The 142,460-nt window shown below is 36.5% G+C and overlaps 13 protein-coding genes and 1 long non-coding RNA gene across 17 annotated transcripts; 10 read left to right on the top strand and 4 right to left on the bottom strand.

The window, feature by feature from the left end:
- Window positions 1-20,874: 20,874 nt before the first annotated feature.
- LOC114538442 (kelch domain-containing protein 8B-like) lies at window positions 20,875-22,948 on the top strand. The gene is made up of 3 exons (XM_028559619.1): window positions 20,875-20,880; window positions 21,313-21,366; window positions 21,935-22,948. Exons 1-3 carry the CDS (start codon window positions 20,875-20,877, stop codon window positions 22,946-22,948), a joined length of 1,074 nt encoding a protein of 357 aa, XP_028415420.1.
- A 2,656-nt stretch (window positions 22,949-25,604) lies between these two features.
- LOC114538441 lies at window positions 25,605-26,778 on the bottom strand. Its single transcript, XM_028559618.1, has 3 exons — window positions 26,351-26,778; window positions 26,137-26,257; window positions 25,605-25,670 (listed from the first exon to the last, which is right to left on the bottom strand). The coding sequence occupies exons 1-3, from the start codon at window positions 26,776-26,778 to the stop codon at window positions 25,605-25,607; spliced, it is 615 nt and encodes a 204-aa protein (XP_028415419.1).
- Window positions 26,779-40,879: 14,101 nt separating this feature from the next.
- LOC114538436 lies at window positions 40,880-43,602 on the bottom strand. Its single transcript, XM_028559613.1, has 2 exons — window positions 42,663-43,602; window positions 40,880-40,959 (listed from the first exon to the last, which is right to left on the bottom strand). Exon 1 carries the CDS (start codon window positions 43,598-43,600, stop codon window positions 42,695-42,697), a length of 906 nt encoding a protein of 301 aa, XP_028415414.1. The 5' UTR covers window positions 43,601-43,602; the 3' UTR covers window positions 40,880-40,959; window positions 42,663-42,694.
- Window positions 43,603-50,668: 7,066 nt separating this feature from the next.
- On the top strand, window positions 50,669-58,148 carry LOC114538434 (E3 ubiquitin-protein ligase NRDP1-like). The gene is made up of 6 exons (XM_028559611.1): window positions 50,669-50,734; window positions 52,395-53,048; window positions 53,471-53,542; window positions 55,817-55,870; window positions 56,257-56,319; window positions 57,266-58,148. Exons 2-6 carry the CDS (start codon window positions 52,416-52,418, stop codon window positions 57,380-57,382), a joined length of 939 nt encoding a protein of 312 aa, XP_028415412.1. The 5' UTR covers window positions 50,669-50,734; window positions 52,395-52,415; the 3' UTR covers window positions 57,383-58,148.
- A 3,638-nt stretch (window positions 58,149-61,786) lies between these two features.
- Window positions 61,787-66,075, top strand: LOC114538437. Its single transcript, XM_028559614.1, has 3 exons — window positions 61,787-61,908; window positions 64,854-65,200; window positions 65,661-66,075. The coding sequence occupies exons 2-3, from the start codon at window positions 64,860-64,862 to the stop codon at window positions 66,073-66,075; spliced, it is 756 nt and encodes a 251-aa protein (XP_028415415.1). The 5' UTR covers window positions 61,787-61,908; window positions 64,854-64,859.
- Window positions 66,076-71,053: 4,978 nt separating this feature from the next.
- On the top strand, window positions 71,054-82,923 carry LOC114538435. The gene is made up of 14 exons (XM_028559612.1): window positions 71,054-71,381; window positions 71,496-71,581; window positions 72,416-72,590; window positions 73,137-73,226; window positions 73,614-73,693; window positions 74,597-74,826; window positions 75,398-75,558; window positions 75,731-77,365; window positions 78,033-78,259; window positions 79,706-79,921; window positions 80,328-81,177; window positions 81,560-81,856; window positions 81,978-82,023; window positions 82,662-82,923. Exons 1-14 carry the CDS (start codon window positions 71,267-71,269, stop codon window positions 82,717-82,719), a joined length of 4,266 nt encoding a protein of 1,421 aa, XP_028415413.1. The 5' UTR covers window positions 71,054-71,266; the 3' UTR covers window positions 82,720-82,923.
- Window positions 82,924-83,251: 328 nt separating this feature from the next.
- LOC114538427 (TNF receptor-associated factor 3-like) lies at window positions 83,252-89,625 on the top strand. Its single transcript, XM_028559603.1, has 6 exons — window positions 83,252-84,249; window positions 84,369-84,537; window positions 87,334-88,291; window positions 88,361-88,709; window positions 88,817-88,862; window positions 89,294-89,625. Exons 3-6 carry the CDS (start codon window positions 87,356-87,358, stop codon window positions 89,343-89,345), a joined length of 1,383 nt encoding a protein of 460 aa, XP_028415404.1. The 5' UTR covers window positions 83,252-84,249; window positions 84,369-84,537; window positions 87,334-87,355; the 3' UTR covers window positions 89,346-89,625.
- Window positions 89,626-89,659: 34 nt separating this feature from the next.
- Window positions 89,660-93,413, top strand: LOC114538431 (TNF receptor-associated factor 3-like). Its single transcript, XM_028559607.1, has 5 exons — window positions 89,660-89,946; window positions 91,335-92,261; window positions 92,331-92,766; window positions 92,873-92,918; window positions 93,094-93,413. Exons 2-5 carry the CDS (start codon window positions 91,356-91,358, stop codon window positions 93,188-93,190), a joined length of 1,485 nt encoding a protein of 494 aa, XP_028415408.1. The 5' UTR covers window positions 89,660-89,946; window positions 91,335-91,355; the 3' UTR covers window positions 93,191-93,413.
- A 732-nt stretch (window positions 93,414-94,145) lies between these two features.
- LOC114538433 (TNF receptor-associated factor 3-like) lies at window positions 94,146-99,578 on the top strand. Its single transcript, XM_028559610.1, has 5 exons — window positions 94,146-94,330; window positions 95,136-96,035; window positions 97,616-98,147; window positions 98,291-98,336; window positions 99,056-99,578. Exons 2-5 carry the CDS (start codon window positions 95,154-95,156, stop codon window positions 99,153-99,155), a joined length of 1,560 nt encoding a protein of 519 aa, XP_028415411.1. The 5' UTR covers window positions 94,146-94,330; window positions 95,136-95,153; the 3' UTR covers window positions 99,156-99,578.
- Window positions 99,579-100,651: 1,073 nt separating this feature from the next.
- LOC114538432 lies at window positions 100,652-104,463 on the bottom strand. Its single transcript, XM_028559608.1, has 3 exons — window positions 104,317-104,463; window positions 101,497-101,710; window positions 100,652-101,065 (listed from the first exon to the last, which is right to left on the bottom strand). The coding sequence occupies exons 2-3, from the start codon at window positions 101,674-101,676 to the stop codon at window positions 100,655-100,657; spliced, it is 591 nt and encodes a 196-aa protein (XP_028415409.1). The 5' UTR covers window positions 101,677-101,710; window positions 104,317-104,463; the 3' UTR covers window positions 100,652-100,654.
- A 491-nt stretch (window positions 104,464-104,954) lies between these two features.
- LOC114538428 (TGF-beta-activated kinase 1 and MAP3K7-binding protein 2-like) lies at window positions 104,955-113,287 on the top strand. 2 transcript variants are annotated; one of them, XM_028559604.1, is made up of 11 exons: window positions 104,955-105,328; window positions 107,150-107,825; window positions 108,284-108,643; window positions 108,987-109,030; window positions 109,529-109,630; window positions 110,123-110,219; window positions 111,024-111,080; window positions 111,283-111,327; window positions 111,420-111,500; window positions 112,268-112,360; window positions 112,980-113,287. In XM_028559604.1, the coding sequence occupies exons 1-11, from the start codon at window positions 105,215-105,217 to the stop codon at window positions 113,087-113,089; spliced, it is 1,779 nt and encodes a 592-aa protein (XP_028415405.1). In that variant the 5' UTR covers window positions 104,955-105,214; the 3' UTR covers window positions 113,090-113,287. The 2 variants fall into 2 exon arrangements, with proteins under 2 accessions (XP_028415405.1, XP_028415406.1); XM_028559605.1 differs by having other exon boundaries at window positions 104,959-105,328; window positions 112,325-112,360.
- Window positions 113,288-113,685: 398 nt separating this feature from the next.
- On the bottom strand, window positions 113,686-116,498 carry LOC114538440 (mitochondrial genome maintenance exonuclease 1-like). Its single transcript, XM_028559617.1, has 4 exons — window positions 116,309-116,498; window positions 114,986-115,348; window positions 114,432-114,746; window positions 113,686-114,015 (listed from the first exon to the last, which is right to left on the bottom strand). Exons 1-4 carry the CDS (start codon window positions 116,351-116,353, stop codon window positions 113,686-113,688), a joined length of 1,053 nt encoding a protein of 350 aa, XP_028415418.1. The 5' UTR covers window positions 116,354-116,498.
- Window positions 116,499-116,655: 157 nt separating this feature from the next.
- On the top strand, window positions 116,656-124,454 carry LOC114538430 (protein OSCP1-like). The gene is made up of 13 exons (XM_028559606.1): window positions 116,656-116,967; window positions 118,060-118,214; window positions 118,867-118,902; window positions 119,193-119,324; window positions 120,309-120,389; window positions 120,473-120,576; window positions 120,808-120,936; window positions 121,245-121,338; window positions 121,427-121,523; window positions 122,223-122,268; window positions 122,738-122,801; window positions 123,528-123,594; window positions 124,329-124,454. Exons 1-13 carry the CDS (start codon window positions 116,856-116,858, stop codon window positions 124,370-124,372), a joined length of 1,161 nt encoding a protein of 386 aa, XP_028415407.1. The 5' UTR covers window positions 116,656-116,855; the 3' UTR covers window positions 124,373-124,454.
- A 1,601-nt stretch (window positions 124,455-126,055) lies between these two features.
- Window positions 126,056-127,206, top strand: LOC114538438. Of its 3 annotated transcripts, none has more exons than XR_003688738.1 (3): window positions 126,056-126,076; window positions 126,806-126,891; window positions 127,093-127,206. It is a non-coding gene; the product is annotated as an uncharacterized LOC114538438 (long non-coding RNA). The 3 variants fall into 3 exon arrangements; XR_003688736.1 differs by lacking the exon at window positions 126,056-126,076 and adding an exon at window positions 126,092-126,142; XR_003688737.1 differs by lacking the exon at window positions 126,056-126,076 and adding an exon at window positions 126,244-126,296.
- The last annotated feature ends 15,254 nt before the right edge of the window (window positions 127,207-142,460 follow it).

Raw genomic sequence — 142,460 nt, 5'->3', positions numbered from 1 at the left:
GAAATATTTCACCTGGTTCTTTTGAATTGTGAGCAATCAAGCAGAATTAATTGATTCAAGTAGTTGAAATTCAAAAGAAACATGCGAAATATTTCGCATTTCGCCGAGAAAAAGTTTTCATACAACCGGCCCCTGGCTTTTAGCTGTTGATAAACAAATACGAGTTGTTTGAAGAATCCTGATCAAATTCAAATATTTTCACCTCTGCGCTATGATAAAGAAAAGAACAAAGCAATTAATCACGGATTTGTCAAACTGCCTTTTGTTAAACGATGCTTAGAATAATTATTATGCATGGACGACAAACGTGCATCAGGGTGTGTGTCGAAATTCAATCATTTTCTCGCCACGATTTTTAATCGACTTATATTTCCTTGTTTATTTTCTCTACGCTGTGAAAATCGTTTCATTCAACAGCCAAATGCTTGTTCTGTCTTCATCTCCGAAAGTTATTCTCGTTGATCAAGTAAGTTACGTACAATATCTCGCTAAAGTGAGGTTACTTTTTATACACCCGTATTCTAAAATATAACCAGTAATCATTTGAATGTAATATTTTATATCTCTGAGTGCATTATAAGCTGATGAAGAGACTTTAATATCTTGAGTAAGAAACCTTTTTTATGATCTTAAATAAAGAAATAAGTTTCATCGCTTTTGTATGAAAAGAATTGTTGAAACCGACAGAGAATATCTTCCATATTATCACAATTCTACAGGAGGGTAATTAATATTCAGAGCTGGGTTAATTTATGCAGAGCAGTAATTATACTTGTTTACATAGGTTTTTCGTCCAGATTTTTCACCAAACGTAATCTACCTTTTAAAGATTGCTTTTGGACCTATGTCGAATAGCTTTACGAAATATCGTAATTTACGTATTATTGTATTACCTTTCCACCAAAACAATCCATAGATGCTTTGCGGTTCCAGACCTGACCCAGTAGCCTGCTCTGTTTGAGAGAGGATTTGTAACTTTTTTCACTTACGAAATTCATCATGGTAGTAGAGTTAATGTTTAACATTTTTCAAAATCTCAGGTTAAAATGTGGACAATTGAGATCATTGAGGGAGACCTCCAAGGATGGATATGGATAGATCGGGGTATTTGGTGATATAATTTTCTTGGCTGATCAAGGTAAGGAAAGTTATTCCGAATTCCAGGTTCATAATACACGAGCTCAATCTAATTCTAAATCCATCCCTAAACCTCTTTAATATCGGAAATTAAATAGATTTATGGATTGGATTAGGATTAGATTTAAGATTAAATTTAGGATTATACTCGTGTACTGTTGTATTTGTAGACGTGTAATTATTGGTGTGAATATGTGTGTGAATATATTGTTGATGTGTTGATATGATTGTATATTATGATGGTTCATTTCAACATTTCAATATTAATCGATGAACATCAGCAATAATTATGTGCATCGAATAAATTCTTTAGTAAAAGAGTTTCATATGTAAATATGATGAAATAATTTCTCATCAAATGTGGTTTGAAAACTGTTAGACCGGAAAAATTTCTCGACGTTTCGACCTAAAGGTCTTTGTCAGGAGAGTTAGTATGACTTTACTAACACTTCTGACGAATTATGCTCTTGGACACTTGGGTCATAAACACTTCTCCGTAGACATCTCCCCAGCCTCCCTCGCTTTAAAACGTCGCATAAAAGCTGTATTTGAATACGCTCTTGAAATCCTTACGTCTTCTGTGTCTTCATCTGAATTTCAAACACTTTTCAATAAATCAATAGAGATTTTGTAGCACTATACTTGATGTTGGCTAATTTCCAGAGAATTGATAGGCCTTAATTTCGATTGGAAAACTTTCCACTTGAAATTACTTCTTATTCAATACTTTTTATCGTAATTTAAACCTTTGTGTTTAACATGTTGTGTTATTTTTCATCGACGAAGGCAAATAATTACTTTTTATTATTTCATGCCTTTCTCTGTGTGACTGGTTGTGAAATCAACACAAATTACAATTATTTGAACCAAAGCGAGATTCATAGCTTCAGTTTGGGCCACAGCATGAAATATTTAATCACGATGGACATAATTTAAACCCTTGTCAAACAGTTGTGTTATTGTTATCGATTAGTCGAGTCCCTCTGGGAGACTAGCTCTGAAATGGACACAAATCAATAATCACTCGAGCCAAAGCGAGATTCATAGCTTCACTTTGTTACACAGCATTAAACATTTAATTAAAACCCCAGCACGATATTCAATTTAAAAGAACAACCACTTTAAATACTAAATATAGCGAGAGAGAGCGCCAGAGATTGTCTCAGCATGAGGCTGTGACTAATATTGCAAAACAAACCAGATTTAAATCATGTAAAACATTTAATAATACTAGGAATCTCATGTTGATACTTGGAACATCGAAGAAATGAAAGTGTCTGAGAGACTGAAATGAACACAATTTTCGCACCATGATTAGCAAACTGTTAGTGTCAAAATATACCGCTTTTGAATCTTGTATGCGAGATAATAACTCAACTATCAATAATACCAATCTCGAGTTGATACTTAAGAATAACAAAGAAATGCAAATCTCTGAAGATATTAAAACTCTCTCAACACGATGGTAAAGATAGCAAATCGAAACTAGTTTCGATAAATCTTGTTGCTGTCGAAAGCGTAATTATTTTTTACAAATCTTGTAAAAAGATGATAACTCAATCCAAAAACCAATTGACAATACTTGAAATATTACATTGATACTTGAAATATCGTAGACATGCAAATCAAACGACGGGAATAAAGGCAAGTTTCACAGCATGATGTTAAAAATGTTTTTGTCACAGCAAATTGCGTAGTTTCGCAAGAATGTTTTTTGAATGACGTGGACATCACGCGATGTTTGGAAGACAATAAATATTACCTCATTTCAAGGTGTTGTCTTAGACACAAAATACCGTCGACCCCGTTAACACCAGCTTGTTCCAAAATGGTTACGTAAAAATCTGACATAATTCATCATCTTTGGTAAGTTTAATTTGATTATCTTTGTGTGGTTTAAGTTGCATGTTCTGTCAGTGTCAATATCAGCCTCGCTACCAATCACTGTAGGTTTCATAATTTCCCGAGTCACGAGATCAACAGTTCATGAGTAATGATGGTATATTATAGTATAAGAGATTTTGCTGGCTTGAATTTGAATAATAAAACCCTTTGGTGGGAACAAATACCTATATTCCCCGAGCCGGCGCGAAGCGCCGTGCGAGGGTACTAATTCCGCTGGGAGATTTATTACACCCGGGTATTGTGACAGAACATAGCGGAATCCAAAGTTGCTCAAATTCTATGTCGTGGACCGTGGACCGTGGACCGTGGACGTTCAATGGTCATGGTACTTGTGCTTAACTCGGGAAATTGTGTACTTGGTTTGAAATAGCGAGGGGTTGCTGCATGCATATATTTCTAGTCTTTGTCTATTTCTATCTCTAGCCTAAATTTGACTTCAGATTGTAAATTATACTGCTAAGGTGTAGTCAATTTGAAATGAAAACCATGTCTATGCGTAAGACGAAGTACATTGTTACTTTTAATAAATAATTTAGTCGCCATTGGATTGTCTATGGCTACAGTGCAGTAAAGGTTTATTTCATCATTTCACTCTTCAATAATTCCGTGGACTGGATTTCAAAGGGCTGAAGTACATAATCACTTTATGAAATTTTTTTCAGATAAATTGAGCTCATCGCTATCATGGACGGAGGTTACGAACCAGAACGGTTCATTAGTCAGATTAAACATGATTTAATTTGCTGTATTTGCCTCTGTGTGTTGAAGGATCCACGATTATGCGAGTCAGGAGAACATCTGTTTTGTTTGAGTTGTATAACACGATCCCTTGCTAAGGATAAAAGATGCCCCAATTGTCGGCAACACCTTACTCTAGCAACTCTGAAACATCCCCAAGCGTTAATAAGGACCATTTTGTCAGAGCTAAAAATCAAATGTGTTTACATCGATCGTGGGTGTCCGAAGCAAATTGAACTTGGAAACCTTCAGGATCACGTAAATAATTGCATATACCGTCCAGTGTCTTGTGAAAATTGTCGCCGTGAGATTGAACCTCGCATTACTCGTATTTCGCGAAGACTTGATGAAATGGAGGAGAGTCAAAATTTACACAGACAGGAAGTGAATGAAGTCAACAATAGTTATGAAGAAATTCGTACTTTGACAAATAAGATGGAAGAGGAGAAAAAAAATGAAGTCATTGGAAATAAAAGAAAATATGGGAAAATAAATAAAACAGTGAAGAAAATGAAGGTAATTTGTGAATATTTTTGCTAATATTATGCCTAAATGAAGCACCCAACAATATCAAAGTCCCACAATTAAGGCGTTTTAAAAGTGTGATGATATATTGTACAAGATATTGAGCAAGCCTTATGGCATCCCCACTGATACCAATCTCGGCACATCACTAGCAGTTTACAATTACTTTCTTATACTCATTTTTCACCCTGATAACCAATTATAAATAAAATATAAATATTGATTTTTCTTGACCACTTCATTTTTAGCAAAACATATATTTCTTTTTGTCCAATTACTGTTTTTATTCATTGATTTTCATTGGAAGAATGTGAAATAAGTATACCAGAGTTGATATCGGAACCTGGACAGACTTATTCTTTGAGATAGACTGTTTGTACAACATATTGGGTGTATTTTGTCTGAATAAACAAGTCAAAACCTTAACTAGCGCCCTCAAGAGAACAGGAAAAACAAACGCCAAAAACAAGGAGAGCAAGGACTCTGATTTCGGTATTTTATTCATGAAATACGTTCCCTGTTTCATAGTTTTGAACTTTTATAGATTGTATCCTGACACCACAAAGAAAATATTCTAACTAACGTATTGTAATTTAGACAAATGTTGACCAGTTAACACCGTCCCAGGATGAGATGAGAACTCAGATTGAGGAAATGGCAAAAAAACAAAGACAAATGGAGGTAAGACAAGATGAGATGAAGCATGTAATTTTAAATCTGTTCAGAGACTGAAAACGAATGAGGGTAATATCATCGTATAAACATTTTTAGCCTAGGTAGACCTACAATCCTGATCAAATTATCAAAACATTGACGACATTCAGTGATAATTTACACATAAGGTGGCTCGATACAGTTTTTCGAAATTGTTCGATGCATATTTTAAAAAGGAATATTAAGCATCTAAATGCTAGAAGACTAAAAGTTAGTATACTTTGCAGGAAACATATCTAGAGCGGAAATCTAGTGCTTGTGCCTGGCACCCGTTACCATAGCAACAGAGATTCAATTCGTCTGATTGGTATTTAGTCAGTGGGTTGTTCCAAACTTCGCAACTGTATTCCAGAATTGACCGAATCAGGGCAATATATATTTTTACTAGAAATACATGCATGCAGCAACCCCTCGCCATTTCAAAAAAGGAAAATGTTTCCTGAGCTAGCCAGACCTATACCCTCTAAGCTTATATTATGACTGAAATGAGTTAAATAAGCCGATCGTGAATGAGAAGTAAAATCACCCATTTTCCTGCTGCATTTAGTCACAGTTTACGGAGAGTTAATGCTTCATTATACGGCTAATCCTAATATACGGGTAATCCTAATCTACGGCTAATCCTTCAAACAGCACAAATTAAATCCCAAAGCACTAAACGTCAAATGTTGTTTTCAGTCGATTATTTAGCAATTATTGAATGAGGTTGAACATAATATGAAGAATTATCAAGCCGAAGTTTGTCATTATCAACCGAAGCCGAAGGCTGAGGTTGATAATGACAAACTTGAGACTTGATAATTCTTCATATCATGTGAAAACCGAATTCAATAAATGTTTTATTATTTATTTAAAAGAACGAACATGTATTCTTCAAAGTTGCCGAACCTTTCACTTGAGGAAGCCATTGTGTTGATGTCTTCGCCATGACGTCAAACGTGGGATACGACTATTTATCACACTAAAAAAGTCGTATCACACGTTATGACGTCACACGATTTCACACATGGCTATTAGCCATTCACAGACTGTAAATTCTTTTAAATAAATAATAATTCCCAAAATAAATTAATTACACCATTCCCGCCAGCCCGGCTCATATGAATGCGAATACAAGTTTTCCCGGCAAACCCCTGACCCTCTCAAATGAACAGGCCCTTCGATGCTTAATTAATATCCTTGTTTAAACTGTATCCAGCCACCTTGAATATCACGTTCGTCGTGATTTGTTTTCCACTCTCGCGTTTTTTCTACATACGTATACTCACGTAAAAGTTTAAAATCATTCAAATGATACTTATAAAATCAACGATTGAATAGATGTATATATAGGGTTGGTTTCTGTTGATGATTTTTTCTGTTGTGAGTTTTTCCGGCATAAAATTAATAATACAACAACTTTACGTGTGTGTACGTGCGTCCAAGAAACGCGACAGTGGAAAGCAGTTCTAAAGCCAGGCGCACACGACGCGATTTTTTTTAAACGATTTTACTCAGTCGAATTCAATCGGCAAATGTCAAACTGTTTTGACAGCCGGTCGACGTAAATCGCTTACAAATAACATCGCAAACGACCGACAAAAATCGTACGACAAAAATTGCGTCATGTGCGCCTGGCTTTACTTACATACTTACGGTCATAATACAAAAGTATACAAAAGTATACAAAATTTAAAACTTAACTATATTTTCCATTTCTTACAATATTTCGCGGCCAAACTCAGCATTTTTACTAAATTTAGTATGTTCTTTCTGAAAATTGCGTTTTTTTCGCTTAGACAAATCTATAGTGCGTAAGGTCCATTAGTCTAACGAGTCTAGCTAATAGCAAACCAGTATATTTCTCTAAACAGCGAATCGAAAACTCGAATATTGCCCAAGTTAATGAGATCCCCGCAAATATTGGTCGAAATGAACGTAAAGTGGACCAACCACGTGGCTAGAATTTGCCCCATATCACGCAGATACAAATTTTCTCGACATAGACCAGTTGATCGTGTTACCTCAGATAAAATATTTTAACCATCATACTGTAATTTAGACAAATGTCAACAAACTGACACCGTCTCAAGCTGAGCTGAATATTCAGCACCTTCAAATGGCAAGAAAACAAGATCAAATCGACGTGAGACAAGATGAGACGAAGGTTAATTTTTAACTGATATAGTCAAAGCGATATGTACGAAAGACAGCGATTTCCTCTCTTAGGAATTAGTATAAGATGATGTTTCTTAAATAATGATGTTCTTCTGTATTCTTACTACATAAATTTAATTTACATAGTAAGCACTCTTATTTTTGACATAACCAGCATATTCTACATCCAGACTCACCTTCACCTTAACTTGTTTCCATCGCCCCATTTCCGAGGTAATTCATATTAAATGAGTATGAACGTGAGTGAGGTTGTTATTTTAGAAAGCTCTTGACGAGATGAAACAAACCCAATCAGGAATTAACGAGAAAGCAGAAAAAATGGAGGTAAGAACGTATTTGTGATAATATTTCATAATTGCTGGTCATTGATTATCATATAAGCTGTCACGTGACGAAACGCACCTTCTCGATAATTATGTCATTTGCCTGGACGGCCTCGTTCAAAAGTAAACGTGCAATGCGTGTTGGATCCCTCGCGAAATGGTGTAATTATTAAACTGATGTATCGAAATGTAATTTTTAACGCTTTAGACAAAATAAACAAAATAAAATTTGGATTTGGGGAGCTGCATTTGGGAAAAAAGGCGTGGTTGTAACTTGTAGTAGATTTCCCTCCCCTCCCATTGAATTAAGTTTAAACCTTATGCCTTCAATGTCAAAATATAGTTCCTCGTACATCATTTTAAAAGGTTTAAAGGGAAGATGCTTAACTGGTTTGACCTGGTTTATTGGGTATAATCTTGATTAAATATTCTTATTTAGAAAAATTCACACAATATTGAACAAATGCTAAACAGACTAAACACAGACGTACAGGTAAGAAAAAAATTTTGATAATCATATGTCAAAATTATTGATCATTGATCGTGATGTATATCAGCTGACGAATACATTTTAGCACACCCTTTCGATTATTTCGATTGATAATCGTAATTGTGATCGTAATCGTAAAGCCTCGCTCAAAATTAAAAACCGAAAGACGTCGATAGGCTGACGATTCATCAGAGACTCTATTATTGAAAGAGTGCATCGAAATGTGATTTTTAACGCTTTAGATAAGGTGGCCAAAGCACTGAAATTATCCTAGTTCCTGAACAAATTGTCAATAATTCACATTTGTCGGAAAAAATGGAAAATATGAGAATAGTTTTTGGGTTGGTTTTCATATTTTTTCATTGATTTTCATTATATCATTGAGCTACTACAAGCTCATTTGCAGCGTTTTCATGTAAAACACTAATAGGAACACGTAAAATGCATTTGAAAGGCTTTGAAAATGGATAATATTTCTATTACGCATACAACAGCAAGCTCTACACAAATCTCAGCATCTGCATCACCAGCAGTCACACAATAATACAGGATTAAAACTGAGATTTCCAAGCCTAATTATACTACACTCTGACTTTGTCTTGCAATTCAGGTTAATTTTTTTGAGATACATCAGCGGTTCCAAAAATTTCAAGGTTTACTTGATCAATTTACACAAGAAAGATCAACCAACAGAAATGGTGCTCAAGCTCAAAATGATCCCATAATTCAAGCCAATAACCAAGACGTTATTATTGTTGGTGGTTGGTTAAACGGTGAAGTCACCTTAGACACTGTTGAAAAATATAATGTTGGTGCGAAGACGTCGACTATGTTACCACCATTGAATCATCCGCGCGAACAATCAGCTTCGTGTGTTTACAACAATGACGTTCTTCTCGTTGGTGGTTACGATGGTAAACATGCACTTGACACGATCGAAGTTTTGAAAATGGACCAACATCCTTTGCGATGGACAATTTTTGATTCTAAACTGCCTCTCAGAGTATTTGGACATGATGCCATAGTTTATGAAGGAAAATTATATACAATAGGAGGATATGACTGGAATGAAGAAACACACCTGAATGCCATTTATGAGATTGCTCTTACCCCACCCAGTACTACCAAGCTGCTGACGAGAATGCCTGAGCCAAAAGAAGGTCACAGAGCAGAACTTGTTAATGGAAAACTATTTATCTTGGGCGGGTCAACAACTGGCAAGTCTAAAGATGCTCTTGACAGTGTTGTTGTTTATGATTTCTTAAAAAATGAGTTCAAGCCATGTCCATCGCTACCTCAGCCTGTTTGTCATATGTCCACAGTCACTTCGGGTGATAAGATCATCGTCGTTGGCGGTGAGGGTAAGAATGGTCAGTCATTAAATGACGTCATCATGTACGACACTGAGACAGGGCAAAGCGAGAGACTGCCCTTCATGATTCACAAAAGGGTGTGCAGCTCAGCTGTCATCATGAATGACGTCATTGTCGTGTTTGGTGGATGGAATGAGGAGCAGAGAGGTCTCGACTCAGTGGAAACCTTCACCATTGGTGGAGATGGCTGGAAAGAACTGCCAGGAATGATAGAAAAAAGGTGTTATGTAACTGCTGTTGTGAAACCTCACATCTCAATATAAACTTTTTATTGTGTCCTTGCATGAATATGATAATATTTTGTGTCGTGATGGTCAATTATTGTTTCGGCGCTTTCTTGATATGTGAGCAACCAGAAGTCTGTCCCTAATCATAAACCTGAATCTAACATGAACATGACATTTGTAAAAATACGTTGTCGAAACGTGCCCAACTTTATTGTACAGAAAATTGTCAAAATAATTGCGGTTTACGTTTGCTTTTGGACAAAAACTAAAATAGTCGTGTTACATAAACAAGGAGGAATTTCGTTTTAAACTAATTGCCATATTTGTTTACATTTTTCTGGCAAAGCCAGAATGCCTAAATTTTTAATACTTGATGTAAAATGGTGTATATTATACTTTTTATCAAAATTTATGCATTCTGATTGAGTTACTAAAAATGTAAACAAACTTGCTGATTGGAAAACGAAATTCAAACTGCCTATCTTCGTAAAATCTCGTGTTTCCGAAGTGAGCGCGACAATGTGGCGAAAATGTTCCGATCTCTTGCAGAAGTTCCCTCTGACTTCCTTCTGTGCAAGAAACCTTTAAACTCTGCAAATTCATCGAGAAATTGTGCTATTTGGAACGGTATGTAACTATAATAACTATAATCTTACTATTCTTATTGCAGTTTTAGTCGCGTCTGGTTACTTTAAAGATGTGTGGTTTGTTGATTCCTGTCCGGTCTGATTTATTTAGGATTTAATATTAAGTAATTGAGCTTGTACTTGTAGGTTCAATGTTATCATTAATTTGCCACTGAAATTTCAAAGCACTAATGCTGCTACACCGTACCTTTCTATTTACAATTCAGGTTAATTTTAAGCTGATGAATCAGACTTTAATATCTTGAGTAAGAAACCTTTATTATGATCTTAAATAAAGAAATAAGTTTCATAGCTTTTGTATGAAAAGAATTGTTGAAACCGACAGAGAATAGGAGGGTAATTAATATTCAGAGCTGGGTTAATATATGCAGAGCATTAATTATACTTGTTTACATAAGTTTTTCATCCAGATTTTTTACCAAACGCAATCGAACTTTTAAAGATGGCTTTTGGACCTATGTCGAATAGCTCTACGAAATATCGTAATTTACGTATTATTGTATTACCTTTCCATCAAAACAATCCATAGATGCTTTGCGGTTCCAGACCTGACCCAGTACCCCGCTCGATTTGAGAGAGAATTTGTAACTTTTTTCGCTTACAAAATTCATCATGGTAGTTAATGTTTCGACCTAAGGCTATTGCTAACCTTAGTTAGCATTACCACCTTACTAACTCTCCTGACCAAACATCGAGAGGTGTTTTGTCTATTTTAGGCAGTTGTTATACCTTGTCAAACAGTTGTGTTATTGTTATCGATTACTCGTATCCCTCTGGGAGACTAGCTCTGAAATGGACACAAATCAATAATCACTCGAACCAAAGCGAGATTCGTAGCTTCACTTAGTTACACAGCATGAAACATTTAATTAAGACCCCAGCACGATATTCAATTTAAAAGAACAACCACTTTAAATACTAAATATAGCGCGAGAGAGTGCTAGAGATTCTCTCAGCATGAGGCTGGTACTGATATTGCAAAACAAACCAGATTTAAATCATGTGAACTATTTAATAAAACCAGGAATCTCATGTTGATACTTGGAACATCGAAGAAAATGTCTGAGAGACTGAAATGAACACAATTTTTGCACCATGATTAGAGAACTGTTAGTGTCAAAATAAACCACTTTTGAATCTTGAATCTTGAATCTCAAGTTGATACTTGGTAAGTAAGAAAGAAACGCGAAAGAAGTATCTGAAGATATTTAAAACTCTCACAGCATGATGGTAAAAATTGCAAATCGAAACTAGTTTCGATTCGATAAATCTTGCTGGTGTCAAAACGGAAACCAGCTTTTACAAATCTTGTAAAAAACTCATTCAATGAACCATTTTATAGTACTTAGAATATCATATTGATACTTGAAATATCGAAGACATGCAAATTAAACGACGGGAATAAATACAAGTTTCGCAGCATGATGTTAAAAATGTTTTTATCACAGCAAATTCAATTGCGTAGGTCCACAAGAATGTTTTTTGAATGACGTGGACATCACGCGATGTTTTGAAGACAATAAATATTACCTCATTTCAAGGTGTTGTCTTAGACACAAAATACCGTCGACCCCGTTAACACCAGCTTGTTCCAAAATGGTTACGTAAAATTCTGTCGTAATTCATCAGCTTTGGCAAGTCTAATTTGATTATCTTTGTGTGGTTTAAGTTGCATGGTCTGTCAGTGTCAATATCAGCCTCGCTACCAATCACTGTTGGTTTGATAGTTCCACTGGTCGCCACGTTTACACTTTACAAAAGGGCAGGGTGCTCAGCCCATATTGCATGACGTCACTCTCGTGTTTTAACCTCACATCTGAACGTGTTCTCGATATAACTGTGTATAACTTTGATTAAATCTTAATATTCCTAAATTGAGCATCCTTCCAATTCCCAAATTGTTGGTTCCAAAGTTGAAATTTTATTCCATTTCAAGCATTTTTGGAATGGTAGAAAAAACCACTATCCGGTGAATAGCGCTATCCAACTTTCATACAACCTGCCCCTGGCTTTTAGCTGTTGATAAACAAATACGAGTTGGTTGAAAAATCCTGGTCAAATTCACGAAAGTTATTCTCGTTGATCAAGTAAGTTACGTACAATATCTCGCTAAAGTTTCATAGCTTTTGTATGAAGATCTTCCATATTATCGCAATTCTACGGCAGAAACGTAATTAATATTCAGAGCTGGGTTAATTTATGCAGAGCATTAATGCTTAGAAGGTTGATAAGTCTTAATTTCGATTGGAAAACTTTCCACTTGAAATTACTTGTTATTGAATACTTTTTATCAGAATTTAAACCGTAGTGTTCAGCAAGTTGTGTTTTTGTTCATCGATGAACTCAAATAACTTTTTTATTATTTCATGCCTGGGCTTTCTCTCCGAGACTGGTTCTAAAATAGACACAAATCAACTACTCGAACCAAAGCGAGATTTATAGCTTCAGTTTGGGCCACAGCATGAAATATTTAATTACGATGACCCCAACACGATATTCAATTTAAATCAATAACTTCTCAATAAATTAATTGAGATTTTGTGCTACTTCACTAAATGTTGGCTAATTTTTAAAGGGTTCATAGATCTTAATTTCGAGTGGAAAACTTTCCACTTGAAATTACTTTGTATTTAATACTTTTTATCAGAATTTAAACCCTGGTGTTGTGTTTTTGTTCATCGATGAAGGCAAATACATTTGTGTTATTTCATGCATGGACTTTCTCTTTGAGACTGGTTGTGAAATCAATACAAATCAATTACTCGAACCAAAGCGAGATTCATAGCTTCAGTTTGGGCCACAGCATGAAATATTTAATCACGATGGACATAATTTAAACCGCTGTTAAACATAACCAGGGAGCAGCGTGGCAGCGTCTTCAAAACACTTAGCATCAAACGTGGTGTAACAACTGCCTAAAATAGACGAAACACTTCTCGACGTTTCGACCTAAGGTTATTACTAACCTTTGTTAGTATTACCACCTTACTAACACTCCTGACGAAACATCGAGAAGTGTTTTGACTATTTTAGCCAGTTGTTATACCAAATTTGATGCTAAGTTGTTTGAAGACTTGAAGTATTTCCTTGTTTATTAACTCTACGCTGTTGTTTTGTGTATTTTAGGCAGTTGTTATACCTTGTTAAACAGTTGTATTATTGTTTGTCGATTAGTCGAGTCCCTCTGGGAGACTAGCTCTGAAATGGACACAAATTAATTATCACTCAAGCCAAAGCGAGATTCGTAGCTTCACTTTGTTACACAGCATGAAACATTTAATTAAGACTCCAGCACGATATTCAATTTAAAAGAACAACCACCTTAAATACTAAATATAGCGAGAGAGAGCGCTAGAGATTCTCTCAGCATGAGGCTGGTACTGATATTGTCGAAACAAACTAAATTTAAATCTTGTGGTAATGACGCGATCAATGAACCATTTAATAATACTAGGAAACTCATGTTGATACTTGGAATAACACAAAGAAATGCAAATGTCTGAAATGAATACAATTTTCGCACAATGTTTAGCAAAATGTTAGTGTCAAAATAAACCACTTTTGAATCTTGTATGCGAGATAATAACTCAACTATCAATAATACCAATCTCAAGTTGATACTTTTAATAACAAAGAAATGTAAGTGTCCGAAGATATTAAAACTCTCTCAACACGATGGTAAAGATAGCAAATCGAAACTAGTTTCGATAAATCTTGTTGCTCAGTGTCAAAAGCGAAATTAGTTTTTACAAATCTTGTAAAAAACTCATTCAATGAACTATTTGATAATCCTTGGAATATCATATTGATACTTGAAATATCGAAGACATGCAAATTAAACGACGGGAATAAATACAAGTTTCGCAGCATGATGTTAAAAATGTTTTTATCACAGCAAATTCAATTGCGTAGGTCCACAAGAATGTTTTATGAATGACGTGGACATCACGCGATGTTTTGAAGACAATAAATATTACGCCATTTCAAGGTGTTGTCTTAGACACAAAATACCGTCGACCCCGTTAACACCAGCTTGTTCCAAAATGGTTACGTAAAAATCTGTCGTAATTCATCATCTTTGGTAAGTTTAATTTGATTATCTTTGTGTGGTTTAAGTTGCATGGTCTGTCAGTGTCAATATGATAGTTCCACTGGTCGACACATTCACACTTTACCAGATTCCCGAGACGCGATATCAACACTTGATGGTATATTAGAGTATAAGAGATTTTGCTGGCTTGAATTTGAATAATAAAACCCTTTGGTGGGAACAAATACCTATATTCTTTGTCTATTTCTATCTCTAGCCTAAATTTGACTTCAGATTGTAAATTATACTGCTAAGGTGTAGTCAATTCGAAATGAAAACCATTTTGTCTATTATTTGTGTCGTCTACGCCATCGTTCCAGTTTTATTGAATATCTAAGACGAAGTGCATTATTACTTAAATTAAATATTGCTATTGGATTATCTATGGCTACAGTGCAGTAAAGGTTTATTTCATCATTTCACTCTTCAATAATTCCGTGGACTGGATTTCAAAGGGTTGATGTACATAATCACTTTATCAAAATTTTTTCAGATAAATTGAGCTCATCATGGACAGAGGTTACGAACCAGAACGGTTCACTAGTCAAATTAGACATGATTTAATTTGCTGTATTTGCCTCTGTGTGTTGAAGGATCCACGATTATGCGAGTCAGGAGAACATCTGTTTTGTTTGAGCTGTATAACACGATCCCTTGCTAACGATGAAAAATGCCCCAAGTGTCGGCAACACCTTACTCTAGCAACTTTGAGACATCCCCAAAGGTTAATAAGAAACTTTTTGTCAGAGCTAAAAATCAAATGTGTTTACATCGATCGTGGGTGTTCGGAGCAAGTTGAACTTGGAAACCTTCAGGATCACGTAAATAATTGCGAATACCGTCCAGTGTCTTGTGAAAATTGTCGCCGTGAGATTGAACCTCACATTACTCGTATTTCACGAAGACTTGATGAAATGAAGGAGAGTCAAAATTTTTACAGACAGGAAATGGATAAAGTCAACAACTGTTTTGAAGAAATTCGTACTTTGACGAATGAAATGGGGGAGGAGAAAAAAAATGAGGTCATTGGAAATAAAAGAAAATATGGGAAAATACATAAAACAGTGAAGAAAATGAAGGTGATTTGTGAATATTTTTGCTAATATTATGCTTAAATGGAGCACCCAACAATATCAAAGTCCCACAATTAAGGCGTTTTAGAAGTGTGATGATAAATTGTACAAGATATTGAGCAAGCCTTATGGCATCCCCACTATACCAATCTCGGCACATCACTAGCAGTTTACAATTACTTTCTTATTCTCATTTCTCACCCTGATAACCAATTATAAGTAAAATATAAATATTGATTTTTCTTGACCACTTCATTTTTAGCAAAACATATATTTCTTTTTGTCCAATTACTGTTTTTATTCATTGATTTTCATTGGGAAATTGTGAAATAAGTATACCAAAATACCCAATTTGGATTGGGAGTTGATATCGGGACCTGGACAGACTTATTCTCTGAGATAGACTGTTTGTACAACATATTGGGTGTGTTTTGCCTGAATAAACAAGTCAAAACTAGCGCCCTCAAGAGAACAGGAAAAACAAACGCCAAAAACAAGGAGAGCAACAAGCTCTGATTTCGGTATTTTATTCATAAAATACGTTCCCTGTTTCATAGTTTTGAACTTTATAGATTGTATCGTGTCACCACAGAGAAAATATTTTAACTAACGTATTGTAATTTAGAAAAATGTTGACCAATTAACACCATCCCAGGATGAAATGAAAACTCAGATTCAGGAAATGGAAAGAAAACAAGAACAAATCGAGGTAAGACGAGATGAGATGAAGCATGTAATTTTAAATCTGTTCAGACACTGAAAACAATTGAGGGTAATATCATCGTATAAACATTTTTAGCCTAGGTAGACCTACAATCCTGGTCAAAACATTGACGACATTCAGTGATAATTCACACATGTGGTGGCTCGATACAGTTTTTCGAAATTGTTCAATGCATATTTTAAAAAGGGATATTAAGCATCTAAATGTTTCGCAAGAAGGCTAAAAGTTTAGCTGGTTTTCAACTAGCGATATTTTTCGCGCGAAGCGACTTTATTGTTTTGTATCTGAACAATTTGTTCCAGATGGTTGCAGTTGAAAGCTCTGGAACAAAAGTAAAATGTCGCTTCGCACGAAAAATATCGCTAGTGGAAAACCGGCTATTGTATACTTTACAGGAAACATATCTAAAGTGAAAATTTATTTAGAACTTGTGCCTGGCACCTGTCACCATAGCAACAGAGACATTTTAAACTAGCCGCCGAACGTGGTTTATTCGTGTTTATATCGCAAACGAGTTCGATGACCATTTTCCCTCGGTTTTGTTGTGGGTTTTTTTTATTATTTTTCGTCGTCGCAAGTGTATTTTGGCGCGAAATATACTAGTATTTGAAAAGTGTATGTGACCGTATTTATCTACGTCACAGTTTTCTTTCCCAAGAGTTCTGGTGCACAGCTCGAAATTGTAGCGCCTTGGCACCGAATAACTTTGCGCATATTATCTGGTTTCCGGACGGCGCGCAAGGAACTTTTAACAACAATATTCAAATGTATAATTCTTTTAGGATATAGCCTCGCCTAGATTAGATTATAGTTTATAATTCTGTTTGCAAAGACTCGCCTAGTTTAATCTTTACGTCGCAAATATTATTGCTGCTGCAGGCAGCACTCTTAGTTTTGACAAGCAATGTTTTAGTGCACTCGACCCAGTCTTTCACGCCGATGTATGTATGGTCAACATTTCGATCTTGTGTCTGCCCATATTTAAGATGTCGTAATTCCGGGGTGGCACCGGGGGGAGTGAACACAAATTTGAATATTAAAATTTGAGTTAATGCGACCATTGCCAATTGCAAGCTTTTTATTCTGAAGATTTGCAAGCTTTTAACACTTCCAGAAGTTAAGGGTAAGTAAATATGACTTTATTCCTTTCTGCCACTGTCCATCAAGGGGATGAACTGTTTAGCGTTCATTCTAAAGGCAAACAATGTGCTTTTATGAGTTTATCAGCGCTTCTGATAGCCCGAAACATTTCATTGTCCGAAAAGATAAGGGATTTATTTCGGGCAATTATTTGCCCGAAATATATAGTAATTCATCAGCGATGGCTTTCGAAGAAATTTAAATGCTTCAAAACAAGGCTTTTAGACATGTCTGCACAAGCGTCGTCTTCGAGCGTTTTCAAAATCGTTTTTGTAATTATCGTTTTGACGCCCTTTTCCTACAGTCCAAGAGAAAATATGCTCAATATATTAAATTAGTTGTAACTTCGTAAATTGACAGTGTTTGCAAAAAGTTACTGGTGCGCATAATCGACCGACTTTTATAAGCGGAATAAATCGCATCGTGTGCGCCCGGCTTTATCGCTATTTACTAAAATGGTTGATAAAATAAATGGATTTTAAATGGGCCTGTCTGATTCTGTTTGATAACATTTTATGATCTGTGTTTACAATTATTTGACGATATATATTTATATATATTTGTGTATATATATATATATATATATATATATATATATATATATATATATATATATATATATATACACATTCATATGACGACCTTTTACATATAATTAATGCCAACAATATATATTTCAAACGAAAACGCACCTAGTGTAGACGGGGCCTTAATTAATATGATAATTATAAACGTTAACCATATGGTTAGGTGTTGTTGTTCACTTTTGTTGCATAAAAACGAGATACGGATCTAAAACGTTGGTCGATTGGCTGCTGTTTAGGTACGTCGTCCCTCATTGGCTGCGAACAATAAAACTAACTTAACAAACTTTCAAACCCGATAGCAATGTATCTGCGCTCACAGATACAATAAGGAATAGTAAGTTGCCGCGGATGCACCATTGCACTGAAGTGCTTCCGAGATTATTAATATATGGATATAGCAGTCGATAATAAATATAGCATTATATTAAAGGAACGTACACGCCCTATATCACGAGAGTATAAATACCAAATGTTAAATATTGAATAACAGATTTGGATCTAGACCACGTTGTGTCCGTGAAGTAAACTTCGTTCGTTACAAGTGTAAACGTCTGATTAAAAAAAATGAGGGTCACCGAACTCGTTTGCGATATAAAAACGATTAAACCCTGTTTGGAGGCCATTTTGTGACGAATAAATATTCATGCAAATTGCATCACGTCTAATATCTAATCTTTCACAACCCGTCATTGCCAAAGCTTTGTCGTAAGAATGTCCAGGAAATATAATGAGAATGTCGTAAGAATGTCCAGGAAATGTAAAAACGTTGCGCTCTTTTTGTACCCTTTTCAATTTGTCTGATTGGTATTTGGTCAGTGGGTTGTTCCAAACTTCGCAACTGTATTCCAGAATTGACCGAATCAGGGCAATATATATTTTTACTAGAAATAAATGCATGCAGCAACCCTTCGCCATTTCAAAGAAGGAAAATAAGTTTTCTGAGCTAGCCAGACCTATACCCTCTTAGCTTATATTATGACTGAAATGAGTTGAATAAGCCGATCGTGAATGAGAAGTAAAATCACCCATTTTCCTGCTGCATTTAGTCACAGTTTATGGAGAGTTAATGCTTCATTATACGGCTAATCCTAATATACGGGTAATCCTGATCTACGGGTAATCCTAATCTACGGCTAGTCCTTCAAACAGCACAAATTAAATCCCAAAGCACTAAACGTCAAATGTTGTTTTCAGTCGATTATTTAGCAATTATTGAATGAGGTTGAACATAATATGAAGAATTATCAAGCCGAAGTTTGTCATTATCAACCGAAGCCGAAGGTTGAGGTTGATAATGACAAACTGAGACTTGATAATTCTTCATATCATGTGAAAACCGAATTCAATAAATGTTTTATTATTTATTTAAAAGAACGAACATGTATTCTTCAAAGTTGCCGAACCTTTCACTTGAGGAAGCCATTGTGTTGATGTCTTCGCCATTCGTGTGACGTCAAACGTGGGATACGACTATTTATCACACTAAAAAAGTCGTATCACACGTTATGACGTCACACGATTTCACACATGGCTATTAGCCATTCACAGACTGTAAATTCTTTTAAATAAATAATAATTCCCAAAATAAATTAATTACACCATTCCCGCCAGCCCGGCTCATATGAATGCGAATACAAGTTTTCCCGGCAAACCCCTGACCCTCTCAAATGAACAGGCCCTTCGATGCTTAATTAATATCCTTGTTTAAACTGTATCCAGCCACCTTGAATATCACGTTCGTCGTGATTTGTTTTCCACTCTCGCGTTTTTTCTACCTACGTATACTCACGTAAAAGTTTAAAATCATTTAAATGATACTTATAAAATCAACGATTGAATAGATGTATATATAGGGTTGGCTTCTGTTGATGATTTTTTCTGTTGTGAGTTTTTCTGGCATAAAATTAATAATACTTTAACGTAATACTTTAAATTTAATAATAAAACTTTTACGTACGTCCAAGAAACGCAACAGTCGAAAGCAGCTCTAAAGCCAGGCGCACACGACGCGATTTTTTTAAACGATTTTACTCAGCCGAATTCAATCGGCAAATGTCAAACTGTTTTGACAGCCGGTTGACGTAAATCGCTTAGAAATAACATCGCAAACGACCGACAAAAATCGTACGACAAAAATTGCGTCATGTGCGCCTGGCTTTACTTACATACTTACGGTCATAATACAAAAGTATACAAAATTTAAAACTTCTTAACTATATTTTCCATTTCTTACAATATTTCGCGGCCAAACTTAGCAATTTTACTAAATTTAGTATGTTCTTTCTGAAAATTGCTTTTTGTCGCCTAGACAAATCTATAGTGCGTAAGGTCCATTATAGTCTAACGAGTCTAGCTAATAGCAAACCAGTATATTTCTCTAAACAGCGAATCGAAAACTCGAATATTGCCCACGTTAATGAGATCCCCGCAAATATTGGTCGAAACGAACGTAAAGTGGACCAACCACGTGGCTAGAATTTGCCCCATATCACGCAGATACAAATTTTCTCGACACAGACCAGTTGATAGTGTTACCTCAGATAAAATATTTTAACCATCATACTGTAATTTAGACAAATGTCAACGAACTGACACCGTCTCAAGCTGAGCTGAATATTCAGCACCTTCAAATGGCAAGAAAACAAGATCAAATGGAAGTGAGACAAGATGAGATGAAGGTTAAATTTTAACTGATATAGTCAAAGCGATATGTACTAAAGACAGCGATTCCCTCTCTTAGGAATTAGCATAAGATGATGTTTCTTATAAAAAAAACAGCTTACAATGATGTTTCTTCTATATTCTTACTACATAAAATTCAATTAACCATAGTAAGCCGTCTTATTTTTGACATAATCATTATATTCTACATCCAGACTCATCTCCACCTTAATTTGTTTCCATCCCCCCATTTCCGAGGTAATTGATATTAAATGAGTATGAACGCGAGTGAGGTTGTTATTTTAGAAAGCTCTTGACGAGATGAAACAAACCCAATCAGGAATGAACGAGAAAGCAGAAAAAATGGAGGTAAGAACGTATTTGTGATAATATTTCATAATTGCTGGTCATTGATTATCATATGACGCGTGACGAAATGCACCCTCTCGATAATTATGTCATTTGCTTGGACGGCCTCGTTCAAAAGTAAACTTGGAATGCGCGTTGGATCCCAAGCAAAATGATGTAATTATTAAACTGATATATCGAAATGTAATTTTTAACGCTTTAGCCAAAATAAAGAAAATAAAATTTGGATTTGGGAAGCTGCATTTGGGAAAAAGGCGTGGTTGTAACTTGCAGTAGATTTCCCTCCCCTCCCATTGAATTTAGTTTAAACCTTATGCCTTCAATGTCAAAATATAGTTCCTCGTACATCATTTTAAAAGGTTTAAAGGGAAGATGCTTAACTAGTTTGAGCTGGTTTATTGGGTATAATCTTGATTAAATATTCTTATTTAGAAACATTTACACATTATGGGACATATGCAACTAAGACTAAACAGAGACGTACAGGTAAGAAAAAAATTTTGATAATCATATTTCAAAATTATTGATCATTGATCGTGATGTATATCAGGTGACGAATACATTTTAGCACACTCTTTCGATTATTTTGATTTATAATCGTAATTGTGATCTTAATCGTAAAGCTGCGCTCAAAATTAAAAACCGAAACACGTCGATAGGCTGACGATTCATCAGAGACTCTATTATTGAAATAGTGCATCGAAATGTGATTTTTCTGCTTTAGATAAGCACTGAAATTATCCTAGTTCCTGAACAAACTGTCAATCATTCACATATGTCGGAAAAAATGGAAAATATGAAAATAGTTTGTGGGTTGTTTTCATATTTCATTGAGCTACAAGCTCACTTGCAGCGTTTTCATATAAAACACTAATAGGAACACATAAAATGCATTTATAAGGCTAGTAAAATGCACCATTTTTTCATAATACATACTAGAGCAAGCTCTACACAAGTCTCAGTATCTGCATCACCAATAATACAGGCTTACCACTGAGATTATCGATACTGTAGCACAATAGCACAATACTTTAAACTTTGTCTTACAATTTAGCGTAATGCTTTGGTGATGGAACAGCAGTTCGACAGATTTTATGAATTACTAGATCATCAAACAAAAGAAAGAACAACCAACAGAAATGGTGCTCAAGCTATGGATCCCACAATTCAAGCCAATAACCAAGACGTTATTATTCTTGGTGGTCGTTATACAAGTGGAGTGACCTTGAACACTGTTGAAAAATATAATGTTGTTGAGAAGAGGTCGACCTTGTTACCACGATTGAATCACCCTCGCGAAAGATCAGCGTCGTGTGTTTACAACAATGACGTTCTTCTCGTTGGTGGTTACTGTAAACATGCACTTGACACGATCGAAGTTTTGAAAATGGACCAACATCCTTTGCGATGGACAAATTTTGATTCTAAACTGCCTGTCCATTTACTTTGTCACGACGTCATAGTTTATGAAGGGAAATTATATGTAATAGGAGGAGTAGACTGGAATGAAGAGGAAACATTGAATGCCATTTATGAGATTGCTCTTACCCCACCTTATACTACCAAGTTGTTGACGAGAATGCCTGAGCCAAGACAATATCACAGAGCAGAACTTGTTAATGGAAAACTATTTATCTTGGGCGGAACAACAACTGGCCAAAATGAAGATGCTCTTGGCAGCGTTATTGTTTATGATTTGGTTAAGAATGAGCTCAAGCCATGTCCATCTTTACCCCAGCCTGTTAATGAAATGTCCACAGTCACTTGGGGTGATAAGATCATTGTTCTGGGCGGCGAGGACAAGAATGGTGAATCATTAAATGACGTCATCATGTATGACACTGAGACGGGGCAAATTGAGCCACTGCCCTCCATGATTCACAAAAGGAGCGCCTCCTCAGCTGTCATACTGAATGACGTCATTGTCGTGTTTGGTGGATTCAATGAGGAGCAGAGATATCTCAACTCAGTGGAAACCTTCACCATCGGTGGAGATGGCTGGGAAGAACTGCCAGGAATGATAGAAAGAAGGTGTTATGCTACTGCTGTTGTGAAACCTCACAACTGAACGTAATCTATCTATAATATTTCTATATTCTTATACTGTGGCGTCTAGTGAGGTTTAACCGATATTGTTAGTGTGTAAATAGGTTCAATTTGACATTTTAATCTTAACCAATGAGCGTTAGCAATATGCTGGACATTAGATTCATTAGTGAAATAAGTTTGATGATAAAAGTTATCCAATAAAAAATAGATACTTGCTAAGCCTAATTATTTTTACGATGGTTATTCAGAGTAATCTTGCTAGTTCCTATCAAGCGTTTTAACGAAGCGTGAATTGACCAGTGGTTTTAACCCAAAAAGCCCACAAGGCATGGCGTTACAAGCTTAGTAATATAAAATGAATTCGTATAATAATTGCAAAAGTGATTTTTGAAAGTTCTGGCGTCTGATTGGTCGAGGGACCTCGGATTATTACGCAATAATAAACTGAGCGGATTTTTCAAAATGGCGGCGAGTTGTTTTCACCAGTGGTTTTCACTGAGCTGTATTATAATTCCTGGAGGACTTGCTCCTCCCATTTCAGTAACTTTGTCCGCCATGTTTTTGAAGCAAAAACATGGCGGACCATAGGGCGGACTCACTGTACGAGTCTCGTACCCAGGCGCTTTAATAGTAAAATATATAACGTTGCATTCAGGTCTTATATAGAGGTCAGCAGAAAAAAAGCAAGCGAGCAGGGGTGCTTGGGGTGGTTGTTTTTTTTCGAGGAAGCGCCTGGCAGAAAATGACCGATTTCTGGCAAATCGTGACCGATTTCTGGCAAACGCTTGAATTTTGCAGTTTATATTTTCATTATGTATAATTTTTTTACTGGATCGACTGTCGACGGGCTAGCCAAGTATTATGAACGTCTCCTTTGGCGAAGAATCATTTGAAGGTACTTCTATTTAAATATTTTCCGTCGGAGTGACTATATTCGTAGAGCACTCGAATAATCGCCTGCCGTATTTACATATTACTATTGGGAAAAGCGAGCGCATTTCAACATATTAAGAGGTTTCTGTCCATGACATAAAAGACAAACTTATATTCCTTTGTTTACAGGTTTAATAATCCGATGATGAATTCAACGCGATATGGGAACAACTTGAATTTAAAAGTAAATTGATTCTATACGTGATACTTATCGGATATAATTTGTAACATGAAATGTTCAATATTAATCAATCTATAACATTTTTAAAAACCGGTGTATCTGTGAAAACCTGGATTTAATTCAAGTAATCACAGTATATAATTATATTGTATTGTATTATATTGTATAATTCATTTGATTGTTTCCATGTTGAATTTAAAAATTAAACGAAACTTACCTTAAGTTGAAGTTTGATTGTAATTCTACTCGTCATTAGCTGGAACGAAGGAGTAACATGAGAAGCATATGCGCATTGCTTGTCAACCAGTATTTAACGCGAGTGATTGCCGAAGAGCAAGGAACGAATGAGTGTGGTGGGCTATCAAGGGTGGGCATGTTACTCCTTCGTTCCAGCTGATGACGAGTAGAATTACAATCAAACTTCAACTTAAGGTAAGTTTCGTTTAATTTTTAAATTCTATCTCGTCATCAGCTACGTCACTACGGAGTACCATGAGATTTTGAAGTTCGGTAATCATGAGTAATTGATACTCTCCGTAAAATGTGGAACCAAATTTTTAATATAACAAAATATTACAGCGTTCAATGTTATGGTTGAGCATTAACTTATCAACAGTAAACATTATTTTAATAAATGTAAAATTTTTAAACTTAATCATGCTCGTTGTCCGTCCCAAAGGCCTGCATAATATTATTTCCCAGCGTATCTGTCACAATGGGTTTTTGATAAAAAGAGGCGAAAGTCTGAGCATTGGACCATCCTGCTGCTTCAAGAATTTCGGTAAGTCTGGCTCCCTTCGCAAATCCATATGAAGTCGCAGCCGCCCTGCTACTGTGCGAAGAATATGTACTCGTGTCCACGCCTGCATCTTTGAGCACTTGCTTGATCCAACGCGCTACCGTATCTTTCGATACCGACTTGTGCGGTTTCATGAAACTGATCAACAATTGCGAGTTGTCTGTTCGTATTGACGCCGTCCGATGAATGTATTCATCGAGATGTTGAACAACGCACAAGTCACTGTCTGCATAGCTCGAAAGTTCAATCGGTTTTTGGTGAGTGCCCGGCCTAGTGTGTTTTAGCTTCTCCAGAATGGCGAATATGTATTTCCCTTGCAATTTCTGCATAAATTGTATGTTAAGTTTGTGAATAGTTTGACATCGTTGCCCGGTTAAGAGGGCTAGTAGCATTACCAATTTATGGGTAAGCTGCTTCAGAGAAAGTTCCGAATTTAGGGTTAGTGATCTTAAGTGAGTTAGGACCTGTCCGACATCCCATATTTTCGTGTATTTCGGCAATGCTGGCCTGATCTCAAATACGCCTTTTAGAAATCTGCGTACTAGTCGGTGTTCGCCAAATGAAGTACAGTCTCTAGGTGTTAAAATCACAGATAATGCTGACCTTGCCGTGTTTATTGCGCTGTAGCTCAAATCTTGTTCAAATAACTCTGCTAAGAAATCTATGCCCTGCTCAACTGTAGCATTGTGGCAATTAATGTTTTTCTTAGCACAAAACTGTTTCCACTTAGAAATATAGGTGCAGTATTGCTTCTTGGTACCTTCACGCCATGATGACATAATAACGTCCTTTGCTGTGGTTGAAATGTTGTATCGCTCTAGTTTCGTCCTGATAATAGACAGATCAGAAGTCTCAAGTTCTTGCACAGAGGGTGTGTTTCCTCTGGTGAGTTTGGTAGTATTAGCCTGTCCTTTTTCGGTTGGAGTAGTACTGGCTCTTCTCTACACATGTGCATGGCCTTGGGATACCAAGCACGTGTGGGCCAATCCGGAAGGACACACACACCCAAGCCCTTGTCCTCTACAATTTTGCGTAAAACAGCTGGAATGACACTAAATGGTGGAAACATGTAAAATTTTAGAGTTCCCCATTGTGTTGCAAAAGCATCTATTATTTCTGCCTCTGGATCAGGTCTGAATGATGCATATCGTACAAACTGTTTATTGATTCTGGATGCAAAAAGGTCAATTACTGGGGTGAATTGTAATTTTGTTAAAGCATTCTGCAGGTCAGTGGGGTTGAGCATCCACTCAGCACCTGAATTGCTTTTTCTGGATTCCATATCTGCTTGTACATTCATTTTTCCTGGAATGTGTGCAGCTGAAATCCAGACAGAGCGAACAATGCACCACTCCCAGATCTCCTTACCTATGGTATTACAGATATTCGAATGACATGTACCCATATGGTTAATGGTTGATACTGCAGTTGTGTTGTCAGTCATAATTCTTATATGAATGTTGTTATCATGTTTAGCATAGCATTTTAGTCCAAAAAACACAGCTAATAATTCTAAAGCATTGATGTTGTTAGTCTTTTCAGCTGTAGACCATAAGCCCCCAGTGGATTCCTTCCCAAATACGGCACCCCATCCTGTGAGTGAGGCATCAGTAGTGATTACTTTATCTGGGTGCCCATGTGAGATTAAGTTATAGCTTTCTTGGACATTTTCAGCCCACCAATTCAATTCCTTTTTTGCGCTATCACTTAAAGTCATGTATGCATCAAAGTTACCAGCATTTTGTTTTAATGCCTGAGTTTTATCGAGTTCAATATTCCTATGGTATAATGCCCCATACATGACCCCTGGAAGGCTAGAAATAATTTTTCCCACTACTTGTGCCACTTCACGTATTTTGAGCCTACTCAAATCCACAAGTGCTTTGCAATGCTCGGCAAGTGCCGTGGCCTTCTCTTCAGTCAGAAAAATCGTCATCTTGACTGAGTCTAATTGGAAACCTAGGATGATCAGTGTTTGGCTAGGTTTCAATGCTGACTTACTGGGGTGACTTATAAACCCTAAGGATTCAAATTGTTCTATGGTGTCAAGCACATTAATTTTGCATTTGTGAAATGTCTGGCCTTGTAGATATAGGTCATCTATATAATTGCTTGAAATATGCCCTTTCTTGTGGAGGGCTGTGAGGGGTGGTTTCAAAATTTTTGTAAACAACCTAGGACAACAAGCCAGACCATTTGGCATGCTGGTGAATTGGTAAAGTTTCTGGTCCCACAAAAATTAAAGGTATTTCCTGTGGCTTTTGTGCACTGGGATTGTATAATATGCATCCTTTAGGTCCACTGAGGCCATGAAGCAATTTTTGGTCATGAGATTAGTAATTGTTTGTAGTGTGTCCATTTTAAAATGAATATAAGTCACAGACTTGTTGAACTCTTTCAAATTCAGAATAAGTCTGAATCGGCCATCTTTTTTCTGTCTGACAAAAATAGGAGAGATTATCTCCCCTGATTCATGCGACACTATTTCAATTATTTCTCTGGCAAGTAGTCTTTCTATTTCAGTAGTAATAGCCAGTGTCTCAGTGTGACTAAAGTTTGGGTTAGGATTAACCCTACCTTGGTGTGGTAGTTCATCAAGAGGTATTGTAATACCTCTAATAGCGTCAAGTATTGTTTTGTCTGAGGTCAGCTTTTTCCAAACAGAAAACTGCTGAGCGGTTCTGCCTGCTTTGAACTCTGTACATTGTTGTTCAAGATATTTTATCAAATTAGAAATATCGAAATCACTACAACTTACATTTTCTTTAAGTTTTTGTATTTTTTCAGCTAAAGTCCCTTCCTTTGCTGGCTCTGGTTCCCGTTGCCTCTCGTACCGGATCGCCTGCGATATGGTTTTTGGCCTCTCCATAAAAAAGGCTTCGTAGATGTGTTTCTACCACGGTTGTCACCTGTGTATGAGTTAATATCCTCACGGTTGTAGGTGTGAGCATTGCGCCTATTCGTGTTTCCTGTGCTGGTATTGCGAGCTGTTCTTGTCAGCGTCAGGGTGCTTGCAATGCTGTTTATTTCTTTTGAGTCGCGAACCAGCTTCGCTAAGTCATCGCCAAATAAGAATTTTGAGTTTGGTGGAATAGTGGCATGACAAATTTTTTGAAATTCTGGTTTCAAAGCTGGTTTAATCGACTCCTGTCGCATGGACATTATATCAGCATTCACATGCCCCAACATTGCCACAAGATTCACCGCGATGCGAAGCAATGCCTCGCGGTCATTGTCTTTCTTGTTGCCGGCTGATGCCGGAAATTGATTTTTGGCGCTGAGAGTTTCAGCCATTTGAAGCGTGGCAAAAACCACTTTTTGGACATTTTGTTGTACTCTTGACAGTCTAAGATCTGTCTTCTTTTTGTGTTGGCTGATTTGAGACCAAATTTCTGGGTTAATGCGGCTAACTCGCATAGCTTCACAGTTGAGCGGTTGTTTGTATTTCTCGTTTAGTTCCTTGATCTTGTCAGGGCTTAATTTTTCAGACCAGCGATTAATAGCGATAGTTGCTAGTTTTTCCCCGATTGCTGACCCTAGACTTTTGTCTTCGCTGAACTGTAGTTCCAGTTCTTGAAGCAAGTCGTCGTCGGGTAAGTCAGATCTCTTGTCTTGTTGTTGCGGGGAATCGTTGTCATTCAGTAGTTGCCTTACCTCGTCATCACTGGCCGTTACACTGAGGCAGTCCTCATTTTCATGAGATGTGCGACGGCGTTTTGCCGTGTGTTCATCTTGTTCCGACTCAGAGGAGTTCTGATCCTCCTGCTGTCGTTTTTTAGCCTGTACAGTTTTCCCGCCAGAATCGAGCTGCTGCCATATTTGGCCCAATATTTCAGCCATGTTGGCCATATTTTTATTCATTGTGGACAAAGTATTAGCGAATTGGTTATCAGAACCATCGCTGTTTATGCTCTGTGAGCTTGTAGATTGCCCATGCAGGGCAGTTTGTTCGTCCTGTGGACTATTGTTAGGCCCCTCTGCGGTAACGGCTTCCTGATGTTGATTCTGTTGTTTGTTTGTTCGCGTTGGCCCGTCCATATTTTGTTCGTTCTTACCTGTTTTGAACAAAACCTGCTATAAAATTGAGGAAAAAAGAGTAAAAAGAAGAGCAAAGAGTTGAAGAGAAGGACTACTTACGGTTTTTTGGTCGTCAGGTTATAAATATTTATGTATTTTCTTTAGCGCTCTTCGAACTCGTTCGCTGGTCGACAAAGCAAACCATGCACTGGTTGACAAGCAATGCGCATGCTTCTCATGGTACTCCGTAGTGACGTAGCTGATGACGAGATAGAATTCATTTTCTGCCAGGCTCTAAATTTGGCAAAACCACCCTAAGCACCCTCGCGCGCTCGCGTTTTTTTCAGCTGACCTCTATACAATAACTGAATGCAACATTATTTTACTATTAAAGCGCCTGGGTACGAGGGTGTCACTGTACCAGTTTCAAGGCGAGTTGAAAGTTGAAACTGGTAACTAACGTTACAAGCGTGCGATTGGCCGAATTTAAATTTTGGTTGGCGGCAGCAATATAATTGCTGCCTTTTTAAAACTTTTGAAATTATTTTTGACTCGGATCATCTTAAAAATATTCGGAAAATTGACTGGCAAAATCGATTGAAAGGGAATATAAAAGATGCTTTCGGACAGAAAAGCTGTGGTTCAATTGGTTGGTAAAAAAAGATCTACGATTTTGAGGCTGTTTAGAGTGATTTTTGAACGGGTAAATAAGACCGGTTTTGTATTTTGAAGCAAGTATTTTGTATGTTTGATAAATTTTTAACAAATGTATGACATCTCTTTGAAGTTATTCATCTCAATTTGGTTTATATTAATTTAAATTGGGACGAAACTGAAGTAGTTATTTCAAACTAAGCTGAATCTAGTTATTTCAAAAACTTCAAGTTCAAACATAGGCATCCCAGGAATACAATTTGTATTTTTATATTCAATTCAAAACTCTCGCAAGCGCACGCGAGTCGCATTGCTATGACGTAATGCATAAACAATTGTCAATTACTATATATATATACCTAAGGTAGGAAAGTCTAGCTCACTATTTCAAACCAACACATCTTAAGACGTCCGAAAATATCAAAACCTCATTTACAAAAGCCGTAAAAACTATACGAATATAAACACGGATAACTCTACTCAACTCTAGGTGACTTTTTCTCCCCAAATACTCCTTCAGATACTCATAAATATGAAAATATTTACGGTGTTTTGCCGTAATTTATCGTGTCTCTATGCGGGATGCGGTCGACTTGAAATTCGTCATAGGTTTCAAATACAATGCCAGCTTCTCATTGGCTATTGAAATTTTCACAAATTTTCGCGGGCTTGATAGCCAATGAGAAGCTGGCATTGTATTTGAAACGTAGGACGAATTTCAAGTCGATCGCAATAAATAGACAATTTAACACTTTCGATGTTTCAACCTAAGGGCCTGTTTATATGATCCCCCCTAGCCGGGACGGGACAGTTTCCGAGATCCCGCTTGTAATACAAACAAACACTAATTAGTGTTTATATGACCACTTCCATCTCGCCTAGGAGGGATCCCGGCACTTCTTGCCGGGATCCCACTTAGACGGGACGAGAAATTGCCATATAAACACTCCATCCCGCTTAGCCGGGATGATTCGCGATTAACATACATTAGGAGGATGTGTATATATTGGTATATTCGTTTTCTACAATAAAACATGCCGTCGAAGGAACCTGCACTACAAAATGAACTCCATATAAACACGCCATCCCGCCTAGGCGAGTTTCCCGGCTAAGCGGGATGAAAAGTGAAAACATCCCGTCCCGGCTAGACGGGATCATATAAACAGGCCCTAAGAGTCTTAATTCGTCAGGAGGGTTAGTAACTAACCAACGTCGAGAAGGGTTTTTGTCTATTTTAGGCAATTGTATATACCATGCCATATTCTCAGCTTGAATACGCTGCCACGTTATATTCGCAACACATTTATAGTTGAATTTGATAGCTGGAGTTATTGTACTTGATAAAGAAGATTTGATTTATATGAGCGGAAAGTCAATTATGAGCACAATCCACCTTTCCGACGGTCAAACACTTATCAAAAACACGAGATCAAATGACAAAAATTCGGACAAACACATGGTCGGACATACTAGTTTATATGGAGTGTCAGGATCACATAATTCACATTGCGTTTTAAAGCTCTTTATATGTCTCAAAATGTAGAGGAAATACCATTTCGGCCGTTTCTTATCTTACAATAGTGTTGTCTAACGCTCACGATTCGAAAATGGTTAGCAAAATGACATTGAACGAGATAAAAACATACCTTCGCGAACGCGGTGTTAGCGTCACTTAAAACCTGCGTTGGTAAATATTGCAATGCACAACAATAATAACTCCGAATAAAGTAAGCATTTTCATTCAACGTTTCGACTTTATTTATATTTAGTCATCATCAGGAATGATTAATTTACATGTGCATGCGTTGTATAATATAGTGTATACTATATGTAATTTGATATTGTTCAAGGGAAAACCGATAGTTCTTTGGATGCCTTTGTGCCATGATTAAGCTCCGGTTTTTGATGACGGATGGCGAGTGATTACATATAGTATATACAACGCATGCACATGTAAATTAATCATTCCTGATGATGACTAAATAAAGTCGAAACGTTGAATGAAAATGCTTACTTTATTCGGAGTTATTATTGTTGTGCATTGCAATATTTACCAACGCAGGTTTTAAGTGACGCTAACACCGCGCTCGCGAAGGTATGTTTTTATCTCGTTCAATGTCATTTTGCTAACCATTTTCGAATCGTGAGCGTTAGACAACACTATTGTAAGATAAGAAACGGCCGAAATCGTATTTCCTCTACATCTTGAGACATATAAAGAGCTTTAAAACGCAATGTGATCCTAACACTCCATATAAAATATAGTACGTCCGACCATGTGTTTGTCCGAATTTTTGTCATTTGATCACGTGTTTTTGATAAGTGTTTGACCGTCGGAAAGGTGGATTGCTTTTGAACGAAAACTGAATTTGTCTGGTTACGTTCAAAAAATGGATTGTATTTTACAATAACCTTTCACTGTGGAAGTATTGCTTGCTTATGGCACTGAGCTCAGCATAATCTATACCATATAATCACAGATATAATGGATCGGTCACATTGCCCATCTTCGTAAAATCTCGTGTTTCCGAAGTGGGCCGACAGTGTAGGCTGTGTAGCGAAATTGTTCTCTCTGATTTCCTTTCGGCCTTTGACAGTTTGACGCTAGCTGTGGAAGAAAGAAACCTTTAAATTCTACAAATTCATCGACGATTTTGTGCTATTTTTGAACGTATGTAACTATTCTTATTATTATTGTTGTTTTAGTATCGTCTTGTCATTTTAAAAGAGGCTTGAATTTGTTATAAAAGCTAATTAATTGTATATTTGTTACATTCACTCAACATGATAACATTACACTGATCATTGATCACACCTCCAGAGAATTTCAGAATCGAATTCAAACAACAGGCACAAATATCAGGGTTGGGGTTTAATCTGACTTAATAATATACTGTTATCACCAAATATATCCGGACAGTTGAAGTTCTCTACAACCTATATTATAACCTGCTATTGTAAGTAAGAACTATGTACATAATATTACACATGTATATCAAACCACATATAGATTTTTGCAACAATAATACTACAACAGTGTATTATTACAATAAATAGGTAAACACATGACGTCACAATTTCTCTGAAAATTTTCGAAATTTGCATCAAGCTTTGTACAAATTAGTTGTTTCTAAATTATCTAATTAAATGATGGGCACTATTCTTTAAGTGGTCAAACTGGTCTATTTTGAAGGGAAATTGAGAATTTTCATTAAGAGTGCAACAGTAAAACTGCATTTTCCATGCTCAGCAGATCTAAATATCAATATGCATTGGTTGAATGCAGAGCCCACCCTAACCCCACTCTAAAATACCAGTAATCTGTGTGAACTAAAATACAGCAGGGATGGAGTGCCTTGAAAGGGTCTATGTTAATGGGGGAGAGGTGCATAGTCACTATCCCAAGCTCTAGGTTGGCTTTCCCTGGCCTTCATATGAAAAATGATGATTAAACCTTTTGCAGGAGCAAATTCTGAAATTAAAATCAATTGGCAAAATGGTTATTGTAATTCAATTCAGTTGTTTTCAATATCTTGTTAACCCATAATTAGCTTGCAATGCACCCAGATGTGGCCTACTTAGTATTTTACTCTGTCTAATGTCAGATGATTTTACTCATCAGTGGAAGAGTACTGTCAGTTAATAAGTTAACAAAACTATCTGTCAGTGTCTCTTGTTAACCCATTAGCTTGCAATGCACATAGATGTGACCTACTTTAGTATTTTACTCTGTCTAATGCCAAATGATTTTACTCATCAGTGGAAGAGTACTGTCAGTTAATAAGTTAACAAAACTATCTGTCAGTGTCTCTTGTTAACACATTAGCTTGCAATGCACCCTGATGTGACCTACTTTAGTATTTTACTCTGTCTAATGTCAGATGATTTTACTCATCAGTGGAAGAGTACTGTCAATTAATAAGTTAACAAAACTATCTGTCAGTGTCTCTTGTTAACCCATTAGCTAGCAATGCACCCTGATGTGACCTACTTTAGTATTTTACTCTGTCTAATGTCAGATGATTTTACTCATCAGTGGAAGAGTACTGTCAGTTAATAAGTTAACAAAACTGTCTGTCAGTGTCTCTTGTTAACCCATTAGCTTGCAATGCACCCAGATGTGACCTACTTTAGTATTTTACTCTGTCTAATGTCAGATGATTTTACTCATCAAAGAGGGAGAGCTTGTACCTAATTTATACGCTATTGTTATTCAGAGCTTAACAGATCATGTATTACTAACTGAGGCACCTGAAATTATCAACACTGTTCATAATGTTCAAATTGTCATAAAGGACATGAAATCTTTTATGGTGAGGCATTATCAATGACTGTCAGCTATTAACTGTGCTGTCAGTAATGATCTGACATTTGAGGACATCCACAATCAAATGTTTTTACTTAAATGTTTCCTTGCCCTAACTATGGCTAGCTTACTAGCTTCAAGGCCAGAGAAAAGGAACTTTGCTGAGAATGATACTAGCATCCTAACATGAGAATTTTACTTCAGGTTAAGGGTTGCAGCAGTGCTGTTTGATTACCACCCAGTTTAGCAAAGTTTAGCAAGGTAATCACAGAAGACTCATAAAAGAACTGTGAACTCTCTCAGTATTTGAAAAACATGGGGTTGAGAAGGGTTAGGCAGGACAGGGGAGCGGGAGTACATTGTATACCTTTTGTTCGCTTAGCACCCTGCAACATAGCAAATTCGTTGACGTTTTGATTGGAGGCAACCGGTTTGAAAATGACATGTCATTTCATGATCTCCACTGTTTTTTGGCAATGAAGTACTAACTGGTAAGGTTGTATTTCAAAAAAAATGATGTGGGCCTCATTGTATAGGAAGCATACTATAACATAACATGTGTACAGATCATGTTAAAGCAATCATGCTATCATACTTTTCGGGGGAAAACTTGCTTTGACATGTCTAATTTCAGGAATAATTTCATGTCCAGAATCACAAATTTATATATTATATGCTAATCCTAACCTGACCATTACACAACCACTTTATACTAAAGGGTTAGAATCAAGAGTTGTATTCGTGGATTCTGGACATGAAATTATTATTTATTACCCTATAAAGTTCCTAATAATGCCTTTATCAATGGATAAACAAACAGTGTTCAAACATTTAATGAGTCACAAGAGGAAACAGGACAAACCAAATCAGGAAGACATCACTTGGAGAATAATTCATAACAGTATTGTATATCATAGTGAACGTATTAAAATGTATTGAGGCAATTGAAATTCAAAACAACTCGCCTTCGTTGTCTTTGATGGAATAGTCAACTCAGGCTTCGCCTTCGTTGACTATTCGCTCATAGACAACTCGGACTCGTTGTCTAATTGTTAATTAGGTATATAAGGAACCGAATATTACCATATTACTTGTAGTTAGTCACTGAAGAAGCCTTAACCGGAGAAACGTTGGGACGTTTTATTATTTTTAATATTTTTTAACTTTTATTCAAATTTTTCTTTTCCAACATTATGACGTCAGACTCCGTAATTTTGACTTCGGCTGTGTTCGGCAACTTGCCGAACACAGCCGAAGTCAAAATTACGGAGTCTGTAAAGTCGGCACAGTGGTTCGGCACAATAATTCTGTGGTAGAATCGAAGTGTATTTTCAAGCCATTATTCAATCATCATTTTAACGAAGTACAGTTGTTTTTCGAGAATAAAACCATTTGGTAAGTGTGTTAACATATTTCCTTTAGTTTGTACGGAATGACGACGAATACAATCTTTAAACAACGCAAAAACTATGACTCTTCAGTGAGTCTTCACGCGATATTATTTAAACTGTGACTGTCGACACAAACGTGGTTGTTTTATAGCCAAACCACGTCTTAAAAGTGCTTCCACCAACATATTAGGCGTTGCTTACCAAAAGTATATAGTCATGTCATAAAATATTGCTTTGTTTTGCAATACGAAGTGGCTATTCGTACTGGAAGGGACAGTAATCGATTGCAACAAACGTTATTTTCGTATCGGAAATCGATGTTTGAATCCTCGGCATACCGAATAAGACTTGTAAAATTTTTCATATTTTTGTTTTTATTCGTGTACAAATTTAGCTTAGCAAAGCAAAAATTTTGCTCTCTTCAGCCAAGACGAGGAGCTTTAGGCGAAAGCTTTATTGCTAAATCATTTAGCAATTACTAGGAATACAAGATTTGTTATTTTCGCGCCGAGCTCCGTGCTTTTGCCTACAGAGAAATATAAACTTCTCTCCTTGCAATGCAATTTTACTCTTGAGGCATCTAAAGTTGTCAAATATGAACATTTCTTACAATCTGCTGATGTTTTCTTAGCATTTTGAACATCCCCCAAAATTATTTAGCATCAAATGTGGTATAACAACTGCCTGAATAGACGAAACACTTCTCAACGTTTTGACCTGCGGCTGGTTGTTCAAAAGCTGGTTAAGCTAACCCTGGGTTAAAGCAAATCTTTGCATCGATTTTTTAAACCGCTTGTTTACAAAGTTGAATATCTTTTTTCATAAATATTTTCTGGATCGATAGAAGTCATATTTTCTAAGATTTTAAAACGAACAGTGGTTCAGAAGCACATAAACGAAAATATACTGGATTAAAATTTAACCCAGGGTTAGCACTAACCTAGCTTTGAACAACTGGCCCCTGAGGTTCCTTTAAAATTATAATTGCCTTGCAAGTTGCAAAGGAAATGGCATAGTGTAACACCACCTTAAACTTGCTGTCGAAGGCTTAAGTGCAGATCATACAAGCACTAATTCATAGGTGTGCCAAACTAAAGATTTTGGAAACATCAGACAAATGAATTTCAGGCAAAAATTTCAATATTGAGTACAATTGAGTATATTGAGTCCAACATATAATGGTCTCTGGGGGGTAGCCCCATCCCCTGCCTTGTATGCTTATGCTGCAGTTTATTTTAAACCTGATTGGTAACCTGGCTAATTGGAGACCAACTATGTCCCTTGCCACCTAACCATTCTGTATGGTAAGCATTTTGTTATAAAATAAATACATGTGATAGTTCTACAAACTGATGATTTTACACATCAGTGGAAGAGTACTGTCAGTTATTAAGTTAACAAAACTATCTGTCAGTGTTTCTTGTTAACCCATTAGCTTGCAATGCACCCAGATGTGACCTACTTTAGTATTTTACTCTGTCTAATGTCAGATGATTTTACTCATCAGTGGAAGAGTTCTGTCAGTTAATGAGTTAACAAAACTATCTGTCAGTGTCTCTTGTTAACCCATTAGCTTGCAATGCACCCAGATGTGACCTACTTTAGTATTTTACTCTGTCTAATGTCAGATGATTTTACTCATCAGTGGAAGAGTTCTGTCAGTTAATGAGTTAACAAAACTATCTGTCAGTGTCTCTTGTTAACCCATTAGCTTGCAATGCACCCAGATGTGGCCTACTTTAGTATTTTACTCTGTCTAATACCAGATGATTTTACTCATCAGTGGAAGAGTACTGTCAGTGTCAACTATGAATGGTTTTCACTAGCTGCTAAATAAAAGGCAGGCATAATATTCAGTAGAGATTTCTGATTTTCTGTTGAGAAAACTACCCACATTGCTTTCTGGTTGCATGTGTCGTAAATTAAATACTTGCAATACATTCAACTTGCCGTATGTTTAGAAATTCATTGCTGTGTCAACAGGCCCTTCAAATAATTCCTATAATCTTTTGATGTCTATTAAATGTATTTATAATAATAGTCACAGAAGGCAAGTGATTACAAGCCTATATATGGCTTGTAATCACCGAGCCTTACTGTATATACATATAATACATATTGGAGCCAGTCCTAGAAGTTAGCCACGTGCACATTAACAATTTTCGTCTTAGCTCTTCGCCGAGATGAAAATCTTTTACACAAATAAATAAAGCAAAATAAGTGTGAATACAAACAAACATTTACGATCTTGCTTTTAGAAGCTTCGCGATTCTCGCCGAACTCATGGCAATAAAGTATATGTTTTCGGAAATTTCTTAGGATTTATAATTTCCTAGGAAATATGGCCTGACGGGGCCAAATTTTGGGGGGCCAAATTTCCTGGGACACCTGCTCCCATATAAACAGCCCCTAAGTCGGTCGACCATTCGCGGGGAGTCGACCAAGTTCAAGCCTCAATTTAAGATAGAATATAACATTTACCTCTGAGATTTTTCAGAAACCACTAGATCTTTACTTCTTCTGTAACTGCATTTATATTTTTTTGATTTATTTCGCAACGAATGCAAAAATTTTAGCCAAATTTTTTCTGAAATGCGATGAGAAAATAGAGCGATCTCATTGGTCGAGAGCTCACGTGACAACTTGCTAATTGCTTGGTTAAAATGCTATTTTTGTACAAAAATGGCATTTTATACACAGATGAGCTATATACTCAGCTATATAGCTAATGCATCAAACACAGATGAGCTATATATCTATAAAGTAGATGATGAGATAAACCTCATTAAGCTTCATTAGCATCTGGTTATCTAACGTTTGAATTGCATTCGACGCGACCAAAACGCGACGCATAACCAAGCAGCACACTCCGAAATTATATTAAACCCCGTTTTTACACGATTTCGTAAATCACTGCTCATATTTTGACTCCTTCCGAAGAGGCGATATAAAAAGGCAGTGAAAATTTAGAACAACCAAAAGATTGATTGTTCTAACCAATAAATCTGAGGTTACCAATTTTAGATTTTTACTGTTTTGACAGTGAATGCTTATATCAACCAGAATGCAAAATTGAAAGTCATGTTAATTTGTTTCAGCCATATTGAACACGAGGCAGTGATGGTTGAGGGATATAGCGAACGTCGGTTTCAAGAAACAGTAAGAGCGGAGTTGATGTGTAATATCTGTTTTGGTGTGTTGAGAAACCCCAGGTTATGCGAAGCAGAAGAACATCAATTTTGTTTAGGCTGCATAACCAGATGTTTGGCCGAATCAAACAACTGCCCAGTTTGTCAGACCCGACTTACTGTGGCAACGCTGAAACCTCTTGGCCGTTTCTGGTTGAGAGCTTGGTCAGAGCTTAGAATCAACTGTGAATACTACAATCAAGGCTGTCCTGAACAAATTCCGCTTGGAAGTTTGCACGTCCACGTGGATTGTTGTCCTTTCCGTCCGTGTGAAAAATGTGGCGCGCAAACAATTGATGAAGATGGTAGCAACGTCCACGACCAAGATATCTGTGAGTTTGGTACCACTGTTAGGGAGAATTTTCGAGATGTCAAAATCATTGAAGAAAAATTGGAAGATGAGTTTGCTTCTCACAATCGAAAAGGAAGAAAATTCGATGAGAAAATAGAGGAATTAGAAAAAAAATTGGAGAGGTACTTTTTTTTTTCTTTTCACTTTCATGTCACATATGAACTGATTTTATAAAAATATGACAAACGCCATGTTGTTGTATTTCAACTTTCAAACCTTTACGTTTTGTAAACCAGCAAAGCTAATGAACATTTAGAAGCTTGTTGGCTTGAGCCATAGTTTCAACGTATTAGTAATAAGGTATTAGTTTATTTTTTTAAATTGTTTTAGCACACCTCTCATGAAATTAGCATGATGTTCACTGACAAAGGGATCTTGTGTAGGGGAATAATTTTTGTGTCCCGGGTATTACCTATGGATTACTTTTCCACCCGGCGACTGAGTCACAAAGCAAAGATAACAGTCGATATTGAGCGTAAGGAATTTAGTCCCGAAAGGTTTGCACATTCATTTTTCGCACGTTGTAAGGGGATGTAACAATAATTCACAAATATTCCTGAGTTTGTTATGAGCAGAAAATATGCTTTAACGGACTTGGTGCCGTGTGAGAAAATTGGAAAATTAAACGAGACTTACCTGTAAGTTGAAGTTGGATTGAAATTCTGTCACATGGCTGGGAGGCGAGGGAGATCACATGGATCTCCCTCGCCTCCCAGCCATGTGACAGAATTTCAATCCAACTTCAACTTACAGGTAAGTCTCGTTTAATTTTCCAATTCTGTCACATGACTGGAGGCTTCAGGAGATCCCATGAGACTTTAAAGCTCTGACACATCCACCAAATCACCATGTTGCCACATATATATGATGGAGAATATCAAGTTTTATAACATACATTAAATATCTCAATAGATATTTTCAATCCATAGCACTATGGTCAACAATTGTAACTAATAAGTAACTAGTCTGCCTATGCTGATAAAAGAGAACCCAACAACAAACCAATTTCAAAAGCTGTGACTTATAGTTCAAGCTATGATTTTAGTACTGTGTCTGCCAAGCAGACCTTATCTAGAATTGGTTTATGGTAGAACTTGTGAAAAGTATTGGCTGATGCCCATCCGGCTGTAGACAGAATTACATCTAAGGGTATGTCCCTCTCTTTTGCCTTTGAAGATACAGCTGCTCTGGTACTGTGACTGGTAAATTGACTTGTATCTATGCCAGCAGCTGCCATCACATTTTTTGTCCACCTTGATATGGTATCTCTTGAAACACTTTTATGTGGTCTGATGAAACTTATAAATAACTTTGTCTCTGTGTTCCTCAAGGGTTCTGTTCTCTTAAGATAAGCTTTCAGCACAGTTAATGGGCAAAGAGTTTTGTCAGTTAGGAAAGGCTTGATTTCTATTGGTTTTGTGTTATTATTTGGTCTGCTGGTCTTTATATGTTCCAAAATTTGAAATGTACATGAGTTGGGTCTCAAAGTCATACCATCTAGGCTTAGTAAGTAAATAGATTGTCCTCGTTGTCCAGTAGCTAGTAGCAATAGCATAACTAGCTTTAACGTGAGTTCTTTCAACGTGATCTGCTCAAGTGGTTCTATGGTCTTGAGATAGTCCAACACAACATTTACGTTCCAAATGTACTTATATTTTGGTTCTGGTTTTGTAATCTCATATAATCCCTTGAAGAACCTTGTAACCAGTGGGTGCGATCCAAATTTTTCTTGACCAACATGTATTATTGTCGACAAAGCAGACCTGGCAGTGTTTATAGAGTAATAGCTCAGTCCTTGCTTGTGTAGGCTATTTAAGAATTCAAGTGCCTGACTTATCTTTGGGCTACTATTATCAATTTTCCTTTCACTGCAAAATGCCAGCCATTTTTCGACATAGGTCTTGTATTGGGCTTGTGTTCCTTTTCTCCATGATGCCATAAGGATGTTGGTAATTTCTGCTGAAAGGCTTTGCTGTGTGAAGGTGTTCCTGATAAAGGACAGACCATTAGTCGTAGGCTCTTGTGTAGTGGGTGTGGTTCCTTGATGTGGGCATGGATCAATAATTGTGGTGCTGGGCCTATGATCCATGGTTGGCTGTATAGCAGTTGTAGAACTTGAGGGAACCACGGTTGTGTTGGCCAAACTGGTATTAATAATATTCCTTTTGCTTTGTCTTGGTTTATTTTCTGCAGACACTTTGGGATCAAACTGAAAGGTGGAAAAGCAAAGAAGTTCAGTGTACTCCAGCTTATTGTAAAGGCATCTACATATGTACATCCTGGGTCAGGTTTCCAGGAGCAGTAGACAGGTAATTGATTATTAAGTCTGCTAGCAAAAAGGTCAATGGCCAATTCTGGAAATGATCTAGCAATCTCCTGGAATTGGAATTTGTTCAAAGCCCACTCATGTTTGTCTGAAAATTTCCTGGATCTGTGGTCTGCAGTTGTGTTAAGTTTGCCAGCAATGTGTACTGCAGACACCCAAATGTTCTTATTTATGCACCAGTTCCACATTTCTTTTGCTAATTCATTTAATTGATGTGATGTGCTCCCACCCATGTGTATAATGTATGCAACTGCTGTTGTGTTGTCTATTTGTAACTGCACATGGATCTTTTTTGACAGTTTGCAAAAAGCTTGGAGCACAAAGAAGGCAGCCTTCAGTTCTAAAACGTTTATATGGCTTGTGGCCTCACTATCTGTCCACCTTCCTCCAGTGCTTTGGTTACCAAGGGCTGCCCCCCACCCTTTTTTTGAGGCGTCAGTTTGTATGACGATATTGGGGTTTGGATGCAGTATCTCTCTGTTTACATGTGTCATGTTGTCTATCCACCACCGCAGTTCAGCTTTGGAGGCGTCGCCCAGCTGCATTTGTGATTTGTAATCACCCTTGTTTTGGGCAAGTGCTTCTGTTTTGTCATGTTCTAAGCTGCGATAATGTAGGAGACCATATTGTGCCCCAGGGAAGTTGGAGACAATAGTTCCTATAACTTCTGCTACTTCTGATATTCTTGCATACTGTTTATTATGCAGTTTACCACAGATTTTTATAGTTTTATGTATTTTTCCCTTGATAGGGGATACAGTCATGTTAGTAGAGTCAAGAAGGAATCCCAAGAAAGTAAGTCTCTGTGTGGGATTAATGACTGATTTTGTTGGATGCAAATGAAAGTTCAACTTCCTAAACAGGGATATTGTGTTTTCTATATTCTCACAACATTCATTATGTGTATCTCCTTGTAAATAGGAATCATCTATATATCCCATGTTCAGGTAACCTTTGCTATGTAATGTTTCATAGACTGGTTTAAGGAGCTTAGTAAATATCCTTGGTGCACAGCTTAAGCCATTCGGTAGGCATGTGAATTGGTACAGTTGTTTTTGAAATACAAATTTAAGAAATTTTTGATGCTCTGTGCATATGGGTACACTATAGTATGCATCTTTCAGGTCTATTGATGCCATGAAGCAACCAGGCTTCATCATTCGTATAGTTGTTTCTAGTGTATCCATCTTGAAATGATGGTATTCAACATACTCATTGAATTTTTTCAAATTAAGTATCATGCGGTGTGTGCCATCTGGTTTAGCCCGCAAAAATATAGGAGAGATAAATTCCCCTGGTTCATTTGAAGAAGGTACAATAACTCCCTTTTGTAGGAGGTTTTCAATTTCATTAGCAATTATCACCTCTTGTGTACAGTTAAAATTACTAGGTCGTGTACTTTCCTGTTGTGGCCTTTGCCCTAGGCAAAATTTTATTCTCACACCCCTTACAAATTCTATGATAATGGGATCAGAAGTGAGTTTTTGCCATTCGCACAATGCATGGGCAATTTGCCCTGCAACAAATTTTGGTTGGTTGTCAAGTAACTTTTGAATTGTATTAGTTCTTGCAATTTCATTGCTTACCATTTCTTCCTGTGCGGTATGTACATGAGATTCTACTTGTGGTCGCCCTCCTTTTTGAATTTTGATCTTGGGTTTCGGCCTTTGGACAAAAAATCATTCCGTGGCCTTGCGTATGGTTGAAACCTTCGGCTGCTCTGGTATCCCTGCATACGCGAGCCGCCGGACTGAAACTTTCTATGACCTCCATGACCTCTTGATGAGGGCGGCCGCACTCTTTTTGCGAGTTTATTTGCATCTGATATATCTTTAGTGAGCTTTGATAAATCTCCAAACAGGTATTCTGATGCAGCAGGGACGGTTGTCGAGGTACAAAGCGCCGAGTAGTCTCTGTGAAGGTCTTTTTTCATCGCTTGGCGTCTCGATGTGTTTATGTCATCAAAGCATTGTGTTGCTAGTGTAATAGCATCCGTTAGTATTGTCACCACCTTTTTGTCATTATCTCTGGTAGTTTCATCACCGTTTTCGATGACTAAATTAGTCGCTTTCATCATAGCAACTGTGGATGCAACAAGGGCGTTTTGTGTCTTTTGCGATTTTGAGTCGCTCGTGCGAACTTGTGCGGGAATTTGGTTCCATATCAAAGGATTCACCCGGGGCGTTCGCAAACCCTCGACATTTCCTGGGCGTGGATACTTGTCCACTCTTACTTGAATTTTGTCCTCTTGTAGTTTGTCTTTGAGGAGTCCCTCCATAAGTTGAACGAGCTCCTCGTCAACATCTGCACCTGTTTTCTCAGTGATGTCTAGCTCCTGGACAACTTCCGTGAGCAAGTTCTTACTCAAGGTTTTAGTCTTAATTAGTGTGTCGCTTTTGCTGCTTTCGTCAGCAGCTTTATCGCGAGGAGTTTCCCCGTCGCTTTCGCTCAAGTTAATTTCACTGTCGGAGGGGTTGTTTATCAGCGTATTCACCGTCTGTTTGAGGTCTTTAACCTCCTTCATCATTGACACAAACATTTCCTTCATTTCTTGCACATCATGTGTGCTTTCGATTTGTGGTTCGGGTTCTCTGTGCCCGCCATTTGCACAACGACGGTGTCGTTAAATCGGCTTCAACTGCGTTGAGCCTGAAGTTTTTTACTCAATCTCACCAACAGCGTTGGCGTTATAGTTTTTCTTTTTGTATTCTAATATTAATTAGTTCGCAACTACGTTGGAACCTATAATAAATTTGAATATCTTCTCTGGTTTTGCTCTGACTTGCTTCTTTTGCAAAACTACGCGCGCAATGACTTGCGCATGCTCCGTGCTATCTCATGGGATCTCCTGAAGCCTCCAGTCATGTGACAGAATTAAATTCTAAACCTCTAGATCGTTTGAAACTGCCTTATGCATGACTAGCCTATGTTCGTAAATACTTCAGCAATTGTTACAATAACAAAGCAATTTCAAGCTCGGTGACTACAGGCCTATATTTACACGCCTTCGGCTCAGTGACTATAGGCTTGTAATCACCTCCCCTTCGGCGACTAATTGTTGAATAGATACACGGAAAATGTTTTCTATTTCTTATTAAATGTAAAGCTTTTGTGACTAAATTCCTTATATATATATATATATATATATATATATATATAATATATTATATATATATATATATATATATAGTCGTTGTCAAAAAGGTTGTCCTGAGCAAGTATATGTATATATCGATCACGTGACATTATTATGCATCAACACGCGTGGGATTGTACAAGCGTGTTAATTGCGAGTTCGTGTATAGCAAGGTGAACGATTAGAAAATGCCAAGACAATATTCGGATGATTGAAGGTGGAGAATGGTTTATCAACGGCTGTTCTACGAAAGAATCATCGACGAAATTGCAGCACAGCTATTTGTTTTTTCAAAAACCTATCTATCGTACTCTCAGCACCTTTTGGAACACAGGTGATGTGAAGCCTTGCCGTATGGGTCGCCTAACAGCGAGCGTATCTTTAATCCCACACGAAGAATATATTATCATGGACTGTTTACTGCGAACGCCGCAAATACAGTTGAATGAGATAGCAAGCTATATCATTAATGCTACTGGCTCTGCATTTGGCCAGGAGACACTGTGCCGAGCTCTCTATAGGCTTGGAATAACACGCAAAAAGGTACGAACATTATGACATTATTTAAGTTGGAATATATACTTAATATACCGCACGCTGGAAATCATAATTATAACTATATTTATAAGACGCAAGCCATTCCACCTTTTTCCAATTTATTACAAGATTCTAGTTGTTCTTTATCAACTCTTCAAGCCAGATTTTCTTTTTCAGATGCAGGGAATTGCCCTTCAGCGAAGAAACGATATTAGGCTACAATTCATGGCCGAAATCCGCCTTTTTGACCCAAACCTGCTCGTTTTCCTCGATGAAACAGGCATTGTATGTACTAAATAATACCTTACTGTAATTGGATTGCACAAACTAGTAGATCTCTTATTTATTTGGTTCTACGCTTTAAGGATAAACGAATTGCTCGGCAATATGGATATAGTGCTTGTGGGATACCGCCTGTTAAGAGCGACTATAGCTATGCACGGTGGACACCGCGCTTTTCCATTATTTCGACAATATCGTGTGATGGACTTCTTGCGAACTGTTTGTTGAAGAATCCCGAAGAAAGATTTGAAACACGCTCCTTTATCAATTTTCTTGATGAACAGCTTTTGCCAGCTATGAATCGATTTGATGGGGAAAACCCGCGATCCGTTCTCGTTATGGGTGAAATTTGAATATAATTAATGCAAATTCGCTGTTCCAACATATGTCTCAAGGGATGACTGAATTTGTGATCATGTTTTGATCTATTAATATCTGTTTAAACAAAACTTGTTGATGCACAAAGATGCAACTGTTAAAACTAGTAATATGCATATTTTTTAACAGATAACCACCCAACACATGTACAAGAAGTTGTAGAACGAGTGTACGACAGACCTGATATGAATCCTATTGAAGAGGTTTAAATATAGCTTGCTATCTCATTCAACTGTATTTGCGGCGTAAACAGTCCATGATAATATATTCTTCGTGTGGGAATAAAGATACGCTCGCTGTTGGGCGACCCATACGGCAAGGCTTCACATCACCCGTGTTCCAAAAGGTGCTGAGAGTACGATAGACGGTTTTTGAACAAACAAATAGCTGTACTGAAATTTCGTCGATGATTCTTTCCTAGAACAGTCGTTGATAAACTACTGTCCACCTTCAATCATCGGAATATGGTCTTGGCATTTTCTAATCGTTCACCTTGCTATACTCAAACTCGCAATTAACACGCTTGTACAATCCCACGCGTGTTGATGCATAATAATGTCACGTGACCGATATATACATATACTTGCTCAGGACAACCTTTTTGACAACGACAGTATATATATATGTATATATATATATATATATATATATATATATATATATATATATATATATATATATATATATATATATCACCGGTCACCGGAATTCGCATTCTCTGAATTTCAGGCTCAACTAGACGGGACACCTTGGCTGATATTGTCCTACCAAACGACAACCAAGATATTGTGGTCAGTTGTGAATTGGGTTTTTTTACATGATACCGTAATATCATGTAATTAAAATATTACATAATATTATGTAAACCTGTAGAATAATATATACTCAATGATCCTTAGTAACCTTAGTTAACCTTACATGCATGAGTAAGGAAATAGAAAAGAAACGTAACCGACATAACTTGGTTTGGGGCTAACCATTGTTGTTGTTTACTTGCTTATTCACGCTGTATTGCGTAGGGGAAACATGTCATAGTTTTATTGTTTCTTCTCCTAGCAAACCATATAAAAGTCAGAGCACAACTCTTGAAGGCATGCATTATACATAAGGCAATAGACTGAATAGTATCATTGCTTTAAAAACGAAATGAAAGAAGTAACGTAAAAAGAACCACAAACCAAAAGAAAAGAGAGAACCATTACGATAGAAAGAATTGTCAAGATATCGAGAGTTGTGCTCGGACAGATAAGTTGAACTGTTTAAGTCATATTAAGTAGTATTATATATCAAAAGTTATAAAGACGTTAATTGTTTAACTATAAGTATAGTGTCATAGAATAAATAATTGAAAAGTAATCGGTTTCACGATCTTTGTTGCGAGTGAATTGAGCCAAAAGCGCAGCCATTAGTAATTAAAAGAACCGGCTCGTAACAGTTTCTAGAAGGGTGAAATTGAGCAAGCTAATATAAACCGTACATGATGTAAACTGCTGATGTAACAACAACTATTAACAGATTTTAGTACATGTAATGATATGCCTTATATATGTGATTCTACCTCCTTCGCAGGCGCTAGGGAGCATTTCGGGAAATACCCGCAAAATATCACCGCCTGTCGTATTTGCCTGTCGAAAAGGGCCTGCGAAGGAGGTAGTGTGATTAATATCGTGTAGCAAACTCTCAATAGTCTATATCTACAGGATATTGTTAAAAACATTGTTTCACGTTATATCCAATGATCAGGGGCGTAACTAGAACGATAATTGGGTGGGGTGAATATTCATATATTCAGTTTGCCCGACGGAAGCTATTGCAATTACAAAAGAAATCCGTAGGGCAGAACTGGATATATGAATATTCACCGCCCCAATTATCGTTCTAGTTACGGCCCTGCCAATGATGACACTTGCACTTGCAATGGTGCATCCGCAGCAACTTATTCTTTCGTATATTTCCTTTAGATACTGATTGTTTTCACAGTCTATGAGCACTGAAATATTACCATTTTGATGACTAAAAGTCAGGCTGGCTTCGTTTTTTCTCGGTCATGTCATAATGTAAATCATGGATATTCATCAATTATCATTACGTCATTGCTTGCAAATTGTTACATCAATTTTCGTCCAAGCGCAAACTGCGAACATTTTTTCGCGTTTTTTCAACTGTCAAACATGACGTTTAAGAAATTGAACGGGAGAGAATCAGGGGCGCCGTGGCCGGGGGGGCCAGGGGGGGCCATGGCCCCCCCCCAGGATTAAAACCTGTCGGAAATTTATGAACATTGCATGTTGTCGGAGTATATCAATCATAACAGAGACTAAGTTATTTTTGCATTTGTGGCTGTGTTATGCTGAACAACCCAAAAGTATTTGAACTATCAGAAAATAGACGCGGTTATTTCTAATATTATACGGTACGACACTACCCCAATTTTTTATTATACTGTTGTCGCGCAGGCTAAACTAGCTGTTTCGTCCGAACGTTTCCGGTTTCCGATAAACATATTTTCTATTAATATAACATTACGCAAGGAATGTAATTTTCGAAATGTCGGAGATTGGCGCGATAAAATCATGAATGGCGATGTATCTTCGACCGCATTTATTGTTCAGTGAGTTTATACAGTTTATTGCGTTATATGGTGACCGTCTAAAGAAACACCAGCATGTTCCGTGTCAGAATGCTGGAGCTACAGCAAATCCTTTTCAAGTTAGTACTTTTAGTTAAACGCTTCCTGAAGTTTATACAAAGATAAGGTACCACGATAGTACAGCGGAAGAACTAAACTGATGAGAGGATTGAAGCAATTGCTAATATGTTTATATTTTGGTTATAAACAAATGTTGCGTATATAGAATACGCTGTATGCTCATCCACTAAGATTACAAAGCTATAATAGAGTATCCTGAAATAACGTATCGCGTTATTTGTTAATGCACGTGGATTAGAAATCTCTGTAATACAGTTTTCCCACAAACAGTTAACTGTAACAAAAATTATTCAACTACTCAATTGAAAAGCGTATGTAAAACGTGAATATTTATCTGTCATATTCATTGTGCATGAAGCGTTAATTTAAATTAGTAGACATAGCTCGTGATCTTTGTCATAGCAACTACATGCGCGTCCTTGCCCAAAACCCCCTGTCAGTTTTATCAATATTCGTTACTTTTTTCTTATAAAGATGTCGGAAAAAAACGTGCTGGTCGGAATAATGTTGCCTTTGGCCACCCCTACATTAGCACACCCACGGCGCCCCTGGAGAGAACAGACTTTTCTCTTTTTGGCTTTCAAGCGCGCAATGCTGAACATTGCGAAATTACAACTCAATTTGACCTTGATAATCAACTACCGTCACGCATTGCGCACTTGAAAGCTAGGCTGTATAAAGAGGGCCATACATAGATATTAGTGAGTTTGGGAAATACAACGGCAACCTCATTATTGTTATGAGCAGAACCGATGCGCAGAAAGGACTTGACTTCCAGATGAGTGAAGAGCAGATTCGAGCAAATGACCTCGCCCAGTTGAAAGTATTCTCAGCTTGGCTAACAGCTCTGCCACTTGCTGATGAGGGCTACATCCTGACCAAGCGTGAGTTCTTTGATGCAATCTACATGCGTTATCGATGGCCTTTGAAACGCCTTCCATCTTTCTGCGCCTGTGGAAAGTCGTTCACGGTCGATCATGCCCTGTCGTGCCTGAAAGGAGGCTTTATCCATCGAAGACATGATGACATCCGTGATCTACTTGCTGCTGCTATCGATGACGTTGCTTACGATGTCTCAATTGAACCTGCCCTTGCTCCTTTGACTGGCGGGGTTCTTCCATCCAGTGCTAATTCAGCCGACGACGCCAGAGTGGACATTGCTGCGAGAGGTTTCTGGCAGAGATGTGAAAAGGCATTTTTTGATGTAAGGGTGTTTAACCCATACGCCTCTACACATCGACGCCAGACGTTGAGCAGCTCGTTTAAAGCCAACCGGAACGGGAAAAGAAGCGACATTACAACCAACGGATTGTAGAAGTCGAGCATGGCTCCTTCACACCGGTCGTCTTCACCGCCTTTGGCGGATGCGGAAGAGAGACCCAACATTTTCTCTCCTTCCTGGGTGCAAAGCTTGCTGACAAGAAGAATCAGTCTTCATCTATGGTCCATAGATGGTGGCTAGCTGGTTACGTTGAAAGATCGCCTTTGCTTTGCTTAGAGCTCGTGTGGTGTGTGTTCGTGGCAGTCGAAGTTGGAGGAATGTGTCCATCGCATCACTTAATGACATCACTTTGTCGGAATGGAAATCGAACATTAGGGAGTCTAGTTAAGTTGTTTTTGTAAATAGTATGTAGAATCGATTTTCGTTATTTTGCCTAGTACTAATAAACGTATATAAGTTTTTTATTTATAGCTCTCCTGTCATAGTCACAATGTCGGGTGCGGCCGTGCGGATACCTTTGATTAATTTGGCTTTATTTTGGCTTTTTTTGAGAAAAACAAGACGCCTGTTCTGGCGTTAACTCCGGCGCACGTGCCAGTCTTCAATATAGAGCTTCTGAACATAAACAATACAGTTCATATTCGCATTTAGATGCCTTGCGAACCTAAATGTTCGATCGCGAAATTCAGAAGCACATCGTACTTTAAAAAGTATAGAAGTTAAATCGTTCAAGAATGTAAATAAACGGCATGATACATTCACTTTGTTTTACACTTTGCCTTTGGAATTCGCGCTTATATAGTTATATTATATCTTCAATCCTGTGCAAACTATGACGAGTCAAAGCGCCCATACACGACCACATCATTTTGTTAAACGGCGAAATAGCAGCGATATTACTAAAATAGGACCAGAATCTACACGTATTAAATATATTCTTACCCCAATTCAGTCTAAACTTAATCGAAAAGCATGAAAACAACGGTTTATTTGTTCCTCTTGGAGGAATTGCCGTATCATGCGAGCGAAATCGAATCGCGCATCGGAAAATTAGCCAAAGCTGTGCACCACAACTCTTGGGAGACAAGACTGGGACATATATAAATGCAATCACATACACATTTTAAATACTAGAATGTTTCGCGCCATTACAGACTTCCGACGACGAAAAATAATAAAAAAAAACAAATAAAAAAAAACAAACCAAAACCGAGGCGAATTTTCAACTCCGTCGCTGACGCCGGAGTAATTAGTTTGCCCTTTTTTGGTAGCTTTTGGCCTTTTTCAAAACCGTATTTGGCCATGAGCATGCGCAAATTGCTAACAGTAAAGAGTGAACCGTGAAGACAGTGTTGAAGCAGAGCGGACCCGCCGTGAAAGAAGCCAGTTTCAGGTATGTCATACCGTATGTTAGCATTTAATTTGTCGAATTGTTATAGTACTGGGGCCGGTTGTATCAAGCCCGTTTAGCTTAAACGGTGGATAAGTCAAAATTAAATAACACTCTTACAACTCTCTTGAATGAGTCAACTTGAATATTATGCACTGAATATGTAGTTGTAAACAGTATCTTTATATTAACGTCAAACACATTTAATTCGCTTGTTGAATAAAACGGCAGACTTGCTTTCTGTTTTGAACTTAACCACCGTTTAAGCTAAACGGGCTTGATACAACCGGCCCCTGATGTGGAATAGTATGTATCTAATCGGACGATCTGAAATAGTATGTATCATCCATTGTATCAAAAAGGAACACACAAGCGTTACCGCGATCGCAGATTGTAGACATGAACTTCGACGGCCTTCAAACAAGTCTTAAAATGTAGACCGATCTAAGATAGGTGTTTACTTTTTACACATGTTGTCCATCAACATAGGTCGTTTGATTATAGTATAAATTTCGATATTTCAAGCGGGCTTCGAAGAATTTGTCTCAACAAGTGTGTTTACTGTAGTTAATATAAAGACAGTTTGTCAAATGTAGTGGCTCAATAGCAAACAGTTTTCAAATGTAGTACCCTCACTGAGGCTACATACAGTATTTTCAAAGCGAGTAGTTTTTACAGTAGTTTTTTGCTGCAGACAAATGTATAAAATATAAAATAAAGAATTGATACAACAGTGCTAACATTTCATAATTCAAAATTTCGTGTTTCAAATTCCCTAAATTCTAAATGTTATTTCCTTGAGTTTTCTTGTGATGATCAGAGGAGATGTTGTAACTAATGTAGTAGATTTGTACTCTTGTAGGAGAGGTTTTGACTAATTTTTTAGCACAATTAGGGACCCTAATAAGTATTTTACCCTTGTTCTAAAATATTTCTGTGTGCCCTTGTGCACTTGGTCTGGCTTTAGGGGCTGTTTACATGAGCCCGGTTACCCAAGATTCAACGAAGCGTGAGAGGACTTTGAGATATTGAAATAAGTCTTTATGACACCAAACAAGCACATGCTATAGTTGTGGTGATTATACGACTGCCAGGGATCATGTTAACTGCTCATTTCAATACCTCAAAATTATCTCGCGCTTCGTTGAATCTCGGGTAACCGGGCTCATGTAAACAGCCCTTTACGCCATGTTATTTGTGCAAGGTTTCATATGCAACTTGTCTGGCAAAGCTGTTGCAGGACAAATTGCATCAAGCATTGTGCAAAGTAATGTTCATGGGTTCATGTTTCTAAATTGGAGTTTTGCATCAAGCTCTAAAAATTCCCTGCGTGGCCCTGTGAATGTGTAAATAGCATTTTAGCTTTCTCTTACAAGAAATGTTCTCTGTAGCTTCATGGTTAGACCACTGCTTCACAACGGCAGAAGTTTAGGTTTGATTTCTGCTCAAAAAGTAAATTGGGCTTTTTCAACATTCCTTCCCGATGTATGATTCTGCCTTCATTCTTTTAAAAGATCCTCAACATTTACTTTATCATTCTGAATGCAACAAACAAGTACCTAATCCATTAGTGATACCAATATGTAAAAGTTCCATCCAGTCAGCTGCAAAATGTTAGGTGTATAATAGTGTAATAATTACTTTTAACTTGCATTGATTTCAGGTGCATTGACTTATATTACTCATGGCGGGATTCCAGGTGGGTTATGATCCAGATCGTTTCATTTCACCAGTTGATGAAGATTTCCTCTGTCAGATTTGTCGCTTTGTGTTGAATGATGTACGATTGTGTAAAGACGAACATTGTTTTTGTTTATGTTGTATATCACAACACCTTCAATTATCATCAACATGCCCAGTGTGTCGACAAATTCTCACTCCAGAAACTTTGAGATCTCCCCAAAGATTTATGAGGAATCTTTTATCAGAGCTGAGAATCAGGTGTAAATACATCAATCGAGGGTGTCCTGAAGTAACTGCACTTGGAAATCTACAAAATCACGAAAGTGTTTGTGAATACCGTCCAGTAACATGTGGAAACTGTCACCTTGAAGTAAATGCAAGAGATGCAGGCAACCACTCTTTTAATAAATGCCGAGGTTTTGTAAATCTTGAATCACATCAAGTAAAAGTGGATGATGATTTAATTTTTATCAGAGAAAAACTAAGAGAATTCAACTTGAAACAAAACGAACTGAAAGAAAATCACGATTTACAAAGGCAGGAAGTAAACGAAGTCAGCAAGTGCTGTAAAACTTACACGAATATGATTCAAGATGAAATGGCAGGAATGCACGAGGAAGTAAATAAAATTAAGGTAATTAACGAAAATTATTCTGCTGGTTATAATTCTTGTTCCATTTTTAACAAAGCTGATGATTTTCCACATTCTGGCAACTGGTGTGCACCACCTCCCCCGGTAACCGCGCTGGGTTTATCCCTGCCGAATAAAATCCATTTGTCATAGTTTAAAATTTATGCCCGCAAAAAGTGACACAAAGGTGAAATTCAGTCTGATACTCAGTCTAAAAACCAAACAAACTTGATAACAGAAGTACTGTAAGTATATTTTTAGTTTTTTCAAAATTTGCGGCTTTAGGTTGTATTTTCCCCTTACATATATCGTATGTTTATTACTTTTACCTAAATACTATATTTGGTTTCATCTATTTTTAATATAATTCATGTGTATGGTGTCATCTTGGAGAAATATTTTGACCTCTGTATATGGTAATTTAGGAAAACGTCAACGAATTGGGATCAATACAACATATATGCCGTGAAATGGCAGAAAAACATGATCGCTTTAAGGTGAGACGTCGCTTGTTTATGCTCACTATTAATAAATTAAATCTAAACCCCGTTTACATCTGCATCATCGACAATGGTTACTGGTACTGATAGTTTGATCGATAAATTGACCGCGCCCGAAGCAGTTCGGTATAGTGTAAAAACAGGGCCCTAAACATGGGCGTCATCGGCAGATGACAAACCCCTCCACAGGAATTGGGAATCTGACTTAAAATTCCAAGAACAGCAAAATATTTTATCACTCGAGGTGATTTTAAATACGAATTGTTAATTCTTACTACATAGCCATAGACGAAGACAAGAACATGTCAACCTTGAACAAGTACGATCGTACTATAGGGACCAGGAACTGCGTAACCGAGTTTAATTTCTGAACTGCATTGTATTTATAACAATGGAGAGGACAATGTATTTCTAATCGTTTCCGTTTACTTATATATAGGCTGAATATTAATGATATGCATATATTATTTGCTGCAAATATATCAAGAATTACTTGTAACTTGCTTCAAAGGTCAAAAGTAAAAATTCGAACTCCGTCAATCGATGCGGAATATTGCTTAGAATAATTGTGCCAAGTTTCATTCCGATCAAACAAGTAATGCTAGAGCCTTAGGGTTTTTTTTAAAGAGCGTCGCCCCCTAACAACAACAAGAAGATTAGCAGCGGTTAGGGACCAGTTCCTGGTCCAACAATAGACAATAAGTATATGATGCTACACAAACTATCGAATAATAATAGTACATACTTCTTCGTTTTGCACGCAAGTTCAAGCGCAAAAAGGCAATACCGCAGAGCGTTTTCCATGGAACAACCCAATTCATACATATGCCATTAGAAGAGATACACAAAATATGTTGATGGCCCGGTTTATACTAGAGACGGATCATCCGTCAGGACAAACTTGGGCAAGCAAAAGATAGTTCGTCTTCTAGTTCGTCTGTGTGTAAACACGGGCAAACAGACGGATCATCCGTCATTCCCCGTGCATTTTCTAAACGCGCGATTCTACGTAGTTCGGCTAGATAGTTTGTCTGTTTTTTATACTCAGGCGAATTATACCTGGCAGACGGATAATCCGTCCCTAATATAAATCGGGACAATTTCAAACTTCTGTTCGTGCATAACTCGCAAGAATGTACCCTGTGGAATGACCACAAGAATGACCACATCCTTTGACAATAATTTTGTCATTTTGTCTATACCGTTAGTGCTTACATTTTGACCCAAAAGGTTTTCCCTACACAATGGCGTAGCTAGCATCGATAATTGGGGGAGGGGGGCATATTCATATATTCATGTTAACAGACTGTAAAGACAATTGATTTGAAAGGAAATTAATCCTGCGTATCACGAATATATGAATATGGACCCCCCCCCCGTCACAATTAGAGGGCTTTAGATTTGACTACGGCTCCCGCAACGTCTACGATATTCGTCACTGTGGCGCGAAACAAACGTTGTATGCATATGGCACCTCGTGCTGGCATGATAAAACTCTGCAGACACAATGATAAATGCATGTTTATCCTGTCAAATATTTCGGAAATTTTACGCCTACTATTTCGAAAAATATACATTATCAAAGGCCACGGTCATGAAAAATAGTTTTCTCAAATTATTTTCTGGAAAAAACGAGAAAATGTCAACTTTTATTGCTTTTTAAATCACGTAGTGAGGACTACGAAGTTTTCTTAAAATGCCGTAGTCAGATAAGCGTGAATGTGACGAATCTCGTAGCGGTAGCGAGAGCCGTAGTCAAATCTAAAGCTCCCTTAGCTAAATTATCGTGTTGGCTACACCACTGTTCTTCTTTCAAACGGTTTGCTTTTTCATCCATGTTGTGTGTCACTATAGTGAGTAGTGATGCTTGACGCTTCTATAGTACAATTACTGCACTAAAACAAACTATGTGTGTATGCATGTTTTAACCATGAAACATGTCGTTTTATAAGTGTGAAAACTTCTTCAAGTGTGCTTTTCTCAGTTACTCGATTACATCCAATTTACTGGTCATCTACTTGCATGGGGCTCTTGGTAGCCCAAAGACTTTTGTTTTCTACCATCCATTTCAAATGTTGAATTTGTCCACCATTTAACTTTAAAAAAAATCCTCCGGGTGGTACCTGCGTACCTGCATGTAGCCATTTTGTAACCCTGCCTCGTCTTTACCTATTGAAAGTGTACTTTATGATTTGCTCTGCATAATTGTATCTTGTCTTCGTTGATTATATCGTTGGTTAAAATGTTCATATTGTAATTTACAAATCTCAGGATGAGTTGAAAGATCAGATCTGTGAAATGGCAAGAAGACAAGATCAAATGGAGGTAAGACGAGATAAAATGTTTGTAATTTTTTGAAGTATATACGAAGACGTTATGTACAGCTGAAAACTTCTCTTCCGCCATCTTCTTGGGAGTAGATTAAAACAAAATAGGCAGCAGCATTTTTGAGATAGTTACCACTATTTTAAAACTAAATTTATGCTGACTGATTGTGACGGAAAAGTACCGATTGTCTAGCGCATTGATAGAGGTACTCCTCTGATTAATTAAATACAGAATATTTTGGGAAAATGCCCAAAGTTTTCAGTCGTTGAAGATGCCGTTTAGAATGGTGATTTTGGTGTGATTCATTTTCCGTTGGTATGAATGAAAGTTTTCAGAGTACAGGCGATTGTTTTAACTCTCTTTCTTTGTTAAATATTATTTAGGAACGTTTGTACAGTATGAATCAAATCCAAACAAATATAAGCTGCAAAGTAGATAAAATAGAGGTAAGAAAATATTGTGGTAATATTTGAAAAACTTCTGATTACATTCTCTATTGAAGCATGTGGGCAACCTTTTTGATGATGCGTCAAAATCATTGAACTGAAAAGATCTGGAATGCTACCTCCGGATATTCGAAGCTAAATCCTTAAACGTCTTGCGTTTAATACGCAACAAAAAACGCGGTCTTTTTCACCTGTCGTAAAACAAAATCAACATACAAGCACTAAAAACACCTTCGATGTAAAGTGCATTTCCCGCCGGAAATTAAAGGGGGGAAATTCATAAGTTAGTCGTTTGTTCTTAACAATGATTTTACGAGGTCCAAACTTTCTAGTTTGAACTTTTCTGTGTGTACATAGTTGCTCAGTGTCTTTATATAGGTTGAAGACAGGGCGGTTCTTGTTTGCCTGCTGTACTATGAATAGTGTAGACCGGAACTGGTCCTCCTGTTCTACCACTGCATGGATTCACTGCTCCTTTTGAAACAGGTTCGGCTATAACAATTGAAAGCAGGATGTTTTGTTCCAAGGATTTGGCTTTTGTTAGTCGTTTGCGCCATTGATGAGGTTGCGATGTCAGGGGAATTCGATAACCCTTTGCGGCGTCCAAGACCGACTTGTCTGAAGTTATTATTTCCTAATTTTCTATGAAATGTTATAGCCGACCTGCTGTCTAATTCTCGTCCAAATTAATCTCCCCTTTAATTCCCGGAACCCTATATAATTCAGTATGCGAGCAGGCTACATATTTATGACCAAAGGACTGGTTTTAAACGCAATCATCGACGGAAATATATAAGGAATTAAATTGAACGTCAAGTCATAGGCGGCCCAATGGCGAGTGGTATATTTGAAATAAAAATGCACTCAATTTAACGACATTTGTATGTACATATATATGTATATATAATGCTACCTGGTTATATTGACTTCCACTTTTTAATTTTAGTCGATGATGGTTCAACATCAGGAGTTGATGAGTGCAGGAGATCGTGAAAAACAGACGAGAAATGACGCTCAAAACAATGCTCAAGTGATGGATTTCATTCCCATTTTAGAAGCATGACATTCCACCTTGAGTTCTTTTTACTTCCACATTTTCAGTCCTCTCCAGCTTACGTGAGTAATTTTCGAATGCCATACTATGTGAAGGAACTAAAACGATAATTGGAGGGGGTTGTTTATTCGTATAGTTCAGTTCTGCCCGACGAATTTCTTTGTAAGAACTGAATATATTAATACCCCCCCCCCCCAAATTATCGTCCTAGTATCGGTCGTGGTGAGAAAAAGTATTGTTGACAAGACTAAGTGCAGTTGACAACCCAAATGTTGACATCATCTTCGTGAAGTATCAATATGGATGTGTTACAAAAATGAGATCCTTATTATTACAAGCTATCCTGGCGGTGGGTGAAGATCGAACTGACCAGAGAGACGAAATAATAATACCTTTTGGGTTTATAATATTCAGATTTTATTTCTTCTTGTTTCATATGATTATATAATGGGGTGGATGCGCATCCCCTCCCCTAGCCTAGTACAGGAGATGTGCGGAGGAATTAAAATTTTGGGGGGGTTCACTTAATAACTAAATATCTAAAACTTGGGTAGTGGTGGATTCAGGGTAAGTCAAAATAAAAGACACAGCCTAATTTCAAATTCAAAATACCTTAATAACAGCGCCATTTGGTTATTCATTTCTAAGAATTCGTTTATTAATAGTCTAAGTTGGAGCTCTAGCAATTTGTTTTGACTTACCTTGGATTTGCCACTAAACTGGGGGTAAAACTTGTTGCTGTTGTTGTTACAATGGAAGTGTTGATTAGAATAAATACCCGATCTTGATTAATAAATTTATTTGGAAGAATGATCAACTTGATCTGTATGTTTGAATCAACCAATGACTATTCGTTTCTATGACTGTTGACCAATCAGGAACAAGTTTACCAGGGATCGAGCTGTTAATGACCTTTAGGTAATGAATTGGTATAAGATCGAGAGTTCCTTCTATTCTAACTTCAGGAAAGGGTAAAATAATTTATATAGCATCAAATGTGGTATAACAACTGCCAAAATAGACAAAACACTTCTCGACGTTTCGACCTGAGGGCCTTCGTCAGGAGAGTTAGTATGAAATACTAATACAACTCTTACTAACTCTCCTGACGAAGACCCTCAGGTGGAAACGTCGAGAAGTGTTTTGTCTATTTTGGCAGTTGTTATACCGCATTTGATGCTAAGTTGTTTGAAGACGCTGCCACGCTGCTCCTTGGTTATATTGTAAAATAATTTATAATAGCATGCCCTTGTTATCAAAAATACATCTGATCCTTGTCTCCTTGAGGATTTCACTAAGTATATAGGGTAATTGATTGAAGAGGTTCCATGCATTGGCAACCGATTGAATTGTCAATTGAGTTTCCGTTTTTTGCGGAAATCTTCCAATGGGAAGGTGATATATCAATATCGTGAAATTGATCAAATTCGCAAATACATCTTGCAGATTAACGATTTTTCTGTGTTAAATATGGGTGAAAATAAAAGTATTGGTTCGGCCTAATTTCAAATTTAACACAAATGCCTACGCTGACAATCCAAAATAACAACGCTATTGGTTATGCATCGACCGAAATGGAATTCCCATTTTTGCAGAAAACTACCCATGGGAAGGTGAGTGTAAATATCGTGAAATTGATCGTAGTTATATTATTATTATTATTATTATTACAAGTTTATATAGCGCTTATAACACATAGATCTAAGCGCTTTACAATAGTCAGTCTAAAAATTTACAATAAAAATATGACAAACTAAAATTATTTATATACATCTATAAATCATAAGCTATTTTAAACATGTGAGTCTTGAGTTCACTCTCAAGTTCGCAAATACATCTTGTTGATTATAAAAGCATTACATCTCGCTAAATATAGGTGAAAATGGAATTATTGCTTCAACAAATATTGTTGGTCGCTTTTTGGCACGGTCGGACCGTGTTGGTAGCTGAAAGTATCAGGCAAAGTATCAAAGTATCAGGCTACATATCAGGCTACATTTTCCGCATTTTACAATATTTCGGAAGCAAACTTTGTATTTCTACTATTCATTAAATTTCCTTGTATAGATAGAAAAGTAGTCTATAATATCTATTTTATATTTGTTGTTTTTACAATCTGTTTTACAGAATATCTCACCAGCTCCTTTTTTAGCAAGCAGGCCGAGATGGAAGTAAGTTATAGTGTCGTTTTACACTGCTCTGAGCACCTTGTTCAATGGGTTCCTGACGATGTTTGAAAAGGAAAATCGCTTCGTCGAAGCTCAATTTAAAAAGGTAAGATAAAAAGTTGGAAGTGGTGGAGAAAGCACTATAATTGGGGGGGAGGACAATATTCATGGCCTGCCCAACTGCACTATTCTGCACATACGTTTTGTAATCAAACACACGAATCACCCGTGAGTATTGTAAAATACTCGTGGTTTGAATAAGTTTAGCCAAAATTAACATTTGCTTTGTTCGCTCAAGCATTTTTGCGATCAGTATTCAATTGTTAAATATCACATTAATTAAGAGCCCAATACAATACAGGGTTGAAAATGCAAAATTAGGAGCTGTTTACATGAGCCCGGCTACCCGAGATTCAACGAAGCGTGAGAGGACTTTGAGGTATTGAAATAAGTCTTTATGACACCAAACAAGCACATGCTATTGTTGTGGTGATTATACGACTGCCAGGATCGTGTTATCTGCTCGTTTCAATACCTCAAAGTCCTCTCACGCTTCGTTGAATCTCGGGTAACCGGGCTCATGTAAACAGCCCCTTAGATATTCGCAATCGTTTAGTCCAGGCGACTGAAATTTCCTTTCAAATGACAACCACGAGAGAAGGAAGGATCTGTGTTAATAGGATATTTTATGCATTATTTTCAAAAGTTCTTTGTTTCTCTCTTTTGTCATTGTCATCTCCGTATGACGACATTCATATCCAAATAGGTTGTGGAAGCCCTGCCAGGCGTTGGCTGTGAAGTATGAATTCGATTTGAAAATTTACAATCATAGTTGAACTGATTTATATTGAAGAATATCTTGTCCTTTTGTCAGGCAATGATTCTCAATTGATGTGGGGAAAGCTGGCTTGTTGCCAAAGACAACATGGAAAATTTACAGCGATTATATTTATGGATTTGCAAACGTGAATGGGCTTCAACAAAACAGCGTGTGGGACTGTCCTTTGTGATGAACACGATTCCGAATAGATTGTCGTCTTAACAGTGCTTCTATAGCAGAAATTCTGGTGGCTAGCATCGCTTGTTGTCAATATTGGCTCTGTTTGTGAAATAGCGAAGTAAATGGCTAACGTTATCGAGTTGTTTGTTGGGTTAAATCGTTTCTCACTAAACAAAGGATTGAATTAATATTCTTGATGAACGTAAAAGCTGGTATGTACAAATTTAAATATCATTTTAACTGTTTACAATATGCAATTTCTTGCAAATTCCTCGGGTAGTTTCGGGAACAACAATATTTGTGTAAATCGGCCTAAATTCTGGACGTGCATCACGATTTCAGCTATTTTCGACTTTTGGTTTGTCACTTTTCAGGGTGATTTTTTGAGCACACGTACCATAGAACAGCGGTTTCATGCTATGAAAATGCGTCATACTTAATTTTCGCACTTACGTAGCTTATGTGCGATCTCAACTCGGAAGAGATTTTCATCAGCATAACCGCGATAAAGTATTGTATAGTTTATCATAATATAATATAAACAAGTTTAAGTTCTTTGACACCCAATATTGCCATTACTTACATGAAGACTACCCAAGAGGTGACTGGGGGAAGATAAAGGTGCAATTTGTAATTCTGGTTCACAACAGTACTTCTGGTAATAAATATTGAAGTTTGACTTCGAGGCCTAGCTGGGACTTGGTCAAACGTCACATTTTCTCATGCGCAGGCGCAGAACATAAAAGCAGTTCTTGAACTGTCACGGAACTCTGACATTTTTTACCAGATGCGATCCGATGCATCGACTGATTTTAGTGTTTACCTGAATTTTGTCGGAGTTTCACTTCTGATGGATGTTTTATAGTCTGTTTCCTTGCAATGTATATGGGCTGCAAATCGACCATGTCAACGTAGTTCTGCTTTCTCAGTGTGCTTTCAGTAACACTACATTCCATATGTCAGAATGATAGAAAGAAAATAAGGCCAATTTCAGACGTCAAACACTTCATATGACGAATCGAATTCAAATGACTTTAATTAAATATACATTAGGTTCGCCATATGAAAAGTTTGACGTCTGAAACAGGCCTAAGTTATTGAATCTTTTGAAGTGTAGTGAAGTTATCTTGTTATTCTCGTCTTCAATTTAACGAGTATTCTTAGAAAATGAGGCGTTAATAACAAACGGCAGTTTCCAATTTTTCAATTCGCTTTAATTGGTAAACATACTTCGTGATGATTTGAACTTTGACACTTCTGTGAATCGTATCCTGTTTCTGCGAAAAAGTTATAAGAGGCTACAGGAAGGATTGATAACATACATAGCAATATTTTACTCGTTAACGGAAGCAAAACAGCTATTAAAGGTATGTAACAAATTCATTCTATAGTCTAGAATAACGAAATGTATTGTTGTAGAGCTATCAACTGTGCATGTATTGATGTCAAATAATGAAATATATAGCAGCATTTTTATCGATTTACTTAAATATTGTTAATACCACTTCCGCACTGGGTTGGGATAAAACGCGGATCCGGAATTGCGGATCCGGAATGCGGAATTGCGGATCCGGAATGCGGAATTGCGGATCCGGAATGCGGAATTGCGGAATGCTAGAATGTTAAATTTAATTTCAACATGTATAACAGAACTAAAGATATATAACAGAACTAAATTTCAATAGTGGAATAAACGTAGTCTTTCCAAATTAAGAAATTTTATTATATGAACATGAGTGTTATATAGAGTTTTACGCCACCGAGAAAAATTGTATTTAAACACACGAAAAATCCGATATTTTTACGATATTTTTACGTACAATATCTTTACGTAAAAATCAAACCAATCAAAAAATCTGTTGTAAAAAGCTCCAGTTTTTAAATTTATTTTTATAATTTGTTCATATAATAAACAGAATATTACATGGTTGCTTGGAAATACAGATTTATTTCTACTGTTGAAAAGAATATTTCGCACTCGTTCGCTGCTCTCACTCCCGAGCAACATTCTCTAAATAAATTGCATATTTCCAAGCAACCAATATTTCTTTATATAGTTACCGACGAAGTAATTGGCAATTCAGGACTACACCTTAATTAATTCCCGTCTTTATAAAATTGCCGTTGATTCGACACAGCTAATCGGGATTCTATTTTTTTTCTGATACACCCTGTATAGTTTAAATCTGGAAACCAGTATCTCGAAGTATGCGCAGATGCTCCGGTCTAAGGTGTTGGGCAACATTATTGGGTATTTTTGCCATTTGTGGTACAAAATAAGGCTGCTTTTTCCTTACACAATCCAAATTCATATGGAAATAAACATTTCCTTCTCTAACTCTCATTTCCCCATTTGCTGAATCACGAAAACTTCTATTCATTCTTGAGATGACTGTAAGATCGTCATATTATTTCATAGTTCTTTCGTTTCGTCTCCTATGGGAATCTTTTGCACGTGCGGGAATTTGAGAACTTGCACGTGTAGGAATCCTTTAAAGTGCCGATTCCGCTTTCTGACGTCGGCATGTTACAGCAGTCAAGCAATTAATTAATTAAATGGAATCAGATGTCTTCACAAAAAAAAGAGAGACCTAGCGCTGATATTTAAGGCAACAATGTAATCGCTGCGTTAAACAAAGTTATAGTAAAATAATAATACAAAAATGAAGTTAAGTTTATTAGTTATTAGACCTTAAACGAGAGATATTTGGTTATATAATATTTCATCCCTCAGGTAATTTGATTCTTTAATAAACTCCAATTGAAAGGCGGTAACCCATGATCTCTTTTCGACCTTCTTATAAGTGTTGGAACTTTAAAACTCGCCGTTATACCCGACATATTATTTCATAGTTCTTTCGTTTCGTCTCGTATGGGATTGCACGTGCGGGAATTTAAGAATTTGAACGTGTAGGAATCCTTTAAAGTGCCGATTCCGCTTTCTGACGCCGGCATGTTACAGCAGTCAAGCAATTAATTAATTAAATGGAATCAGATGTCTTCGATCAGTCGGGTGCATTGTATTCGCTGAAAAATACCATGGTCGTATGGTATAAAACGAGTCCGGTGATTGCAAAAGTTTATTGTGAGGTATAATGTATTAACTAAAGTTCATGGTTCGCGAAACGCCCGTGATCTGGAGGTTGGGTGTCGCTATCAAGGTGTGTTTACAGGCGCTATTCGCGCAACATATGCTCATTAAACGTCATGTTATGCTAAACAGAGAAACTAATTCACAATACTGTAAGAATTTTCTCTTACAAGACAGTCCGGAACTATGTGTTTCGTGAGGGTTTTTTATAAACATTTATTCCAGTTGCTTTTAAACATTTTTATTAGTTTGACGCCGCATTCCGTTTCCGCAATTCCGCTTCCGCATTCCGTTTCCGCAATTCCGCATTCCGTTTCCGCAATTCCGCATTCCGTTTCCGCATTCCGTTTCCGCAATTCCGCATTCCGTTTCCGCAATTCCGCATTCCGTTTCCGCAATTCCGGATCCGCGTTTTATCCCAACCCCTTCCGCACTTGACTGTCTCGTTCAATTCTGTCATACAGTCTAGTTTAAATTCAACTAGAAACTGTGTCGATTTCCCCAAACAATACAATGTATACATAGAACACTTTTCAGCAAATCTTTGGTCGTAATTTTAGAACGTTTGTCAGGCATATGGAATAACTCCGAATAAGTCATGAAATTCAATATATCTTTCGTAAATGTCTGTTTATTCCGTTTCGAGGTCGTATTGAGCTTAATCTTAACTTTGATCAATTAATTTTGCGTTAAATTTAGGTTAAATTAAGTTCGGTGGTTTACAAATGTTCATGCCCTGGGTGCTCCAAAGCATACATAGGAAAGACAGACAGATGCCTCTATACAGGACTCAACGAACATGCAACAACAGACAAACAATCAGAAATTTATAAACATATCAAGTTTATCAACACTTGTGAACAATTTAACCACCTGACAAATCTATTACAACTTAACATAGACGAACCCAGCACTGGACAATTTCATTTGACACTCTTCCTATTGCACAACTGTCACATCATAGTAGGGCTAAGCAGTAGGCATTGGTCAAATCTACTGTTCAAAGAAGCACTCGCCATCCGTCGACAAAAACCGGAGCTTAATCATGGCACAAAGACATCCAAAGAACTATCGGTTTCCTCTTGAACAATATCAAATTACATAGAGTATATACAACGCATGCACATGTAAATTAATCATTCCTGATGATGACTAAATGAAGTCGAAACGTTGAATGAAAATGCTTACTTTATTCGGAGTTACTATTGTTGTGTATTTTAGGTTGAAATGGGAGCTTTTGTTCAAAGACTACTCCTTGTCTGTGTGTTCGTCGCAGTTCGAAGTTCAATGGTTGACGTCGAAGAGCTTGACTTTCGAAAAGCTTTTAAAATAGTTGAGAATGCGGCAAAACAACCAGGGAATATCGATTACAACACATTTTGCAGTAAAAGAGGACGTGGTACCTTTAAATTTTCCTGTCGAATGAATAAAACGCCTGATATTGTTTTGCTTGTCTGTCTCGAACCTGATATTTGCGAATATATTATTCAAAGGGAGTTGCTCACTTTGAGTATCCTTGCACAAGAAGGTCTCAAAGTCCTGCGTTTTTATCCGAAGATTATCACTGGGTAAGTTTAAATCGATTTAATTTTTAATTCTTATCGTTGTATTGTGTTTTGGGATTCTTGCTTCGTATTTTGATAGGTGTAGTTGCGTGATGCATCCAGTCTATTGTTAGATCAGCCCCAAGACACTGATCTAGCAATACACGTACACTGAATGCATCACGCAACCATAGAAAAATCGAGGCCAGAATCAATGAAATTTAACAAATTAAGGAATGTTCAAGTGATGCATTAATTCTTTTCAATTGTCTTATTGAAAGTTCATTCTTTCATAAGTATACATAATAATCGCTCTCCAGTTTATTATGGAAAATTTTGGCTTCATCCAGTCTATTGTTAGATCAGCCCCAAGACACTGATCTAGCAATACACGTACACTGGATGCATCACGCAACCATAGAAAATTTTTTTTAATCGGACTTGACTTCCACTTTAAGAAATCTCTCTTTTTTCAATCCGCCAGGCTCAGGTGCGGTGCAAAAGAAAGCAAGAACGTTAGCTGTATGGGTTTTCTGGAAGAATGGATGTCACCCGAGAAAGGGAAAGAAAGGTCGCTGAGAAAGGTAATTTTGGCGGAGAAGACCCAAGATTTGGTGACGTGGTTAATGGATTATCAGAAAAATCGTTCAGCACGTTTTTTGACCGCCTGGCATCTTGAAAAAATTCGCCAATTCACGGACCCAAAAACGGGTGTTTACTCAAGAATCTGTGATCTTCAGGGGTATTTTATGAAAGATGGCGGGTTCACAATTGCGGATCCTGACGATATAATAAAGAATCAACCTTTGAATTATACGTGTTATAGTGACGAGTACCCCACCACTCTGATGGTCATTAAAAGTCTGAAGAAAATCGTCGACGACCTGGTGTCAAATTAGGACGTATAGGAGTAGATATGGACAGTAATTGACATGTCTTGATATAATATCCTTGTTGTCGCTTAAATGATTAAAAGTCGCAGTGAAATGTAATTATGTAACTGATTTAGTTTAGAAATGGAAGGCCAGTAAAGGGCAAAGCAAGTTATGATTAAAATCAACCTAAATATATTTTGCTTTTACAGTCAAACCGGATGTTGTCTTGCGCACGAAATTGCAATATTGCTAGGCAGTGTTGCAATATTGATTTGCAGATTGCGCGATTGCACAGATTGTGATATAAATTATTGAATTTGAAAATGGTACAGTTTTTCTCGTCATTGGCGCTTGCAGAACTTGAAATAACTTGATTATTCCAATTGGATAATCCTTTTCTATGCTTTCAGTAAAGAACGAACCTATGCTATTGATTGAAACAGAAATGTATTGTGAGTTCAGCCAATGAAAATCATTCTTGCGAGTGCTGCATTGCAATGCCAGTGGCAATGCAGTGGCAAGAGCATTGCACCGGCATAACAAAAGCGTAGGTTTGATTCCTGCCGGAGGACCGATAGTTGACTCATTTTTCCATCAACTGTTCCTGGCTTGAATTTGAAGTGTGTATAATTCCACTCGAAATTAAGACCCTTTCAACCTCTATTTTACGAAAATGTAACAATGTTGGCCATTAAATGTTTTGTTGAATATCTTTATTCGATTTAAATTTTTGAACTTAATCATTTACATTTATCATGATCTATATAGTGATGAATTCGCAACAATATCACATCAAGACAAGCATGTCATGCAAATATTGTTCAAATCTATTCCAATTCTTTCACCATTTTCTTTAAACCGTCGACGACCTGCCTCGTTTTCGGGTAATCATCTGGAGTGTGACATGTGTAATCCAAACTTTCCCCAGATTTAATTTCGTCTGGATCTGCGATCTCGAATCCTCCGGCTTTCATGAAGTATCCCTGAAGGTCACAAATCCGTGTGTAAATGCAGCCCGTATCAGGTTTGGTAAATTTCAGAATCTTTTCTAAATCAACGCGCGTTATCGAGCGTGCCTCTTGAGTCGTCTGAAAACCTTTTAACCATTTCAGCAACGTTTCTGTTGTACCAATACGGAAATGACTTCTAAGGTGTTGTTCTTTACCCTTTTCAGCCGCAACCCATTCGACCAGATACCCCGAGCAACTGACGTCTGCACTTCCTCGCTCCGCGCACTTCAACCTGGGAGAATTGAAAAGTGAAGATTTTGCCGTGAATGGAAGAGTTTGAGGAGAACAAGGTAGGTTAAGCCGGCTTTCTACTAGCGGTATTTTTCGCGCAAAGCGACTTTATTCCTTTGTATTTGAGCAATTCGTTCCAGATGGTTGCAGTTGAGAGCTCTGGAACAAAAGTAAAATGTCGATTCGCGCGAAAAATATCGCTAGTGGAAAACCGGCTTTACACTGCCTTTTCAGCATCGTTTCTGCTCATAACAATTGGTAGAGAATCTGATTTTAAAAATTGTTGATATGCAGCACGTTTTGTACTTTTCTAAACAAAAACTCAAACTTGTACTCATTTGAAACTACAGAGAACCAAAATAGCGTCAAATATTCTGACAGTTTTTTTATATTTTTAGAAACTTGTAGCGACTGAAAATGTAAACAAGGCGTTTGTTTGCATTAGCGATTGTAAGCTACTTTTAAGAAGTTCTGATGAGAAGGGACGTCGCTGTAAAGAGTTGTGGGTGTTTTAGGAGGGGGATTGCCTACCCCAAACCCTGCACTACAGACACCACGTCGATTTTATGCCGGGACATTTGATGAAACTCTGCAAGATTGTCGTGGGAGGAGACCTCTTTAAAATCTGGACTGACAAGTGAGTATGTTTGTATATGGTAGAAATTCATTCATTGCGTTTTTGACCGACAGTGGTGTAAGAATTACCAGCAAATTTTATTCAGCAAAGAAAAACTATATAATTCCACTCCTGTAGGTTTTTTTTTTGGGGGGGCGGAGGTTTTTTTTTGGGGGGGAGGTTTTTTTTTGGGGGGGGGTGGAGGTTTTTTTGGGGGGGGAGGCGGAGGTTTTTTTTGGGGGGGAGTGCAACTTTTGCCCAAGAGAATCTGGAACCTATTCCACATAGGATTTGATTATATATTTAGTTGCATTTAACTTACCCCTTAATAAGTTTGTCATGATATGGCAGAACCTTGAGTTTCGCTTTCACGAGTGTATTCAGACTGTTTAACTCGCGCTCCAAAGTTAAATCGCAAGTATTAGCACCGTTAAAATTAAAATTTTGGAGGCAGACCAGCAAACCGACGTTTGGCATTTCCTTGATTTGACAGCCCTGTTTGAACGTACCAACACCTTTTCTTTGGCAAAAATCATTGTAATTTATATTTCCCGTCGCTTTCGAGGCCTTCTCGACCAGTTCAACTGCTCTTGAAAACACCGGCCGGCCCGTATCGACCGCGGCCCCATTGACTGTCATCAAACAAGCAGCGATAAATACGATTCTTTGGAAAGAAGACTTCATATTTTACCTAAATTCGATGCAAAATTAGTTACTTTGCGACATAAAATTCGGGAGCCGGTTGTTCGAAAGGTGTTTAAATAGCGGATAAGTTCAAAATGGAAAGCAAATTATCTATATTTATTTATTTAAAAAACTGAGCTTGAATATTTCGATGTAAATAGTTTAATATTCAATGGAAGTATATGTTTATATGGGCATTAAAGTACGAAGTTTGTTTTCAACTGTATTTGCCAAAATTCAGGCACGTTAATATACGATAACTGGTAGCTTTTTAAAATGACAAAAGCACTTAAGCAGTTATCTTGAGAATTTTCCAATAGTATAAACTGATATGTCAACTATAAAGATGACGCGGGCTTTTGAAGTGAAACGCTTTTTTTAATAAACGACTAATAAACGACTTAATTGTTTTGTTGATAAACTTTTCAGTTCCAGTGTTGCCGTGTTTAAAAATAAATGATAAACGTGGCCATATTTTTGGTAAAATTTGGAAGGATATTGACTATTTTCTAACCGCATAAGTATACTAGCATTTGTAACTTGCAAGCTTACGATGATCTAACCTGCAATTGATAAAGTTCAGTAAAAGTGAAGATTCGTTGAATCAACAAAATATTATTCGCTAAGTAGTTGTTATTTTATATTTTTCCGCCTAAATGGCTAAATACTGCAAACTTTTCATACGATATCGTTTAAAATATATGGTAAACTAACTTACCGATTTAGCTTTTGCACAGACAATATGCTGTCTTTTCAAAATAACGCGTTCTTTTGGGTTATATTAGGAAATGTTGGCAGTTTTCAATGTCTCGTCTGAATGCAACCAGTTGTCCAGCACCACTTTATTACCGTGTCTTTTTACTTCAAAGTTTTTACTTAGTTTTACCGGTGTCTTGTAAACAATGCCACACGCTTCTTTTTCATTAAAGATACGCTTCAAATGAAAAAATGCCCCCCCAAAAAGCGCCTGAGTCGAATATAAAAAATGCTATGTCTTTGATTTAGGCAATTTTAAGCTTTTGTTTACAAGCGTAGCCTTTGGCTTTAGCAATCAATGTGAGTTTTAGTTCATTCATCTAGCTTCATAGCTAGATGTTCTTTGACTTTGAAAGTAATGCTATTTTTGCCATAATTGCAATGGTTTGGGAGAGATTTAGCGTCTATTTTGAGGCTAATTTTAACTGGTACTGTTTATTCTTACACTGCATGATGCTGCATGTTTACAATTGTTAAACAAAGCGACAGTTTTAACTTTCCAAATCATTGCTATTCTATTATATTTATTTCTACAATATTTACACTATCATAATTTAATCTATATTTTCAGCTGAAGCAAGGCTGAATATACAGTCACCGCTCAAGTGATGTGCCCTCGAAAAATAAAACACTAGATTGAAAAGAGTTACTACCATTTGCGTTCAAGCTTGCGGCGTGCGATTTTAAAACGTACGTTTCACGTTTCAAAACGTACGTTTGCCGTTTCAAAACGTACGTTTTGTTACGCCCCCTGTCATGTTTAGACAATGAAATTGACATGTTTTTGAAGTTCAAACGAACTTAGCTAATATCCAAAAATAGGTTTATTACATTTGTAACGTTTGCGGAAGTGTTTTATAAGAATTACAAATGGAACCTTACTCTGTGAGAAAAGTAAACTTATATAGGCGCAATTTTCTTTTTTCAAATAGCTGCATTCAGTATTTTAAAACGATATTTACAAATAACCCAAACATGAAAGGGGGCGTGACAAAACGTACGTTTTGAAACGGCAAACGTACGTTTTGAAACGTGAAACGTACGTTTTAAAATCGCACGCCGCAAGCTTGAACGCAAATGGTAGTATTTGATTGTTTATGATTACTTTACAGTTATGATTTTTGGCACTTCACTCGAAGTAGGTAAATTCTAATGGTTCAAAGGGTCTTTATTTCGAGTGGAATTATACACACTTCAAATTCAAGCCAGGAACAGTTGATGAAAAAATTAGTCAATTATAGGTCCTCCGGCAGGAATCGAACCTACGCCGGTGCAATGCTCTTGCCACTGAATTTGAAGTGTGGATAATTCCATTTGAAATTAAGACCCTTTATTAAACCATTATGATTACTTTGCAATTTAGCTATCAAAAATTCAAACTTCAACGACTTTTATCACCATCCAGGAATACGACTAGAGATCAATTGCCCAGGTATATTCGATTATTCGTTCCTTACCCCACTTATCACCTATTTTAGTTCCTTATAATCCCTCTCGGTCCTTTGGTATCCGTTCTCGAATTCTCGGAAGCAAACGGCGGGCAATTCCTTGGAACAAAAACTTCGCTTGCCCGCGCTCGGGTGGAAGTGAAGCACAACTGACCGTTCATACAATTTCCTTGCAAGACGGAATTGCTGAAACGTTTAGGAGATGCCGTTACTGAAGAACCTGAAGGAATTCTAAGGAAATCGAGGAACTTTGAATTTTTTGTCAAGGAATTGGAAGCTGAGCTCGTTTGATAATTCACTTTCAAAATAAACAAATTACAAATTCTCGAACGGAGCCGTAGTAAAAAATCGTTGAAGATTTTAGGCGGAAATATTTCAAAACAGCGTCCAAAAAACAGCGCAAAAACAAAACAACGTTCGCCGGGGATAGACCAAAGGATGTAAAGATATTTCCTCTTCAAAAAGAAACCATGCAATGTCCTTTGTGCAGAGAATCTGTGGCTGATGAAAACGCTTTGCAAGTTCACTATCTCATGTCGTGTTTGGGATATCTCGATAACGCTTCAACAAATAAACAAAACGAAGGTATTTCGGATCAAAGAACTACACATAACGTAGCTTTGAATCAAGCTTCAAGCCTTGTAAAGTTTTCTTTACGCAAAGCACGCTCAGATGTTTAATTTCTGTATTTTACAACAGCTCCTCCGAGCAAAAAGTTGGTGCAGTTCAGATGGATCAAATCGAAGCCAACTCTTGCTAGAGAAGTCTATTTGATCAGCTCTTTGGTACGTATTTTAGTTGTCTTTGAACTGCTTCTTTTGTATGGAGTTGAATCTTCAGTTAGATTAGTCAAGATTGACAACTGTATATAATATAAAAGCGATGAACTTCTGTACAAATTTTGTACAAAAGCGGTGTTTGTTCAACAACTGTGTATATTTGATCTGCGTTTGTTGTCGCTAATTTTTGAAATTTTGCGCGATCGCAGTCGTAATATACACAGGTGGCTTTTTCTAAATTAGGAGAACCACTTTGGATAAGATATTTATAGTTCAACAAGGCTTGATTATTGAGTAAAGCTTGCCCCAAATTTTGCATGATTCAAACGTGTTTCCCAGTATGAATTTCCTGTACTTTCCCTTACCAACCATGCCACATAGACTGGTTGCTATGAGTTATGGGTCATTGCATACCATTTGGGTAACGAGGAAGCTGAATTGTCACCTTTAAGTAAAATCATCTGATATTAGACAGAGTAAAATACTAAAGTAGGTCACATCTGGGTGCATTGCAAGCTAATGAGTTAACAAGAGACACTGACAGATAGTTTTGTTAACTTATTAACTGACAGTACTCTTCCACCGATGAGTAAAATCATCTGGCATTAGACAGAGTAAAATACTAAAGTAGGTCATATCTGGGTGTATTGCAAGCAATGGGTTAACAAGAGACACTGACAGATAGTTTTGTTAACTTATTAACTGACAGTACTCTTCCACTGATGAGTAAAATCATCTGACATTAGACAGAGTAAAATACTAAAGTTGGTCACATCTGGGTGCATGATCCACCGTGATATAAAATTGTGTCAATTAATTCACATTAAATCTTCATTTTAGGCTGGATCTGTGAAGCTGGATTGGCGAGTAATTGATGAATGTTTTCTGTCAGATCAAGTGGAGGTACCCCAGGGTTTGCATGTGTGTCAATTGGTTGTGGATGGAGATATGATGTCAACGGATGATTTCAGTGTTTCTGATACTAGTCGAACTATTGATGTTCTGATCTCTAAAGGTAAATTTGTTACTCAACTGAATTCAATCCATAAACTGGACAACTGAACCTATTATGTATCTTAATGACTTTATACAATCTTATTTGTTTTAATGTCAGATGATTTTACTCATCAGTGGAAGAGTACTGTCAGTTAATAAGTTAACAAAACCATCTATCAGTGTCTCTTGTTAACCCATTAGCTTGCAATGCACCCAGATGTGACCTACTTTAGTATTTTACTCTGTCTAATGTCAGATGATTTTACACATCAGTGGAAGAGTACTGTCAGTTAATAAGTTAACAAAACTATCTGTCAGTGTTTCTTGTTAACCCATTAGCTTGCAATGCACCCAGATGTGACCTACTTTAGTATTTTACTCTGTCTAATGTCAGATGATTTTACTCATCAGTGGAAGAGTATTGTCAGTTAATAAGTTAACAAAACTATCTGTCAGTGTCTCTTGTTAACACATTAGCTTTTAATGCACCCAGATGTGACCTACTTTAGTATTTTGATCACTCTGTTTAATGTCAGATGATTTCAATTTACAATGAATGTTTTAGACTCTCCAGTTGATGAATCAACAGGCAATGTTTCTGAAGAAGAACATCAAATGGAAACCACATCAAATCCGGGCAATGTTGATGAAGCAGGTAACTTTATGCTTATATCTCAAAACAAGAGTTGAAAACTAGCGACCAGTTGAAACTTTGTTATTTTGGGGGGTATTAATACAATTCCCACCACAGTTTTTAAAAAACCAGTTAGCGCAACCCTGGGTTAAAGCAAATATTTACGTGAATTTTTTTAATCACTTCTTTACAAAGTTGAATATCTTTTTTCATGAATATTCTCGGTCATATTTTCTAAAGTTTTAAAACGAACAGTGGTTCAAAAGCGCATCAACTAAAACACTGTGTTTTGGCCTTACCTAACCTAGTAGCTTTGAACAACCGGCCCCTGGTACAATCATTGCATTGACAAATGACAATTCAGGTACTCTAGGAATTTTTAGCTTACAATATAATATTTTCTTGCAGACGGAGAAACTGAAGTTCCATCCACAGAGGCAGAAACAACCAGAAAAAGTTCTTTGTACAGAGAACTTATAACTCATCAAGTAAGGGAATTAACATTATACACTTAATGTATGCTCCCAGGGAAATAGTGAGTTTTATTTTCCCAAGAGTCTGAATGTTGAGACTCGAGGGTAATCCAGTGGGGAAATCAAACTCATTATTTCCCGAGATAGTGTAGATTAAGTGTTTTGTTATATAGGAACGAAAACATACATGTTACACAACAATTTCATTTAAAAAAGAAACCCACTTTACTTTATTATGACAAGAAGCGGGCAACAACTATTCACTTGTTTCCCTGGCGGGAAACATTGCATTTATTTAAAGTCATGTGACTACGAATGATCCAATCACATTTAAAATACACAGATACCTATATAAGACATATAAGTAATATAAGTAATATAACAATATACATAGTTTGTGATTGAACAACAGCACAACTGGAAATTGATAGAAATTTAACTTGTTTTAACTTAAAACTATTGCAAAAATGGTTGCATTTACACCGTTTTCACAGCAATTTGTTCAGGGTAGATAATTAAGAATTTAAAAACACCATTTTCTGTAGAAATGTGCTTCTACCGAGTGCTTTGAAATGCAAAGAAATTTTTGACGTATTTAGTGTTTTATTTTTTCATTTCTCGTCATGAAAATCCAACGAAATGATCAGAAATCTTCCTCGGCAGTCAGGATAACAAGGAATACGATTTCACTTTTATCATTTTCAATAAAATTTATTTCAAAATAGTAATAATTGTTGGAGACGAAAACACTTGCAATATTAGATGCGATTTTCTCCTTTTGGTAGATGTGAACGAGGGAGTAGTTAGGAATACTCTGATGTTAAGAGCTTTTATTTGAATATCAGTAACTAACTCACTCGTTCACATCTATCAAAAGAAAAAAAATCGCAAGTGTGAACGCGCCTTTTTTAATCTCAGATTCTTCACGGGGATTCTTTTGAAACTCTGACGGGTACCACTCGGCCAGATCTCGGGGAAAGTTCGGGCTCACGGAAGGAAAGATCGAGAGGGAACGGCGTATCTTCGAGGAAGACTCGTGCTCCGATAGTCAGGGACGCCCAGGATACAAGTGGGATTGACGCGGCATTGACTGGCAGTGAAGAAACAACTCGGAGAAATCCGGATGATTCCGAACTTCCACGAGAAAGGTAGGCGACTTTCCATCCGAATAGGAAACAGTTTAGAACTGATAGAGCTATCCAGTATAAATAAAGTTAGTTTAGTTTAGGTTTCCTCCTGTAGTAACACTGGATCAATAAGAGATGATCCTTACTGGACCTCTAGGAAGAACAATTTAGAACTGATAGAACTATCCAGTATAAATAAAGTTAGTTTAGTTTAGGTTTCCTCCTGTAGTAACACTGGATCAATAAGAGATGATCCTTACTGGATCTCTAGGAAGAACAATTTAGAACTGATAGAACTATCCAGTATAAATAAAGTTAGTTTAGTTTAGGTTTCCTCATGTAGTGACACTGGATTAATAAGAGATTATCCTTACTGGACCTCTAGGAAGAACAGTTTAGAACTGATAGAGTTATCCAGTATAAATAAAGGTAGTTTAGTTTAGGTTTCCTCCTGTAGTAACACGGGATCAATAAGAGATTATCCTTACTAGACTTCTAGGAAGAACAGTTTGAAACTGGTGAAGCTATCCAGTATAAATATTATCAGTTCTTCTTTTTCGAAAACTATGTTAACAACAAACTTTGTTGCCAGGAATAATGACGCTCCATATCACTCGTTGAGCCCCGAGGAACTGCAGGAGTTCCTCCAGCCAACAAGACCTCGGCAAGAGATCAGTGGTGGAGATGACGACAGCCCTAGCATAGTAACAGAAGAGAGAGAATCATCACTTTCGGACATCAACGGTACTGAAGGTTCGTTTGAAATGTTCAGCATTCTAAGCACAGCATTTTAATCAGCGTTTCAATCAGCATTTGCTGACTCAGCGTTTCATAAAATGCTGAGTCATCATTTTTTTCAAACTTTGTTCCCTCATTCTAAAATGGTCGAAAATATTATTTCTGAAATCGGATATGTTCTGTTTAGGAAACTTGTTAAATCTTTCACAAGAAGATTTTGATGCCCGACCGGAACTTCTCGGCCAATCAAATGGCGAGAACGAAGGCGATCACGTTCGGCCTGGAACTGTTCCCCATCCAGATACATCATCAGATCAGGGCGGCGAAGATGACGTCGTGGTGACGACTCGTGAACAGTCGACGTTGGGTGAACGAGAACGATCGGTGCGTGGTCGTGAACAACCGGGCAGGGATCGGGAACAGTCGGTTGGCGATCGTAAACCTTTGGTAGGGGAACGTGAATCATTAGTTGGCGTTCGTGAATCATTAGTTGGCGTTCGTGAAGAGTCGGTAGACGATCGTAAGGAGTCGGCGGGCGGTCGTGAACAAGAAGTTCTTCCCGTCGAACGTCGTGAGCCATCGTCGGACCAAGATAGAGAAAGTTTGATCAATGGTTGTTCCGAGCAGTCTCCGAACAACGATGGTCGTGAAATGTCGTCCGGAAATCGACCGAAACCATTACCGCGTGACCGTCACGTGGAATCCTTGGCTGACGATCCTGGACTTGTCGGAGACAAACGTGAGCATTCGGGTAGCGAAGATGAAACGTCAGGCGAGAATCGTAAACCGTCGGGAGACGATCGTAAAGCGTCATCGGGCAGCCTTCGCACCGAGAACCAAGATCCATTGCTCGGCCACCACGAACTAACTTCGGCTGGTCTTCTGGGGAGATTTTCCGATGGCGGCAGAGATCGACAATTCTTTTCCCTCCCGGTTACAACAGGAATTTCCGTCACCAGGGGTCAAGGGCCGCCCCACCAGAGTTTCCCCACCTTCTCTAACGGAACTCAAGGACCAGACAACACTACCCACGACGGTAGCCATGGGTTAGAAATTAATCCAGTAACGACCACCATTCCAGATGACCTTCTTTTCAAACCTCAGTCCACGAAAACCCATCCCAGAACCGCCAGGAAGGTAACGAACGCAAGAAGACCATTTTGGAGAAACCAATCCGGTTACAAAGGCAAGAAATCGAAGCCCGCGAGTCGCGAAGTCAGCGGGAAAAACTTGGATATTGGGTCTCGAAATGAGGACGCGAATGTTCAAAATGAAAGAAGTACACTCACAAGTCGCGAGGGTGGTGCTAAAGTTCAATATATTGGTTCCCGAACAAGAGAAATCCATGATGCAGACCCCGATGCTGGTTCTCAGAACAGAGAAGTGACAATTTCAAGCACAAATGCAAGTACTTCAAGTAAGATGACTCGTGACGTTCCACGGTCCACAAATATCTCTGTGGGTGAAAATTTTCCAGCGGTTTCCAGGCATAAACCTCAGGGATCTTATCTGACCGGCAGTGATGTCAAGCGTCCCCCGTCGTACACAACTATCCCAAGTAGATCCTATTCATCTCAGCCGTATACATCTCATACAGCAATTTCCCCACTGTCACCCCCTCGGGATGACGAAACGGCCGTGTCAAGTGCATTGGGGTCTGGGACCAGAGGAGTCACAGATCGTGACACTCGTGTTGCCTCGAAAATCATTCTGGATCGAGACACTCCGACGGGTTCTTCACAAAAGGCTGATGGAACTCAGGCTTCAAGTGGAGGTTCGGTGACCACAGCTAATAAAACGTTTACAGACGAAAGCATAAAAGGTAAAATATCTAGGTTTTTTCCTGTAGTAACACTGGATCAAAAAGAGATGATCCTTACTGGACCTCTAGGAAGAACAGTTTAGAACTGATAGAGCTATCCAGTATAAATAAAGTTAGTTTAGTTTAGGTTTCCTCCTGTAGTAACACTGGATCAATAAGAAATGATCCTTACTGGACCTCTAGGAAGAACAGTTTAGAACTGATAGAACTATCCAGTATAAATAAAGTTAGTTTAGTTTAGGTTTCCTCCTGTAGTAACACTGGATCAATAAGAGATGATCCTTACTGGATCTCTAGGAAGAGCAGTTTAGAACTGATAGAGCTATCCAGTATAAATAAAGTTAGTTTAGTTTGGGTTTCCTCCTGTAGTAACACTGGATCAATAAGAGATGATTCTTACTGGACCTCTAGGAAGAACAGTTTAGAACTGATAGAGTTATCCAGTATAAATAAAGTTAGTTTAGTTTAGGTTTCCTCCTGTAGTAACACTGGATCAATAAGAGATGATCCTTACTGGACCTCTAGGAAGAACAGTTTAGAACTGATAGAGCTATCCAGTATAAATAAGCGAATTCAATTTGAATTTGAATATCCTTCTGTAGTAACACTGGATCAGACATTTAATTTCGCAACATTCCTAACCCTTCGCTGTATTTATTTCTTTCAGAACTTCTGGAGTCTTTAAAGAAGGAGACATCAAAAGGAAAGTCATCTTCAAAGAGCCCTCGAGATGAAGTCAGCAGCACTAGTGAAATTCCTACATTGAAAACTAGACTCACAGAGCAAGAAGAACTGATCAAAAAGTTGAAAGCCAAACGTTCTGATGACAAGAAAGTAATCGAGGCACTTCGAGAAAAGGAAATTCAGTTAACGAAAGCTCTATCGTTGGCTGAGGTAGGAATTTTGTGTTTCAAGATCTGTTCCAGCTAATTTTTTATTTAAATGCACAAAAGCTATCTATTTTCTTTACCTTATCCTTCCCAATGCCGGCTAATTCGATATCTATAGCTTTAAGTTATTGTAAAACACTGTTTTGGATACAGAAATTTCCATTTTAAAACGATTTAAACTCACAATTAAACTTGCCAACGGTTTAGCAATTGTGCTATTAAAGGATATATGCACACGGTAACGTTTTCGAGCGCCTTCACGTTCGTTTCCACGCCAAAACGGTTTCAAACACCGTCAATTTACAATAGAAGTTGAAGCTAATATAACATATTAAGCATATTTAGCTAATATAACATATTAAACAATAAAATAGATAAAAACAATTCTGAAAACGCTCGAAAACGACGCTTGTGTGTTCATAGCCCTAGTAATCTCTTTTAAAAACACATTTTTAAAGCCATATTCAAAAAACGCGCGAAATATACTTGCGAACAAAACACGTATTCAAGATGGCTGCGTTGTTTTAACTTTCCCGTCTATAGCCGATGAACGAGGTCCTTTTTATGAGTAAATTTAACTTATTTCGATGCCGGCGTCTCTGAAATAGATTTAGGGACATGTTTAAAGACTTCTGACTCTTAGTTAATGCTAAAAAATGACAACTATATCTTCTAAATGAAGATTTATAATCATTAAATCTTATTCTTCCGAATCAACATTTGTTTTAAAAGATGTTCAACTGGAGCTTCTATTCGTGTCTAACTACTGACGAGAACGTAAAAATATTGTCTAGATAAGAACTTTCAAGGGTATAACCTTTCTTCTAAAATCTACAGTTGCGTTTCGAAATTTGAAAGGACTTTTAAATACTTGCTGATGAAAATATTGAAGTTTGTTTCAGAAGATACGTATATCAGAAGTCCTTATTATTCGGGAATCTAAAATTTCTGAATTCGTAAAAAGCAAATAAGGAAACATTAAAATAGCCGCCATAAGCTTCAATATATTTGTTTAAAAACTATGAAACTACAAGAGACGTTTGAAAGCTGTGTTTTTAAACGAAAATATGGAGAAACGTTCACTTTATAGTAAGATTACTCGCTGAGTTTATTGGCTTTTGTGTTAGTAATCTTAGCTTTGGGGTCGGTTGTATCAAGTCTGTTTAGCTTAAACGGTGGATAAGTCAAAATTGAATAACACTTTAAGTCTCTCTTGAATGAGTCAACTTGAATATTATGCACTGAATATGTAGTTGTAAACAGTATCTTTGTATTAAGATTAAAAACATTTAGTTCGCTTGTTGAATAAAACGATAGACTTGCTTTCTATTTTGAACTTATCCACCGTTTGAGCTAAACAGGCTTGATACAACCGGCCCCAGCTTTCAAGACTATTGTATTGAGAAGCGTTTCTATAGTTGCATCTTACGTCTTTTATTCTGTCTTAAAGGGGAATAAAAAAGCGTTGAAAGACCAAGAGGAAATTGCAAGCCAGTTAATGGATGCTTTGGGTGACAAGGAAAAGGAATACGCTGAACTGGAAACACAAGCTCTTGATTTAAAGCGGGAACACAAGCGCTTGATTAGCGAGATTGAAGAAATGAAGAAAAAATACGAAAAGAAAATTCATGATTTGAGGAGTATTAATGTTTCTCTGGAAGATAAGGTTCGGATTTTGTAACTAGTGAGCTATCCAGTATGTAGTTAGATCAGTTTAGGTTTCGTCCTGTAGTAACACTGGATCAATAAGAGATGATCCTTACTGGACCTCTAGGAAGAACAGTTTAGAACTGATAGAACTATCCAGTATAAATAAAGTTAGTTTGGTTTAGGTTTCCTCCTGTAGTAACACTGGATCAATAAAAGATGATCCTTACTACACCTCTAGGAAGAATAGTTTAGAACTGATAGAGCTATCCAGTATAAATAAAGTTAGTTTAGTTTAGGTTTCCTCCTGTAGTAACACTGGATCAATAAGAGATGATCCTTACTGGACCTCTAGGAAGAACAGTTTAGAACTGATAGAGCTATCACCACAAATCGTTTATTGTGGTATTTTATTTGCTATTTAGATTAAATCTCATCATGAAACGTCCAAACCCAAATCCCCAAGACACACCGAAGAATACAAACAGCTACTTGAGTCTTGTATGAAATCTCGGGCCGTTGCCGCGAGTCTCGAAGACCAAGTGGAAGCATTAAAGAAAGAAAATAAAGATCTCAAAGATAAACTGGAGTTGTCGCCAGAAGACATCTCGAAACGTACCAGAGCAAACTACTCATCTTCCCCAGACAGAGGCATGAGAACAAGTCGTGAAGAGCAAGTGACAAATTCGATGAATGGTTACCTGGATACCAACGAATCGTCATCTTTGGTTGGTCGACAGCAGTTGGATAGTCGACATAGTCCAACTGATACCCGAGCACGCGCCGAGAACGACCGATATCTATCGTATGCGTCACGATATTCGCCGAGTGATTCCCGATACCCTTACGACGATCACCGAACATCGTACGAAAGTCGACGACACTTGCCGGAGAGTGCGAATACTCGCCCGACTCACTCACGACCAGAATCCGAATCAACCCGAAGCCATTTTGAGACTCATCAACGAAGCAGGTCCGGAAGATCCCGAGACCGATCCGATGTTCATGCATATGAAAGTCCCGAAACAAGTCCTCGAGTTGAAAAGCATCGAAGTCGGCAGTCGAGAAGTCGCGAACGTAGCACGATGTTTGACGATCTTTCACCGTCGGAAATTGCCGGAGTGGATTACAGGACTCCGTATTCCAGACGCAGCCACAGTTCAGACGCTATAAGAAATGTTCGCCGCGACCAGGACAAGATCTCGCCCAGTCAAGAAAGAGGAAGCCAAGAGCTTGACCGAAGAAGTAAAGATAGATCAGGTTTACATCGTACAGGTAGGGAAATATCTTTATTTAGACTGAATAGCCCCATCAGTTCTAAACTGTCATTCCTGGAGGTCCAGTAAGGATCATCTCTTATTGATCCAGTGTTACCACAGAAGGAAACCTAAACTAAACTAACTTTATTTATACTGGATAGCTCTATCAGTTCTAAACTGTTCTTCCTAGAGGTCCAGTAATGATCATCTCTTATTGATCCAGTGTTACTACAGGAGGAAACTTAAACTAAACTAACTTTATTTGTACTGGATAGCTCTATCAGTTCTATACTGTTCTTCCTAGAGGTCCAGTAAGGATCATCTCTTATTGATCCATTGTTACTACAGGAAGAAACCTAAACTAAACTAACTTGTACTGCAAATTGATATTTCTGCAGGCTCCTCTGACAATCTTCGCAGTTCAAGATTTACGTCCGCAGATCTAACGGACGACTTCACCCTGACCGGCGAAGGCCTGGGTTCAACTCCATCCCCAGAGACAGCATCATCCCGGAGATCCAGTCCCGGAAAAGGAACCCCATTCGCGCCAGAGAGCCCGCGACAGTTGGATGTGGGAATGTCTGTGTTAGTCACTCGACACAGAGGAAAATTAAGTCGTGGAGTAGTTCGATATATTGGATATCTTCCTGAAAAACTAAACAAGATATACATTGGGCTCGAGCTTGGAGATTCAGGTACGATATTTCTCCGTTTAACTTATTAACTGACAGTATTCTTCCACTGATGAGTAAAATCATCGGATAGTTTTAATTTAACTGGCAAAAATTGATGTAGAATTATTTGCTTCTCTTCCAGATGGTAAGCATGACGGCAAATTTAATGGCCAAAGATTTTTCAAATGGTGAGCAAACTAATTTTGTTTATGCTGGATAGCTCTATCAGTTCTAAACTGTTCTTCCTAGAGGTCCAGTAAGGATCATGTCTTATTGATCCAGTGTTACTACAGGAGGAAACATAAACTAAACTAACTCTATTTATCCTGGACAACTCTATCAGTTCTAAACTGTTCTTCCTAGAGATCCAGTAAGGATCATCTCTTATTGATCCAGTGTTACTACAGGAGGAAACCTAAACTAAACTAACTTTATTTATACTGGATAGCTCTATCAGTTCTAAACTGTTCTTCCTAGAGATCCAGTAAGGATCATCTCTTATTGATCCAGTGTTACTACAGGAGGAAACCTAAACTAAACTAACTTTATTTATACTGAATAACTCTATTAGTTCTAAACTGTTCTTCCTAGAGGTCCCGTAAGGATCATCTCTTATTGATCCAGTGTTACTACAGGAGGAAACCTAAACTAAACTAACTTTGTTTATACTGGATAGCTCTATTAGTTCTAAACTCTTCTTCCTAGAGGTCCATTAAGGATCATCTAAACTAAACTAACTCTATTTATACTGGATAGCTCTATCATGCCCTTGGTCTATAAATGTTTCCAAATTGGTGTTTTAAGTTTTGCTTTAATTTCGTTTCAGCAAACAAAACCACGGTGTATTTGTTCTTTTTGAGAAAGTTGTTATGGCTTACACGTGAAGTCAAATAAGATACGTATAAACAACTCCCATCAACAGAACATCGTTGCCAACAGACTTGTAGCTTTCTTGTCGAAAATGACATTCCAACAACATTCCTACTCGCTACAACACTGCCTCTTTTAACTTCATTATTAAGAGGAGATATTTTTCTATGTCGCGTAATATATGCTCAAAACCTCAGTTATATCTTCATGCAACAGCACTAAAATTTTCAGCATTAAAAATGTTTTGCAAAGCTGAAAAGCATCCACAAAGTATGTTTACTGTATAATCTCAAAATATTGTGAAAATGAAAAGATTTCTCGGGATACGCCGAGAAGAAAATGACACTTAAATCGAAGCTTCTTTTCTATTCATTTCAGTTATAATGGCGTTGACATTATAACATTGTTGATAGCCGCCGCATTATATTTTGTAATAACTCCTTTGTTTGGTGTTTTGCATTCACCAAATACAGTTCAAAACTTAGTTCACAACATAATCTAAAGAATACAGGTAAAATAAATGGATTTTGAGAGGTACGCCGAAAAGATTTTAGCTTTTGAGCGTTTTCCCGCCAAAATACGCGACATAATAAAAAACCTCCTCTTAATAGTCTGACGTGTGGTTTTCTAGTATTTTTACAAAGCAGTACTCTTTCAACCACATATTTAGCTAATTTATATACACATGCAAAGTTTTAACATATATATGTATAAAAATAACTTAACTTCAGTCTTAAGCGGTTACACTTTCACGATATTATACCAGAAGAAATCGTTAATACATCGTGTTTTGATTTTAAAAGTATTCCTATAAAGGTCTTTCTTTGTTGTATATATGAACTGAAATTGCTCAATTTTCTCTAAACGGATAACTTAATCACAGTTATCGAATCAAATGATGCCTTTGTAATCGAAAAAAGATTGCATTTTGTATTTTTGAGCCATTTTGTATAAACTTAAACGGCTCAATTTTCTCTCGACGAAGATATTATTTACAGTTATCGAATCAATTGATGGCTTTTTATCGAAAAATTATAGTATTTTCAACTATAGGCGGTCAGATTAACCGTGATAATACTGTCGAAATTGTTTGTGTACTTTCTCCAGGTCATTTTGAATGAGTTTGTTTCATCGTTATTGCGAAGTGAATAAATCCACGCCATGATCAAAAGAATTACTAGTTTTGGTAAAGTTTGGGAAGTCAATCCTCTTGGTAAAGTAAACTGTAAGAATTCTTTGAGTGATAGATATGGTTTAACGATGGTCAGGCTAGCTAGCTTTTCAACAGCCTGATGATCTAGTTTTAAGTTGTTTTTTAGTAACTATTTAAATATGAATCGTTTTCAAAAGGTTTCTCCTCAAATGTGGTATTGAACATTGAACAGCGTGATGTCTAGTTTTAAGTTGTCTTTTTATGTTGCCATTTAAATATGAAGCGTTTTCAAACGATTTCTCCTCAATTGTGGTATAACAACTGACTGAAATAGACCACAACACTTCACGACGTGTCAACTAAAAGACCTTCGCCAGGCGAGTTAGCAAAGGTAATAATTTTTGTCTATTTTAGCAAGTTTTTCTACTGTACTTCACCTGAAAATGTTGCAAGACTCTGTCACGCGGTTCGTGGTTACATTCAAATTAAAATGCCCTTCCCGCTTTATAGTTTCCAGCGATTGTTTTGAATTTGATACTCAGATGCAGAGTGGGATTTGTAATTTAAATGTCAAGTGGAATAAACATGTGACGAACTCTCCGAAGACACAAATCGACTGAAAACGGAAGGACTTGAATTTGTTGTGATGTGCTCGCTTTGGATTTGAATTTCTCGCTTGGTAAGTGCGTATTTTCGTTCAATATCATAACACTTTCATCCCCAGCGGTATCTTGCTGTCTGGCAGTGTGTTATCCTAAGAATAACTTTAGGCGATTAAAGCTTTTACACTCAGCCTTCGTCGGTGATTATTTTATTGTGAAGCAGGAAGTTCAACTTTGGTTAAATTTCGCCTTAGACTTAGTATAATAGCGGTTGTTATAGTTTTCCTTATACTAGAATTACTAAAGGCAGTCGAAATTCAAAGCAGACAATCGCTTTTAAAGAATAATTTGATGTTATTTTGATTTCTGTAACGATTAACGAAATTGTTCGACAATGTAGCAATATTATTAAAACTTTGCATTCACAAGCACATTGTCATTGAAAACCCGAACGATTCGCCGTTCTCTTTCTCTCATGGGCAAAATGCTACATATAGATATAGTGCCATGCATAGTAGTTCTTGATATGCTCACCATTTAAACTTAAAAAACTGGTAAAATCCGTTTTAAAATTGTGCTGAAATTATGTCATACCATAGGCAGCCCAATGGCGAATGGTTTTATTTGATTTAAAAATGTACACTTTGATGAAATTCACACATGTGTCATTTATTTACATGCTAATATACTTAAATCCTGTTACTTACAACGGGCGACTTGCGTGTCTAACCATAGGTAGCCCAATGCGCTGCATTACGTACGTCACTCGGGTCACGTTTATAGTATATAATAATATATATGTTATTATATATTATATATATTATTATATACTATATACGTGACCCAAGTGACGTACGTAATGCTGCAGCACATTGGGCTACCTATGGTCTGACAAGGCAATGTAGATAGCTATTATATATAGTATAATATATCCTAAGGTAGGCAACTTCAATCACAATATTCACATTGACACATGCAAACAATCCGAAAATACGTCAATTTACGCCTAAAACTAAGCTAAAATAACAAGAGAAATAAAATCTACGATAATTTTACTATACACTGACTATATTTTCATAATTAAAATAAGTTATGGAAGCGAGAAAAATGCGAAACGTTTTTGATATTTTACTCATTTTTTGAATGGGCCGATGCTGGACCCGCGCTGTTGACTTTTAAAAACGTTTGAAAATGACGAATTTGCTATCTGATTGGCTGTCTTTTATTCTCGCTGTTGTGACAGCCAATCAGATTACAAACTCGTCATTTTCATTCAAACGTTCTCAAAAGTCAACAGCACGGGTCCAGCATCGGCCCATTCAAAAAATGAGTAAAATATCAAAAACTTTTCGCATTTTTCTTGCTTCCATAACTTATTTTCATTATTAGAATATAGTCAGTGTATAGTAAAATTATGGTAGATTTCGTTTCTCTTGTTATTTTAGCTTAGTTTTAGCGATAAATTGAAGTATTTTCGGATTGTTAGCATGTGCCCATGTGAATCTTGTGATTGAAGTTGCTACCTTCATTTGAATAGTAATGAATACAAATTTTGACTATACTAGATTTCATAGGTAGCCCAACACTCGAGTTCCCGGCGCGTACACGCTACTCCGTGATCAGCATATATTAATTTATCCTAAGGTTGGCAACTTTATCACCAATTATCAATAATATATCACATACATACATGTCAAACTTCGATAAAAACTGAAAAACTACCATAAAATACTGCAAAATTAATAAATATAAATGAACTTGGATATATTTTCTAAATTCCGACATAGTTTTTAGCTTCAAAATGTATTGGCAAATACGGAAATTTGTTCATTTAATTTAAAATAAAGTTTTTGAAAATACATTGTTAAAATTTTCTTGTCGATAGGCGGGATCCAATTTACCCTGCATTACGTCACCTTCGGAGAAATCCCGAGTCAATCCTATTGGCTGCTCTCTCATGGAGCAATCTTCGGAAATTTTCCGACTTTTCAGCAGCCAATAGAATAAATAGGATTGACTCGGGATTTCTCCGAAGGTGACGTAATGTAGGGTAAATTGGATCCCGCCTATCGACAAGAAAATTTCGACAATGTATTTTCAAAAACTTTATTTAAATGAACAAATTTCCGTATTTCCCAATACATTTTGAAGCTAAAAACTATGTCGGAATTTAGAAAATATATCCAAGTTCATTTATATTTATCAATTTTGCAGTATTTTATCAGTTTTTATCGAAGTTTGACATGTATGTATGTGATATATTATTGATAATTGGTGATAAAGTTGCCAACCTTAGGATAAATTAATATATGCTAATCAATGAGTAGCGTGTACGCGCCGGGAACTCGAGTGTTGGGCTACCTATGTAGATACTAGAGATTTATAACTGGTCACCTCAGATTCATTGGTCAAAACACCTTTTAAGACTTGGTTTTTTCGTTCTTAATAACAAACAGAATTGATCAAAAAGAGATTAATCTGAGCCAACCAGTTTTAAAATTTAAATTATAGTTGTTTTAACGAACTATTTCATAGGAAGCCCAGACAAATGAGTTCAAGTTAATAAAAATCCGTAAAACACTTGAGATATGTGTTAAAATGAATTAAAGTATATGTAATTTGCTACAAAACTACTGTTAGAACCATGTATGTAGCGTGCTCCAATGGCGCTGCTATTTGACTATGCAACTAGCGACGTAACTTACCCAATAATATAGTATATAAGTTTTGTAACAAATTACATATACTTTAATTCATTTTAACACATATCTCAAGTGTTTTACGGATTTTTATTAACCTAAACTCATTTGTCTGGGTTTCCTAGGACTATTTTCACTGAATGCGATCTTTACAAATCTTTCTTTATTGTGTAGAATATTTTCTTTGTGTTTCTGAATGGCATCATCTGTAGTCCAGGGGCAGGGGTCAGGATTTGACGAGAACCGTTTCGATGGTCCTGTAAGCGAGAACTTCAAGTGCACGATATGTTTTAACGTCCTCAACGACCCGAAGAGTTGTCAGAACAACCAACATTACTTCTGTAGCGCGTGTATTCATCAATACGTACAAAATTACTCTCAGACTTGTCCTGAATGTCGACAGGAATTGACGGTGGAAACGTTGGTCACACCTCCCAGGATTTTGTTGAATTGTATTTCAGAACTTCCAATCAAATGTGATCACGTCGAACGAGGTTGTACCGCCAGAGTTCAACTTGAAAAACTTAAAAATCATCTCGATGAATGTGGTTTTGCTCCGGTTACGTGTGCGAATGATGGTTGTGACGCGGTTGTCAACAAACGAGACAGAATTCACCACGAGACTGAACTATGCGAGTTTCGCAGAGTGCAATGTCATAATTGCGAAGAATTGAGAAATGAGATGTCGAGATTGAGCGAGAAACAAGAAAATTTGAGCAAAACTACTGGTCAAAAACTAGTAAAGTTGGAAGGAAAGCTGGATCAAGTCACAACACGGCTTCAGACTATCGAAGGGAATGTTATGAGCAAAATTACCGGGTTAAATTTGGCACATGAACGAGGAAATGCGAGCGTTGTTCAGGAAATTAACGAGATCAAGGGTTTTATGAGCGATGTGTTGCATAAACTCAGTGATATCAACAATGTTGTCTGCCAAAACCAAGCCTCGGAAACCCAGGAGAAAGAAAATAATAAAAGAGGAGACGAACGAGTTGGTGGACTAGCCGTTGCTTTGGATGATAAGAAAGGAGACGAACGATTTGGTGGACTAACCGTTGCTTTGGATGATAAGAAAGATAGTTCTGCTGAAATAAAAAAAAATGATGAGCTGATGCAACACAGCAAAACACAGGTAAAATTGTTATAGACTGAAAGAGCTTTCATAATTTTTTTATTCTATGGTATTTTACTTTCCATTCAGGATTCTTCTGTTGGTGAAAGCCCGAAGTGCAATATTCCTGCCTGGTCGCCTAAAGATTATGATGGTAATGATAATTCTGACGATGTACCTCGGCCTTGGTATGTTCCAACACTCACACCGAGAAAAGAACGGTTTAGGCTTAATAAAAAAGGCCGCGCTGCCGACGCAGTCGTCGCTCAATCTTCGCCTAGATCCAAACCCAAAACGCACAGAAATATTGAAATAGGCATGCAAGTAGCTGTTAGTAGGCTCAATGGAAATCTGAGCGTCATAGGAACGGTTCGATATGTCGGAACTTTACCTCTTGACAGAGAGAAAATTTACGTTGGAGTCGAACTGGACTTTGCAAGTACGTTTTTTACATTTTTTATGTTTATTAGGAATGAAAAAATATCTCAGTAGCTTCTAAAGTTGAACGTGAATATTAACTTTCGCATTTAAACTTTTTCCTTGTAGACGGTGATAACGATGGCGTCTTTGATGGAAAACGATATTTCTGGTGGTAAGAATGATGAGTCTTAATATAATAATATATATTCAGTATTTAGACGGCCAAAAACCATGACCAGCCGACAATTTAAAAAAGTAAAGACTCCGAGAAAACCGAGAAAACCGGACATCTTGAGAGTCAAAATACGAGTCAAGCAAGACACAGGTTGAGTTAACAAAGTCCTCTTCAAGACTTCATTCTGTCTGAAAATGACTTTGGAATAAAGTCGAAAATTTACAGTCTCAACCTGTGTCTTGCTTGATTCATATTTTGACTCTCAATATGTCCTATTTGGAATCTTTTTTTTTTTACTTTACTATATCAGTATATTTCTTAACTAGTATTACCGTGTCTTTGGTCGATAAAATTAAGTATGTTGTGACCCTGGATGTTTTTGTTCAAGTTTTTTAAGTGCAATAATGCTTTTGATAAACTTTTTTCAGCCGACTGAATCATGGCGTTTTCTGTCCCATTGGTCATGTGACACCATTGTGATAACTATAGAACGTCAAGTATCGTATGAACTCTCTTCTATGAAATAAATCAGTTGTAAATTCTGGTAAAGTATCTCGGAAGAAGATGTGTGACGTAAATTTTTCAACAAGTAATCTTTCGCATGTTATAATTATTTTGATGATATCGATACAAACCAATCGATAAATATTGGCAATCAAGAGGAGTCGGTATAACAATCGATACTAAATACCAATGATGAAGTGTAATAGTTTTACAATGGATGATAATTAATTTTTTAAAGATTCCGTAAAAACGTGTGTGTTTTGTTTGCTCTGCATATATATTTGAAGATCAGTTGTATATTTTGGACAGCTTTGGGCTTTTAAACCGCGGTTCCTTGCCGCGTTCTTGGCTACATTGGAACGCATATTCAATTTCAAAATGCCCTTCCCGCTTTATATTTTCAAGCGATTGTTTTGAATTTGTAATTTGATACTCAGATGCAGAGTGAAATTTGGTATTCAAAATATCAAGTGAATATAAACATGCAACGAACTCTCCGAAGACACAAATCGACGCGAAAACGAAAGGACTTGAATTTGTTGCGATGTGTTCGCTTTGGAATTGAATTTCTCTCTTGGTAAGTGCGTATTTTCGCCATTATCATAACACATCCATCCATTAGTATCTTGCTGTCTTGCAATGTGTTTCCCTAAGGATAACTTTAGGCGATTAAAGCTTTAACACTTGCCGTTCGTCGGCGAATATTTTATTGTGAAGCAGGAAGTTCAACTTTGGTTAAATTTCGCGTTAGACTTAGTATAATAACGGTTGTGATAGTTTTCCTTATCCTTGAATTACTAAAGGAGTCGAGATTTAAAGCAGACAATCGCTTTTGAAGAATAATTTGATGTTATTTTGATTTCTGTAACGATTAACGAAATTGACAAATTGTTCGACAATGTAGCAATATTATTAGAACTTTACATTCACAAGCACATTGTCATTGAAAACCCGAACGATTCGTCGTTCTCTTTCTCTCATGGGCAAAATGCTACATATAGATATAGTACCATGCATAGTAGTTCTTGATATGCTCACCATTTAAAATAAAAAAACTGGTAAAATCCGTTTTAAAATTGTGCTGAAATTATGTCATACCATAGGCAGCGCAATGGCGAATGGTTTTATTTGAAGTGAAAATGTACACTTTGATGAAATTCACACATATGTCATTTATTTACATGCTAATATACTTAAATCCTGTTACTTACAACGGGCGACTTGCGTGTCTGACAAGGCAATGTAGGTAGCTATTATATAGATTATAGTATTATTATATACACAAGCGCCAGATATGCATGGGAGGTATGCTGCAATTTCATTGGTTGGCTACTAGACAAATATTAGCTGATATCTGTCTAGTAGAGAAAGTAAACAAAATGACTGAAAGATTTGGGGAGTTGAGTGAAATAGAAATCCAAGCTTTAGTTGATAATAGCACACCAAAATGCACCAAAAGGGCGACAAAGTTTGTGTATATAATAAAACAGTTATTCTGTTCACTCTCGTCGTATATGGCCGATAGCCAACTCGGCGCTACACGCCTCGTCGGCTATCAGCTCATATACGACTCGAGTTCGCAGAATAACTGTTAATTATAAGTAACAGGATTTAAGTATATTAGCATGTAAATAAATGACACATGTGTGAATTTCATCAAAGAGTACATTTTTAAATCAAATAAAACCATTCGCCATTGGGCTTCCTATGGTGACACAATCAACCTAAATTTTGCTATCTTCATTTGAATTCAAATTTTGACTATACTACATACTAGAGATTTAAAACTGGTCGCCTCAAATTCATTTGTCGAAACACCTTTTAAAACTTGGTTTTTTCGTTCTTAATAACAAACAGAATTGATAAAAAAGAGATTAATCTGAGTCGACCAGTTTTAAATTATAGTTGTTTTAACGAACTATTTTCACTGAATGCAATCTTTACAAATCTTTCCTTATTGTTTAGAAGATCTATTTGTGTTTCTGAATGGCATCATCTGTAGTCCAGGGGTCAGGATTCGACGAAAACCGTTTCGATGGTCCTGTAAGCGAGAACTTTAAATGCACGATATGTTTTAACGTCCTCAACGACCCGAAGAGCTGTCAGAACAACCAACATTATTTCTGCAGCGCGTGTATTCATCAATACGTTCAAAATTACTCCCAGACTTGTCCTGAATGTCGACAGGAATTGACGGTGGAAACGTTGGTCACACCTCCCAGGATTTTGTTGAATTGTATTTCAGAACTTCGCATCAAATGTGATCATGTCGAACGAGGTTGTGCCGCTAGAGTTCAACTTGAAAAACTTAAAAATCATCTTGATGAATGTGGCTTTGCTCCGGTTACGTGTGCGAATGATGGTTGCAACGCGATTGTCAACAAACGGGACAGAATTCACCACGAGACTGAACTATGCGAGTTTCGCAGAGTGCAATGTCATAATTGCGAAGAATTGAGAAGTGAGATGTCGAGATTGAGCGCGAAACAAGAAAATTTGAGTAAAACTGCTGGCGAAAGGCAAGTAAAGTTGGAAGGAAAGTTAGATCAAATCACAACACGGCTTCAGACTATCGAAGGGAATGTTATGGGCAAAATTACCGGGTTAAATTTGGCACATGAACGAGGAAATGTGAGCGTTGTTCAGGAAATTAACGAGATCAAGAGTTTTATGAGCGATGTGTTGCATAAACTCAGTGATATCAACAATGTTGTCTGCCAAATGCAAGCCTCGGGAAGCCAGGAGAAAGGAAAAAATCGTAAAGAAGACGAACGAGTTGGTGAACCGATCGTTGCTTTGGGTGATAAGGAAGAAATATTTGCTGCACTAGAAAGGCAAAACCTGCAAGAGAACCTGCTATCGTTGGAAAAGGTGCAACAAAAAAAAGCACAGGTAGAACGGTTTTATAGACTGAAAGAGCTATCATAGATTTTTTATTCTGGTGTTATACTTTCCATTTAGGCAGAATCTCTTCGTGAAAGCCGCAAGGGCACTACTGGGAAAAGCGAGGAACCATCTGTTCTCGATGGGCCGCCTGTTCTGGAAGATTATTATAGTGACGAAGATGATAATTCAGACGACGATTCTCGGAATGTTTTAGCAAAACTTTCAGCGAAAGAACGAAAAGAAACACCGATAAAAGATAACGAAAATGGCGCCGGAAATTTTAAGCCAATTGCCGGCGCTGCCGTCGCTCAATCTTCGCTTAGATCCACTCCTCTGAAAAGCAAACTATTTAACCCTAAGAAGAGTAAAAAGATTAAAAAAGGCACGCAAGTGATAGTTCGGCTCAATATCAATAATCATGTTCGGAAAAAGCTAGGAATGGTTCAATATGTCGGAACTTTACCTTTTGACAGAAAGAAAACTCATGTTGGAGTCGAACTGTACTCTGCAGGTACGTTTTTTACATTTTTTACGTTTATTAGAAACGAAGAATATATCAGTAGCTTCTAAAGTTGAACCTGAATATTAACTTTTGCATTTAAACTTTTTCTTTATAGACGGTGATAACGATGGCGTGTTTGATGGGAAACGATATTTCAAGTGGTAAGAATGACGAGTTTTAATATATTTATAATATATTTTTTCAAAGCTTGTTTGTACTACCATTGTATATTAGCATGTGTCCTTGGTCGCCAATAGAATTAGCTGTCTGTGCGACCCTTGATGTTTTTGTTTAAGTTTTTCAAGTGCAGTAATGCTTTTGATAAACCTTTTTCAGCCGACCGAATCATGGCGTTTTCTGTCCCATTGATGATGTGACACCACTAGCTTTTCCCACCACAAAAAAAGGTGTACGCAAAGATTTCGAATTATGAGAAATCAGTTGTGATTTCTGGTAAAGTATCTCGGAAAAAGATGCATTCGGACACGTGTGTCCTAAATTTTTCTAGAACATTTAACATTTTGTTTATTATGTACATCAATGTAAACCAATCGATAAATATTGGCAATCAAGAGCAGTCGATATAACCATGGCCAGAAAATTCGGACATAGTTAACATTCTACTTCCGCTGAAATTTGCATATGGTGTCAAAATAAAGCTTCGTGAGTTTATAGTAAACTGTAATGTGCACAGTACTAAACGCTAAAAATACACCTTTAGGTAGGTCGATTATAATTTGCCTTAATTGCTCGTTGCAGAGCAAGTTAATCTTAATATTTTTATATAGTATTTCAAAATGTTTTATCAATATTCGTTCTGCATTTTCAAAACAAAGTTTTGGTCATTTATCACGTTGAATACCATATAAAACGAAAACCGTAATAGCGTAGAAATAAAATAAAAATGCAGAGCCGACATAAACCTTTGCCAGCAAAATATTACCTCAGGATCTTCAATATGACACGAGTTACAAGAAACAACCAGGGCAAATAGCAAAGATGCAATGATTTTCTTAAATTTTGCAAAATTTAAGAATGCGCAATATAATTTATAGTTCTGCAAACGAATAATATTTGAACAGATATGCAAATTTGCTACGGCAATCTGCATATTCCATGTCCGCAATTTCTGGCCATGCAATGCTCGTCAGATTATCGTCTATCGAACAATCGATACTATATACAAATGATGAAGTGTAATAGTTTTACAATCGATGATAATTGATTTTTGAAAGATTCCGTAAAAACGTGTGTGTGTTTTGTTTGCTCTGCATATATTTGAAGATTAGTTGTATATTTTAGACAGCTTTAAACTTTTAAACCGCGGTTCCTTGTCGTTCTTGGCTACATTGGAACGCATATTCAATTTTCAAAATGCCCTTCCCGCTTTATATTTTCAAGCGATTGTTTTGAATTTGTAATTTGATACTCAGAGGCAGAGTGAAATTTGGTATTTAAAATATCAAGTGAATATAAACATGCGAGGATTTCTCCGAAGACACAAATCGACGCGAAAACGAAAGGGCTTGAATTTGTGGCGATGTGCTCGCTTTGGAATTGAATATCTCTCTTGGTAAGTGCGTATTTTCGCCATTATCATAACACATCCATCCCCAGCAGTGTCTTGCTATCTTGCAGTGTGTTTTCCTAAGAATAGCTTTAGGCGATTAATGTTTAAACACTCAGCGTTCGTCAGTTTATATTTTATTGAAAAGTCGGAAGTTTAAACTTTGATTAATTAAATTTCGTCTTAGACTTAGCATAGCGATCTCATAATTTTCTCAACCTCAGAATTACTAAAGTGAGTCAAGATTTAAAGTAGACAATGGTCGTTTTCACACTAGCGACGCAGAGACGCATAATGCGTCTGGACGCATCTTCAATATTTTTTGACTGGTTTTTCGTCTTCAGTATAAAGACGGACAACAGACGCATTATCCGTCTAGACAAACTATCGTTGGTTATGCGTCTCTGAGACGAAAAACTGAACATTAATCGCCTAGACGTATCATGCGTCTGTTTTCCGTCTTTATACTGAAGACGAAAAACCAGTCAAAAAATATTGAAGACGCATGCATTATGCACGCGTCCAGACGCATTTTGTGGTTATTTTGACCCCTGTAACGAAATTGTTCGACAATGTAATATTATTATTATTAGAACTTCGCATACAAACACATTGAATACCTAAAATAATTTTGTGAACGGTCTTTGGTTCTTCCATCTGCAAAATTTAAATTAGAAATTTGTTTATTAAATTCCGTTTAAAATTTTATCTTGTATACATATATGTCACCCTGTTTATTACCATTCCTGCATTGCGAACAAGAATTCGCCTGGTTGATCTTGACAAATTTGGCTTTGGCTTTGTTCTGTAGATAATCTCTGCATTCTAAATGGCATCATCTGTAGTCCAGGGGGCAGGATTCGACGAGAACCGTTTCGATGGTCCTGTAAGCGATAACTTCAAATGCACGATATGTTTTAACGTCCTCAACGACCCGAAGAGCTGTCAGAAGAACCAACATTACTTTTGCAACGCGTGTATCCATCAATACGTTCAAGATTACTCCCAGACTTGTCCTGAATGTCGACAGGAATTGACGGTGGAAACGTTGGTCACACCTCCCAGGATTTTGTTGAATTGTATTTCAGAACTTCGCATCAAGTGTGATCACGTCAAACGAGGTTGTGCCGACCGAATTCAACTTGGAAAACTTCAAAATCATCTCGAAGAATGTGGCTTTGCTCCGGTTACGTGTGCAAATGATGGTTGTGACGCGGTTGTCAACAAACGAGACAGAATTCACCACGAGACTGAACTATGCGAGTTTCGCAGAGTGCAATGTCATGATTGCGAAGAATTGAGAAATGAGATGTCGAGATTGAGCGAGAATTTGTGTAAAACTACTGCTGAAAGGCAAGCAAAGTTGGAAGGAAAGCTAGATCAAGTCACAGCACGGCTTCAGACTATCGAAGGGAGTGTGTACGCGTTCAATATCGCACAGAGCAGTGAAAATGCGAGACTTGTTCAGGAAATTTTCGAGATCAAGGATGTTATGAACGATATGTTATATAAACTGAGCAATATCAACAATGTTGTCTGCCAAATCCAAGCCTCGGAAAAGCAGAAGAAGCAAAAAAATGATGAAGAAGACGCACAGGTCGAGGAAATGACTGTTACAACACTGAAGCAACGGTGGAACGAGCCTAAAGAAGAGAAGAAAGTGGTTGAAAAGAAAACACAAGAATTGAGAAGTAATGATACCTGTAATGAGGTTGGTTGGCTCTACTGGACCTCTAGGAACAGTTTAGAACTGATAGAGTTATCCAGTATAAATAAAGTTAGCTTAGTTTAGGTTTCCTCCTGCAGTAACACTGGATCAATAAGAGATGATCCTTACTGGACCTCTAGGAAGAACAGTTTAGAACTGATAGAGTTATCCAGTATAAAAAGTTAGCTTAGTTTAGGTTTCCTCCTGCAGTAACACTGGATCAATAAGAGATGATCCTTACTGGACCTCTAGGAAGAACAGTTTAGAACTGATAGAGTTATCCAGTATAAATAAAGTTAGTTTAGTTTAGGTTTCCTCCTGTAGTAACACTGGATCAATAAGAGATTACCCTTACTGGACCTCTAGGAAGAAGAGTTTAGAACTGATAGAGCTATCCAGTATAAATAAAGTTAGTTTAGTTTAGGTTTCCTCCTGTAGTAACACTGGATCAATAAGAGATGATCCTTACTGGACCTCTAGGAAGAACAGTTTAGAACTGATAGAGCTATCCAGTATAAATAAAGTTAGTTTAGTTTAGGTTTCCTCCTGTAGTAACACTGGATCAATAAGAGATGATCCTTACTGGATCTCTAGGAAGAACAGTTTAGAACTGATAGAGCTATCCAGTATAAATAAAGTTAGTTTAGTTTAGGTTTCCTCCTGTAGTAACACTGGATCAATAAGAGATGATCCTTACTGGACCTCTAGGAAGAACAGTTTAGAACTGATAGAGCTATCCAGTATAAATAAAGTTAGTTCAGTTTAGGTTTCCTCCTGTAGTAACACTGGATCAATAAGAGATGATCTTTACTGGACCTCTAGGAAGAACAGTTTAGAACTGATAGAGCAGTTAGAGCTATCCAGTATAAATAAAGTTAGTTCAGTTTAGGTTTCCTCCTGTAGTAACACTGGATCAATAAGAGATGATCTTTACTGGACCTCTAGGAAGAACAGTTTAGAACTGATAGAGCTATCCAGTATAAATAAAGTTAGTTTAGTTTAGGTTTCCTCCTGTAGTAACACTGGATCAATAAGAGATGATCCTTACTGGATCTCTAGGAAGAACAGTTTAGAACTGATAGAGCTATCCAGTATAAATAAAGTTAGTTTAGTTTAGGTTTCCTCCTGTAGTAACACTGGATCAATAAGAGATGATCCTTACTGGACCTCTAGGAAGAACAGTTTAGAACTGATAGAGCTATCCAGTATAAATAAAGTTAGTTTAGTTTAGGTTTCCTCCTGTAGTAACACTGGATCAATAAGAGATGATCCTTACTGGACCTCTAGGAAGAACAGTTCAAAACTGATAGAGCTATCCAGTATAAATAAAGTTAGTTTAGTTTAGGTTTCCTCCTGTAGTAACACTGGATCAATAAGAGATGATCCTTACTGGACCTCTAGGAAGAACAGTTTAGAACTGATAGAGCTATCCAGTATAAATAAAGTTAGTTTAGTTTAGGTTTCCTCCTGTAGTAACACTGGATCAATAAGAGATGATCCTTACTGGACCTCTAGGAAGAACAGTTTAGAACTGATAGAGCTGTCACAGATTTTTTGATTTTACTGTTTTATTTACCATTCAGTACAAATCTCTTGGTGAAAGCTCTGAGGGCACTACCAAGGAAAGCATGGAGCCTCCTCTTTATCCTAAAATGCAGGAGTTTTCTAAAAGGGAATCTCTGTCTGAGAACGATGAATCAGATGGCGAATCTTCGTCTGTCTCATGTGACGAATCTTTGACTGCTTCAGGCAGAACCGCGTACAATAAAGAAGAAAAAACGTTGATGGAAAACAAAACAGATGACAGTGATGATCGGCACGGTTCAACCGACACCGGAGCAATGGATTCCAACAATATAGGATGCCAACAAAATCCGGAGGATTGTATTTTAGAAGATTTCAACCCGAATCACTTCGCTTGTTTCGAGGGAAGCTCAACTCGTAGGAAAGGCTCGCTATCCGCACCGCTTAGCAATGGTGAAGGGGTTAAATTAGGCACAAAAGTGCTGGTTTGGCTCAATAAAGGCTATAGATCCACTGGAATAGTTCGATATGTTGGAACTTTACCTCCGCCAATAGCGAAGATTTGCGTTGGAGTAGAACTCTATTTTGGAGGTACTTTCTAGTTCATACTTCTTCGATTATATTTTTGTGATGTTAAAAGTATTTCATTCGACGCTATGATTAAAAAAATACACAGTTTCCTACTAAAGTTGTGTCTGAATATTAACTTATGCAATTAAACGTCTTCCTTGTAGTCGGTGAAAACGATGGCGTGTTTAATGGGCAACGATATTTCCAGTGGTAAGACTGCAGTGAGTTTTAATATATCAGGGGTCGGTTGTATCAAGCCCGTTTAACTTGAACGGTGGATAAGTTCAAAATAGAAATCAAGTCTATCGTTTTATTCAACAAGCAAACAAAATGTTTTTAGCCTTAGTACAAAGATACTGTTTACAACTACATATTCAGTGAATAATATTCAAGTTGACTCATTCAAGAGAGATGTAAGTGTGTTATTTAGTTTTGACTTATCCACCGTTTAAGCTAAACGGGCTTGATATACAACCAGCCCCAGGTTTTTTAGGCATGTTTATATTACCACCGTATTACCATAACTCCGTGTCGTTGGTCGATAGACCATGGATGTTTTTCATAGCTAATTTTAAGAATTTCTTATCGCCGTACATATTATCACAATAGTATAGTGGAGAGGGGGACATGATAAAAACAGTCCTAACTGGAAATCGATGATTTGAAGATGGGGAAACTGCAGGGGTCTGCAGGACCTCTTGCGGAAAATTTTCTGTATTTTTGAGTCCCTATGACTTCATTTCCAGCATTTGAAGGGACAATTACTTAGTGGTCTGTTGAGAAAACACCATTTATCACTGCACATTTCTCATTTTATCACTGCACATTCTACTTTTATCACTGCACAAATTGGTTATCACTGCACACTAAAATTAGGTATGATGTTTTTATTCAATATGGCCATAATGCTTTTGATCAACCTTTTTCAGTCAACCGAAGCATGGCGTTTTTCGTCCCATTGATAAAGTGACACCGATAAAGCGAAACGTATACATTGATGTGTCGTTTGAGCCTTCTTCGAAGAAATAAATCAGTTGTAGTTTCTGGTAAAGTATATTCCGGAAAAAGATGTGTCCTAAATTGTTCAACAACAAGTAATCTTTCGCAAATTATATTTTGATGACATCGAAATAACTCTGACCAATCATTAATGGATATTGGTAATGAAAATCACTCGGTATAACAATGTTCGTGATTATCGGCGATTGAACAATCGATACTAGATACCAATGATGAAATGTAATAGTTTTACAATCGATGATAATCGTGTTTTGTTTGCTCTGCATATATTTGAAGATTTTTGTTAATTTTAGACTGCTTTGAGATTCTAAACCACGTTTCGTTTTATAAGAAGCTCTTGAAAGAAGTTTCCCGCTGCTCTCTACCTTTGGTAATATAAAAACAATACCCTCGAAATATAGCATAAAGCAACGTACTTTTTTCACAATAATGGTAAGGCTGACTTTTATTCAAAACTTGCTAACTCTGTTTACATTCATCAGACTTGATAAACCAATTTACAATCAAAGTCTTCATACAAACACAGAAATTAACTAGATTTTCATAAGTCATTAGTCGTTACCACATTAATTATCAATTTCTAATCTACCTGCATTTCTAACTAGGATGAACTATTGTATTGTCTTAAATTTTCAGGTATGAAATCAGTTTATATTTGAATTACTACGCTTTGCTGCCCATTCAAACGAGTTGCTCAGAGAATTAATACTGTCACTTGTATTTTTAATTCATCAAAAATACAGCATAATTTGTACTGTTTTTCTTTGTTATTCAGGAAAAAATAACTTAATTTGGTTGTAACAATGTTGTTACAACGAGTTAACCTAAGTTGTAAATAAAAGTTGTATAGAAATGCTAGTTGTAACCATATTTTGGGGTGAAGAACAGCATCTTTCAACTCAAATCAATTAGTTACAATTTCCATGCAACTAACTGAATTGAAGAATCTTCAACAATTGAGAATTATTTAGCTTAATGTTCATGCAGAATAACTCGTTTGAATTTGGCCAATGGACGACTTGCGCTTTAGACTAATTTCTTACCTCGGCAATAAAAAGGACATTTTCTGAAAGATCTTACTTAAATTAGTGCAAATGCAAAGTTTGGCTGCGAAATTTTGTAAAATACGGAAAATATAGCCACGCGAAGTTGTCGATTTTTGTATACTTTTGTATTACGTGCGGAAATGTGTAACTAAATTAGTTACACGCTTCCGGTCGTAATACAAAAGTATACAAAATTTGCCAACTTCGCGTGGCTATATTTTCCGTATTTTACAACATTTTGCAGCCAAACTTTGCATTTGCACTAATTTAAGTAAGATCTTTCTAGCTGCCATGATTTATTTTCTTCTAGTTACTTCGATCAAAAATTAGTTTAAAGCGCAAGTCGTCCATTAGTTTTCAGTCAAGTTATCATTAGTGATGGCAGTTAATTTGGTGTTTTATATACTAAGTTTTATGCATAGATTATTACGTTTTATGATATGGAAGATTATCCAAAAGGCATTAAACTCGAGATTTAGCAAAACTGAGGACTTTTTGAAAAACACTCAAAATTGTAGCTGCAGGTTGGGCGCCTGAGAATTGCTGGGTGCGAGCCTGATTGGACTTCAAGAATATACTAAAATGGGGGACTCCGTTGATGCCACTAGCGCTTGCGGTCGCAGCCTCTCTTTTGACACGTGACATCACATCGGCATTCTTCATGTGGGTATCAGCTGCTGACCAGTCAATACCACAGGCCTCGGCAGCTTCTTGCAATACGTCTGAGTGGTCAATTCTCTTGGCATGACGAAAGTAATCGTTGAACAGGATCTCAGCCAGTTCATTTTGCTTTGAGACCGATTTGGCATAATCCAAGAGGCAATGAGATTTGAGGGTGTTGACAATCATACGATCATAGTTGAATTTTAAACCCTGAAGAATTATATCCAGAATTATCAATATTGAGTTCCTATTTTATACAGGTGGAAACCTAAACTAAACTAACTTTATTTATACTTGATAGCTCTATCAGTCCTAAACTGGTCTTCCTAGAGGTCCAGTAAGGATCATCTCTTATTGATCCAGTGTTACTACAGGAGGAAACTTCAACTAAACTAACTTTATTTATACTGGATAGCTCTATCAGTTCTAAACTGTTCTCCCTAGAGGTCCAGTAAGGATCATCTCTTATTGATCCAGTGTTACTACAGGAGGAAACCTAAACTAAAGTAACTTTATTTATACTGGATAGCTCTATCAGTTCTAAACTGTTCTTCCTAGAGGTCCAGTAAGGATCATCTCTTATTGATCCAGTGTTACTACAGGAGGAAACCTAAACTAAACTAACTTTACACCAAACTGACCATTTTCTCAGCCATTTGAGATAAAGGCCCTTTTCCACTTCGTGCACTTTCAGCCGCTTGTGGCCCATACTTCCTGCCAAGATATTCGAGAACTGGAACTCCTTCGTCAGGTGTAGAAGAATTAAGAAAGAACGGCAGCCAATTCACTTCAAAGGAAACATCTCCAGAGAAACCCTCCATGGCTTCTTCAAGGTGACGTTTCCCCACCCAACACCTGCATTCAAAGATTCAAAGATTACGATGCTCTGTCTAATGTCAGATGATTTTACTCATCAGTGGAAGAGTACTGTCAGTTAATAAGTTAACAAAACTATCTGTCAGTGTCTCTTGTTAACCCATTAGCTTGCAATGCACCCAGATATGGTCTACTTTAGTATTTTACTCTGTCTAATGTCAGATGATTTTACTCATCAGTGGAAGAATACTGTCAGTTAATAAGGTAACAAAACTATCTGTCAGTGTCTCTTGTTAACCCCCATTAGCTTGCAATGCACCCAGATGTGACCTACTTAAGTATTTTACTCTGTCTAATGTCAGATGATTTTACTCATCAGTGGAAGAGTACTGTCAGTTAATAAGTTAACAAAACTATCTGTCAGTGTCTCTTGTTAACCCATTAGCTTGCAATGCACCCAGATATGGTCTACTTTAGTATTTTACTCTGTCTAATGTCAGATGATTTTACTCATCAGTGGAAGAATACTGTCAGTTAATAAGGTAACAAAACTATCTGTCAGTGTCTCTTGTTAACCCCCATTAGCTTGCAATGCACCCAGATGTGACCTACTTAAGTATTTTACTCTGTCTAATGCCAGATGATTTTACTCATCAGTGGAAGAGTATTGTCAGTTAATAAGTTAACAAAACTATCTGTCAGTGTCTCTTGTTAACCCATTAGCTTGCAATGCACCCAGATGGTCTGACCTACTTTAGTATTTTACTTTGTCTAATGTCAGATGATTTTACTCATCAGTGGAAGAGTACTGTCAATTAATAAGTTAACAAAACTATCTGTCAGTGTCTCTAGTTAACTCATTAGCTTGCAATGCACTCAGATGTGACCTACTTTAGTATTTTACTCTGTCTAATGTCAGATGATTTTACTCATCAGTGGAAGAGTACTGTCAGTTAATAAGTTAACAAAACTATCTGTCAGTGTCTCTTGTTAACCCATTAGCTTGCAATGCACCCAGATGTGACCTACTTTAGTATTTTACTTTGTCTAATGTCAGATGATTTTACTCATCAGTGGAAGAGTATTGTCAGTTAATAAGTTAACAAAACTATCTGTCAGTGTCTCTTGTTAACCCATTAGCTTGCAATGCACCCAGATGTGACCTACTTTAGTATTTTACACTGTCTAATGTCAGATGATTTTACTCATTAGTGGAAGAGTACTGTCAGTTAATAAGTTAACAAAACTATCTGTCAGTGTCTCTTGTTAACCCATTAGCTTGCAATGCACCCAGATATGGTCTACTTTAGTATTTTACTCTGTCTAATGTCAGATGATTTTACTCATCAGTGGAAGAGTACTGTCAGTTAATAAGTTAACAAAACTATCTGTCAGTGTCTCTTGTTAACCCATTAGCTTGCAATGCACCCAGATGTGACCTACTTTAGTATTTTACTCTGTCTAATGTCAGATGATTTTACTCATCAGTGGAAGAGTACTGTCAGTTAATAAGTCAACAAAACTATCTGCCAGTGTCTCTTGTTAACCCATTAGCTTGCAATGCACCCAGATGTGACCTACTTTAGTATTTTACACTGTCTAATGTCAGATGATTTTACTCATCAGTGGAAGAGTACTGTCAGTTATTAAGTTAACAAAACTATCTGTCAGTGTCTCTTGTTAACCCATTAGCTTGCAATGCACCCAGATGTGACCTACTTTAGTATTTTACTTTGTCTAATGCCAGATGATTTTACTCATCAGTGGAAGAGTAGTGTCAGTTAATAAGTTAACAAAACTATCTGTCAGTGTCTCCTGTTAACCCATTAGCTTGCAATGCACCCAGATGTGACCTACTTTAGTATTTTACTCTGTCTAATGTCAGATGATTTTACTCATCAGTGGAAGAGTATTGTCAGTTAATAAGTTAACAAAACTATCTGTCAGTGTCTCCTGTTAACCCATTAGCTTGCAATGCACCCAGATATGGTCTACTTTAGTATTTTACTCTGTCTAATGTCAGATGATTTTACTCATCAGTGGAAGAGTATTGTCAGTTAATAAGTTAACAAAACTATCTGTCAGTTGCTCTTGTTAACCCATTAGCTTGCAATGCACCCAGATATGGTCTACTTTAGTATTTTACTCTGTCTAATGTCAGATGATTTTACTCATCAGTGGAAGAGTACTGTCAGTTAATAAGTTAACAAAACTATCTGTCAGTGTCTCCTGTTAACCCATTAGCTTGCAATGCACCCAGATATGGTCTACTTTAGTATTTTACTCTGTCTAATGTCAGATGATTTTACTCATCAGTGGAAGAGTACTGTCAGTTAATAAGTTAACAAAACTATCTGTCAGTGTCTCTTGTTAACCCATTAGCTTGCAATGCACCCAGATGTGACCTACTTTAGTATTTTACTCAGTCTAATGTCAGATGATTTTACTCATCAGTGGAAGAGTACTGTCAGTTAATAAGTTAACAAAACTATCTGTCAGTGTCTCTTGTTAACCCATTAGCTTGCAATGCACCCAGATGTGACCTACTTTAGTATTTTAAGATGGAAAACCTCAAATTTCCCCTACGGGAGGAAAGATTTCAGTGAATATTAAAAATTACGAGTTTTAAATAAACCATTCCTTACCAAGGTCATATGGTATCAGAAGTTACATTAACGACAATGCAAGGTTTGTCCTCTGCCATCGATAAATCGTTTCAAAAATGCCCTTTTTCGATGCAAATTTCGAGATGAAATATTCTGGCGTCTTGCAAAAAATTATGCCAATGTTTACACTTTGCATTCTCCAAATTCGAAATTACGTCATGATATACAGATCGGTCATTCTCCAGTTTATATTGAAGATCAGTGGTGGATTGGATTAAGTAGTGGATTAAATGGATTAAAGTCACCATTTGTCATTTTTCATGCAACTTGCATTATAATTCTACTTTTGGTAGATTTAATTTTGGTCACAACGTTTCTTACACTTACCATTTGAAGACGTTACTAATTTACATCGATTAAAAGGTATTGCACTTTAATTATAAACTATCAAGTTTTAAAAAAGGCTGTAATTTTATTGCTTTTTGTTTTGTTTAGTTGCAAACCATCTCGAAATTATCAGACATGAAAGCAAACTGGGCGAAAATCGTTTTTAAATCATGGGTAACCACTTCTGGTAACGTTGACTTATAACCAAGTTGTTGTATGTGTCCAGTTTAACATTTGAGATCATTGGAAAGTCGGATCGTTACGATGATAGAGCGATGTGAAACGACTCCAAGGCGCTGGTCTCCGATTATGACACGATCCACGTTTCCTTCTCGTTGTTGACTTGATCACGTGCCGTTGTGTTTTGCTGAGCATCGAAAGTTTTAGTGAAAATTGTGTTGTCGTGTTTCGTGTTCAATTTCCACACGATTTCCTGCCTTTTTGGAATGGAGAAACTTTATAGGCGATCGAGAAGGAACAGCTCATGATATGAGGGTAGTTTTGCCGGGATTTTACGCGTAGTTACCTCGCAAAAACTGCACCTTTGGCGATGTCTGCCTCACCGGAAAACGAATCCACAAAAGCATACCGTCAAATGCTCCACGAATATCGTCGCAAATTCCCCGAGATTCCGGAGAAAGATCTGCTGAATATCGTTAAAAAGGTGCGCCGTTTGTGCATGGAGTTACTTCTTAATAATACCTGGGTTTGCGTCTGTCAAATTAAGTTCATTTCCCATTGAAAGTCCATGTTTTTATCTGGGGGAAGAAATATTATTGTTTATTTTGTATACAACTTTGGGTTCCTAATGCTTTGTCTCTGACTTTCTGCGAGTATTTCGACGCGATTTTTCTAGAATTGCTTCAAAAAACATCGAAACTTGCGGTTTTCCGCGGGGAAATACCAACAACAAGGAGTTATATTTCAAATTTACGCCAATTTTAATTTTAAATCCGTCAGCAAAACAAACCCTCTCAAGATTGGAGCTTCGAGTACTCGCTTCGACGAAGTGTTTACACATATTTTGCTTTGAATTTCTTCAGCAATCGGTTCATTTTATTGCCTGCTTTAAACGGTGTTTATAAACACAGTATATTGATCATTTGATGAAGCGTTCTTGACAATTGAACCTGATTTATATGACAAACATCAGTCAATTACAACAACTTCGTATATCTGCCCTTGAAATCTGATATGCATAAATATATTGTATTGAAAACATTTGAGAAATTCACCACAACCAGAATCGTTTTAGCAAGTTCATCTTCATCACTTAAACCTTGAGTATATTCCTGTTGGAAACAGCTCACTCTATCCTAAATTACCTCTAAGAAACTTTCCTAAATATTCATGAATTCTGAGCAAAATAAATCAATTCTTTTGGTGTTATTAAACCACAATCACCAAAGCTCGGTTAACACTGCAGTTAATTTATTGGCACAGCATGGCAAAAGTTGGTTCCCACATGCAATTTTATTAGCGTCTAGACTACGGATGCAAAGATCTGCGTCAGATTTAATGGTGCAGTTTGCCCATTTTGGTCTAGCAGTTCCGATAAATCAAGTGTAGTGTATTGGTCACGCTGTACTGAGAATCTCTGAGATATAGGCAAACAGTTGTTCCATATTCAGTGAAGATATAATGACCAGTCATTGTATCTCAAATTAAAAAAATTATCAGCATAATCTTTGTGCATGTATGGGGATATTCAAGTGAAAAATTTGGGGATTCTTTATTTTCCCCTTGCAATATTTAGAACCATATATGCTATGGTCACCAATTTGGCATTTTGATAGCTGAAATAAGTCTTTTTTCTTCTCAAGGAATTAAGTTGATATTTTTATTGAAATTTGTTATTCAACTAGTTATTTCAATAAATATATCAGACTCTTGTGGGTAAGGTCATCATAGCTGGTACTTTTTGCCTTCTGAGGCTGGTTGTATAAAACACGTTGAATACACTTTGCATAGAGACTTTAGTTTAAATCTAGTTAACTCTGAAATACTCAGCTCTCATTCGAACCTTAACTATAGTTAGAAGTTAACTAGTCTTTTATGCAGGTTTAAAAGTTAACTAGTTTTTTAAACAGGTTCATACATTTCGAGTAAAATTAAACACACTTCAAATTGCATTGTATTTTTCCATCAACTGTTCCTGGCTTGAATTTGAAGTGTGTATAATTCCACTCACAATTAAGACCCTTTAAACCTTTAGAATTTACCTACATTGAGTGAAGTGCCAAAAATCATAATTGATTTACACTTTGCATAGTTAAATCCTAGGTCACTCTGAAATACACAACTGTCATTGGCCAATTCTGTCATTAAATACAGTTAAAAGTTAACTAGTCTTTTATACAACAGGCCCCTGATAGTGTATAGCAACATACATTGAACGTACCTGAGATGCTTTCCGCAAATGGCGTTCTTCCATTGCAATTTTGATGTGGTCTTGTTTGAAGACATTTTGTGTTCGTTTCTCTAGTATGCGTCCGATCCGGAAACTTGTGAACTGATGCTCCGGCGTGAAAGTGACAAGGGGATGTACGGAAGTTCGCCGACGGCAGATCCGGTGCTACAAACCGATCCCCTCGGCAATCTGCGGCTGACCGCAGGAAGGAACAGGGTGGAGAGTACCCCTCCGTTTGACCTTCCTCGTTCTAACTCCACAGGTAGTGCGGGGTCAAGCCATTCTAGTGGACGTTCGACCCCGGTAAATCCTATACCCACACCCTGGATAGCTCCCCCACGATATCCAACTCCTCCCCCATTGCGGCAGATTACCCCACCCATGGCACTCCCACCTGGTACCCTATTCATCAATGGTAACTTCTATCAACCATATCGCCCGAGGCCCGGTCCGCCAGGTCAAGTCTCGCCCATTGACAATCAAATGGGGACCCCTTCGACCCTCCCAAGAGTAACCAATAGTAGAACTTCTTCCAATGCCGCGTATCCAATCTACAGTACAAATGGTTATTTTCAAACAAGTGTTGCTGGTACCCCGGCACAGAATCAACCAACAACCATGGTTTCATCTAAAACTGTTGGACCAGGTGTATCCATTCCTACAAGCTTTTTCACCCCTGCAAGACAGACACAGGGATATCCAACCATGTCATATGCTACAACGCCACCTTACGATCAAAACTACATGCAAGGTACAAAGTGATGTTGCTCTTTTTAAAATGAAATTTTAATGCATTGCACCCAGATGTGGCCTACTTTAGTATTCTACTCTGTCTAATGTCAGATGATTTTACTCATCAGTGGAAGAGTACTGTCAGTTAATAAGTTGACAAAACTATCTGTCAGTGTCTCTTGTTAACCCATTAGCTTGCAATGCACCCAGATGTGACCTACTTTAGTATTTTACTTTGTCTAATGTCAGATGATTTTACTCATCAGTGGAAGAGTACTGTCAGTTAATAAGTTGACAAAACTATCTGTCAGTGTCTCTTGTTAACCCATTAGCTTGCAATGCACCCAGATGTGACCTACTTTAGTATTTTACTCCGTCTAATGTCAGATGATTTTACTCATCAGTGGAAGAGTGGTCATTAACAAACTATCTTTCATGAACCTGTGAACTTATAATGTAAATTATATTTATGACCAGGTACATACCGAATGGCGACACCAAACCAGCCAAATGCCGCTGGATACAGGACAACTGGTTCCTCCAATCAACCGCAGGACCATAGAATGTTACTTACAGATGAACCGAGGGTATCAAACGCAGGCATAACACCAGGTCGGGTTGCTGGAAGCGCTGCCCAAATGGACACTAGATTTCAAACAAAGCCTCACCGAAATTTTAAAAATCCCCTCCATGTGCAAACAAACCCTGGTGTTATCACCCCTGAGATGTCAAGAAAGTTCAGTGGTCCCAATGAACACCCAGATGATTTGGAGAAGGTGCTAGGTGGTATGGCAATTTCGCATCGACCTCCAGTAGCTAATGACGATTACATAAAAGGTTTGTAGAATTTTTACTTGAAATGTTTGCGGATGAACTTTATATAATGATTATTATCAGTGACATAACCAGCCTGACGATTTTGTCCCGCTATGTAACTTTCCAGTTATTATAATTATTCATGTCTTTAGAAATCTATTGTTTTCACAGTCAGTGAACACCAAAATATTAGCATAGCGGGACAAATCGACAGGCTGGCTGCGCTACTGTCTATATTATGCAAAAGGTCAATTGCTTTTTTCAAATTGAAGCTGTTGTGGTAGTATTACAGATGAAAAAGCCATTGAAGCCTTTCTTTCACCCAAACACAGTCCCTGCTAAACTTTCATCTTTCATTCTCCAGCCTGTCTGTCTCAACAGCAGAGAAGATTTGATGATCTTCAAAAGGTTAGGCTTCTATGAACTTTTGTGACCTTGTTGTCAGTGTTAATAAGTACTTGTCTTTATTGCAAAAACAATTCCTTTGTGGTCTGAAATTAATAATTATGTAGGATTTTGCCTTGTAATTAGACACAAAACATTGAATTGGTCAAATGATTTCTCCCTAAATTTTCTCACAAAACATTGTCAAATGTGTTGTATCTTGTAAGAAAACGAACAATTTCCCCACAAGTTTTGAAATATGTTCAGGCAAACCTATCATTTGAGGGCTTGTATTGTCTAAATATATTAGGTATTTGTCGTGTAGAAAGATTTTCATGTTTCAAAACTTTGGAAGGGGGGAATTACATAACTAATACAGAATAACCGCATCTGTAGACAACACCCTTTAGTCTGAAATCATCCTTTGTCAAGACTGCTTAACAACAGCCTTGTAGCTACAACCACTGACCTATTCTAGATAATATAGATCAGTGGCTACAACTCTTTAATTATATTTTACAGGAATATATACATCAAAAAGAAAGATTGGGTATGGTTATCAAAGATATCACAGAAAAAGATGGTGAAATTATGATGAAATTTCTAGTTGCACCTAATCCCACGGTAAAAATATATTTTAATTATTTCAAAAATATGTTAATTATTTAAAAAATATCTTAATTACTAAGATTTTGGATTAGGGCAAGGTTAATGTTAGTGTTAGGATTAAGGTCAGGATTTGGATTTGGTTTCTGGTTGAAATTAGGGTCAGATTAACATCAGGATCAAGTTAAGGATTGGCAAGCCTTAGAATTAAAGTTAGGATTATGATGAGATTAAAGTTAGGATTATGGTGAGATTAAAGTTAGGATTAGGATAAACTAGGATTAAAGTGAGGATTATCAATAAGATTGAAATTTAGGATCAGGGTCAGGGATAAATTTAGGATTACAATGAGATTGAAGGTAGGATTAGGATAAACCAGGATTAAAGTTAGGATTACAATGAGATGAACTTTGCTATAGGAATTGATTATAACTTATTATTTCTAGTAAGTGAACTTGTTTGTTATACAGAAGCTTCAAACTGAATACAAACCATTTCCACATTTTTTAGGACGGGGAAGTGGCAAAGCTCTCGGAAGAAAATGATATTTTGAAAAAATATATTGCTGATATATCGCAAAATATTGACAGGGTAGATAGTGGTCTAGGTATGTTAGAAAATTTCATTTGTTTGCGATGTGTAATTGTCAAGAAAACTCAATAGGAGACGTAATTTATTATTGCAAATTATTGCTCGTTTAAATGGTGAATCTCCCATCTTGTTCAATGGACCTTTTTCATAATGACGTCAAACGAGGAAAGTATGATGTTACACGAAGTTTGATTGGTTCGATAGTTTTGTGGAGCCAATCAAATTTCGTGTAACATCAGACTTTCCGCGTTTGACGTCATTATAAGAAAGGTCTATTAAGAATCTTTTAAGATTTGATTAACTATCCAGTAATCACACTGAGATCAAAGGAAGTCTATTAATATTTATAGCTCTGTGGTTGTAAGGCCTTGTAAAAATGTCTAAAAAGTAAAAATGAAGGGGGGAAACTACAGATTTGGAGCCAACTATAATCATAGAGAAGCCTTAATTTAGAAATACTAAGATTAAAGCCAGGTTAAACCGAACCACAGGCATTTTTAGAGTGCTTGAAAAAATGCGAATAAATCGCTCTATCTTGCTTTCATAAAACATCCAACCATAGGTCACAGAGTACCTATCAGAAGGACAACTCGCCCCCCTGCCAATTTCTAAAATGGCACCATTTTGAATATTGGCAGGGGGGGCGATTGCCTCTATTTATGCTACTTGCTAAGTGATGAATCTTAAGGAAAAAACCCAATAGAGTTTCACTTCTGATAGGTATTCTGTTTCCAATAAGTTTATTTTAGCAAGCTCAGATAACAACAGTACTTGTGGTATTGTATTGTAAGTTAATTTCAGTCATTTGATCTTACTGTAGCTCTTATACCTCCATTTGACTCAGATCTCCACGATACTCAACGAATTGACAGGAAAGGTAAGGCAGAGAATAAGATTGAATACTTGGTGTGATATTTGAAGATTTTACAGTACAGTTGATTTATAATACAATATTGAAAATCTATGGGTGTATATGCATAGAGTTTTTAGCAAGATGTTCCAGATCAGCAAGTTTACTGACAACTTTGCGTAAAAAATAGTAGTTGAATTTGTTGCTCAAAAATAGTTTATTCTTATAGATTTTGACAGGTCACAAAGTGTACCTTGCCTTCACGTCGACCCAGGTGAGCTCATTTTAACTCAATAATTCTGATTCGTTTTAATTTGTATTGAATGAAAAGGACGAAAAATTATTTTTGGTATCTTGTCATTCTAGTTCGACCTATGCCACCACTTTCAAGACCCTTGTCAGAACACGATATGATGGGAACTAGACCATTCCTCAACAACAATCAAAGTAAGTACATTAAACGTTTTCTTTGACCCTAGACAGTCCAGAAGTTTGTGTGTCCAGTTTCATATAATGCAGGCAGTGATATTTGCTTCCAAGTGTCACTGTCCAGTTTCATATATTGCAGTCAGTCACACACGGTTGCAAGCATGTGTGTCCAGTGTCATATATTGCAGTCAGTGACACACGCTTGCAAGCATGTGTGTCCAGTGTCATATATTGCAGTCAGTGACACATGCTCATAAGTATGTGTCTAGTTTTTTAGTTTCATGGTATTACAGTGACAAATGTTTGCAAGTATGTGTGTCCAGTTTCATATATTGCAGTCAGTGACAAGCATGTATCCAGTTAAATACATTACAGTCAGTGACACACACTCACAAGTATGTGTCCAGTTTCGTACACTGCAGTCAGTGACACTCACTCACAAGTATGTTTCCAGTTTCATGTATAGTTATTACAATCAGTGAGAGCATGCATCGCTGACTGCAATATATGAAACTGGACACACATACCTCTGGGCTATCTAGACTTCTACAGCTTCCAATAGACTCTTTTCAATACGACTACATCAAAATTCACAACTTCATTGTTTTCAACTTAGAGACATCCCAAATGTGATGAATCATCTCCAAAAGACTTTATATTTTTAAACATAGCTCATGGAAGTTAAAAACTTGCAATCCATTATAACTAAGCTGTTTCTAATTTGAAAACAATGAAGTTGTTTAGATGTTGTGTCAATGTTGAATACCACCATTTTGACAATTTAGAGCATGAAAGACCCATGATAGAAGACTGGAACTTTATCAGTCCATCTATAATTGCAGATCCAACTCCACCAGATGAAAATAATGGGGAAGATGGTATGTATTATGTAATGTATATATAGTAAATCATTAGGTTTCCTCCTGTAGTGACACTTGATCAATAAGAGATGATCCTTACTGGACCTCTAGGAAGAACAGTTTAGAACTAATAGAGCTATCCAGTATAAATAAAGTTAGTTTAGTTTAGGTTTCCTCCTGTAGTAACACTGGATCAATAAGAGATGATCCTTACTGAACCTCTAGGAAGAACAGTTTAGAACTGATAGAGCTATCCAGTGTAAATAAAGTTAGTTTAGTTTAGGTTTCCTCCTGTAGTAACACTGAATCAATAAGAGATGTTCCTTACTGAACCTCTAGGAAGAACAGTTTAGAACTGATAGAGCTATCCATTATAAATAAAGTTAGTTTAGTTTAGGTTTCCTCCTGTAGTAACACTGGATCAATAAGAGATGATCCTTACTGAACCTCTAGGAAGAACAGTTTAGAACTGATAGAGCTATCCAGCATAAATAAAGTTAGTTTAGTTTAGGTTTCCTCCTGTAGTAACACTGGATCAATAAGAGATGATCCTTACTGGACCTCTAGGAAGAATATTTTAGAACTGATAGAGCTATCCAATTTCCTCCTGTAATAGCACTGGTTTAATTTTATTTAGAAACCCAATGGAGTTGCCCAAGGTGTACTTTCCTCAACCACAACAGCTTAACGGTTTGTGAAATGTGCAGTAGTTCACGTAATTCTGTTAATATGCTGGAAAATTATTGAAAACAAATTTGCGAAGGTGCTAGAGAATTGTACATAAAGTTTGAATAACTTGCTTGCATTTTGCAATGCATGGATTGCCATGTATTTTAAATATGGGACTGTATATATTTTTACATAAATTAAAAATTGACAGAATACAACTACTAAAAAAATACATTTGAACTATTTAACTTACTCAACAAATTGAGGTACATAGGAGATATTCTGTATAAATTGTAACAAATTACATTTGAAAAATGTATGGTAAAGTGCAGAGTATGGTAGTTCCCAAACATAGTGGTCCAGTGTAGGTAGTATATTCTACAATAAGCTGTCGTGGTTTGTGTCTGAACTACCTGAGAAAGATATCTCAAACGTGGTGGTCCAGTGTAGGTAGTATTCTACAATAAGCTGTCGTGGTTTGTGTCTGAACTACCTGAGAAAGATATCTCAAACGTGGTGGTCCAGTGTAGGTAGTATTCTACAATCTACAATAAGCTGTCATGGTTTGTGTCTGAACCACTTAAAAAGTAGGTACTTCTGAAGTATGGTTGTCATACAAATCATTTTAAATACCAAATTTGTGCATAAATGTCTAGTGAAAGATTTTTCAAATTTCAAGAATATTCAGTTTCATCAAACTCACAAATTGACGGATCTGTTTCAAAAACATCAACAATCGTTTCAGACCATTCTGCAATGTTAGTATTTTCTACAATGTTGCTATTTCCATCCAGCACTGGCTGGTGGTGTGAAATACCGTTAACATATTGTGCCAGTTCCCTGATTGGTCTCCCTTGATGCATATTTGACGTGTTTGTGTGATTATACTCCTGAATTCTTCGAAGCCATTCGTTCCAGTAGTATTCACATGTCTCCGGTGGAAGCCATATCACATCAGCAGGACTGCCATCCAGGTAAGCCAAAACTATAAGCCCATGGTCTATCTACATGCGAAAAATTGTTAGAACATTGTCAGGTATAGCTGGGTTTCAGTCATGTGACAAATTTAGCCATTGGTGCATGGTCAATGGTTTTGACCCAATGTTGAGCAGATGTTATGTGCAATTTAATGAAATTTGTTCACTTCAACAAGCCATAATTCGGCAATATGTGTGAAGTTGATCGCCAAGTGAACATTTTGCTATGTATTAATCTTGAGTGAAACCCACCTATTGATAAACAGATTGTCAACCATGTTTAAACTGGATTTAATAATACTATAAGCAGTGTATTCATACTTTTTGTCAAAATTGTGTTTGTTTAAAACTGTAGGAAGCTTTGACAGACCTTGCATATTTTAGACAGTATACATACAACCCTTTATGGTATACTTTTAGCTAGTAGGTTGAACACGCTTTACCTGCAATGGATGGTATTTCTGGTCATAGTTCACTGCTCCAGCGTATGCGACAGTCTGATGCGGATATGAGAAGCAGTCTTTGGGCTCTGTGCGTTTGCGTTCAGACGTCTTCCATTCAATAACACAGAGTTTGCCCTGGTACACCACAATACCATCCAGAGTCCCTGCATACCGTAATTGCGGGTGAACGACCCCACTTTCCAGGGCTATGACAAGTTCAATGTCTTTTAATACATTCTGAACACTCTTCCAATGACCAAGGTTACACTCTCGTACTGAAGGCTGGCTGCGTGTTAGGAGATAATGTTTTACAGCCTAAAATTTGAAGGTGAGAGAATTGTACCATAGAAATCGTAAAATAACATTTGAAATAATGAAATACGAGCATTTGAATTTCTTGCACAAGTTGTGCTGTGATTTCAGTGACATCATAAGTGATTGTTAAACCATATTTTCTATCATTAGAATGTCAACCTTGTCATAGAGTTGGCTAGCAAAATACACCCAGGTACTTTTGTTTTTGTAAAAGGTGGTAGAAGTACTGGGTTATATACCTGATGAAAAGTCGTTCCTCTGTTTGTGATATTCATGACTTTATCATTGTAACCTTCCACTCCCAACTTTTTTATTAAACCCCTTCTCCAACTTAGCAAAGCATAGAATTCATTCTTTGGCCGTGTTTGGTCCAGAATTGTCGTGACGCTTGGCTTATCTCCCGAATAAACACGACCGTTGTTGTTATTTTTTGTAGCAGACAGTGAAACTTGTAATGGAAAATCTGTCCTTCTCACGTCTAGGTTACACTGGTTTTGTTGTCTGTCTGGATTCATGAATGGTGTGCTATCTTTTGTCCTGTCATGATAAGTTGAACTTGCTGCATGTGTTGAGTTATGAAACAAAGGTTTGTACTGAAATACCTAAACAATTTTATAAAATAAGTTAGGCCATTTATGTGAAATACTAAAGTAGGGCATGTCTGGGTGCATTGCAAGCTAATGGGTTAACAAGAGACACTGACAGATAGTTTTGTTAACTTATTAACTGACAGTACTCTTCCACTGATGAGTAAAATCAACTGACATTAGACAGAGTAAAATACTAAAGTAGGTCACATCTGGGTGCATTGCAAGCTAATGGGTTAACAAGAGACACTGACAGATAGTTTTGTTAACTTATTAACTGGCAATACTCTTCCACTGATGAGTAAAATCATCTGACATTAGACAGAGTAAAATACTAAAGTAGGTCACATCTGGGTGCATTGCAAGCTAATGGGTTAACAAGAGACACTGACAGATAGTTTTGTTAACTTATTAACTGACAGCTACTCTTCCACTGATGAGTAAAATCATCTGGCATTAGACAGAGTAAAATACTAAAGTAGGTCACATCTGGGTGCATTGCAACCTATTGGTTTAACAAGAGACACTGACAGATAGTTTTGTTAACTTATTAACTGACAGTACTCTTCCACTGATGAGTAAAATCATCTGGCATTAGACAGAGTAAAATACTAAAGTAGGTCACATCTGGGTGCATTGAAAGCTAATAGGTTAACAAGAGACACTGACAGATAGTTTTGTTAACTCATTAACTGACAGTATTCTTCCACTGATGAGTAAAATCATCTGGCATTAGACAGAGTAAAATATTGATGGTTATACTCAAATAATATGGGTTTATAATTGACAGATAAAAATGGTTCGACCAACATGTCTGAGCTTCTTTGACGATTTTGTACAAATACCAAAGGTGTATTATAATATCAAATTCATGTATATATGCTCAAAAAAATCGTTTGCAAATGGTCAAATGCAGCCAGTCGATTTGAGCTTAGAAGCACGTGGTAATAACAATAGTTGACATAATAACCATACCTTACATCGAAATGAAAATCGATTCAAAATTTTGACTATTTTCATTGATCTAACTAAAAACTTGCGAGAAGCTAGTGAAATAGCTCGAAATACTCAAAATATTCCCCTTCGCTGAAGAATTCAGCGTAAAATCATCACAAATCCTGTCAAAACAATTATTGTTTACAAATTTCGCTGATACAAAGGATTCCCCGAGTTCGTATCCAGGCAGATGTTATTTGGAAAAAGGCGAGAAAATGTTGACGTATTCGCGACTGTTTCCCGATATTTTCGAAATAACATCCAGCGAAACCCGAAATCGCCTCGAGGAACTCCGAAGAGCCACTTTAAACAGGTCACCTGCCGGTATAGTTTGTACACCGGCGAGCATTTGCGGCCTGTCCTGTCTGCAAATATCGCTGAAAAAATCATCGTTTTAACAGGTTTTTGCAAAAAAATCTGCAAATCTTTGCTTCCAGGCTTAAAATTCATCATCCAAGCCGCATATTTTCACGTGAATCGACAACGTTTGGATAAAAATTAGGTTTGTTTGAACCGTAAAATCAACATGTCCACAAAGACTTTGCCGATTCTGTTTTTAAACCTCGGAGGAGAAATGCTTTATATTTTGGACCAAAGACTCCGAGCGCAGTCCATCCCGCAAGAAAAAGCTCAAAAGGGTAAGCATATTTGCAATATATGTCTTTCCCGTGTGTTGATCTTTCGATATAGCGGCCAAAATATGTTTGCATTTGCACAAACGAGGCTAATTTGTCTCTATGCAACAAAGCCATAACTTGTCCCGTTTGAATATACGGCTTTTGTTTTGTTAATTTACGTCAGATTTGTAGTGTTATTTCGTTTGATCAAATAGCTGGGTTGCTGTAGTATTTTAGATGTTTCTTAATGGGATTTTAATAGGTTTTGTGAAGTTTGTTTTGAGTATAGAAGATAGGTTAAATATTTTGTTTTGTTTCCATGTTTGAGGTCATGGCAATCAGCTAATGCAAGCTTATAGCACCTGCTTTGTCTAGATATGTCAGACGACTTTGCTCAGCACTGTCAGTTAAAACAGTTGTCAGTTTCTCAAGTTGTTAACCCATTAGCTTGCAATGCACCCAGATGTGACCTACTTTAGTATTTTACTCTGTCTAATGTCTGATGATTTTACTCATCAGTGGAAGAATACTGTCAGTTAATAAGTTAACAAAACTATCTGTCAGTGTCTCTTGTTAACCATTAGCTTGCAATGCACCCAGATGTGACCTACTTTAATATTTTCATCAGTGGAAGAGTATTGTCTGAGTTACATAATTTCTATAAGAGTAAAATACTAAAGTAGGTCACATCTGGGTGCATTGCAAGCTAATGGGTTAACAAGAGACACTGACAGATAGTTTTTTTAACTCATTAAGTGACAATACTTTTCCACAAGTGAGTAAAATCATCTGGTATTACAGTCCAGTACTAAAGTAGGACACATCTGGGTGTATTGCAAGCTAATGGGTTAACAAGAGACACTCACAGATAGTTTTGTTAACTTATTAACTGACAATACCCTTCCATTGGTGATTTTACTCATCAGTGGAAGAGTATTGTCAGTTAATAAGTTAACAAAACTATCTGTCAGTGTCTCTTGTTAACCATTAGCTTGCGATGCACCCAGATGTGACCTACTTCAGTATTTCACTCTGTCTCTTGTCAGATGATTTTATTCATCAATTGTCATAACTAACAGCAACTAATTTGCTTTCTTGAAATACTATTTTCAGTTCTTCATGACATCATTGGAAGTATGTTTAATAAAAGATTTATGGACGAACTGTTCAAGCCCCAAGATGCGTACTCAAAGAAAGCAATGAGAACTGTTTTCGACCGCCTGGCTCATGCATCCATCATGAGACTTAACTCAGCCAGTATGGACAAGGTATTAAGTAACTTAGGATTCGAGATTACCATAGATTTGCATAATCATTGCACTTAGGGTAGCAGTATATTTCACAATGACCAGTAGCATGCTAAAGCAATTATAATATTATTATATCATCTCTGATACAGTAATCAATAAATTGGTTCATCGTAATTATATATTGCTACTCTTGTTTAATTATTGAAAGTAATCAAAGTAATCACCTCACAAAGATTGGGTCAGTATTGACCTATATGAACAAGCTTTGCTATAGGTTGATGGTAACAATAAAACACAATGAACTATAGAGATTGATTTCTAAAAGAACAAATCATAAACACTGTTCACTATTGTTATAAAAAGCCAATCAAAAAACCCGTTCATATTAGGTGGATACTTACTGCGGAGATTACATTGATGACCCAATGTTTTGACACTCCAGTCTAGTGTCTTCATCAGGGGGTGATTTATCTGATGAATACCTGGTTGCTGTTAACTTGTCAACTTCGATAAATTTAATATTCTTGTATGTTTGCATGGTGACATCAATAATGAAATTAGCTTGTAGGTGCGGACCGAAAGCTTTGCATTGTTAAATACTTACGTGGTGTACCTACAGTACAAGCTAAATGAATTATTTTCAATAAATTTGTTTGTTTTTTTTATCTAGTTGTATGATCTTATGACAATGGCTTTGAAATATCAGGTACAAAACTAAACAATATTCATTCTAATATAAGGTTTATACACTTTCCCATCCTGTTGAGAAACTTATTAGATTGTGTATTAAATTATCATTACAATACAGAACTTGTGTAATTCTATATCCTAATAGTTTTAACCTAATCTGCTCAATGCTCATATAGCGTACATATTGATAATTTAATCCAGTGTGGTTTTACCAGGAGATTAATAGATTAAACCCCTTTGGATCTTTATACTGTCATAAAGCAGTAAACCTGAATTGTTTTATGTACAATTGTGTTTTCGTTCCAGGTTTTGCTCAGCATGAGTCCACGTGATATCCTTCTGATTACTTTGAACCACATGGATGCTGTGAGGAAATTTGTTGCAGGAAATGACCACGTCATGGAGCAAGTTAACAACGTTTATAAATTACTTTATCAGGTACTGGTAATAATATTATTGTCAGATGTATAAAGCACTACAAGTCTACAACAGAAGTTAGGGCATTCAGAACTAGCAACCCAGTCGTAGCTTATGAAAACCTGAGACTTGGTCGCCCCAATGAGTAAAACATGATTTATGACAAACCCTTGCAATGAACAAGGAGAAATTTCATTTAAACAAATCTGCATATTTGTTTACATTTTTCAGGCAGAGCCAATCAGAATTCTAAAATTCCCCCTTGTTGTTGCAATGCCAAATATGCCTTTAAAAAGGTCCCACCTCTGTATCACCAGGGGTCCTCAATCATCAGTTACACTAAGCAGTTTCTGTACACATTTAAAAATCATCATGTTGATGCAAGTTGTTAAAAACAGGAGTGAACAATGTTGTGCTGCACCCTGGGAACAGTATTGTTAACAATGTTGTTGAAGCTTGTTGGATCATCAATGTTGTTGCAACTTGTTACAACAACATTGCATCGTGATTGCATCAACATTGATGATTCAACAAGCTTCAACAACATTGTTAACAATACTCTTCCCAGGGTGTAGGACGTACAACATTGTTCACCCCTGATGCGACAACCTGATCAATTTTTGGCTGCGTTGGGAGGAGGGATGCTGACCATTTGCTGTGCATTGACTGGAGTACAAACACCAGCTCCCCTTACCTCTCCCCCAGTAGTTGGTAATAACCCATCCCTGGGTATGCCACCGATTACATTAGTCACTATATGCTGAAGTACAGTAATACCTGCATGAATTAAATCATTTTTTGTTTGTTTGTTCAAGTTTATTTGTTTGAGGCCTTTCCATAGTTCAATAACTTGTTTGACAATGCTATTTTGCCCAAAAACTCTTGTTCTTCCCTAGTCAAATTCTAAATTTTGAAACTCTTGCTTATTGGCTGGCCTATCAAGCTTGCTATCATGGCAAACATAACAAAATTCTCTAAACCTAATCACTGCCTACTTTTTTGCAGAACTACGCCTGCTTAAGCCTGGCACAATTTCAACTTATCCGACAATCCTTGCTTTCCTTCCTCCAAGATCTGCATATCAGGGTAAGTCGCTTATCAAAATGAATGCATGAAAATTTTGTAAGTTTAGCTTTCAAAACACTGAGAATACTCCCATCTTTGATCAGGTGTCAATATTTCTCAAAGACAAAGTTCAGAACACAAATGGTAAATTTGTATTGCCGACCGACGGAGCCGTTCCTTTCTCGTCAGAGGTACCTGGGACAATCAGGTACGGTGACGATTTGGGATGTTCCACATTTTTATGTTTTTATGTAATATTTTATTTTATTATTTTATTATTTTAGAAAGTAAGTTGAACAATCTTTTTCAACCATACATTTTACATAGTTCCATGATATTCTACAATTGTTGAAATATAGTATTGTTTTATCACAAGATATGATAGGTATTATCTAGCAATTGTATTGTGTTTTTTCATGTCATTTGTACATTTCCACAGATACTATGATGAAAATGGCAAGGTTTACAAAACCAACGAATTTAGCAGCAACTGCAAGCATCATTTGTCTGATAAGCAAGGCTCGTTTGAACTTTTTGGAGACAGAGTGATCACATTAGGAACTAATATGTAAGTCTATCCTTTTGTATACATAAAGTTAGTTTAGTTTAGTTTAGGTTTCCTCCTGTAGTAACAATGGATCAATAATTAAGAGATGATCCTTACTGAACCTCTAGGAAGAACAGTTTAGAACTGATAGAGCTGTCCAGTATAAATAAAGTTAGTTTAGTTTAGGTTTCCTCCTGTAGTAACAGTAGATGAATAAAAGATAATTATAGATGTATATAAATTTTTTCTAGACCTCTAGGAAGAAATCTCACTCACAGTGAATAGTTAAATCTTTGTCTTAACCAGGTCTAAAATCTTCCACCTTCCAGGTATACTGCGTCCAGGCCAGTGGAGACGTCTCCTCCTAAAACTGTTCCGCAGGAAACAAGCAGATCTGGATCAATGACAACTCTTACTGAGGCTGTAAGTATGAGACCATTGCATCTAGAACCATCGCAATTACTATAAGCTAGAGCTCACAGTGGTCTTAAACTTTGTCTAAATGCAACAGGAATCCACCGAAAACCCAAACCCAATCGCCAAAGCAGAACTCAACCTTCTTGCTCATCTAATGGGAGGAAATACTGACAAGCCATCCGCAAACAAAGGTATATACATGGGAGACAGTTATGGATTGAAACCTTTTTTTTTCTCAACTTTATTTTAAACACCTTCATATGTAGAAACCAGCAAATGGCAGTTTGAATTATTTTGATAAAGAAGAGGGTTTGAAACTAGCTATTTCCCAGATATTGGTTTTACTTGTAGCTTTAAAATTATCCCCAAATTCTTCGATGCAAACTAGAATCAATTCTTGCATCTAAACAATGATTTAATTTCCATATCAGATTAAGAGGAAATATTTATAGAGGATATATAAATAGAGGAAACAGCACTAAAATTTTCAGCATTAAAAATGTTTTGCAAACCTGAAAAGCATCCACAAAGTATGTTTACTGTATAATCTCAAAATATTGTGAAAATGAAAAGGTTTCTCGGGATACGCCGAGACGAAAATGACACTTGAATCGAAACTTCTTTTGTATTCATTTCAGTTATAATGGCGTTGACATTATAACATTGTTGATAGCCGCCGCATTATATTTTGTAATAACTCCTTTGTTTGGTGTTTTGCAATCACCAAATACAGTTCAAAACTTAGTTCACAACATAATCTAAAGAATAAAGGTAAAATAAATGGATTTTGAGTGGTACGCCGAAAAGATTTTAGGTTTTTAGCGTTTTCCCGCCAAAATACGCGACATAATAAAAAATCTCCTCTTAATTGTTATTCCTTTTTTTCTCAGGAAACACTTTCCGTCTTAATCTCTTTAACACTGATGAGGAAGAGCAGTGAGTATAGTTTCACCAATAATTTACTGAAGTTTTCTTTTGTTAGCTTGCAATGCTCGCAGATGTGACCTTCTTTAGTATTTTACTCTGTCTAATGTCAGATGATTTTACTCATCAGTGGAAGAGTACTGTCAGTTAATAAGTTAAAACTATCTGTCAGTGTCTCTTGTTAACCCATTAGCTTGCAATGCACCCAGATGTGACCTGCTTTAGTATTTTACTCTGTCTAATGTCAGATGATTTTACTCATCAGTGGAAGAGTAATGTCAGTTGATAAGTTAACAAAACTATCTGTCAGTGTCTCTTGTTAACCCATTAGCTTGCAATGCACCCAGATGTGACCTACTTTAGTATTTTACTCTGTCTAATGCCAGATGATTTTACTCATCAGTGGAAGAAAACTGTCAGTTGATAAGTTAATTTATCTCAGAACCATTGAACTAAACCAATTTTTTCCTTCAATTTTTAGGCAAGCAGAGGTGCACAGAGTGAAGAAACATTCTGGAAACGTCATCACCGTGGACGCAACAAAGGTACAGTTGTTTTCCTTTCTTTGCGATAAAATTTGCTTGAAACAAGATTTGCTTTTAAGTTTTAACATTTGCTGTAAAATTTCTACACTTTTACAGCTTGCTTGCCTCAAACTCATTCATGAATTTACAGTAGACAGAAAATGAAGAATATATTATTTTCTTCTTTTAAAACTATCTTTTCGTTGCATACTGTAGTTTAAAACTTTTTAAGAGGAGATATTTTTCTATGTCGCGTAATACATGCTCAAAACCTCAGTTATATCTTAATGCAACAGCATTAAAATTTTCAGCATTAAAAATGTTTTGCAAACCTGAAAAGCATCCACAAAGTATGTTTACTGTATAATCTCAAAATATTGTGAAAATGAAAAGACTTCTCGGGATACGCCGAGAAGAAAATGACACTTGAATCGAAGCTTCTTTTGTATTCATTTCAGTTATAATGGCGTTGACATTATAACATTGTTGACAGCTGCCGCATTATATTTTGTAATAACTCCTTTGTTTGGTGTTTTGCATTCACCAAATACAGTTCAAAACTTAGTTCACAACATAATCTAAAGAATAAAGGTAAAATAAATGGATTTTGAGTGGTACGCCGAAAAGATTTTAGGTTTTGAGCGTTTTCCCGCCAAAATACGCGACATAATAAAAAATCTCCTCTTAAATATAGCCAGTTGTTGTTTAAAAAACGAACAATGAGTTGAAAAGTTATCTTTTTTGTAGACGAAGCAGCATAATGAACTTAGCAAACTGATGAGCGAATTCTCCATAGACGAGTCCTCAAGTGCAGGTAGGATTGATTTTCAGTGTAAATAATTAAATATACTATACAGAATTTAAAGTCTTGAAAAAGGTGCCCTGTCATTGATTTCTGTAAGCCTTTTTTAAAACAATGGTGTTTCAATGAAGTTGTTGTTAACATGAAGTGCTATAGGGCCTATAGATAGAGATTACTTCTTCCAACCATGAAGTAATTTGTTTATTAAATGTGTATAGAGATCAATTTGATAACGACAATTTTTAATATACAAAAACACAGCGAGCAACAAAATCGAAACTTTATGCATGAAAACATATTTATTACCGTTCAGTTTCTTTGTAATTTTGTTCAATAGAAGTTAGACATTTTTTCCGAACGATTTGAGAATGTGCTTAATGTAAAAATATCTTGAATATATGAATTATGTTTTGAATCTCACTCCTATATTTCGACGCCATCTTGAAAGAAAATGTAAACAAATTGCCGCCAAAATGACATACGACAATTTTTCACGTGTGAAGAATATCGTACGTCCAATCAAAAGCCGTGTATGGCATTTTTCACACGTGAAAAACATCGTACGTCCAATCAAAAGCCGTGTATGGCATTTTTTCACACGTGAAAAACATCGTACGTCCAATCAAATTGCATGAAATTAATTTACACACTGAAATACGATTTTTTTTATTTCATCATTCTGCTGTTCATAAATATCTATACACATATAATAGATTCAATTTCTTGTTTATTTTCTTGGTTTTCAGGCAGTAAAGGAGATGATTTGTTGGAGCTTATGGACTCAACATGATTTAAGGCTTGTGAACTCTAGAAATTTTAAGGAATTATTTTACAATTAGCTGTACATATTTGAATGAATAAATTTGATGAAACTGGATAGCTCTATCAGTTCTAAACTGTTCTTCCCCTGCTCTCCATTCCCCCGTTACCCATTTCTCCCACTCCCCAGTTCCTCCATTCCCCAGTTTTCCCGCTCCCGAGTTCCTCCATTACCCGATTCCCCCATTCCTTGATTCCCCTGTTCCCCCATTCCCCGATTTCCCTATTCCCCGATTCCCCGTTCCCTTTTTCAAAGATAGCTGGTTTTAAAGATTCCGAAGATTTTCGTTCCGTGTTTTAAAGACTCCGGAGATTCTCGTTCCGTGTTTTAAAGACTCCGAAGATTCTCGTTCCGTGTTTTAAAGACTCCGGAGATTCTCGTTCCGTGTTTTAAAGATTCCGGAGATTCTCGTTCCGTGTTTTAAAGATTCCGGAATTCTAAATGGTGACAAAAACTCTAAGTCTAAAAAATTCTAAGTCTTTCACCACCAGCACTGATAGCCGGTGGTAAATCTCTTAGTAAATCGCCCTTGGTACACTTTACTAGGAAGACTTTTCTATCTCGTTCCTTGACACACATCAGTGAGATGAGGTCACATCGACGGTCGGTAAATTTCGACCTCAAACAGGACGAGAAAACGAATGCTGACACGAACCAACCAACCAACCACACGACCAAACTCAAACTAACCTAAAACATTCAAACATATCTTTAGGCGGCAACGAAGCTCCCGAGAGCCCGGGTGGACGACGTGAAAATCTCGCTCGACGGCGAGAACTCGCCCGTGGAATTCTCGACCGTGAGTCTTTGATGATTCAGTAAACTTCGAAGATTCCTATCATTTTCAATATTTCATGTTTGCAGTTCCATTGTGTTCTACTTTGCATAATTGTAGGGTCCTACTAAACACTGCCTGAGATGACTGCCTGAGGTGATTGCCTGAGATGACTGCCTGAGGTGACTACCCGAGATGACTGCCTGAGATGACTGCCTGAGATGACTGCCTGAGATGACTGCCCGAGATGACTGCCCGAGATGACTGCCTGAGATGATTGCCCGAGATGACTGCCCGAGATGATTGCCCGAGATGACTGCCTGAGATGACTGCCTGAGATGACTGCCCGAGATGACTGCCTGAGATGACTGCCTGAGATGACTGCTTGAGATGACTGCCTGAGATGAGATCCTGAGATGATTGCCCGAGATGACTGCTTGAGATGACTGCCTGAGATGACTGCCTGAGATGACTGCCCGATATGACTGCCTGAGATGAGATCCTGAGATGACTGCCTGAGATGACTGCCTGAGATGACTGCCTGAGATGACTGCCTTAGATGACTGCCTAAGATGACTGCCTGAGATGATTGCCCGAGATGACTGCCTGAGATGATTGCCCGAGATGACTGCCTGAGATGACTGCCTGAGATGACTCCCCGAGGTGACTGCCCAAGATGATTGCCCGAGATGACTGCCCCAGATGATTGCCTGAGATGACTGCCTGAGATGACTGCCTGAGATGACTGCCTGAGATGACTGTCAATTTACATCCTGTGGACAGGTGCTGCAAGGCCAACGCCATCCAGAATATAGAGTCCTAATCATTTTTTTCTATTATTGCTAGCCAAGGAACTGCCAACGATGACCTTCTCGGAGCAGAACAAAAGCTATTCGGAGGTATGTCATTTAGGTTTATCAGTTAACTGGACTTTGTGAGAGTTTTCTTGCAAAATGTTTGCCAAGGTAATTATTATAAGAGATCATAAAGGCCTTTTAATGTTTCTCATGGTATACTGATCTGTGTTGTTTTCTGTGATTAAGTGTGATATTTTTCTTCATGTTGTTTATCACTGAAGCTAAAGAATTGAGATACAACAATCTTTGACTGACTTTAGGTGTAAGACGTTCGCCCAGCTATTGTAGACCGCATGGAATCGATTCAAGTCCTTTAAAAATTTGTGAATCAAGATGAGAATGAACTTAGTGAATCTGTAATTGCTGCTATATGTTTTGGCTAAAATATAAAAAAAAACTGTTGTATGTCTCCAAAACAAAGGAGCTTATATTTACGATACCAAAAAGTACAGGATTGTTTGACATCAGAAATACAAAGAATTCGGCACACAGCGACTATTCACCTTTTAAAACGAAACCAAAAACTAGAAGCAAAAAACAAATTGTGCTTCAACTGAACAAAACTAGAATGCACTGCTTTTATGAAATATGGGAAAAGACAACTTTTTTCTAGGCTTTTAGCGATTCGTTTATAGTAACATCGCTCACGATGATGTTCGGAGTTGATCGGCATGTTGTCGTACATTATCATACCACGTGATCTGCTATGATCACATGGTAATTATCGCCTAAAAACTAATCTCAACGTTAAAAAAAAATTTCTTTAATTAGGTGGCGATCGAAGGTGGACAGCAAGATCGAAGCTCAGCAAGATTGAAGATTGTTCGAGGAAGAAGGAGTTCGCCGTTGACTAAAAGGTGGGTTCCGGCGATTATATGCGTAATCTGCGGTTGCTTTGTCCGACCCCAGTAGGGGACCGTTTGCCTAGAGCGTTTTGGTCCCCCGCACGCTGCTAGTTCCCACTTGTAGGCCTTTACACTAATCTACGGGAAGGCCGTAGGCCTTCCTTAAGGAGTACAGTGTAGCTGAGCCGAACCCTTTTTTTTCGTTGTATATAGGTTTATCTGAACAGCTAGTTGTCAAGATGAAGGTGAAGACTCGCCCGGCCAAATTCAAAATGGCGATGCCAAAGAAAACCATCCACGTGGACCGTTCGCGGACCTTTCCGAGCAAGATTGTTGTGCTTTCTGGTCAAAGTTAAGTATTTTACTTTGATGTTTGTGTGCCTTCTGCTAATTGTCGGCCAGAAATAACAAAAAACCATATACAATATGAAATATTCTGCGTACAAGGTTATCTAAAGTTTCGAGCTTAATTCTGCCTGCAATGATGATAATTTTTTACTGAAAATTTATGTCATGAGCAATATCCGCACCCATAGACGGAAGCAGAACTGAACATTTTGTCATTAACGTTTATCTCAACAGCCAGTTATCAAGACGAACGTCAAGAGAACATTTGAAAAATTGAAATCAGTTCAAGACTCGCCCGGCCGAATTCAAAATGGCGATGCCGAACTAAAACCATACACGTGGACCGTTCGCGGACCTTTCTGAGCAAGATTGTTGTGCTGTCTGGTGAAAGTTAAGTATTGTACTTTCATGTTTGTGTGCCTTCTGCTAATTGTCGGCCAGAAATAACAAAAAGCCATGTACAATATGAAATATTCTGCGTACAAGGTTATCTAAAGTTTCGAGCTTAATTCTGCCTGCAATGATGATAATTTTTTACTGAAAATTTATGTCATGAGCAACATCCGCACCCATAAACTGAAGCAGAACTTAACATTTTGTCATTAACGTTTATCTCAACAGCCAGTTATCAAGACGAACGTCAAGAGAACAGTTGAAATAGAAATCAGTTCAAGATTCGCCCGGCCGAATTCAAAATGGCGATGCGAAGAACCATCCACGTGGACCGTTCGCGAACCTTTCTGAGCAAGATTGTTGTGCTGTCAGGTCAAAGTTAAGTATTTTACTTTGATGTTTGTGTGCCTTCTGCTAAAACTACACAATAATTAAGATAGTTGAAAATGCAATTTTATATTAATCATGTCTTCTTATATTCAAGATTTTTCTTGGTCAAGAGTGCAACATGACCTGTGAATATGAACTTTACTGTCAGATGAACATTGGAAGTGACAAGATTTCTGCACAGAGGTAATTCGATTGTTCCTTCAAAAGTTATATTAGCCTTGCAGCTGAAATTCTTGTAGTGACCTTGTAATACATATCAACTGCCTGGGTATATATTTTGCTACTTAGTATAAGGGGGAAATTGTCAGGCAGTCACAAATTTTGTTAAGATTACTAAGTTAACATTGCTTCTATGCTCACAATGTGTCACCAGTAATAAATTCCTGTGGTGGTCTTTAAATACATAGCAACCATAGTTATATGTGGAGGGATGAAGTATAACCATAGAATATCTGACCAAAAACTAGACAATAATTAAGATAGTTGAAAATGCAATTTTATATTAATCATGTCTTCTTATTTATATATCTATATTCAAGATTTTCCTTGGTCAAGAGTGCAACATGAGCTGTGGATATGAACTTTACTGTCAGATGAACATTGGAAGTGACAAGATTTCTGCGCAAAGGTAATTCGATTGTTCCTTCAAAAGTTATATTAGCCTTGCAGCTGAAATTCTTGTAGTGATCTTGTAATACATATCAACTGCCTGGGTATATATTTTGTTATTTAGTATAAGGGGGAATTTGCTGCAACTGGGATCTTTTTTTGAAAAATTGTCAGGCAGTCACAAATTTTGTTAAGATTACTAAGTTAACATTGCTTCTATGCTCACTATGTGTCACCAGTAATAAATTCCTGTGGTGGTCTTTAAATAAATATAGCAACCATAGTTATATGTAGAGGGATGAAGTATAACCATAGATTACCTGATTAAAAACTAGACAATAATTAAGATAGTTGAAAATGCAATTTTATATTAATCATGTCTTCTTATATTTAAGATTTTCCTTGGTCAAGAGTGCAACTTGAGTTGTGGATATGAACTTTACTGTCAGATGAACATTGGAAGTGAACAAGATTTCTGCGCAAAGGTAATTCGATTGTTTCTTCAAAATTTATATTAACCTTGCAGCTGAAATTCTTGTAGTGACCTTGTAATACATATCAACTGCCCGAGTGCCCGGGTATAGAATACCTGACCAAAAACTAGACAATAATTAAGATAGTTGAAAATGGAATTTTATATTAATCATGTCTTATTTATATATCTTTATTCAAGATTTTTCTTGGTCAAGAGTGCAACATGAGTTGTGGATATGAACTTTACTGTCAGATGAACATTGGAAGTGACAAGATTTCTGCACAGAGGTAATTTGATTTTGTCATGGATGGTCAGCATTTGATTTTAAAAAGCCACTACATTGTTGAGATGACAACTATGAAATTGAAATTTGCTTTGGTCACCATGTGTGAGACCAATGATGAAACTTAATGCTATAACAGTTGAACCAGTCTGGCTGATTACTAAAATTCCTGTGGTGGTCTTACAATAAATATCCACGAAAAAGATCAGCAGTTACTATTTTAAACTTGGGGGGAATTTTTCTGATTTCCATGTGATTTATATTCTGTAGTACTCAGAAGGGTGATACCCAGTTTTTCTGTGTTCAAATTAAATAGTGACATATGTCTGGGTTGAATATATGCATGTGACACATTCTTTTTATTGAAAATGGCAAAAATATAATTGGCATAAAACAGAATGCATTCATGAATGTATTGTCTATCCATGAAAGACGACTAAAGTAAGATAAATTATCTTACTTTAGTCGTCTTTCATGGATAGACAATACATTCATGAATGCATTCTGTTTTAGATAATGAGTAATATCTTTTAATAATGATGTCAGGTTGAAAATACAAACTTTGCTGCCACTTTTTGCCTAAAAGGATTGATGAAATGCTTTTTCTCTTTAGAATGAATGAAGTTGAAGAAAGTTGAAAGGCACCCCTGAAGAATGTGAATTACTTTAGCCCTATCCTAGATTCATTGATTAATATATTTTAGTGTGTGGTAACATGTGTGAAATGTTATCAATTATGTGACAATTTTCAAAACTTGGATTAAAAGAGAATTTTTCTTTGTAAAGTTTAGAAGAAACCTTTTTTGTCTGTGGTGTTAGTGTTGATTTGCATGTTTTTCCGTGTACTTTCACATTGAAAGATTTTGGCAGTTGCTTCTAAATGTTTTTTGAAAAGTTTAAGAAGAAACTTGATTTTTGTCTTGTGGTGTTTGTTGTTTCTTTGCTTTTTTCCGTGTGCTTCACAATTAAAAGATTTTGGGCAGTTGCTTCTAAATGTTTTTTAAAAGTTTAAGAAGAAACTTGATTTTGTCTTGTGTGTTTGTTTTTGATTTGCATGTTTTCCGTGTGCTTCACAATTGAAAAGATTTTGGCAGTTGCTTCTAAATTTTTTGAAAGTATAAGAAGAAACTTGTTTTTGTCTTGTGGTTTTGTTGTTTCGATTTTGCATGTTTTTCCTTGCGCTTTCACAATTGAAAGATTTTGACAGTTGCTTTGGGCCTTTGGCTTTTTCTTATACTTCTTTTTTCTTAATTTCTCTAGTATTAGTTTTTTTTCTAATATTCTCTTATTTTTTTTATGAAATTCTTTTTTTACTTTATGTTGAAGAAAGTTGAAAGGCACCCAGATTTATTAATTCATATATTTTAGTGTGAAATGTTATGAATTATGTGACAATTTTCACAACTTGGATTTATATATAGAGATAACTTTTTTCTTTGTAAAGTTTAAGAAGTAAACCTTATTCATCTGGTGGTGTTAGTGTTTTTATTTTGCAAGTTCTTCTGTGTGACTTGACAATTCCAAATTAAACCTCTTAGTATTTTTTCTAAGTTTTAAAAAAAAACCTGTTAGTGTTATCTTCTATTTATCTAGTTTTTTTTCTCTCTAGTTTTTTTTCTCTAGTTTTTACTTCTATTTCTCTAGTTTTTTTCTCACTTATTTTTTCTCTCTAGTTTTTTTTCTCTCTATTTTTACTCTAGTTTTTACTTTCTATTTCTCTAATTTTTTTTTCTATTTTTCTACTTAGTTTTTTTTCTCTCTAGTTTTTTTTACTCTAGTTTTTACTTCTATTCCTCTAGTTTTTCTACTTAGTTTTTTTTCTCTCTAGTTTTTTTTCTCTCTAGTTCTTTTTACTCTAGTTTTTACTTCTATTTCTCTAGTTTTTTTTCTATTTTTCTACTTAGTTTTTTTTCTCTAGTTTTTTTTTACTCTAGTTTTTACTTTTTTTTCTCTAGTTTTATTTAACTTTTTTCTTTGTAAAGTTTAAGAAATAAACCTTTTTCGTCTGATGGTGTTAGTGTTTTTATTTTGCAAGTTCTTCTGTGTGACTTGACGATTCTAAAATTAAACCTCTTAGTATTTTTTTAGTATTTTTTCTAAGTTAAACCTGTTGTATTTCTTCTTATTTCTCTAGTTTTTTTCTCTAGTTTTTTCTTCTATTTCTCTAGTTTTTTCTATTTTTCTTGTCTTTTATTTCCTCTATTTCTCTAGTTTTTTTTCTATTTTTCTAGTTAGTTTTCTTTTCTCTAGTTTTTTCTTCTATTTCTCTAGTTTTTTTTCTATTTTTCTAGTTAGTTTTTTCTCTAGTTTTTCTTTCTAGTTTTTTTCTCTAATTTTTTCTTAATGTTTTTCTCTAAGTATTTTCTAAATGTTTTTGAAAGTTTAAGATGAACTTTCTTCTGTTTTCCAGTTTTTTTTTCTTTAGTTTTTCTAGTTAGTTTTTTTTCTCTAGTTTTTTTGTCTAGTTTTTTTTTTCTAGTTAGTTCTTTTCTCTAGTTTTTTCTTCTATTTCTCTAGTTTATTCCCTATTTTTTTTCTATTTAGAAAATAGAAAAAAAACTAGAGAAATAGAAGAAAAAACTACAAAATCGAAACAAGTTACTATGTCTTGGGCTACCTGTGTCAAGCGAGACACAGGTAGCCCAAGACAGACACAGGTAGCCAAGACAAAATACATCTTTGTCAAAAAAAAATCTTAGAGAATTTCAAAAAAGTGAAAAAATTAAATTTTTTCACTCTCGAGAAAATCACCCTGTCAAATTTTCGTGAAAAAAAATTAAGGTAAGTAAACATAAGTTTTTTAAAAGCGGGAAATTGTTAATTTTTTTCCGTCTGACTTTCTTCATTTTCAGGCTTTTTAGAAGACATGTGTTTTTAAAACTTTTTTCTTATGCTTTTCTTTCAATTTTCAGGTACTTTTGAAGGCGATAATTTTTTTTTGGTTTTTATATTTCAAATTTTTTTCAGTTTACGGTCTTTTGCAAAGGCCGAGAAGTCTTTTAGCTGTTTTAAACATTCCAATCACACCGAATTTTTCAGGCTAATTTTGTTGCTTGCCAGGAGTTGAAACGTTAGTCCTCGGATTGAGAGGCGAACGTCTTAACCATTAGACCACCGCATCATTTGTCGAAAGCTATTGTTCTTTATTTGACCTAATCCTTTTCGATGAAGTTTAAATTAAAGAATAATTTCGGTAGGAAAAATCGAACCTTTCCCATGGAGGATTCGAACCTAGGTTTACAACCTGGTAGTCCGTAGCCTTAACCACTTGGCCACAACATCACTTATCAAAAGCTCTTGTTCTTTATCTAGTTAATCCTATTTGCAGAATTTTAAATTAAATAGCGATTTAGTGTTTTGAAAGATATTAGTCTCATGAAGCCATTTTTCACATTTTAAGACAGTTTTTGAACAGTTAAAAAGTCGTCAAAATTGACCAAAATGGTAAGGGGTAAGCCTTGACCATTTTGTTCAATTTTGACGACTTTTTCAATGTTCCAAATATGCTCTAAAATGAAAGATATCAGTGTTAGGAAGCCATTTTTAGCATTTTAAGACAGTTTTTGAACAGTTGAAAAAGTCGTCAAAATTGACCAAAATGGTAAGGGGTAAGCCTTTGACCATTTTGGTCAATTTTGACGACTTTTTCAATGTTCCAAATATGCTCTAAAATGAAAGATATCAGTGTTAGGAAGCCATTTTTAGCATTTTAAGACAGTTTTTGAACAGTTGAAAAAGTCGTCAAAATTGACCAAATGGTAAGGGGTAAGCCTTTGACAATTTTGGTCAATTTGACGACTTTTTCAATGTTCCAAATATGCTCTAAAATGAAAGATATCAGTGTTAGGAAGCCATTTTAGCATTTTAAGACAGTTTTTGAACAGTTGAAAAAGTCGTCAAAATTGACCAAATGGTAAGGGTAAGCCTTTGACCATTTTGGTCAATTTTGACGACTTTTTCAATGTTCCAAATATGCTCTAAAATGAAAGATATCAGTGTTAGGAAGCCATTTTTAGCATTTTAAGACAGTTTTTGAACAGTTGAAAAAGTCGTCAAAATTGACCAAAATGGTAAGGGGTAAGCCTTTGACCATTTTGGTCAATTTTGACGACTTTTTCAATGTTCCAAATATGCTGTAAATGAAAGATATTAGTCTTAGGAAGCCATTTTTAGCATTTTAAGACAGTTTTTTGAACAGTTGAAAAAGTCGTCAAAATTGACCAAAATGGTAAGGGGTAAGCCTTTGACCATTTTGGTCAATTTTGACGACTTTTTCAATGTTCCAAATATGCTCTAAAATGAAAGATTCAGGTTAGGAAGCCATTTTTAGCATTTTAAGACAGTTTTTTGAACAGTTGAAAAAGTCGTCAAAATTGACCAAAATGGTAAGGGGTAAGCCTTTGACCATTTTGGTCAATTTTGACGACTTTTTCAATGTTCCAAATATGCTCTAAAATGAAAGATATCAGTGTTAGGAAGCCATTTTTAGCATTTTAAGACAGTTTTTGAACAGTTGAAAAAGTCGTCAAAATTGACCAAAATGGTAAGGGGTAAGCCTTTGACCATTTTGGTCAATTTTGACGACTTTTTCAATGTTCCAAATATGCTCTAAAATGAAAGATATCAGTGTTAGGAAGCCATTTTTAGCATTTTAAGACAGTTTTTGAACAGTTGAAAAAGTCGTCAAAATTGACCAAAATGGTAAGGGGTAAGCCTTTGACCATTTTGGTCAATTTTGACGACTTTTTCAATGTTCCAAATATGCTCTAAAATGAAAGATATCAGTGTTAGGAAGCCATTTTTAGCATTTTAAGACAGTTTTTGAACAGTTGAAAAAGTCGTCAAAATTGACCAAAATGGTAAGGGGTAAGCCTTTGACCATTTTGGTCAATTTTGACGACTTTTTCAATGTTCCAAATATGCTCTAAAATGAAAGATATCAGTGTTAGGAAGCCATTTTTAGCATTTTAAGACAGTTTTTGAACAGTTGAAAAAGTCGTCAAAATTGACCAAAATGGTAAGGGGTAAGCCTTTGACCTTTTGGTCAATTTTGACGACTTTTTCAATGTTCCAAATATGCTCTAAAATGAAAGATATCAGTGTTAGGAAGCCATTTTTAGCATTTTAAGACAGTTTTGAACAGTTGAAAAAGTCGTCAAAATTGACCAAAATGGTAAGGGGTAAGCCTTTGACCATTTTGGTCAATTTTGACGACTTTTTCAATGTTCCAAATATGCTAAAATGAAAGATATAGTTTAGGAAGCCATTTTTAGCATTTTAAGACAGTTTTTGAACAGTTGAAAAAGTCGTCAAAATTGACCAAAATGGTAAGGGGTAAGCCTTTGACCATTTTGGTCAATTTTGACGACTTTTTCAATGTTCCAAATATGCTCTAAAATGAAAGATATCAGTGTTAGGAAGCCATTTTTAGCATTTTAAGACAGTTTTTGAACAGTTGAAAAAGTCGTCAAAATTGACCAAAATGGTAAGGGGTAAGCCTTTGACCATTTTGGTCAATTTTGACGACTTTTTCAATGTTCCAAATATGCTCTAAAATGAAAGATATCAGTGTTAGGAAGCCATTTTTAGCATTTTAAGACAGTTTTTGAACAGTTGAAAAAGTCGTCAAAATTGACCAAAATGGTAAGGGGTAAGCCTTTGACCATTTTGGTCAATTTTGACGACTTTTTCAATGTTCCAAATATGCTCTAAAATGAAAGATATCAGTGTTAGGAAGCCATTTTTAGCATTTTAAGACAGTTTTTGAACAGTTGAAAAAGTCGTCAAAATTGACCAAAATGGTAAGGGGTAAGCCTTTGACCATTTTGGTCAATTTTGACGACTTTTTCAATGTTCCAAATATGCTCTAAAATGAAAGATATCAGTGTTAGGAAGCCATTTTTAGCATTTTAAGACAGTTTTTGAACAGTTGAAAAAGTCGTCAAAATTGACCAAAATGGTAAGGGGTAAGCCTTTGACCATTTTGGTCAATTTTGACGACTTTTTCAATGTTCCAAATATGCTCTAAAATGAAAGATATCAGTGTTAGGAAGCCATTTTTAGCATTTTAAGACAGTTTTTGAACAGTTGAAAAAGTCGTCAAAATTGACCAAAATGGTAAGGGGTAAGCCTTTGACCATTTTGGTCAATTTTGACGACTTTTTCAATGTTCCAAATATGCTCTAAAATGAAAGATATCAGTGTTAGGAAGCCATTTTTAGCATTTTAAGACAGTTTTTGAACAGTTGAAAAAGTCGTCAAAATTGACCAAAATGGTAAGGGGTAAGCCTTTGACCATTTTGGTCAATTTTGACGACTTTTTCAATGTTCCAAATATGCTCTAAAATGAAAGATATCAGTGTTAGGAAGCCATTTTTAGCATTTTAAGACAGTTTTTGAACAGTTGAAAAAGTCGTCAAAATTGACCAAAATGGTAAGGGGTAAGCCTTTGACCATTTTGGTCAATTTTGACGACTTTTTCAATGTTCCAAATATGCTCTAAAATGAAAGATATCAGTGTTAGGAAGCCATTTTTAGCATTTTAAGACAGTTTTTGAACAGTTGAAAAAGTCGTCAAAATTGACCAAAATGGTAAGGGGTAAGCCTTTGACCATTTTGGTCAATTTTGACGACTTTTTCAATGTTCCAAATATGCTCTAAAATGAAAGATATCAGTGTTAGGAAGCCATTTTTAGCATTTTAAGACAGTTTTTGAACAGTTGAAAAAGTCGTCAAAATTGACCAAAATGGTAAGGGGTAAGCCTTGACCATTTTGGTCAATTTTGACGACTTTTTCAATGTTCCAAATATGCTCTAAAATGAAAGATATCAGTGTTAGGAAGCCATTTTTAGCATTTTAAGACAGTTTTTGAACAGTTGAAAAAGTCGTCAAAATTGACCAAAATGGTAAGGGGTAAGCCTTTGACCATTTGGTCAATTTTGACGACTTTTTCAATGTTCCAAATATGCTCTAAAATGAAAGATATCAGTGTTAGGAAGCCTTTTTAGCATTTTAAGACAGTTTTTGAACAGTTGAAAAAGTCGTCAAAATTGACCAAAATGGTAAGGGGTAAGCCTTTGACCATTTTGGTCAATTTTGACGACTTTTTCAATGTTCCAAATATGCTCTAAAATGAAAGATATCAGTGTTAGGAAGCCATTTTTAGCATTTTAAGACAGTTTTTTGAACAGTTGAAAAAGTCGTCAAAATTGACCAAAATGGTAAGGGGTAAGCCTTTGACCATTTTGGTCAATTTTGACGACTTTTTCAATGTTCCAAATATGCTCTAAAATGAAAGATATCAGTGTTAGGAAGCCATTTTTAGCATTTTAAGACAGTTTTTGAACAGTTGAAAAAGTCGTCAAAATTGACCAAAATGGTAAGGGGTAAGCCTTTGACCATTTTGGTCAATTTTGACGACTTTTTCAATCCGGCCAAATATGCTCTAAAATGAAAGATATCAGTGTTAGGAAGCCATTTTTAGCATTTTAAGACAGTTTTTGAACAGTTGAAAAAGTCGTCAAAATTGACCAAAATGGTAAGGGGTAAGCCTTTGACCATTTTGGTCAATTTGACGACTTTTTCAATGTTCCAAATATGCTCTAAAATGAAAGATATCAGTGTTAGGAAGCCATTTTTAGCATTTTAAGACAGTTTTTGAACAGTTGAAAAAGTCGTCAAAATTGACCAAAATGGTAAGGGGTAAGCCTTTGACCATTTTGGTCAATTTTGACGACTTTTTCAATGTTCCAAATATGCTCTAAAATGAAAGATATCAGTGTTAGGAAGCCATTTTTAGCATTTTAAGACAGTTTTTGAACAGTTGAAAAAGTCGTCAAAATTGACCAAAATGGTAAGGGGTAAGCCTTTGACCATTTTGGTCAATTTTGACGACTTTTTCAATGTTCCAAATATGCTCTAAAATGAAAGATATCAGTGTTAGGAAGCCATTTTTAGCATTTTAAGACAGTTTTTGAACAGTTGAAAAAGTCGTCAAAATTGACCAAAATGGTAAGGGGTAAGCCTTTGACCATTTTGGTCAATTTTGACGACTTTTTCAATGTTCCAAATATGCTCTAAAATGAAAGATATCAGTGTTAGGAAGCCATTTTTAGCATTTTAAGACAGTTTTTGAACAGTTGAAAAAGTCGTCAAAATTGACCAAAATGGTAAGGGGTAAGCCTTTGACCATTTTGGTCAATTTTGACGACTTTTTCAACTGTTCCAAATATGCTCTAAAACGAAAGATATCAGTGTTAGGAAGCCATTTTTAGCATTTTAAGACAGTTTTTGAACAGTTGAAAAAGTCGTCAAAATTGACCAAAATGGTAAGGGGTAAGCCTTTGACCATTTTGGTCAATTTTGACGACTTTTTCAATGTTCCAAATATGCTCTAAAATGAAAGATATCAGTGTTAGGAAGCCATTTTTAGCATTTTAAGACAGTTTTTGAACAGTTGAAAAAGTCGTCAAAATTGACCAAAATGGTAAGGGGTAAGCCTTTGACCCTTTTGGTCAATTTTGACGACTTTTTCAATGTTCCAAATATGCTCTAAAATGAAAGATATCAGTGTTAGGAAGCCATTTTTAGCATTTTAAGACAGTTTTTGAACAGTTGAAAAAGTCGTCAAAATTGACCAAAATGGTAAGGGGTAAGCCTTTGACCATTTTGGTCAATTTTGACGACTTTTTCAATGTTCCAAATATGCTCTAAAATGAAAGATATCAGTGTTAGGAAGCCATTTTTAGCATTTTAAGACAGTTTTTGAACAGTTGAAAAAGTCGTCAAAATTGACCAAAATGGTCAAGGCTTACCCCTTACCATTTTGGTCAATTTTGACGACTTTTTCAATGTTCCAAATATGCTCTAAAATGAAAGATATCAGTGTTAGGAAGCCATTTTTAGCATTTTAAGACAGTTTTTGAACAGTTGAAAAAGTCGTCAAAATTGACCAAAATGGTCAAAGGCTTACCCTTACCATTTTGGTCAATTTTGACGACTTTTTCAACTGTTCCAAATATGCTCTAAAATGAAAGATATCAGTGTTAGGAAGCCATTTTTAGCATTTTAAGACAGTTTTTGAACAGTTGAAAAAGTCGTCAAAATTGACCAAAATGGTAAGGGGTAAGCCTTTGACCATTTTGGTCAATTTTGACGACTTTTTCAATGTTCCAAATATGCTCTAAAATGAAAGATATCAGTGTTAGGAAGCCATTTTTAGCATTTTAAGACAGTTTTTGAACAGTTGAAAAAGTCGTCAAAATTGACCAAAATGGTAAGGGGTAAGCCTTTGACCATTTTGGTCAATTTTGACGACTTTTTCAATGTTCCAAATATGCTCTAAAATGAAGGATATTAGTCTTAGGAAGCCATTTTTAGCATTTTAAGACAGTTTTTGAACAGTTGAAAAAGTCGTCAAAATTGACCAAAATGGTAAGGGGTAAGCCTTTGACCATTTTGGTCAATTTTGACGACTTTTTCAATGTTCCGGCCAAATATGCTCTAAAATGAAAGATATCAGTGTTAGGAAGCCATTTTTAGCATTTTAAGACAGTTTTTGAACAGTTGAAAAAGTCGTCAAAATTGACCAAAATGGTAAGGGGTAAGCCTTTGACCATTTTGGTCAATTTTGACGACTTTTTCAATGTTCCAAATATGCTCTAAAATGAAAGATATCAGTGTTAGGAAGCCATTTTTAGCATTTTAAGACAGTTTTTGAACAGTTGAAAAAGTCGTCAAAATTGACCAAAATGGTAAGGGGTAAGCCTTTGACCATTTTGGTCAATTTTGACGACTTTTTCAACTGTTCCAAATATGCTCTAAAACGAAAGATATCAGTGTTAGGAAGCCATTTTTAGCATTTTAAGACAGTTTTTGAACAGTTGAAAAAGTCGTCAAAATTGACCAAAATGGTAAGGGGTAAGCCTTTGACCATTTTGGTCAATTTTGACGACTTTTTCAATGTTCCAAATATGCTCTAAAATGAAAGATATCAGTGTTAGGAAGCCATTTTTAGCATTTTAAGACAGTTTTTGAACAGTTGAAAAAGTCGTCAAAATTGACCAAAATGGTAAGGGGTAAGCCTTTGACCCTTTTGGTCAATTTTGACGACTTTTTCAATGTTCCAAATATGCTCTAAAATGAAAGATATCAGTGTTAGGAAGCCATTTTTAGCATTTTAAGACAGTTTTTGAACAGTTGAAAAAGTCGTCAAAATTGACAAAAATGGTAAGGGGTAAGCCTTTGACCATTTTGGTCAATTTTGACAACTTTTTCAATGTTCCAAATATGCTCTAAAATGAAAGATATCAGTGTTAGGAAGCCATTTTTAGCATTTTAAGACAGTTTTTGAACAGTTGAAAAAGTCGTCAAAATTGACCAAAATGGTCAAGGCTTACCCCTTACCATTTTGGTCAATTTTGACGACTTTTTCAATGTTCCAAATATGCTCTAAAATGAAAGATATCAGTGTTAGGAAGCCATTTTTAGCATTTTAAGACAGTTTTTGAACAGTTGAAAAAGTCGTCAAAATTGACCAAAATGGTCAAAGGCTTACCCCTTACCATTTTGGTCAATTTTGACGACTTTTTCAACTGTTCCAAATATGCTCTAAAATGAAAGATATCAATGTTAGGAAGCCATTTTTAGCATTTTAAGACAGTTTTTGAACAGTTGAAAAAGTCGTCAAAATTGACCAAAATGGTAAGGGGTAAGCCTTGACCATTTTGGTCAATTTTGACGACTTTTTCAATGTTCCAAATATGCTCTAAAATGAAAGATATCAGTGTTAGGAAGCCATTTTTAGCATTTTAAGACAGTTTTTTGAACAGTTGAAAAAGTCGTCAAAATTGACCAAAATGGTAAGGGGTAAGCCTTTGACCATTTTGGTCAATTTTGACGACTTTTTCAATGTTCCAAATATGCTCTAAAATGAAAGATATTAGTCTTAGGAAGCCATTTTTAGCATTTTAAGACAGTTTTTGAACAGTTGAAAAAGTCGTCAAAATTGACCAAAATGGTAAGGGGTAAGCCTTTGACCATTTTGGTCAATTTTGACGACTTTTTCAATGTTCCGGCCAAATATGCTCTAAAATGAAAGATATCAGTGTTAGGAAGCCATTTTTAGCATTTTAAGACAGTTTTTGAACAGTTGAAAAAGTCGTCAAAATTGACCAAAATGGTAAGGGGTAAGCCTTTGACCATTTTGGTCAATTTTGACGACTTTTTCAATGTTCCAAATATGCTCTAAAATGAAAGATATCAGTGTTAGGAAGCCATTTTTAGCATTTTAAGACAGTTTTTGAACAGTTGAAAAAGTCGTCAAAATTGACCAAAATGGTAAGGGGTAAGCCTTTGACCATTTTGGTCAATTTTGACGACTTTTTCAATGTTCCAAATATGCTCTAAAATGAAAGATATCAGTGTTAGGAAGCCATTTTTAGCATTTTAAGACAGTTTTTGAACAGTTGAAAAAGTCGTCAAAATTGACCAAAATGGTAAGGGGTAAGCTTTGACCATTTTGGTCAATTTTGACGACTTTTTCAACTGTTCCAAATATGCTCTAAAATGAAAGATATCAGTGTTAGGAAGCCATTTTTAGCATTTTAAGACAGTTTTTGAACAGTTGAAAAAGTCGTCAAAATTGACCAAAATGGTAAGGGGTAAGCCTTTGACCATTTTGGTCAATTTTGACGACTTTTTCAACTGTTCCAAATATGCTCTAAAATGAAAGATATCAGTGTTAGGAAGCCATTTTTAGCATTTTAAGACAGTTTTTGAACAGTTGAAAAAGTCGTCAAAATTGACCAAAATGGTAAGGGGTAAGCCTTTGACCATTTTGGTCAATTTTGACGACTTTTTCAATGTTCCGGCCAAATATGCTCTAAAATGAAAGATATCAGTGTTAGGAAGCCATTTTTAGCATTTTAAGACAGTTTTTGAACAGTTGAAAAAGTCGTCAAAATTGACCAAAATGGTAAGGGGTAAGCCTTTGACCATTTTGGTCAATTTTGACGACTTTTTCAATGTTCCAAATATGCTCTAAAATGAAAGATATTAGTCTTAGGAAGCCATTTTTAGCATTTTAAGACAGTTTTTGAACAGTTGAAAAAGTCGTCAAAATTGACCAAAATGGTAAGGGGTAAGCCTTTGACCATTTTGGTCAATTTTGACGACTTTTTCAATGTTCCGGCCAAATATGCTCTAAAATGAAAGATATCAGTGTTAGGAAGCCATTTTTAGCATTTTAAGACAGTTTTTGAACAGTTGAAAAAGTCGTCAAAATTGACCAAAATGGTAAGGGGTAAGCCTTTGACCATTTTGGTCAATTTTGACGACTTTTTCAATGTTCCAAATATGCTCTAAAATGAAAGATATCAGTGTTAGGAAGCCATTTTTAGCATTTTAAGACAGTTTTTGAACAGTTGAAAAAGTCGTCAAAATTGACCAAAATGGTAATGGGTAAGCCTTTGACCATTTTGGTCAATTTTGACGACTTTTCAATGTTCCAAATATGCTCTAAAATGAAAGATATCAGTGTTAGGAAGCCATTTTTAGCATTTTAAGACAGTTTTTGAACAGTTGAAAAAGTCGTCAAAATTGACCAAAATGGTAAGGGGTAAGCCTTTGACCATTTTGGTCAATTTTGACGACTTTTTCAACTGTTCCCAATATGCTCTAAAATGAAAGATATCAGTGTTAGGAAGCCATTTTTAGCATTTTAAGACAGTTTTTGAACAGTTGAAAAAGTCGTCAAAATTGACCAAAATGGTAATGGGTAAGCCTTTGACCATTTTGGTCAATTTTGACGACTTTTTCAATGTTCCAAATATGCTCTAAAATGAAAGATATCAGTGTTAGGAAGCCATTTTTAGCATTTTAAGACAGTTTTTGAACAGTTGAAAAAGTCGTCAAAATTGACCAAAATGGTAAGGGGTAAGCCTTTGACCATTTTGGTCAATTTTGACGACTTTTTCAATGTTCAAATATGCTCTAAAATGAAAGATATTAGTCTTAGGAAGCCATTTTAGCATTTTAAGACAGTTTTTGAACAGTTGAAAAAGTCGTCAAAATTGACCAAAATG

Source organism: Dendronephthya gigantea, unplaced genomic scaffold (genome assembly GCF_004324835.1).
Source record: "Dendronephthya gigantea isolate DGI-Jeju-01 unplaced genomic scaffold, DenGig_1.0 000184F, whole genome shotgun sequence".
In the NCBI taxonomy this organism is placed as follows: Eukaryota; Metazoa; Cnidaria; class Anthozoa; order Malacalcyonacea; family Nephtheidae; genus Dendronephthya; species Dendronephthya gigantea.
The sequence above is the reverse complement of the archived record's forward strand: the minus strand, read 5'-3'. Positions and strand labels throughout refer to the sequence as shown.

Bases quoted from the DNA above. Each gene is read 5' to 3' on its own strand.
- LOC114538442 (XM_028559619.1), top strand. The intron at 21,367-21,934 runs GTAAGAAAAAAA...CTTACAATTTAG, and splicing joins GACTAAACAGAGACGTACAG to CGTAATGCTTTGGTGATGGA.
- LOC114538441 (XM_028559618.1), bottom strand. From the start codon at position 26,778: ATGACGATTTTTCTGACTGAAGAGAAGGCCACGGCACTTGCCGAGCAT. The intron at 26,258-26,350 runs ATTAGCTGTGTT...TGCAGTATCAAC, and splicing joins AACATCAATGCTTTAGAATT to CATTAACCATATGGGTACAT. The intron at 25,671-26,136 runs GTACAAGCAGAT...GTCTATTATCAG, and splicing joins ACATTCCAGGAAAAATGAAT to GACGAAACTAGAGCGATACA.
- LOC114538436 (XM_028559613.1), bottom strand. From the start codon at position 43,600: ATGAAGGAGGTTAAAGACCTCAAACAGACGGTGAATACGCTGATAAAC.
- LOC114538434 (XM_028559611.1), top strand. From the start codon at position 52,416: ATGGCGGGATTCCAGGTGGGTTATGATCCAGATCGTTTCATTTCACCA. The intron at 53,049-53,470 runs GTAATTAACGAA...ATGGTAATTTAG, and splicing joins AGGAAGTAAATAAAATTAAG to GAAAACGTCAACGAATTGGG. The intron at 56,320-57,265 runs GTAAGAAAATAT...TTTTAATTTTAG, and splicing joins GCAAAGTAGATAAAATAGAG to TCGATGATGGTTCAACATCA.
- LOC114538437 (XM_028559614.1), top strand. From the start codon at position 64,860: ATGGGAGCTTTTGTTCAAAGACTACTCCTTGTCTGTGTGTTCGTCGCA. The intron at 65,201-65,660 runs GTAAGTTTAAAT...TCAATCCGCCAG, and splicing joins TATCCGAAGATTATCACTGG to GCTCAGGTGCGGTGCAAAAG.
- LOC114538435 (XM_028559612.1), top strand. From the start codon at position 71,267: ATGCAATGTCCTTTGTGCAGAGAATCTGTGGCTGATGAAAACGCTTTG. The intron at 71,582-72,415 runs GTACGTATTTTA...TCTTCATTTTAG, and splicing joins TCTATTTGATCAGCTCTTTG to GCTGGATCTGTGAAGCTGGA. The intron at 79,922-80,327 runs GTTCGGATTTTG...TTTGCTATTTAG, and splicing joins ATGTTTCTCTGGAAGATAAG to ATTAAATCTCATCATGAAAC.
- LOC114538427 (XM_028559603.1), top strand. From the start codon at position 87,356: ATGGCATCATCTGTAGTCCAGGGGCAGGGGTCAGGATTTGACGAGAAC. The intron at 88,710-88,816 runs GTACGTTTTTTA...TTTTCCTTGTAG, and splicing joins AGTCGAACTGGACTTTGCAA to ACGGTGATAACGATGGCGTC. The intron at 88,863-89,293 runs GTAAGAATGATG...AACTTTTTTCAG, and splicing joins GGAAAACGATATTTCTGGTG to CCGACTGAATCATGGCGTTT.
- LOC114538431 (XM_028559607.1), top strand. From the start codon at position 91,356: ATGGCATCATCTGTAGTCCAGGGGTCAGGATTCGACGAAAACCGTTTC. The intron at 92,767-92,872 runs GTACGTTTTTTA...TTTTCTTTATAG, and splicing joins AGTCGAACTGTACTCTGCAG to ACGGTGATAACGATGGCGTG. The intron at 92,919-93,093 runs GTAAGAATGACG...AACCTTTTTCAG, and splicing joins GGGAAACGATATTTCAAGTG to CCGACCGAATCATGGCGTTT.
- LOC114538433 (XM_028559610.1), top strand. From the start codon at position 95,154: ATGGCATCATCTGTAGTCCAGGGGGCAGGATTCGACGAGAACCGTTTC. The intron at 96,036-97,615 runs GTTGGTTGGCTC...TTTACCATTCAG, and splicing joins GTAATGATACCTGTAATGAG to TACAAATCTCTTGGTGAAAG. The intron at 98,148-98,290 runs GTACTTTCTAGT...TCTTCCTTGTAG, and splicing joins AGTAGAACTCTATTTTGGAG to TCGGTGAAAACGATGGCGTG.
- LOC114538432 (XM_028559608.1), bottom strand. From the start codon at position 101,676: ATGGAGGGTTTCTCTGGAGATGTTTCCTTTGAAGTGAATTGGCTGCCG. The intron at 101,066-101,496 runs GTCAGTTTGGTG...ATAATTCTTCAG, and splicing joins CTCAAATGGCTGAGAAAATG to GGTTTAAAATTCAACTATGA.
- LOC114538428 (XM_028559604.1), top strand. From the start codon at position 105,215: ATGTCTGCCTCACCGGAAAACGAATCCACAAAAGCATACCGTCAAATG. The intron at 111,501-112,267 runs GTAAGTACATTA...TTGACAATTTAG, and splicing joins ATTCCTCAACAACAATCAAA to AGCATGAAAGACCCATGATA. The intron at 112,361-112,979 runs GTATGTATTATG...AATTTTATTTAG, and splicing joins TGAAAATAATGGGGAAGATG to AAACCCAATGGAGTTGCCCA.
- LOC114538440 (XM_028559617.1), bottom strand. From the start codon at position 116,353: ATGAAAATAGTCAAAATTTTGAATCGATTTTCATTTCGATGTAAG. The intron at 115,349-116,308 runs GTATGGTTATTA...AAAATTGTTTAG, and splicing joins GATTTTCATTTCGATGTAAG to GTATTTCAGTACAAACCTTT. The intron at 114,747-114,985 runs GTATATAACCCA...TTCAAATTTTAG, and splicing joins GAGGAACGACTTTTCATCAG to GCTGTAAAACATTATCTCCT.
- LOC114538430 (XM_028559606.1), top strand. From the start codon at position 116,856: ATGTCCACAAAGACTTTGCCGATTCTGTTTTTAAACCTCGGAGGAGAA. The intron at 118,903-119,192 runs GTACAAAACTAA...TTTTCGTTCCAG, and splicing joins CAATGGCTTTGAAATATCAG to GTTTTGCTCAGCATGAGTCC. The intron at 120,577-120,807 runs GTACGGTGACGA...ACATTTCCACAG, and splicing joins GAGGTACCTGGGACAATCAG to ATACTATGATGAAAATGGCA.